The 124,158-nt window shown below is 38.1% G+C and overlaps 5 protein-coding genes and 1 pseudogene across 15 annotated transcripts; 4 read left to right on the forward strand and 2 right to left on the reverse strand.

Annotated features, from left to right (window-relative positions):
* Window positions 1-3,362: 3,362 nt before the first annotated feature.
* On the reverse strand, window positions 3,363-16,340 carry FSAF1 (40S small subunit processome assembly factor 1). The gene is made up of 8 exons (XM_026705160.2): window positions 16,212-16,340; window positions 13,032-13,372; window positions 8,044-8,100; window positions 6,914-7,009; window positions 5,843-5,929; window positions 5,571-5,623; window positions 4,762-4,924; window positions 3,363-3,668 (listed from the first exon to the last, which is right to left on the reverse strand). The coding sequence occupies exons 1-7, from the start codon at window positions 16,321-16,323 to the stop codon at window positions 4,798-4,800; spliced, it is 873 nt and encodes a 290-aa protein (XP_026560945.1). The 5' UTR covers window positions 16,324-16,340; the 3' UTR covers window positions 3,363-3,668; window positions 4,762-4,797.
* Window positions 3,540-4,426, forward strand: LOC113439332 (histone H2A.Z pseudogene; annotated as a pseudogene). Its single transcript, XR_015744395.1, has one exon. The product of XR_015744395.1 is annotated as a histone H2A.Z pseudogene (transcript).
* A 13-nt stretch (window positions 16,341-16,353) lies between the features above and the next one.
* GNPAT (glyceronephosphate O-acyltransferase) lies at window positions 16,354-44,895 on the forward strand. Of its 6 annotated transcripts, none has more exons than XM_087937797.1 (17): window positions 16,490-16,670; window positions 18,135-18,283; window positions 21,582-21,770; window positions 23,013-23,189; window positions 26,676-26,805; window positions 27,771-27,898; window positions 28,157-28,232; window positions 29,821-29,972; window positions 30,880-31,010; window positions 31,457-31,680; window positions 33,185-33,430; window positions 34,493-34,572; window positions 38,365-38,505; window positions 39,777-39,876; window positions 39,967-40,060; window positions 41,920-41,981; window positions 44,322-44,895. In XM_087937797.1, the coding sequence occupies exons 2-17, from the start codon at window positions 18,275-18,277 to the stop codon at window positions 44,363-44,365; spliced, it is 1,983 nt and encodes a 660-aa protein (XP_087793923.1). In that variant the 5' UTR covers window positions 16,490-16,670; window positions 18,135-18,274; the 3' UTR covers window positions 44,366-44,895. The 6 variants fall into 6 exon arrangements, with proteins under 6 accessions (XP_026560943.1, XP_026560942.1, XP_087793923.1 ...); XM_087937804.1 differs by lacking the exon at window positions 16,490-16,670 and adding an exon at window positions 16,695-17,546; XM_026705158.2 differs by lacking the exon at window positions 18,135-18,283 and having other exon boundaries at window positions 16,354-16,670.
* Window positions 44,896-48,578: 3,683 nt separating this feature from the next.
* On the forward strand, window positions 48,579-56,196 carry PDCD2 (programmed cell death 2). The gene is made up of 6 exons (XM_026705153.2): window positions 48,579-49,524; window positions 52,336-52,578; window positions 53,955-54,086; window positions 54,669-54,781; window positions 55,537-55,653; window positions 55,843-56,196. Exons 1-6 carry the CDS (start codon window positions 49,230-49,232, stop codon window positions 55,999-56,001), a joined length of 1,059 nt encoding a protein of 352 aa, XP_026560938.1. The 5' UTR covers window positions 48,579-49,229; the 3' UTR covers window positions 56,002-56,196.
* Window positions 56,197-56,888: 692 nt separating this feature from the next.
* TBP (TATA-box binding protein) lies at window positions 56,889-71,638 on the reverse strand. 5 transcript variants are annotated; one of them, XM_087937883.1, is made up of 9 exons: window positions 71,381-71,638; window positions 65,038-65,269; window positions 62,773-63,101; window positions 61,321-61,408; window positions 60,248-60,339; window positions 59,900-60,067; window positions 59,141-59,235; window positions 58,158-58,281; window positions 56,889-57,407 (listed from the first exon to the last, which is right to left on the reverse strand). In XM_087937883.1, exons 2-8 carry the CDS (start codon window positions 65,089-65,091, stop codon window positions 58,202-58,204), a joined length of 906 nt encoding a protein of 301 aa, XP_087794009.1. In that variant the 5' UTR covers window positions 65,092-65,269; window positions 71,381-71,638; the 3' UTR covers window positions 56,889-57,407; window positions 58,158-58,201. The 5 variants fall into 5 exon arrangements, with proteins under 5 accessions (XP_087794009.1, XP_087794004.1, XP_087794013.1 ...); XM_087937878.1 differs by lacking the exon at window positions 56,889-57,407 and adding an exon at window positions 57,566-57,825; XM_087937887.1 differs by lacking the exons at window positions 56,889-57,407; window positions 71,381-71,638 and adding exons at window positions 57,566-57,825; window positions 68,260-68,328.
* Window positions 71,639-73,339: 1,701 nt separating this feature from the next.
* Window positions 73,340-81,507, forward strand: PSMB1 (proteasome 20S subunit beta 1). Its single transcript, XM_026705156.2, has 6 exons — window positions 73,340-73,504; window positions 74,911-75,018; window positions 75,811-75,892; window positions 78,390-78,519; window positions 79,907-80,013; window positions 81,192-81,507. The coding sequence occupies exons 1-6, from the start codon at window positions 73,398-73,400 to the stop codon at window positions 81,375-81,377; spliced, it is 720 nt and encodes a 239-aa protein (XP_026560941.1). The 5' UTR covers window positions 73,340-73,397; the 3' UTR covers window positions 81,378-81,507.
* Window positions 81,508-124,158: the final 42,651 nt, after the last annotated feature.

Here is a 124,158-nt window from a genome sequence, read left to right on the forward strand (position 1 = left end):
TGCCAGCAGGAAGGAAGCAGAAGCAATTAAAACATATATTTCTCTATTAAGCAGATTATTTACTTAACTACCAATGGCTCCAACCAGGGTCCTTCTCAATGGAGACATAAAGAATAAAACATGGGATATTTCCCATTTAAGCACATACCCTACTACTGAGACATGTCCCATATAATTTTACTGTGTGAACAGATTTCATGCCCTAGAACAGGGGTGTCCAACCTTGGCAACTTTAAGACTTGTGGACTTCAACTCCCAGCAAAGCTGGCTGAGGAATTCTGGGAGTTGAAGTCCACAAGTCTTAAAGTTGCCAAGGTTGGACACCCCTGCCCTAGAAGGAACACCCTAGAGAGAACAAGTCAACTTAAAGCAGATAGATCTCCTAAGAAACTTCTAAGGAGCAACAGAAGCACAATTCCTATGAAATCTTGAAAACCACTACATTGGATTTTTATTTTATTTCACTTTTTAGTCCCAAAAGAATGTCACAAAGAAGGGAGGGATGGACGGACATGTCTGTTAGGACTACCAGATCTGAGCTGTGACAAACAACCACTAGATGGCCACCAAGAGATACAGAAAATTCAAATTTCTTAGCAGCCATCTAGTAGCCTTGTTCTTGTAGCCCAAACCAATTGCCTGTGAAGCACCTGATATGATTCCACTCTGAAAAGCCAGTAGTTTAAGCATGAAGTGATCATAATCTTTATTTGGAGAAAAAGCAAAAATAAATAAATGGTCAAGTCATTTCCTGCCCAAATTCCTGGAATGCGAATATAAAAACTATGTTATATTTAGAATAGAATACAGCTGGAAGGGACCTTGGAGGTCTTCTAGTCCAGCCCCCTCAAGCAGGAGGCCCTATACCAGTGGTGGCTAACCTTTTTCGGCTCCCGTGCCTAAAATTGCACATGCATGCCAGCACCCAGAAGGCAATGCGCGCTGCCCCCCACACACACTGTGCATGCATGTGCGACCCCCCACGCGTCTCTGTGCATGCGACCCCCGTGCACCATGCATCTCTGTACATGCATGCACAATCCCGTGAACGTCATGCGTCTGCGCGTGTGCTCGAGACCCCCATGTGCACCTGACAATCAGTTGTCGGGTGGGTGGTGCACACACATGCGCAGTGGGGCTCTTCCGGGCGGCCTCTCGTGTGCCGGCAGGTTCGCCATCACGGCCCTATTCCAGTTCAGACAAGCGATTGTTTTAAAAACCTCCAGTGATGGAGTGCCTGCGATTTCTGAAGGCAAGCTGTTCCACTAGTTAATTGTCCTCACTATTAGGAAGTTTCTCCTTAATTCCAGGTTACTTCTCTCCTTGATGAGATTCAAACCGTTGTTTCTTGTCCTGCTCTCTGGTGCTTTGGAGAATAATTTGACCCCGTCTTCTTTGGGGCAGCCCCTCAAATATTGGAATACTGCTATTATGTCATTTAGAACAATGACACTGAATAGTTTCCCCAAATTACAAGTCTAAAATAATGAAATATTTCTGAGTGTTACTCAATTCATGGAGAAGTTCTATACCTTCAGGTCCTCTGTGGAGCACTGATCAAACTGAAGATTATGTACCTTTTCTATGGAAAACCAACATATTTTATTCTTTGGAAGACAAGTTAAACAGGCTACTTTTACTGTATGGTTTGGCATACAGAAATAGAAAACAATGTTTCTTAAAACCCTTATTCTCTACTACCTTATAAAACAGGTGCAAAAAAGTTGATATAATCTGTTTTTTGTCTAATGTTGAACTTTTATCATACCAAAAGAGCACTAAGCACTACAGCAGCATATAATATTCAAAATGAGTAACATTTCTATCTTGCACCACTAAAGAACTATTTAAGAGGATGCAGATCCGAGTCAATGGTGTCCTGTTAAAGCATTTATTCCCATAAGTATTACACTTTTTAACAGATTTGTAGAATATATATATTGTTCGGGTATTTTCCCACGTCATTGTAGTTGTGCTTTTAAAGTTGTAGCAATGTTTCGGCAGAATCTCATCTGCCATCATCAGGCTTCTGTATAGTGTTCATCTGATGAACACTATATGATCAGATGAACACTATACAGAAGCCTGATGATGGCAGATGAGATTCTGCCAAACTGCTACAACTTTAAAAGCACAACTACAATGACGTGAAAATACCCGAACAAAGCTGAATGACATATATGTAAGTACCCGCGAAAACTTAAGAATATATATATATATGGCAGTTGGAAGGAAGAAGCAGCTGCAATCTCACATCACTCCGAGAAGCAAGAGCCAAAGACAGAGGCCTGATGATGATGAATGAGACTTCCTCGAAACGTTGCCTAGATACTTTGAATCTTACGCGGGAGAAAACCCGAACAACCAAAGATCCATATATATATATTATATAAAACTTATCTTCTGTAAAATGTTGTTTCACCACCACCACCCCTTTTTTTTTTTGAGAAGGTTCAAAGCAGGAAGAAATTCTCTTTTTTTGAGTTAATTTGCAATCTGGACAACATTCTACAACTAAGATGCATAAAGACCTTGGCACTCAAAGGACTTGGAAATAATCCGCCCATTGAGAACTCCATATACCTTTATCAAATTATCAGCAAGGAAAAAATCATTAAATACTTAATTGGATAATAAGTCCATAAAAATTAAATCAAATTTAGATTTTGTTCGGGCCCATCTACTACTCTGGGGAACCCAGACATCTACACAATTCTACTTAGAGTTTATTAAAGAGAAATGTTATTATTATATTTTTATCCCACCTTTTAAAATATATAACTCAAGGTGGTGAACATACCTAATATTCCTGTTTCCTATGTTCCCAACAACAACTTTGTGAAATGGTTTTAGCTGAGAGAGGGAGAGGGAGTGATTGCCCCAAAGTCACCCAGTCAGCTTTCATACCTAAGGCAAGACTCGAACTCACAGTCTCCTGGTTTCTAGACCAGCACCTTCACCACTACACCAAACTGATTCTTCTGGCATTAAATATTTTACTTGAGAATGTATAGAAGACCTTTTCAATGGGAAGATGACCATTTGATCTTTAATCAAATACTTAATACTAGGTTTTTCCTCAAGATTAAAGCTGCAGGCTAATTTTTAAAAATGGATCGGAGCACCATAAAAGAGTCCAAATTAAGCATAAAGAGTCATCCCAAGAGTAATATTGGAACCGCCATTCCCCATAGAACACTCATAGAATGATCTGTAGAAAATATAATGAGTTCAAAGCAATTAATCAGGATACTTTCTGTAATATTCATTTCAGTGTAAAACTTTCTGATGAGCTCTTCAGCATATATGTTGATAATCAGTTCAACCAGTTCAATTATTCAAAAATAATTATGCAATTCAGGTAACATTTGCAAAATTTAGTTTTCAAATGTATTTCTCCTTATTGCACGCTAATCAACAATAAAGTATTAAATTCAGGCAGTTTTGAACTAGAGTCATCATCAAAGAGTAGCGGCGGCAATCAAAAGACTGGAAAGTAGTCATCTTCAATTGGCCTAAAAACGATTCTCCTCCCGTGGATGGACAGACCTCGTTGGAAAATGGCTGGAGGAAAAGCTGGGAAGGACTCCGGGAAGACGAAAACCAAGACGGTATCCCGGTCACAAAGAGCCGGTTTACAGTTTTCTGTTGGTTGTATTCACCGGCACCTGAAATCGAGGACAACAAGTCATGGGCGTGTGGGGGCTACAACTGCCGTGTATAGTGCTGCTATCTTAAAGTACCTCACAGCTGAGGTTCTTGAGCTAGCAGGGAACGCATCTAAAGATTTGAAGGTAAAGCGAATTATTCCTCATCATTTACAGCTTGCAATAAGAGGTGATGAAGAACTGGATTCATTAATCAAAGCAACAATTGCTGGTGGAGGTGTAATCCCACATATTCATAAATCTCTCAATGGGAAAAAAGGTCAACAAAAACAGTTTAAAGGATTACTTATTAGAACTTTCAAAAAGCTATGTTGTCCATTGTTAGTGGATTTCCAATGGACTTCATCTGTGAAATACAATTTTGCCTTTCTTTAATCTTGAAGATGGAACCCATCAAGCTTTCTAATCAAAATTCTGCATTGAAGTCTTAATCTTATTTAAGTGTTACATGGCTTCAGAGAAGCTATTGTCTGTAGTGGTTCTTGACTGCTTTAGATATGTTGGATTTTAATGGGATTCTTGACATTGTTGCTAATATGTAATTTTTAATGCATTGAGTACATTTATTGAATTATACTATGACATTTAAAACAGATTTGGACATCAGCATTGCTAATTAAATGAAATTATAAAAACTTGAATTATAAAGCTTTGATGTTAATCTCTTGTAGTTAAGAACAAAAAGTTCCAAAAGAAACAAAAACAGTGCTTTTGTCTTGTACAGAATCTGAAGGAGTTAAATGAATGGATTGCTTTAAGGCAGTATGTTTGAACCATTTTTAAGATGCTGACAATGTGTATGATTAGTTTAGGTCAAGTTCTTGAAAAATACTTTACAGTAAGCTATGTATTTATATTGTTTGTTTAATTATTTGGTCCCCATTTCATGGAAGCTGCTGATCTTACTGAGTGCTAATGTGCATGCAGTGTGCTAGCACACATATAGATTAAAACCCTTGCAAAAACTGTAAAAAGAAGAAAAAAACCAATAAAGTATTAAATTCAGATTACAAATGGAATCTTTAAATGAGTGGTTTTTTTTAAAAAAAAGGAACGATTAGAGATTTTTTTTAAAAAAGAGTTATTTTGTTACCTAGTTTCTTCGTCCTATTCTGTGTTCAATATAAGTTCATTTACTCGACTTGGAAGATTTGATCTTCTTTATGTCACAACGTTGAAGAATCAAAGTTCCATTTTTAAATTTTCCTACCCGTCCTGTTGGCAATATGTTTGGTTTTGTTGTCTTCTTGGATTTTCTGTTTTTTAAAAAGAAAACGTATTTATGTATATGTACATGTTTATATAGACTGATTTTTATTACAGTGCTGACTCTTTGTGACCATATGGGTAGATTTTTGTGTTGTTTTTATATATACATACAAAACAAATGAAACTATACCTGCTTCTAGAGCAGGAGTCCCCAAACTTGGCAACTCTTAAGACTTGTGGACTTCAACTTCCAGAATTCCTCAGCCAGCATAGCTTGCTGAGGAATTCTGGGAGTTGAAGTCCACAAGCTTTAAAGTTGCCAAGTTTGGAGACCTCTGTTCTGGAGTTTGGCAATTGTATTTTAAAAATATATATTTTAATCACAACAATTGTTTCAACATTTTATCCTGAAAGTTTCAAACTATCAAGAGATTCCTATTGCTTCTGAAACTGAACCACTGTTTTATATTTGCCCAGTCCCATTTAGTGACAAACATTAATTATTTCTCTTTGCACTTCGCACACAGGGAAAAAAAAAGAGAGAAAGGCTAAAGGCTCAGTCATTTAATGCCCAAACTACAATATTGTTTAGCACTAGATATGAAAAAAGCTTAATATTTACAACTAAAATAAATACAAAAATAAATCCAATTTATTACACTTTGTTTATATTAGATTGAAATCTTGGCTCACCTCTCTTCATGCCCTTTCTTTTTTCTCCTCTTCAGAGAATCAGATTTATTTTCCTGATAATGAAAATAGGAATAGGAGCATGAATATTCTAATTGGTCATTTACCACACTTTCCATAAATCAGAGATGGTCCCCAAATGTAATGGAAACTGACTTCAATTTGTTGTTAGAATTTCCTGTAGCTAAATGGTCAGGTCTTATTGGAAACCATTGTACTAGAGCTTTCCTACTTGATTTTACGTTTTATTTTTAGATGAAATATTTCACACAAACCGTCATATTTTCTCTCTTCTTTGCTGCTTGTTTTCCTTTGATTTGCTCTTGAAGAATTTTGTAGTTCACATATTCCTTTTTCAGAGGCTGCAATAAGATTTTAATAACTCTATTTCAGTATTTTGTAAAAAATGCACCCCAAAAAAGAGAGAGAAAAGTTCATAGTGACAATAAAATCATGCATAATGATGGTTCTTTAAGTGCTAACATGATTCAATTTGATGCTTTCAATAGAAATATGGTTAAAATAAGTCTTATCAATGAGGAAGCTATGATCTTTAGGAATATGGCTATTTACTGTTCTCATTTCTTTGAGAAGATGGGATGCTTTGAGACAACATTTATGTAGATAATGTTTGACAGAAATGTAAACACCACCTTCCCTATTTCCTAAGTCTTAATGTAAATGCATTTCTGGCAGTACAAATTCAAGAGGCAAAAAGCTGTATTACATAAGATTTCTAAATATGTTCAATAGTAAAGCAACATTTTAAAACAATTATGCAACCACTCACATTTACATATTAAGAGCTCCCATATATATTAGTGAATAAGTTGGAAATATCAAGTGCAATACACCCCCCAAATTCAGGTTTGATGTTTGTGGATGAGCTTATCCTCAAGTGTATACGGTAATACTTCTAAAAAGTATTTTAAAGTGCCGTATTTCTTTTATGTACTGTATTTGTGGATAAGTCCATCCACAGATAAGCCAACCTTTGGATTTTTAACCTAAAATACCATAAAAAATGTGTGTAGATTTACCTATGGGCGGTGCATTTTTCATACTTCAATTAAAAATTCAAGAGCTGGCTTATACCCAAATATATTCAGAAGTACTAGTTTTGAAATTTTAAAAGGAATTTAATACAGAAAATCTGGATGAAGAGTGCTACGTTGCTCATCCACAATTTATTTCTGAAATTTCAAACCTCTCCCATACCCTCACTGCCATTTTAACTCCATTTGAAAACAGCAGCAACAACAACCAGGCAAAGGCTTTGGCAATGGGAAAGCTTTAAAGTCTCCTCTTCTGTAAATCACCTCTCGACTCACAAGAAAGTGTCATACCTTGGCCCCCAACCTGACAGCACGTTCTTGCTCCAATACTCTCTGTTCTTTCTTTGTAAATCCTGTAATTCCAAGCCGGTGCACTTCCAAGCGGGCCTAAAACATTTGCAAATACATTTGATTTTTTTCCCCCTTTAGTCTTTTGTAATTCTGCTTTTCAACAAACATAAGCATACAAGCTGAAGTTTCACAAGAAACACATTTGAAGAATTGCATAACACATCATGCCATCATGTTTCATAAGCAGATGAAACGTTCTGTACCTGCTTTCACAGACAATAAAAAACTTGAGGGATTTTTTTTTTGAGTCAACAATTGCCAGATTCATATGTTAACTGCAAAATGTGATTTCAAATTTTGGTCCTGGACAATCGACAAACTGATAAGCTGCATCTTAGGGGGATGTGTGTGAAATCCAAATTCCAGCAATTGATATAACTTATATCATTTGTGTCATTGTCTAATTGTAATAATCTGTGAGAATATCTTTCAGAGAAGCGGGAAAAGGAATAAAAGGCTAAGTCAAGTAAGAGGCAGCTTTGTCTCATAAACCAGACTTTCGACAACTATTTGGAACGGTCTGCAATATTTGAGGCCTGAAACCAGAGTCATGCCCTCAGACACTCTTTGTTAAATGTTTGACATTAAAGAGTTTCCCAGTGGCAAATCTATCACATGCTTCTAGTTTCTTAAGATACCCAAAATGAACAAAGAGAAGGACAGCAATCTGTATCTGAAATGAATGAACCGTCACATCAAAAATCTGGATGGAAACCTGAAATCCTGCATAGAATAATACTCCAGAAAATGGAATTCCAATCCCTGCCTATCCTCACATTCAGTATCTTTATAACACAGAGAAAGTTCTCGAGCTTCAAATATTAGGAGGCCCAGTAATAAAAGAACTTTCCATTTAGCCAGAATGTTCAGGTGATGATTGCCATGGTCTTATAAATAATGAAAACTCAATTTGGGTTTTGGTTTCAGGCCTAAAATATTGTAGATCTTCCTAAATAGTTGTGGAAAGTCTGGTTTATTGGGGGAAAATGGTAGGTTTGTGGCCTGGTTAATGATCTATGGACAATTCTGTCTTTTAGCCATCAAACTATATGTACATCAAATTAACTTACTTTGTCCAAGCGAAATTCTTGGGTGTCCATACATGGTTCTTCAGCATCCATTTTTGCCTAGGTAAAATTTAAAACATAAAATAGTATGTTTTGCTATTAAGTAAGATTTTTCAAATTATTTCCTATCGACGGCTTAAGACTGAACTTTGTTAGAGCAAGATGTTTTGAATATGATGATGGTTACAGAACTCTGAATATAGAAAACTACATTATTTAAACAAACACATCAATGCTCTATTTTAGATTAATCTGACAGCAAATCTCAATTCAATGGGACTTTTGAATATGCACGATAGACATGTACAAAAGACATGCTCTGGATCTTTAAAAAACTAAATAGGGTATCCATAAATATTAATTTTAAATAGTTTGCTTTATTGTCTGGTAGCTTTTGTAAGCTACACTTTCCTGATAAAAAGTTGTAATTCAAGTATACAACACATAAAGAATAAGAATTTAGTTACAGAATATAAGAATTTAAACAAGAACATTATAAAGCATGTAATATATTTTATTACAATGAATTGAAAAATTACATGCTTGTAAATTTGTAGAATATGCCCTTTAACACCTGCCATCTGGAAAACAAAATGTATTAGCATGTCTGCTGAAAAATGAACTAACTAAAATATAATTATGTACACAAAAACCTTGATTTTCCCTATGAGAACTTACACATCATGTAAATATAATTTAAACGTGTGGGCCTAAAGAAAAAAAATGAAGAGATTAACAATCCTGATAGAGATTCCATTTTATTCTCATTACACAAGCCAGTTTGGTATAAGAATTAATCACTAGGCTAAAATTAGGAGATTTGAATTCCAGTTTCACCTTAAGCACAAAATCCAGTCATTCTCTCTCTCAGCCCTGAGAAGGAGAAAATGTCTAACCACTTCTGATAAATGCTGCTGAGAAAATTTCAGGGACTTGTCCAGCCATTCTCCAAGGAGTCAAGACTGACTTGAAGGCAAAATCTTATTATATCTGAGAGCTGTAGAGCATGGTGAAAAATGAACTAACTAGATCATTGAACGTTTATCTTATAAAAGTCTTTGTGCAAAGCTCAGTTCAGTTGATAAATGATTCAATTAGCTGTGCCCCAAACTAAAAGGAAATCTCAAGGACACGAATAGTTGGTATAGATTCAGCCTGTAACCAAATCTGATCAGAAAAAGGCAACTTATTTAGCAATTATGATGTAACACCAAACAGGATGAGAACCCAAATACTTGCCCTAATTACATCCAGCAATCCTGTATTAGCATTTTAAATGTTAGTATTTCACCATTTTAACAGCATTAACACATTAGCGTGTGCTCCTTTACCTTCCTCAGGAACACTGTGAGGAAACATCATTTGTTTCCAATTTCTTTTAGTCACAAGTTATTATGCAATCCAATTCCTTGACCATAACTAATCTTGTGGGATCCAATCTGGGTCCGACACTGTAACCAGAAGTTTAGTCTTCTGAGTAAATAACTAATCTTAACTTTGTCAATTCAAACATGGCAGTATCATGCTATACAAGCTGGATCTAGAACAAACCCTTCTAAAAGAAAACTGCAGGAAAACTTCCAACACAACAGGCTGTTTCTGCTGGTAGAATAGAGAAAAAAAACACCTCAAGATCAATTCCCTCTCCAGTACATGGGGGCTATGCAACTAAAGAGAAAAATCTGTGAAAAATGGCTTTTCCACGATGGGAACATTTTGACTGAACTGAGCTCTTTTTTGCTGGGTGAACTATGGAACAACAAAAATGCATTCAATTTAAAGCCATTTTTTAAAATTAAAAAAAAAACTGCAAGTAATCCTTGAGTTAGGACCACAATTGAAACAAGGGATTCAACCTGTGTTACTATTGGTTCGGTGATTACGTTTTGCGCACGCATGTAAAAAACCTTAAGTTGGGATGCCCAGACAGCTGAAAAGTGCTGTGCGTGGGTGCACAGCATTTGAAAAGCCACTTTTTCCCTGCTTTTTCAACCTCAACTGTGCCACGCAAAGCAGCTGAGGTTGAAAAAGCAGGAAATAAAGGACAGGTAAGAGCCCAGGCAGGTGGGTGGGCCAAACAGCAGCAAACACAGAACTGGTTCACTGTCTGCTGCTCTTCAGAGCTACCGGTTCTATAGAGCCAGGCAGCACCAGTAGCATCCCACCCCTGAATTGAAACCAGAATTTCGATTGCTAAGCAAGGCGGTTGTTAAGTGAGTCACTCACAATTTTTTGGCTGTGGCTGTTAAGGGAAACACTGACGTTAAATGAATCATGTGTGTCGTTAAGCGAGTCTGGTTTCCCCCATGGATTTTGCTTAGAAGCCAGCTGGGAAGATTGCAAATGATGACCACATGAGCCTGGAAGGCTGCAACCATCCTAAATACATGCTGCTAGTTGTCACTGCCCCAAATTCTGATCACACGATCATGGGGATGCTGTGACAATTGTAAGCGTGAGAAACAGTTCCAAGTCATTTTTTTGAGTGCCCTTGTAACTTCAAATGGTCATTAAGTGAAGGGTGGTAATTTGAGAACTACCTGCAACAGCACTATAGGCAACCTGTTGTTCTATATTTGGATATAACAAAGAACCTGAGTTAAACTAAAAAAGAACACAATCTTCTGAATCTCCTCCTTATGACCACACCTAAATATCAGAGGAGGAAGGAGATGCCCATAGCTCAGAACAATATGGGCCTTAAACATCAGGTTGTTTCACATGATAGGAGTGGCTTATGGTGGCTTACCTGTTTTTTAAGTTTTCTAAGCCAAAAGGACGCAGCGTGTTAAGCAATAAAACAGGCAACGCTTTCAATCTTTTTACCATTAGCCACAGTACTCAAAGTAAGAGAATGCTGGGGAGCGTTAAGTAAGTAAGAGTAAGTAAGGCTGTGAATGATTTTGGAGTTAAGAAGAAAACGGTTTCCTTTCTGCGTGACAGGTTGAAATTTTGGTTTATTTAAACTGTTTGCTTTAGGAAGGTTACATTTCTTGGGTGCTAATGAAAACACTGTGATCATGTTGCACTTTCTTTCCCAAAAATCGCCAAACACAAAAGTGTGCATTGTGCAAGTACATTACCGTGGTGCAATAATGCTGAGGAAGGAGCTTTGATTTTTTTTTTTCTTGCTGTTACTGTATTGTTGAAGTGAATGTGTTGCTGGCCTCGGTTTTGTTGCTGTTTAAGCAGACTGTTTAAGTATTCCTAGTCGGTGCTCCTTCTTAGCAACCAAAATGTATTTAATTATTTTTAAACAAGAGTAATTACCTTCATCAGTTTTGCATCACTATATGTAGCAGGTCATATTCATTATACACACCTACTTCTACGGTCTTAAGACAGGACTATTTTTTCATCTTGCGTAAGCCTCTAATGATTGTCAACACTTGACAATTATTAAACATGTGATTCTATAGTCAGTAAATTGGCATAGATTAAACAAGCTTTATGGAGAATTATATTTGTCTATAGAATTTTAATTATGATTCCCTCTGAATTCTATTCTTTTTATAATCCCCCTTGGCTTATAATGTAAACCAGTACTCCAAAGCTTTAAACACTTGAGTATAAAACACGATAATAAAATTGTAATTATCTGTCAAAAAGAAGGTCAGAATTCATTCATACAGTATATTTCTAAAATTCGGGTTTTCTTTCTTTTTCCTATCTTGCACTTTCTTTTCTTCGTCTGAATAGTTTTTTATTCAATGTAAAATTCTTAATAAAACTAATTTTAAAAACTAGTCTGAACCTTAAAAGCTGACAATAAAACTCTGGCAATTAAAGTCATTTGGCTCTTGCTTAATTTTTTTGAAATACTGGTATTTGGCAATAACAGCAAGCATGGAATTCTACTACTACCTGTTTGTGAGTCAGTTCCAAACCAGTTTTGTAATTGGTGGATCCCATGTGGTAGTTTTAGATTTAAAATAGATACTGGGAAAGAATAGTCTAGAAACACTGAGAAATGAAATAGTACCACATTATAATTCCCATCATCTCAACAAGATTTGCAAGATTGTTGAAACAAACAAAAAATTCTGTCAATAGATTAGATTGGGCATTGGACCGCAAAAGTCAGGACAAAGGTCATAAAATATAAAAGAAGAATATCACAGAATTCTAATTAAATTTTATCTCAATTTTCCACAACTGCTATTTCCTGCAGAAGTCCAATAAGTGAGTGGTCTGGTTTGATCTGATTTGAACAAATTTTGCCTTGCCTTTAGAAGTTCAAATTTGAGTATGGCTCTGTCCACTTAGGCATCTTATTTGAAAGCACAACCTTATCATAGTCTCCTACTTTGTCCAATACAGAAAATTATGACTAGTTTCAAAGAAAATAATTTAGGGTTACCAGATCTAGGCTGCAAAAATTCAATTAGTCAAGAGACGGTAGCAAAAATATAAATAAATATTTTATTAGTGTCTGGGTGGTTATGGTTATTTCTACAGACCAGGCTGGGTAGGTCAATTCAAAGTTGAATTAATATATGGACCTGTTTTGGAGCTGGTACAACATCTCAAAGAAAATAAAAAGCTATGAATTAATCAGAAGTATCCTGATATCAGGGTGGGGGGCGGGCACAATGGCTCAGTGGTTAGAAGATGCTGAACTGAATTATTACTCATCTTGTAAAGAGAAGAACAAACAGGTTGTGTGTTGCGGCAAAATGCTACCTTGCAATTAAATGTGATATAATTTTAACTGCATATACGTATTTATGAACATTGTGCTATGAAGAATTCCCATATAGTAAAAAAGACTTGCAAATATTAATTTACTTAGCCAACTAAATTATTCTTAAACGAACAGAGTATATTCACAAAATGAAAAGTCCTTTCTTTCTCTTTGGTCATATGGTGATAATGTAGGCAGGCAGATCAGTAATGTTTTCATGGTGATTTGCAATTATTTTTGAGAAATCCCTTTTATAAAATGAATGTTCTGCTTCAAAACATGAGGGAATGAAATATGAACGCCTTACCTTTAAGTCATCACTTCCAGGAATTTCAAGTTTAGCTTTCTTTTTTGTGTGTCGACCCAGGAATGTTACAACTTCAACCTGTGTTGCCTTTTCTTCCTGGGCACTTTTGAATGGGAATGGATGAGGGGAACTGGAACCCGAGACACATTTTTTCTGATTAACACTTGCTAGTTCATCTTTCAGATTGTCAAAGAAGTTGGACACATTTTTATTCTTGCCCAAAGATGTACCAAGTTCAGGATTGGCAAGTGATATAGCAGAGGTGGCCACTGTTGCTGTTATCTGTTGAGAGTGTCTTTTCTTGTTCCTTTTCTTTTTGCATTTCTCTGGTGGTGACTCACCTGTAGTTTAAAAACAAACATATTCAACTCCTTGTTCCATTCAGCCCAGAAGGAACTAAATATCCTATGTTTTGGACATTTAAATTATGTGGATATTTTACTTTTATCAAACAAAAATCAAATGAAACATCTCCCACTTAAATTGGTAGCAATGTACACATTTTATCATGCTCAGAACTCAGAATTCAATGTTCACATTCACAAATTGCAGTATTAAGTGCTACCAGTATAGCCTCAAGTGTTAGCAACCATGTAGGTAAGATTTTCTCCAGGATGATCTGTCTTCAGTCTAGCCTGTTAGACCTTACAATGGTGCATTCTGCTGTTGTAATCAAGCCCATTGTTGTCTGTCTGCCTCTTTTTGTTCTTTCTTTCCACTTTTCCAGAATTATTGACTTTTCAAGGGAGCTGAGCCTTCACACAATGTGCCCAGAGAATTATAGTTCAAGCCTCATCATTTGTACCTCAAACAAGAATTTGGGACTGATTTGTTCTATGATCTAATTGTTTGTTTTATTATTATTTTTTGTGTGTATTCTCAAAATTCTATTCCAGGGGTCACCAACCTTTTGGACCTCAGGGACCACCAACTCATAATTTTAGATCCCAGGGACCACGAACCTGGTTCTGTGGGTGTGGCCTAATTTGTGGGTGTGGCTTGGTGGTCAGGTGACTGGCTGGGCATGGCTTGTATGTAAATATTATAAATATGTATATATATATTGAATTTTTTATTTAAAAAAAAGCAACTTTTACCCAAAATCAGGCAAAGCAGGCAGACTGAGTTGCTCACAGAATCACAGATTCATTCAGAGATCTATCTATCTGCCATTGGCTAGCTCAGTCTCTCAAATTTGCTTGCCAAGTCTGAACTGAATTTACTTGCAAGCAAACCTTCAGTCCTAAGGGAGGTTTGGCTGTACTGAGCAGAAGATCTAAAGACTAGCTAGAAAACGAGAAATCTAACCATTTCCTGCTTCCTAGCTAATCTAAATCTCCTGGCATAGCAGAACAGATGATGGTCGGAAAAAGGAAAAATAGCAATTTAGCAGGCAAGTTTACCGGGTAAGGAGTGAGTGGGTGGGGAGGGTTCCCATGGGTCATTTGGGCAGCTCAGCCTTGTGTTTCTGCACAGCCTGGATTAATTGCTTTGTGGGGGTGCTCTGGGGGTGAGATTTCCTGCATCCCACCAAAATTTTCTCATGGCCCACTGGTGGGCCACGGCCTACCGGTTGGCAATCGCTGCTCTATTCCAACACATTTTTTCACAAATCTTGCTGAGCCATTTTGTTTTATTTTTAAAATGTACTTCTTATAAGCTCTTAAACATTGTGAGAACATTCTTGGTTCTGGCAAGATAACGTTAAAGTTATCTACTAGGAACAATTTGGCACATTCATGTGGATAGCACAGGAGATAGATTCTACTTTTATCCAGAATGTTTTAGTAAGTACTAACATGGGTGTCATGTATACTGATGTTTACATTTCATACATATGAACTCATAAATACATGAATTGTAGCAGATGCCAGGACCTTGTTGTCCTTGGCAGAACTTTTTTAAGCCAAGCGAACTTGGACCTGGTTATTATTTGTATGAGAGAATATCAGGAAATTTCTAGGCTAAACTAAAAAGTGTCCTGAAAGAAGGCAATGGAAAGCAAATCCGTACTGTTGCCATAAAAGCAGAAGCATTTTTGTGTACTTGCTAGGAACTGATGCATTGGGGATCTGTATTTATTTTTTGTAATTTTAATTGTTCTTGTATTTATAATTGTTTTTAAATTTCTATTTTTATTACATTATAAGCCGCCCAGAATAATTCCAAATACTGAGTTGGGAGGCATATAAATTTAATAATAAAATAAAAATTGAGCTCAATAAGACCTTTTTTATTTATACATCTTTGAATATATATATATATATATATATACTTTCATATTTGTTATTGTATATAAATTTTAGCTAAACACTTTAACAAGCTTACAGTTGAACATTTTCATTTGTGTAAAAGTATTTTAGAGCCTAGGTGTGGATACGTGGAACAATGAAAAACACAGAACCTTCTGTAACAACTTAAAGGGGATCCATACATAGCTACATTAATAGAATATACAGAATAATTTACCTAGTGTATCTCCTTATCATCCACAGATCATTGAGCACAACAACATATCAAACATGAAAACATGTTTGGTATGGTACTTATTGTATTTTTGAAGAAATTATTTTCAAAACTAATTTGCAGGTGTGAAAATGTCAAGAAACTGAAATTAGGACCTGTGGGGTGAGTATTGGAACTGGGTTTCTGCCCAGAATAAACAAAAGATAGATCCCATAAAACTGGGGTCTCCAACCTTGGCAATTTTAAGCCTGGCGGGCTTCAATTCCCAAAAGTCCGCCACACTTAAAGTTGCCAAGGTTGGAGACCCCTGCCATAAAACATATGTTACCTTGTTGCTTAAAAGCTCTCTAGGATTGACGGGTCTAATTAAGACTGGTTGGTTTCAATGGCCGGAAAGTGGGCGTTTCGAATCGCTTCGCCTTGCTTTAAAGAACTACATTACTAAAAACCATCAGTGCAACTATAACACGTGAAGGCTTCTCAGCTCTTCAAGATTTCACTTCTACCAGCTCCCCCTTCTTTCCAGCATCCATTTCATTGCGCCAGCCCCTTGCTCCGCATAAATATTTTTAATACAGTATTGGGAGCAGGAGATGGCTAAGAATCCGGCACGGGAAAGGAAAAAGGGGGAGTAGGGGTCCGACGACAAGAAAAGGGGGACGCAACACCGAAACCCATCGTCCCTGGGAAAAATCAAGATTCGAGAGCACCTACCGAAGTCATACAGGGAACCGAGGACGGTATCCAGCAACCTTTCTGCAAAAGCGAAGTCTTCCTTCTCGTCCTCTTTGGGCGACGGGCTCTGCCCGCCCGCGCTTCCCACCATGCCGCTTCTTTTCCCCTGCCCTTCCCCTTCCTTTCCCGCAAAGGCGATCACCACCCCAGAGGAGGTTTGGCCCCGCGCGGAGACCGTCGCGGTCAAGATGGCGGCGCCCACCTGGTACTTCCGCCCTTTTTCCCCGAGTGACAGATTCCCTCCTCCGGCTGGCTTCGCAAAGCAGAGCGGCGTGGGCGTCGACAAGCAGGGGTGGGTGGATGGGTGCTACCGGTAACCGGCGGAGGGAGCCAGCCAGACGAGAGTGAGTACAGCCGGGCACCCCGGCAGGAGAAAGCAGCCTGGCGATGGCCACAGCGGCCGGGGCAGCCGCTCGGCGCGGCCTCCCTGTATACTCGGTGAGTAGCTGCTTCCCGCTTTGGGACGGGAGAGACGGGGCGTGTACACACCCCTTCCTGGGCATCTTTGCGATTGTAGTAACGGGACAGCCGCTTCCTTTTTTGGGCTGGAAGAAGCGTGTACTGCAATGGTTGCCTGGCGCTCAGCAGCTGCAGCGGCGACCGTCGTTCCCGTCCAGTATTTAAAGCCTGTTCCGATAACCTTTTCTTCTAGTTGTGTCGAGCCACACTTTTTGCATTCTGGCTGGGGATGGTGGGAGTTGTGGTTCCCCACTGCGAACCAACATCGGGCTGGGCAAGGCTGCCACAGGCACCCGTGCTTTGCCTCCCATATGCATGGATTCAAGGCTTGTTTGCATTTCTTTGTACCCGTGTTGTTGTTCTGGAGTAATGCAGAACCCGTTAATTGGAATGATCACATTATTAATAAGACAAGCTTTGCCTTGAAAAATATAATAGGGGCTTTAAAACGTTACGATCTTTTGCCGTGTAAAATAAGAAAATAAGCTGTCGGTGTGAAACAGTGCATGTAGGTGTTGATTGCTGAGCAATGTGTAATCTTATATACATTTGAACAGTTTCGATACAGTTGATACAACTAATGCTTTAATCACAGATATTACTCAGATGATAAAATGGTTGTCCAGACTTATGTTCAAAATATATAGTATGCTGAATGTTCTTTTTTTTTTTTTAAAGGCATATAGGGTATAAATAAGATGCAATGTTTATTGTGGTGGTTAAGATGTTAGACAGGAAGATCAGGTTAAAATCTACCCTCATTGGGTGACTTTGAGTCAGCCACTATTCCTTAAAGTCTACTCTCAACCAAATTATAGAGCTATTGGTGTGCTGTTTTCAACTACCGAAGAAAAGGTGAGAAATAAATTTAACAAATACCGGTACGTTAGTAAACTTTTATTTTATATTTCTTTATTCTTTATATTGCCACCAAAAACAAACCATTAGGCTAGAGAGTATTGTTTTGTAATAGTCTATTTTCTATTCAGCATTTCAGCATGTGTGATCTCGATGGAATAATATGAGATTTATCAAATGCTTATCAAAAAGTAATAGATTGCCGACTCAATCATAATGTAGGAGGGGTTAGTATCTATAAATACTGATGCTTATAATTCAGAAATACTTTAAATATTTAATAACCCCATCTCAAAATAATTACAATAGGAGTAAGGAATGACATCACAAAACTGATATATCCATGTGATCTTGGAAGAATCTCTAGCAACCAAAAAGTCTTGAAGTCCTGACAATTGCTTCAATATCTTTAGAGATATTAGATTACATAAGTTTGTCATACGTATGTTTAATAATCTATATATGATATATAGAGAAAGCCAGTTTGGTGTGGTTAAGGCATCAAGGTAGAAACTGAGTTGTAGTCCTGCTTTAGGTATACAACTAGCCGAGTCACCTCGGGCTAGTCATTTTTCATAATCCTAGGAAGAAGGCAGTGGCAAACTACTTCTGAAAAACCTTGCAAACAAAACTACAGGGACTTGTCCAGGCAGCCTCTGAGATTTGGACATGACTGAACAGAAGAAAAAATATATCTTGCTGTCCCAGTGGAACAGGGAAGCTAAATGCATACTGTGAGTGTTGTACTGCTGGTAATTGGAAAATGTGTAAATACTTCCACAGAGTCCCCTTGCTCTTCTCAGTGCTAATGGGGATATGATTGTGCTTTAACTGAGTGGTTTTTCTAGTCTGACTTGTGCAATCCTTCATTCTCAGATATTATTAATAAGCATCCTTCCCTTCTCTTCCCAAGAAGTGAATGCTGTATTATAGCATACAGGTAGTCTTTGACTTACAACCACAATTGAGCCCAAAATTTCTGTTGCTAAGTGAATTTTGCCCCATTATACAACCTTTCTTGCCATGGTTGTTAAGTGAATTACTGAAGTTGTTAACACAGTTGTTAAGTGAATCTGGCTTCTCCATTGACTTTGCTTGTCAGAAGGTCACAAAAGGGATCACATGACCCTGAGACCCTGCAACCATCATATATATGAACCAGTTGCCAAGCATCTGAATTTTGATCACAGTCTGACCATGGGGATACTCCAATGGGTGTAAGTATGAAAAATGGTCATAAGTCACTTTGTTCAGTCCTGTTGTAACTTTGAATGGTCACTAAATGGACTGTTGTAAGTCAAGAACGGGAAGATTTCAATAGTGCCACTGAAGGAAACAGAACTATGCATCTCTTTGGGTATTCATTAATGCAAAATTAAAAATTCTCTGGGCAGAGCAGTACAGTGACAAATGCAGATTATGCACCTCAGTTTTGGGAAAATATATCTAAGGAAGTTATCAAGACTTTTTTTTATATGGAGTCACAGTATTACATCATCATGTTACCTATTCAGATTAAGAATGGCTCTTCAGAGTTTTGGGCAGCAGCTCCTTCTCACCCTGTGAGATTTGAAAGTGGAAATGTCAGGGTTTGGACAAAGATGTTGTTGGGTATTCTGTTTCCAAATTGTGAAAAAAAGATCTGAACAACAGATTAAAAGTGCCAATTACATAATCGCACGACTGATGGATATTTGAATGTTGCAATTATTTAATACATATCCATTCTTTCCAATGGTCAGTTAAAGCTATGTTTTATTGTGTCGGTGTGCCGTTAAACTCTGTGATGCCCAGAAACAATCTAGTATAATAGTTGGATATTCAGTTATAACAATAATAATAACAGCAATAGCACTTAGACTTATATACCGCTTTGTAGTGCTTTCCAGTCCACTCTAAGCGGTTTACAGAGTCAGCCTATTGCCTCCAACAATCTGGCTCCTCATTTTACCCACCTCGGAAGGATGGAAGGCTGAGTCAACCTTGAGCCTGGTGGGATTTGAACTGCTATTTGAATAATTTGAATAAGTATTTGAATAATCCTGGCTTTGAGATTATTTTTATTGAAAAAAGGATAAAATCTGTTAGAAGTATAAGTAGTCCTTGAATTATGAGTGTAATTCAGCCCACAATTATGGTCTTAAGTCATGATGGTTGCAAAACGGATCACCATGCAGCCAGACCTGATTTTGTGAGCTTTTTCACGAGAGTCGTTAAGCAAATGCTGCGGTTCTTAAATGCTATGGAGTGGGTTTTACCAGTAACCAGAAAAATGCTGATTGCCAGCAAAAATGTTGTAAATCATAATCATGTGACCACAGAAAGCTTCTGTAAATGTGACCTGGTTGCCTAGCACCCAAAATGTAGTCAAGTGACCGGGGGTGGGGGTGGTGTTGTAACTTCAAAACCAGGTTGTAAGTCCCATTTTTGGGGTACATTGTAAATTTGGTCATATGTCGAGAACTACTTGTAAAGGCAGTTGCAGTAAAATGATTCTTTTATTTTTTTTGTTTGGAACCTGGCTTAGGCTTTTAAAAGCAAAAATAATAGGAGAAGAACATGCAATTCTTCAAATTTATGTAAATACCAAACATCTTCTCACCACTCTTTTTAACCTTCAGAAACTAATCTCTAAATTCAGTTCTTTCATGTCTCATGTCAGATTATATTGTAAATCTGAGGGTGTCTCCCATTCTTTTGTTAATTGGTTTAGGAGGCAGAGATTGCTTGAAAGATACAGATACATTAAATAAATCCCAGTAAAGTTGGGTAATTTGTTTCTGAATCCTCTTTCTCACACTTGTATCATATTTTAATACTTTTAAGGAACTCTACTAATGTTAGGGATTTTACTTAGACTCTACTAATGCAATCTTCTATGTACTCGTCTATGTACATAAATACATGTATAAGTTCCTTTAAATTCAATACTACCTACTATCAGTAAGTAGTTATAGATAACTTTATGATCCCAGGAATATTTGGTTCAGAGTGTGCCTTCTTCCCCGCACATGGATCCCCTGAGTGTAATAGTGTTCTTCAGAGCAGAATACCAGATCTTGAAGATTATGTAAACGTTTTCCACTTCTTCTGGGTTCACATTATGAGGATTTTAGCATTCTATGAACTTTTAAAGTTGGAGTTCTTCCAATGTGCGAGTGGGATGCAAATAGGAGGAGACTGTGTTATAGAACTAGCCAGGTTTAATGTAGCTTCAGATGAAGGAAAGAAGACCTGGCGGTATCAGTAGGATACATTTTCTAGAATGTGTAGATGCCAGAAATAATCCCTTGTGGCTCATTTGTGTGAGTCAACTACATCTTACAAATTGACAGTAAATATTACAAAAGTATTGCATAACTTTTATCACCACAAATCTTAAAAGCTGAACAAAATCGTTCAAGCTGCCATATCTACCTGGAAATAAATCTGCTGTGGTTGCTAGGACTTATTTGATGTGCCTAAATGACTTAAAGCATGGTTTCTATTTGATTGTCTTTTTGAATGTAGGGTAATTCTGTAAACTCAGGTTTAAGATTGGCTTTCAGATCCTGGTTTCTGGAGAGATACAATAAACTACAACTCTACATTAGAACATAAGGACCAGTTTGGTGTAATAGTTTGAGGTAGGAGGTTAGAAACCAAGACACTGTGTTTTAGTCCCTCCTTAGGCACAAATACCTGCTGGCTAACTTGTGGCCAGTCACCCTCTCTTAATCCTAGGAAGAAGGCAGGGATCAAACCACTTCCAAAAATGATGTCAAGGAAACTACAGAACTTGTCCAGGCTGACACCAAGAGTCAACACAGACTTGAAGGCAAGGAAGGAAGGAAGGAAGAAGGGAAGAAAATAAAACAAATCATAATGCTTACTTCTCTCTCTTTATTTGGTTGCTCACTCATGCAGGTGGAAGTGCAAAAGCTAGAACAATGCGTTTTTATATATAGAAGTGTAATAAGCGAGAGTCTTTTACTTAAAACTGTGTGCTAATGTGGCCAGTGTCTAATTCTCCATCTGTATTATCCCCAGCAGAAAAATCTCACATCAAAGAAAAAATATGAATTTGAAGATATTTTGGAAGAGCGACGGCAGTCCAGTGACCTCAGATATGCAATGAAATGTTATACTCCTGTTGTTTATAAAGAACTTTCCCCCTGCAAGCCAAGTACCATTAAAAGTATTGTTCTACAGTCTGAACAGGTTCAGTATGTCATCAGGCAGGTATGGCAACCTTTTATCTGCTCCCCTTTCAGTTGTTTGTCAGCTGGTGTTTATCATGATTTGAACAGTAACTTTGTTACCTACCAATATGCTAATTATGAACTCTTATCCTGGCTCCCTAGTTTTCTTTTTTCTCTTCCAAGATTTGTGATTGAACTCTTCCGTGACATAATTATGCTTTTCCATTGTAGTTTTGAAGCTCCCTAAAGATATATTTCAGGGAGATTTGTTTGATTTGTGTTGATAGTAATTAATTTTGTTAAAAGTTGTCTGGAGATATACCACTCAAGGACATATAGTTCTACTGTCTTGGTAATATCCAATGAGGCTAGTCCCAATTCTTTTCTTGGGTGGGATGCATCCATCCGTACAGCTGCTTCTGCTTAATAAAAAGAGTATGTTTTGTACATGAGTGCTCTTCAGACCCAAATGCCAGGAATTTACTGTAATTATATATCATATTTCTTATATATGATTGAATTTTATAGTTGTTTTTGCATAAACTGTAGCTTGTATACTCTATTTAGAGTTGCCTCAGGCAGTTTATACATTCATAAATAAATGCATTAAAAAGGCATTATTATTTAATCAATTGCAGCTAGTCCTCAACTTAAGAACACAATTGAGCCCAGAACTTATGTTGCTAAGTGATAAATCTGTTAAGTGAGTTTTGTCCCATTTCTTGCCACATTTGTTAAGTGGATCACTGCACTTGTCAAATTAATAACAATTGTTAAATGGATCTGGCTTCCCTATTGACTTTGCTTGTCAGAAGGTTGCAAAAGATGGTCACATGACCACCAGACATTGCAGCCGTCATAAATATGAACCAGTTGTCAAGCATCTGAATGTAAATCACTTGATCATGGGGATGCTGCAATGGTCATAAGTATGAAAAATGGTCATACATCATTTTTTCAATGTCATCATAATTTTGAACGGCCACTAAATGAAATGTTGTAAGTTGAGGACTACCTGTAATGAAAATTAAGCTTATTAATTGCTGCCTTTTATGATGATTATGTATCTATTTGTCCAGTACTAATTGTTGGGGGGAAACGAGCAGAAAGCGCTGTTATCTCTGATGTCCTTTTTATGGGTTTTAACAGACATTTGGTGGGCCTCTGTGGGGCAGAAGTCTAGGTGTCAAAGTGTTGCTCTGGTTCAACAAGTCCAGAAATTCAGAATATCTGAGGGATGTATTTTTTTGTATCAATTAAAGCTCTTGATCTCTGTGCCTAGCTATCAAAAGAGACTGGGGAATCCCTTGATATTATACAAGAAGAGGCAACAGAAATTCTGGATGAGATGGGACACAGCATGCATATGGGAGCTGTTCGTTTTTTTGCTTTCACTCTGAGCAAAATCTTTAAATGCCTTTTCAAGAGCGTGTATGTAAATGAAGATGGTATGCAAAAAGTAAGTCTGTCTGACTACTTCGTGATAAAATAGCATTTTATATCAATGCAGTCAGGGTGAATTAATGCAAGAATCACTAATTATAGGAAGCTTTCCAAATTCCTTGGGTTGTGCATTTGTTATCCCATTAACATACTCTTCACTGAAAGTTGTTAAGTGTTGTGGATCATCATACCAAGATGGAGAACAAGGAACTGAAAGAAATGTGACTACAGATGTCCATATGCAACAATAAATAAATATTAATTTTTACAAAAACTATAAAAATTGATGTGGAATTGGAGTAAAACGGCAAAATAATTCCAAGAGTTTGTTTTGCTTTAAAATGTGTGTCTCGCTACTGACAGCTGTAAAGGCATCAAAAATAGTAACCTATCATCAGCTTGTTTGTAAGCTATCAATAAAATCCAAAATGCCGACATTCTTTTCCTGCTGTCTTAAATATGCCCCACAAAGATTGAGGTTTTGATTAGCTCTTTCCTACCATTGCCCAGCAACATGATGAGTCCTAGCTAACTTTGATTTAGAAAGTTAAGTAGACTTAGCTTTGAAGGATGAGGACTCTGATGGGATGTTTAGGGCTTTAGGTGAGACCAAAAAATAAAAATCCAGGAAGAGGTGGCAAACTACTTACTTGTTGTGCCAGAAAATGGTGTGGATGAGACTGTTTAAGTTACTATCATAGAAATCAAGTTATTTCTTTTCCTATCTTTAGAAATCATAATTGAGAGGTGAAACTGAATTCATTTTTATTCCACCACATTTCCATTTTAGTGCATTATAGTCTCTGTCCACAACAGATGCCTTAGCAGAGATGATTCTTAAAAAGGATTTCTTTATCCTAAACAGGGGAAGTCTCAAGGTATAAACAAACCAGACTCCCATAATAGCTTCTGGGAAGTAGGTCATTGTTTGTTCAGTGTTGATAAGTACTTAACTAGTTGATAAGTACTTGGAATATTTACCCAGCTGGTAGAACATTAGTTCAATGAGAGAAAATCTCAGTAACCAATTATGTGACTCAATTCTTTATTTAAAAACTGTTATTTTTCACTATGCTAGATATATAGTGTCACAATTATGTTTAACATTGAGGGACTGTAGATTACTTCGTAGGGCATATAGGAAAAGCTATAGTGGGTGAAGAACAAGGAACAATTATGCAAACAAAATTTTTCTTGCATGCTATTGCTTTAGATCACGGGTGTCAAACTCACAATGTCACGTCGTCACATGACATATCGTGACGTTTTTCCCATTCGCTAAACTGGGGGTAGGAATGGCCAGCGTGTGATGCATCCGGAACACAGGCCATGAGTTTGACGCCCTTGCTTTAGATAGATGGCATCAAAGTTCCTACAGTTTTTCTCTATATGCAGAGCAACAGCAAAACAATAGGTATTCTAAGGTGAACAAAACAAAAAAAGCAAGAATTAAGTTGGTAAATGAAGACAAGTGTAAAGGTGGGGTGGAGTTAGTGACAGCCTGTAGACAGCTCTGTCACCTTAAAAATGGACAGATCTATTCTGGAAGCATGTAATTATGCCATGTTTTCATCATAAGCTACATGACTGAAGCAATGCTAATATTATGTGGAAATGTGCTTTAGTGTAAAAAATGATACTTCAGGAGGTTTTCCTCTAACGGTCAACTTTTCCATAGAAAAGTTTTTTTGCTTAAGTCACATGTTGAAGCTGATATCATTTTCTCTGGGTTTTTTTTTTTTGCTCTTTGCTGCTTTCTAAAATAAACTAGTTTTCAGCACTATGTAGGTAAATAGGTTTGTCATAGTATCAAAAGAAAGTGATCAGGTATGCCTGTTCTATTTAACCACACTTAGCCTATCAAAAGATAAACCTAGAATTAACCAAATTCATAGTTAGAAATATGTGATGAGGATTTCGTCTTAGAAATATTACAAAAGTTGGTTGCAATTATAGCAGATCTATAAAGTGAGGGGGGATTTATGCAAGAGGGCTTAATTTTGGAGTGCTGTAGGCTTACATCTGTAATAGAATTGCCCAGTTTCTCAATTTCCTATACCTTCTCCACCTCAATCACAAAATTTGCTGGGGAGGATTTGAGTATTTGCATTTGGAAGATTAATTGATAGCTGATTTTGAGTTAGAAGATGGAAACCATTGTGTTTTTCCAATTCTTTCCCAAGTGCATTTATTTATCTGACCTTGTATTTTTTTGTCAAAATAAGTTGGGATGTGAAACGGATTGATTTCATATTGGTTCATATTTTCACAGGCATATTTAAGGAAAGGAATATGGGTAACATTTTAGAAGTTTGGCAATCACAGTAATCAAAGATTTGGGTTGAAATTGTCACTTTCATAGGTAAAACTTTGACATAAAGTCATCCTCAAATAGGGTTAACAAATAGATTGGATTTTTAACATATTACAATTGTTAATTGATAAGGTACTTGTGTCTCTCACATGTAACCTTTCATCTATATAATCATCCCGTGTTCCTTTCCCTTTCGCCCACCTCGTTCCATTGTACATCCTACATCAGCTTAACCTCTTCATGGATCTGATGAAGTGAGTCCTAGCTTATAAAGCTTATGTCTTTTAATAAATTTTGTTAGTCTGATAAGGTGTTACCAACTCATTCTGAAAAATGATCAGAGTAGACCATTTTTTAATTATATATTAAAGTATTTGACTCTTGACTGTGCAGTTTTCTTGAATTCTGAATCAGCCACACCTGGAAGACACCAGGCCGAGGAAGGCTGTTTATAAATCACAATGTTCCATATTGAATGATAAGACAAACTTTGCTTTGCTTATGCTGGGAATGTTTAAGTTTATTACCTACCTACATACCTACCTACCTATCAACTAATTTGAACTTTGGACAATGTAACCGAAGTCACCCACCATTTTTTCCAGATGGGAAATGATTGGGATTTACTTAATGCAAAATACGTTGCATGCTGGTTTGGTGGGGGGAAAGCAATTAAAAAAAAAACAAAGAAATTGTTATCAGTGAAATATGGGAAAAAAGAGTTTTGAATTATAAACACCCCATAGTTGTTGTCGTGTCAAGGTACAGGGCTAAATCCCATTTTTTGCACATTTAGTCCCTATATAGCAGTTGGTTGTAAGCTGCCCAGAGTTGCCCTGTGCTAAGATGGGTGGCCAGTAAATTTTATAAATAAATAAATAACGCAAATAAATATGCCTTCTGAATTCTGGTCTTCCAGAATAAATTTTAGGTTAAAGGGAAGGTTGCAGGTGAGCCATAGGAAATGCAATCTGTGGCCATCATTAATGGTAGAGGGTTGCAGGTAGATGTAGCCCATGGATTTCAATGCACAATGTGCATCTCTTCATAAAATTAGCATTTTAGCTTGTAGAAAACAAATGGCATAGTTGTAGTATATGTTTTGTTAACAACATTGCCTTTTTAAACAAAAAGTGATTCACAATCTCTCTTAAACTTTATAGTAATAAATAACATGTGTCCTGTTAGTTACAACAGGCAATCCGAGAACATCCTGTTGTCCTGTTGCCCAGCCATCGAAGCTACATGGATTTTCTCTTACTGTCCTATGTGTTCTTTAGTTATGACTTGGCTTTGCCCGTCATTGCAGCAGGAATAGGTAAACCTTTTAATTTTCTTAGAATTTGCTTTCAGTTTCCAAAATGTTATGTTAGTTGAAGCTGGCTTGATCTGACTGTTATAAAACTGTTATAAAAATATTTCTCCTTTCTTCATCTTTCTTTATGATTTTTGTGTGTTTATTGTAAATCATTATACTTCTGGGCAAAAAAAACTGTTGCTGAAAAAACCATTCAAAAAGGTTGAATTCACAGCCCTCCTCCTGTTCTCATCATATAAAACAGAGTAACTTGTTTTAAGGTAATTGAAATTTATGAGTGGAAGTATTCTGAAATTACTTTGAACTTCAAAAATAGCTTCTAATATACATGAACTTGTAAAATTTAATAAACACAAAGTGCAAATGACCACACAATGCCACAAATAGATATAGAAACTGAAGCTCTTCAATTACTTTTTGAGTAGTTTGTAAAGATATATAAATTGTAACATACTAAAATGTTTAGCATGTTCTGAATACCTACATTTTAACTTATTAATGCAAATCTGAATTGAAGCTAACTTTGATTTAGAAACATTTAATGGCAGTTCAGATGGCAGTCAATTGAAGAAGCAGAAGATATTAACTAAGCAGGGTTTCATTGATAGCCAGCTTTTCAAGGCACAGATGTTAGTTAGGTCAACAACCATCACCCATGTTCCAAGTCAAGACACATAGTCCAAAAGTCAATTGAACAATGAGATAAGCAAGAAAAAAAGGGGGAATAATGGACATAAAATGTGATTTTTTATTAGCCATGTGTGTGTCTAATTAATCCATGCAAAGCATCCAGGAAACTGTACCAAGATCTAGTGAGTGAGTCTCACATAGATTTTCCTTGATGGCAAGATTCTGTTAATGTAATTTTACAATAAAGTTAGAGTTAGCACTTCTGTAATTTCCAAACTACCTTGCAAAACTGACAATGATTGACTTCTTTCATCTATCCTCTATGCTTTTGCTAGATTTCCTTGGAATGAAAATAGTCGGTGAGCTGCTTCGAAAATCAGGTGCCTTTTTTATGCGACGTACATTTGGTGGAAACAAGCTATATTGGGCAGTGTTTGCTGAATATGTCAAATGTATTTTAAAGGTGAATAACTTTAAAACAGCCAGTAATGTTGTGTTGGTTTTTGCTAATGGTAGATACTTCATTGGCATGATGTAAATATATTTCTGTTTAATTTTAGATTTTGAAAATCAGAGCTACATGTTTTTCCTTTTAATTAAATTTTCAATTATTGCTGTTTTAGATCCCCCCCCCCAATTTTATGGATTGCTTGTCTGAAAAATGTATATGTCTTGTTTTGCTAATTGTTGACCCCCCCCCCCTCTTTTCCTCTCTCTCAAGAATGGACATGCCCCTGTTGAGTTTTACGTTGAAGGTACTAGGAGTCGTACTGCAAAGACATTGTCTCCAAAGTTTGGTATGTTGGTCAAAAAGTTATAGCTGCTGTAGGCACATATTATTTATTTTTGGTACAATGTGGCTGTGAACATTTTAATTTATGGTAGAAATCTGATAGATGTATCTAATGGACTTCTTAAAGCAGGGGTCCTCAAACTTGGCAATTTTAAGACTTGTGGACTTCAACTCCCAGAATTCTCTTGGCAACTGCAGAATTCTAGGAGTTGAAGTCCACGAGTCTTAAAGTTGCCAAATTTGGAGACCTCTGTCTTAAAGGCTGGAAGGCTCCATAAGTTTACAGGGCCAGAATGTGTTCATATTTCCTTCCGTATCAGGGAAGTATCTCCCTGCTTCAAGAGGCAATCAGCAGTACAAGCAATGGACCCTTATAATAATGAATATAGTGGCAAGTGAGATGCTAAAGAACATTTAATTTTCAAATTTCTGTAACTAGATTGTTTTTCCTTTTAGTAACTTTGGTTCATAAACTTTGGGAGAATCTAACCTTATTTATGAACAGCTGCTAGGGACTGACACACTGAAATGAAAGATGAGTTCAATTCTTCGCATAGAACAAACAGCTTGTGACTTGGGCATTTAGTCAGATCATTCCAGTCTAGCCAAACTGAAACTCAGAAAATATTGCACCCTGGTTTGAGTCAAAATTTATGTTGCTAAGCATATCTGGTAGGACATCTGGGTGAGTAAAGCTAGGCTTGTGTATCTCATCCTCACCTCCTTTCTTCAGCATGTGCCTCTCAAACTTTCCCATCACATATAATAATAATGATGATGGTGGTGGTGGTGTTATCCATTCAGTTATGTCCAACTCATCGTAATGCTGTGGACCAGAGCCCTCCACATCTTCCGATCTTGCACTACGTCGAGTTGTTCTTTGCTTTAACTGATGTCAGCTTTGACGGTGTCCATCCACCGTGTTCTTTGGTGGCCTGGCTTCCTTTTATCAGTAACTCTTCCAAGTATAATTGCTTTTTCCAGTGAATTCCCTTGCATTACGTGATCAAAATAAGTGAGATGCAGTTTTGTGATTTTGCCTTCCAGTGACATGCCTGATGTTATGTGCTCCAGTACTTCCTTGTTAGTCACCTTTGTTGTCCAAAGACCCACTACATATGGCAACTGCCAATTGCCTGCCTCAATCTTGCCGAGTGTTGTTGTTTTTTTGCCTTATTTCCTTTTAGTTGGGAACTATATTTATCCCTACTCCAGATACTCAGGTGGTGATAGCCCCTTCCCACTTCTTCATTTTCCCTTACCTTGTTTTAATCTGTCTCCTACATCCTGTCTAGCACTTGCTGTTCTATCTGTTCTGGAACATCTTGTCCAGTGTATCTGTTTCAGTTCTGTGCCTGGATCAAACACGTATTACATTTTGCAACTGTGTTAAAAGAAGACTTATCTGGACATGGACTGATAAGAACTTCTTGTTCTATGCATGAAATGGTTCATATGCAGAATCTTTTGCACAGCCCTAAAATCTAGGGTTGAATTCCTACATGAAGATTAGGTATCAACTTAGATTTCTTTTTAAAAGGCTTTTTTGTACTTCTGGTTTTTTTTTTAAAAGGTGTTCTTTGTATCTGCAGGTCTTCTCAATATTGTGATGGATCCTTTTCTTAAAAGGGAGATTTTTGATGTATATCTTGTCCCAATCAGTATCAGTTATGAGAGGGTGTTGGAAGAATTTCTTTATGCATATGAACTTTTGGGAGTCCCTAAACCAAAAGAGTCTACATCGGTAAGGAATCAAATTGGCGTACTTGTGGGGGAAATGTTGGATCCTGTCTTGCCACTTCCTGTGGTCTGCAGTGATTATAATACTAAACTGTAAATCAGCATTATGAAAATAAAATAAGCTGGAGTGTGTTTAGGTGTCACCACATTTTCCCTTTTCTTTGTTCAATGCAGCTGCAAGAGGAAATTGAAAATTTAGCTTAATCGCAGCCAATTTTAAACCATAGTTTATGATATTGGTTTATTTCAACTAGGCATAATTAGGAGACTGAACAGTATACAAAACTGGTTAATTAAAATGAAGACAGAAGCTTCTCAACTCCCTAGAGTTATACCTAAGAAGAAAGAAAAAGAGAATTCATTGCTTTCTGTTTTAATTCATACTATGCTAAATTGTAGTTGATGACTCTATTTAGGGTACCAATCTTCACCAGCCACTTCAGCTTTACTTCTGTAAAATAATAAAAAAATAGCATTATACCTCAGAGACTTTTAGAAATTTAAGAAGCAGTACAGGTTGTCCTCGAGATATGACCAAAATTGAGCTCAAAATTTCTGTTGCTAAGCAGGGAAGTTGTTAAACAAGTTGTGCCTCATGTTATGACCTCTTTTTTGCCACAATTATTTAAGTGAATTGCAATTCACAATTATTTAAATGAATCATGTGGTTATTAAGCAAATTTGGCTTCCCCCATTGACTTTACTTGTTAGAAACTGGCTGGAAAGGTCAATGGTGATCATATAATGCCTGTTTCTTGCTTTTTCATGACTATTTTAAGATACTTTTTTATTGTTTTGCTTTTATTGTATGTTGTCCAGAAATCACATTTGTGAAATGGGCTCCTGTGTAAAATCTTCAAAATTGTAAGTATCTATGTTACATTTATTTTCATTTCATTTCTATTCCTTAGGGACTCTTGAAAGCTAGAAAAATTCTGAATGAAGATTTTGGAAACATACATGTGCATTTTGGGCAGCCCGTATCACTCAGAACATTGGAAGCTGGAAGAATGAATAAATATCCATTTAATTTAGTTCCAAGGTATACATTTCATGGTTGAGTATTTTTAATAGCTCGTAAGGGGGGAAAATGGCTTTGGTATTTGTGTTTCATGGAGCTCTTATATTATCTGCAAAAATAACCATTAAATGGCAATGCAGAGAAACTCTTTTCTCTTCATTTGCTTCTAGTGATTGTGCAGATGTCTCTAACCAGATCAGTAGTTTTGTTTTGTTGCATTCTGAAATCATTGGATAACTGGAATGTAAGAGGGTTTGTGTGTGTGTGTGTGTGTGTGTGTGTGTGTGTGTGTGTGTAATAGAAACTTGGAAAAGGTTTTATTAAAAGATGAGTTGCTTTAGAGGGGCTGAAAGATTCTTTGTAAAACAAAACCAACCAAGGACTTTTCTATGCTTCAGTTAAAGCTGAAAAGGGATTGCAAGATAACCATTATAAGTGTTTTTGCTCATTGTACATTTTCTTTTTAGGCACATTCCCCAAAAGCCATCTGAAGAAATACAGAAATTTGTCACTGATGTAGCCTACCAAATAGAGCTCTTACAAATAGAAAACATGGTACTGAATCCATGGGTGTTGATTTGTACTATCTTGCTCCAGAATTTACCAGCTATAGATTTTGAACTTCTGGTGGAAAAGACACTTTGGTTGAAAAATTTAACTCAGCTATTTGGAGGATTCCTAGACTGGCCTGGTATGCAAGCACACTTGTACATCTTTCCTTTTTTGGAAGCAGAATTGTTTGTAATATTCTTTGCTTCTATTTTAGGATAATCAAATACTAGAATTACTGCTGAAGAATATTTCTTGGAATGTTAAAAGTCTTATCATTGTCTGATTATCATGGAGAATAAGGAATGGTTTTTTTTAATAGATTTAAATCCTATTTTTATATAGCACAATTCGAGGCAGTGTTCATCAGTGTTCATCTTATTATCCCCACAACCCCATGAGGTGAGCTGAGCTTAGCGAAAAGGACTGGCCTAAAGTCACCCACAGAGTTTCTGTGCCTAAAAGGAACTAGAACTCATGGTCTCCTAGTTTCTAATCTGGCACCTTAACCACTGCACCAAAATTAAGTTATGTCCTAGTGAAAATCCCAATAGAGATAAGATTTGATGAATTTATCCAACCCTTGTTTAGGAGCTGATTTGACTTTCAATTATGCATTAAAATGTTTTCATTTACAAGTAGAAGACACATTATAAATCATTTTTTAAAAATGTTTTATAATTCATTTTTTAAAAAAGTGTTCTGGCAAACTTAAGCAAAACCCTTCCCTGCCCATAAGCCCATTCTAGTTTGTCATTACAATAAGGTCGCAAAAGTCAGAATTAATATTATTTGGGGAAGAGGACAAGTCCTGTTTTTCCTGATGCTTAATTGCATCAGGGTTTTTTTTTTTTTGTTCTTTTTCACTAGTTTGCCATACAATATTGTAGATATTTTTGTTAGCTGCTGCTGAGGGCAGGAAATAGAATACCGTTGTATACTGCTAGTTGTTTGGGGTGGTAAGTGGAAATCATGATTACTTAATGAGCAAGTTCCCAGTTCAGATATCTTTCTCCCATGTACAAAAATGTGGTTCTTCTTTCCAGTTTTGCCTCTGTTTGTTAGAGGTTTTGTGCTATGTTTGCCTTTGATTTTCCTCCTTGCACTTTTGTACATTTCACAAGAGGTGATTTTGCTGTTTCCAAAATGTTCTAGTCTGGGAAGCTTTTCTTTAAACAAAAAACAAGCAAATTAAAAGAAAACCTTGCACATAGACCACTTCAGCTGAAAATATCATTCTCCAATGCAACAGCAAAGAATATATTTGTTTTGGATAAATCCTCACTTTTAAAGTTTTGAAACTTGAGGCAAAAACCTTTAGCCAGAAGTTTTGGCTGCTATTTTCCCTTTATTTCTTCATTCGTTGGTAAGTTTAGGAATTTTTTTTAAAGGGTAATAACAACAGAGTAACTCCTCGAAGCTAAGTCTTTTGGACATTTTTTTTTTCAAAAAGATCCCCCCCCCCCCCGAACATTTTCCAAACGCTCAGAAAGGCTCAGTCCATTTTGAATGCCAAGGCTGGCTATTGTGAAAATACATTAATTGCTAGACACTCCCCCCCCAATTTATTTTCATAGTAAAGCAGAGAGCTAAAAGCATCTCATTGTAGCTATTGATATTCCTTTGCATTTGTTTATTGTTGTTAGATAATCTTTGTGCCAGCAAAGCTGTAAAATCCGCCTTGGCGCTGCATTCCAACATTGCCAGCTTGGTCAATGGGCAAGTGATCATCAATAACAAAGAAATGGGACTTGTTACTACAGAGGATCCTGTGTTTAGGCACGCCTTCTCCAGCCTCCTGTGTGGCTCCTATAGGAATCAGTTGCTTAATGTCTTTGTGCGACCAGCTCTTGTAGCAATTGCATTGCAAATCACACACAGTTCCCGAAAAGGTAATTTTCACTTCTCTATTATAATTACAAAGCCGGTAATCTAAATCACAGATAAACCCCTTGGCTCAACTGCATAAGTCACTAAGTAGACAAACATTGAATTTTAGTCCTGTCCCTGGGCGCAAGAACTCAACGCATGGAGAGAATACAGTTGCACGCAGATAAACATGTTTTGTGAATAGCTAAAAAGAAGCTTTTTCAGCTGGAAATCTTCCTTGGGCTAGGTTTTAAGCCTATGAGCTAATCAACACTTTGTAAATAGAATTGAGCTCATGCAAGGCAAGTTACTTTCTGAGCAAATCTTGTCTTTCACCTTAGGTCATCTTTGGTGGGTCTCTTAAAACCTCGGTAATAGAAGAGAGATTTTCAGGAAGAGGGGCAAATAAATGTGCCAGTGGTATTAATTCCAATAATAGAGACATACAGTGAGACACAATTGTCTGGTTTTTTCCTGACATCTTTTTGTTCTCTTTATTCTGCAAGTGAATAAATGGTATCAATTCAATTGAGTTCAGTAAACCATTTCAGCAAGCCGTAGCATCCATTACGCACACACATTAGTTTAGCATAAGTAAAATGTGAAATTTGAGTAAGTTTGAAAATCTTCAAGGTAGCATTGATAGGGTTTTATATTCTACACACATGTACTCTTCCCATAGCCTGACTAATTGGGACTCTGGGCTGAAGTATTACTAAGCCTTGTAGATTCAATTGGAGTAATTTCTGTGCAGCTGTAGCCATGATTCCAGGCTTTATTCATCAATGCATAATTCTGCAACAACTGTTTGCTGAAGGCAGTAGATAGCTACAAATGTTATTTCTATTGTTTGCCATTGGAACAATCATCTTGTTTCTCTGGAATTCTGAATCATTTCAGTGGGTTTATGCAAGAGAAGCCTCGGAATGCCATTTCCAAATTATGTCCACAATATGCACATTTTCATTTATCAAGCAATGGTTCGACTGTATGTTTATACATTAAATAGTATCTTTTGAATTTATCTTTTAATAGCAAAATTATTTGAAGAAAGGTCTTACTCATAAAACAATTATATTTTCCAGAGGAGGTCTATAACCAGTTTTCATTCTGGCGTGATGTTTTTTCTGAAGAATTTATCTTCTTTCCTGGAATATCCCTGAAGGTAAACTGTTAAGTTTTGAGCTCTTAATATTTGAGGGAATTTGTCATGACTTATTTGAGATTAAGACTAGGGACAGTTTTCTACATTGGGAGTTTGTTTTAAAAAACTTTTCTTTTTGATATTCTTTTCTATGAAAACAAAAAAGCAAAATTTAAACAAAAAGTCCCCTATTTTGAGTATTTTGAGCTTGAAACAAAGCTGATCCAAATTTAAAAATCCTGAATTTCAAGCTCAAAGCATTTCCAGAGCACTAAGAGTTTCTAGTTTCTCAGTTGAACCAGAAGTTCTACAGATGGGACACCTTTCATGAAGTTTCAGACTCAAAACACTCTGAAGGTAACATTTTGCAATTCGCAACCACCATCCAAATATTTTCTCCTTTATTTTAATCACTCAAAAAAATCATTATCCACTGGTAAACAATATTCAAAGTTTTTCAAACTTTCTTTGCATTAAATAAACTTTTGTGTAGTCACCTCCGAATTATTTTTGCTTACATTGATATCCAATTATGAGTGAGTGTTTTTCAGGTAGCTTAAGTGTTCCACTGATAATAATAGTTTTAAATAGGAAAATATCTAAAAGATTAGACAATGGAAACAAAAAAGAGCCAAGAGGTCATTAGTTTGCAGGATCATTTTAAATGGGTGGAATAATATTCTTGTCTCCCATGAGCTCCTTCCTCCATGCCTTCAACCATCTCTGTAATCTAATTTTTTTAAATTTCTCATATAACAATCTCTGCTCTTTTTCTTCATTTTTGTCCCAAATCTGGAGAGCTTTCACTTCCCCATAACATTTCCACTACAGTTACTCTTATCCTAGGGTGTTACCTCCTCTGCCCACTGCTTGGATTTGAGGCCTTGCCACATTTAATTCATACCCATTTTGACCCAGAGGAAAACCATAATGAATAGGCTGGGAGAAAAGTATGTGCACAGCCACAAGTTTGCTTTATTTTTGTTTTGTTTTAGGAGAGGTTGCTTCAGCCCATATTTTCTCCCAAGTGCGGTTACTGGGCCATAACAGTCCTTCACTTTGCTCTTGCATAAGCCAAGTCACAACTGTTTGCCATGGACATTGTAGTGTAATTCAGTTACTCTGCCTCTTCAGGTTGAAAAGGCACTTCATCCAGCCTCAATATAATATTTCAAGAATCCTCAAAGTAGCACAAAGTGCTCAGTTTCAAAATGCTCAAGTTCATTTCAAGTTCTGTGCCCGCCTGCCCTTTTTTCTTCTTCTAATTTTGATACTGAAAACTCTTGACAAATTATTTTTCTTCTGCCCTGGAAAAACTAGTTGCACTAGTTTGAAAGAGCAGTCAGGAGCAAAACTGCCAATGGAAGACCCAGAATTCTAGGAATGGGGAGCGGGAGAACCAGTGATCCGATAATGAGCATGATTCCAGAGCATTCCTTGATCACACTGATGATTTTCAGCTATATGACTTTTCCACAACTTTTAGAAAAATAAACATACAAAATAGGATGATTTAAGTTTCCACGAGGTTTAGTATACATACTTTGTTCCTTTACCTCCCTCCTGTCCCCAAAACAAGTAGAAAAAGGCTACCAACTAAACCCTTTCTGCCTTGAGGGGACTGCAAAAATTACACATAAAAAGGTTGGCCGCCTCTGGTTTAAATCCAGATTATTTACATAATGATTGCAATGGACACAGAAAGCATATCAATGAAAACGTGGAGGAAATGAAAAGTTGATCTTCTACCATATTCAAGCCTAAATTGTGGACATTCTTAATTGCAGCTGGTTAAAGGGAACTACTTTCATTGGTTATATTCTGGGTTAAAATGGACCTGTTTTAGATTAGCAATGGTTTGCTGAATTGATAATCTGCAATCATTCAAAGCTGCTGGGAAAGCCCTCAGGAACTATCTTGAAATTGTATTGGAAAGGGTGGGGCATATGAGTCCCTGCCTTTCTGGAGCTGATTCCCGTCTCACAATCAGGTTGTTCCAATTAGGTCAGGTGCATTCCAGCTTATAATTCTTCAGTCAGTGTTAACTGGGAAAGAAGAATGTTGTAATGCAATGGTTCTGATTGAAGGTTACTGTATAAATAATTGACTATAAAACAGTCTCAGCTACAATTGCATCTAGAAAATAAACACATGGAGGATTTTAGAAATATACACTATTTATTGTTTAAGCAAGAGTTGAGAACCTATGCTGCACTACAACTCTCAGCAGCCCTATATAACTGGTGATGAGGTCTGCTGGAAGATGTAGTTTGATATCTGAACTTGCAACTGGTTATTTACCAGCAAGTTTTCAGAGCCAAACCTTCCTCATAGTTACAGTAAGTCTTCTTTCTTTGGTTAGTAGGCACATAGGCATTCTCATTCTCTCTCTCTCTCTCTCTCCTCTCTCTCTCTCTCTCTCCCTCCCCCCTCCCTCTCTTTCTCTCTCTTTCTCCCCTCTCTCCCTCCCTCCCCCTCTCTCTGTCTCTACCCTCTCCTCTCTCTTTCTCTCTCTCCTTCCCCTCTCAAAGGGATGAATGGTATAGGCACCATTGAGGCCAGGAATGCCATGCTCTTATCTGTCTGCGAACTATTCCTCTTTTTGTTGTTACCCCACTTTGGAAAGTAGTTCATATTCATTCTGATTGGAAGGTTTTGTCTTTGTATTGAATCTCTACATTGTTAGATTAGAGTCAATATATTGCTATTTTTATGATTTCATGTTCCTGCTATTTTATTAGAACATGTATTGTCCCTTTAATACAGTTTGTGAAGGTTGCTCAGAATCAGTTGGAACTGGAGTAACTTACAAGCCCGTAAAACAAACAAACAAACAAATAGAAAATTCTTCATGTCATATGAAACACACATTGCATTGTTGAGTTTGGGGGGTAATTTTTTAAATGCTGTAATTCAATTCCCTCATAAAAATATATTGAATCATGCCTACAAGGGTTTGGTTTGTCTTTAAGATGCTGTTAGAATGTACAGTAGTTGTATACATATATGGAATAACAATTATTCAAAAAGTCTGTAATCTGAGTATAGAAATGGGGCTGTGTGTCAAACTGGAAGTACTTATGTAACTTGCATTTCCATTTCCTGTTTGGAAATTATTCAAAATCCTAGTAGGGGTAAGACAGGAATTTTAAAACACACACACACACACACACACACACAAAAGTCATCTGGCAAAAAGACTGCACTAGTCTAGGTGCATATGAGGTCTAATATCTTTTATCTTGAAAAGCAGGTTTTGATTTAAAGTACTATAATTGGATTCTATTTTCACCGTATCATCTTGTCTCATATCGGTTGGCTTTGTTTATGATAGGTTAGAGCAGTGTTTTCTTAAGTTTGACATCTTTAAAACTTGTAGACTTCAACTCCCAGAATTCTCCAATCACTATGCTAGCTAAAGGATTCCGGGAGTTGAAGTCTACAAGTTTTAAAATTTGAAAACCCCTGGTTTAAAGTATTATTTCACGAATGAGATAGCTGGGTTCCCATAATAGTAAATGCTGCCAGTGGTTTTCAGGATTAGATTCCTGATTTCCCACCCTCCTTCCAGTTACTTAAGTAATATACATTGATTCATCCATCCATCCATCCATCCATCCATCCATCCATCCATCCATCTTGCTGTCATATGACTTTGGACTTTAATAAAAAATACTGAGATGTTAACATGATCTGTAGATTTGTTTTTTTTAACTCTTTGTGCATATTGGTTGACATTAGAACAAATTACAGATGATACTTTTGAGTTTACAGCCACTAAAAAAAAATAACAGAGATTTATTTATTCTCTAGGATTTTGAAGAAGGTTGTTTCTTGCTTACAAAATGTGGAGCCATTCAAGATACACCACAGCAAATTTTTGTCACAGAGAAAGGAAACACAATAATTACTTTCTTGAGTGTGATGTTTAAGCCATTTGTAGAAGGTTATCAGGTATGGGTTTTTCAACATTCTTTTCACTAATCGTCATCTTTGTTGTTGGGAGTGATAATAAATATTACATGTCAGTGCCGAGCTTCTGTCTGTAACTCTTATAAATATATTATCTCCTAATTCCAATAATTCTGTGTCTGTAATACAAATATGCTTTCTGAGCATAAAAATAAAGAAGAATCTCAAAGTCCATCTTGAAAAAAAGATTGCAGAGTTTTACAGATAAGCAAAAACAAACAAACCTACCAAAAAATTAGCGATAAAATGCAAATATTATATCTAGCGTTGGGTTAAGACATCTGGCAAGTAAAGAGGTCTTTGCCCAGTAAGTTAGGAGAGAATACCAATTTCCCTGGGGAAGAATTGAGAGCAATGCCATGAAAAAGGCCTTCTGCTTCCTTTCCTTCTATCTAATTTATGATGGCCAAGGCACCTGAAGAAGGGCCTCCAAGTGAGGACTTTGATTTACAATATATTCCAATGAGAGCAGGTAGTTTTGTTACTTTTCAGATGGCTGAGTCTTTAATTCTCACAATTTCATGCACTGCTGTCTGGGCTTGGAGCTTAACTCCCAATAATACCAGGGAGCACCATGTGACCTGTTGTGGCTATATTTGAAGCTGTTTAGGGCTTTAAAGGTTAAATTTTAAGTTGATTCATTGAATGATAACCTCTTCCCTCCACTACCACCATTTTTCTAATTTAAGCAAGGCAACTTTAGTATTACCAATGTGCTTTAATTGATTAGCTCAGATATATTCAAAGGAAAATGAAACACGCACTTCCTTAAGATTGCATCACCTCACTAAGCTGATATTTTAGATATAATTCAGCATTATTATATTATAGGATTAGAGTGTATCCATGATTCAGTGAAACGAATATTGAATGGAAAGACTGAAATAGTCTTACCAAGCCTCTTCCTATCGCTCTTTCTGGCTTATTACTTTTCCTTATATAACTCATGACGCAGACAGTTCCAGTTCTTGTTTACAAAGTACTTTGTAAAATTTCCAGAAACAGATTGAGGTATATAGTATGAGAAAATTTCCATTCAAAGAAGTAAGAAAAATATATTTTTACTGGGAATACTGTTTTGAAAATAGCTCTTAATTACCAACTTCAATTCTTTCAAATATGGGGAAGTATTTTTCGGCTCAAATGTTTTCAGTTTTGTTGTATGCCTACCTTCCCATAAAAAGAACAGTGGCTATTTTGTGATGTGCTTAGTAAGTTACCAATGTAACATCAGTTTAAATGTTTTTTCTTAGATAATCTGCAAATACCTTTTTAATGAAACAAATGAAGCCTTTACTGAGAAGCACTTTATATTTGGAGTCCGAAGCCTTGCTTCCCAGCTTCTGGAGACAGGTGTGGGATTTGGAAATTACAGTGATATACTGATTTTAGCTCTTAAATAGGAGGACGGCATTTTTCATTGTCCCCATTCCTCCTGTTTAGGGAGTACTCAGTGTTATGAGGTCCTGTCTTCTGATATGCAGAAAAATGCTTTGGCTGCTTTTGTGCGACTAGGCATGGTGGAGAGAATGAAAACGTGAGTATATATCTGGAACCCAATGAAGAATCTGAATTATTATAAATCTCCTAACAGTAGAAAATATTCAGGAGGAGTGTAATTTTATTACCATTCTACAGAGTGTTCAGTGCTAAATACAAAACATAAAAGAACTCCAGTATGTGGGTGTATAAGGGTTTACGCCCAGGGATAGTATTCAGCAGGTTCTGACCAGTTCTGGAGAACCAGTAGTGGAAAATTTGAGTAGTTCAAAGAACCGGAAAATACCACCTCTGACTGGAGATTTTACAGTATCCTTCCCCTGTCATGGCCACAAGCCACTCCCACAGAACCGGTAGTAAAAAAAATTTGAATCCCACCACTATTTACGCCCCATCTTAAACTGTTGTAAAGAGAGGCTTGCTTCTGCTCCTGGCCAATTGTCCTACAGCCTGGTTTGTATCATGGAAAAAAAAGACACAACCATTTTTGGCCCTAAAGGCAAATCCATGGCAACATCCATAAGAATATACCTTCTTGTGACTTAGATATGTAGGAGGAGAAGGCACGGGTAGAAGCAGGTGTTCCTGTACCTATAAGTATGATTGCACATCTAATAGATTGGATGGAAACTGAACTATTTAAGAGAACTGCTGGAAAGTTCTTGTGAACTCTACCACTACTGTTGCTTCCACAATCTGGAATACTTGATGTAGTAGAGAATCTGGGAATTCCGTGTCAGTAAATGTGACATGGACAGTAAACTCTCTTCAGCGGTCCTAATTTGAAAGCCAGAGCAAACACTCAAATATGTACTGCACGACTCACAGTATGAGATCAGATGTCCATTATCTGACAGATATATAATGATGTCATGAAGGACAAAATTCAGAGACTTGGTGTTACTTATTCTCCATAGATTTTGGGGCCATATTGCCTTGGCAGGCAATATCAAAATGACCTGCACAACAGATGGGGTATTCCAAACCCTTAAATCAGATAGCAAATATTGTTTAATACCTTCTGCAGGCTGAGCTGTATTTACAAAATATTGTAGCCAAATGCATATCTGAAGCAAGTATTAATAGCCCCAATATATTAAACTATGGCAAGGGCCCTCAAACTTGGCAACTTTAAGACTTGTGGACTTCAACTTCCAGAATTCTCCAGCCAGCTGTGCTGGCTGGAGAATTCTAGGAATTGAAGTCCACAAGTCTTAAAGTTGCCAAGTTTGGAGACCTCTGAACTATGGTAACATAAAACATTTCATTTTTAAGACTAACAAATGTTATTATATGGCATTAGTATATGCCTTATAATAAAATCTATTGCTCTTCAAAGTCTCTAGTGTATGATGTTTATAATTTGTAAGCTGCCCAGAACCACTTCATAGGGAAAATGGGAGGCATAAACATTTAATAAATAAATAAAATGTATTTGATAAATAAAACATATTGATCTAATCATTCTGCATTGTTAAAACTAATGACAACATGAATACTTGACCTGAACCATATCAATAAGTATGGCAGGGATTCTGATGACATTATAAAATAGTTCAGAGGATAAATGTTTTATGTGCTATTTGTTTTTTTAGGTAATAAATTAACACTATCCCCCAGATTAAAATGAACAGATATGGTTGTTACTTCTCTTTTAAAAAGACAATAAAAGTCTAAGTTTCAAACAATAAGAAGCTTTGCCAGTTCTATCAATGTGCTATATGATGTACTCCAATATTTAATGTCTGAAATTTTTTGCATTGTTGGCATGATTAATCATTTTAATGTTACACGCTCAGAATAGAGACTTCATAATCCTTTCCCCCCCCAATAAAGATTGGGTATTACAGAACCTCATTCAAATTCTTTCTCTCTCCCTTCTCACCTCCACCTCAGGGTTGATGGATTCACTTACAGAGTAAACAAAGAGTCGCTGGCTAAAACGGCAGGAATATTTGGTAAGTGGGTGTCTGAATAAATTATAAATCTTCCCGTCTTTCATTGCATCACTCTGTTTATATAGATTGTTCATTTTATGCCATGTAAATAAAACCAGTTTTAATCGAATTGTTATCATGCCATTCCCATAAATTAGGGTGGAACACCATGTTGGCAATTGCCAATGTCCAACATTCTTACCTGCGTATAGCCACAGACCTATATTATTCACATTCTTACATTAGTTTGTCCTTCCTGTTTTTTCTTTCCTGTCAATTAAATGCTGGGTGGAATTTTATCTCAAAACAAAACCTTCTTTGTTCCTGTAATTTGGGATGGTTATATTTTAAGATCTGATAAGTAAATCTGCATAATTGATATATAGGAACCTGAAAACGGGAACTATGACCTAAAATAATGTTGGTAATATATTATTATGTCTAGATTTTTAAACTGTTGTTTTGCTGTTGATGAAAAAAAAAACCCTTGCAAGTTAGAATGTCGTGTTTTAATATGATTTGAAAATGGATACAGCAGGATATACTAAATTATAGAGAAACTGGGTGGGGAAATTTCATCAAATGGCTTATTTTGCTCTATTTGTGCTAGGTTTTTAAAAATGTAATAAACCTACTACTGCCATTTGTCAAGCTTGTGGCAGAAAGCAGGGAAAAGTCTTTCTCTAATGGGTTCCTATGGTAGCCTGGCATGCCACAGATTGAATGTGGCAGGAGACACTTTGGGTATTGTAAGATGTATTATCCATATTGACAGAGCTTCTTCTTGTAGTACTTTTTTGTAAAGCAAGCTACAACTCCTAAGGAACGTAGGGACCTGTGAAATATCCTTAAATGACAAAGGAATGGTTTATCTTTTTGGAATGATTTTAGCGAGAAAAATATTTATTAAAACTAGTAAAGCCAACAATTGTTATATAAAAAAATTAATAGTCAAAGCAGTGTGTTGACTCAGAGGGCTTCACGGCCTACGTTTTTATCTGCTTGAGCTAAGACATGGATTTCATATACCGTATGTACACCTTTGGCTGCTTGATTGCTTTGATTCTAATAAATAAGACAAATCGCAAGCTAATAAGGAACTGGGGCTGTCTGTCATGGAAATTTAAGATCATTCTAAAGTTAGCTTTTTCCTTGAGAGAGACAGTTGTGTGGGCTAAACTTAATCTCTGGCTACATTGACTATTGATAGCAATTCAAAATTTGTCTAGACAGATGATTCCATTTTTACAATATTACTTGATTTCCATGACAAAACAGGTAAACAATTCATAGACTTGCTAATAGTAATGACTGATAACAATCAATACATGCTAATGACCTTAGCAGTGATCAAGAGTTTTAGAAATTCTGGAGGAAAATTTAGGTCTGTATGGCTATAGAGGATTTACATGCTATGAATGTTGTTGTTTTTTTAAATTATAAACTTTTGTCTTAGCTGGAAAAAGTCCAAATAAAATCTTGGAAATCCACTTCCTATTAGTACAGGCAGAGTACTAATTTAGATGAACTAATACTTTCTGGTTCAATAAAAGTTAGCTTTTTGTTATACTCTGTTCACTTTGAATTAATATGTGATCCTATAGAGCAAGGGTCTCCAACCTTGGCAACTTTAAGACTTGTGGACTTCAACTCCCAGAATTCTTCAGCCAGCAAAGCTGGGAGTGGAAATCCACAAGTCTTAAAAGTTGCCAAGGTTGGAGACTCCTGCTATAGAGCAGTGGTGTCAAAGTCGCGACAACATGTTGTCTCAACACTACATTTCCCCTTCGCTAAATTGGGGGTGGGCATGGCCAGCGTGTGATGCATGTGGCCCAGAGGCCACGAGTTTGACACCCCTGCTATAGAGTAAGCGAATTTATGTAAGCCTCTTATGTTTTTCAAAGCTGAAAGCAGAAGGTATTATCTTTTAGTATTTTTACATTTCTCAAAGCACAGTATTAAAATAATCTGTTTTCATTAGTTGTAATGAAATGGAATTGGAGTTCTATTGTGGTTTCAGTGGATGTTATGAATTCTACCATTATTAATTGAAACAGTTAAAGATAACAGTAAAGAAAATAGATTCTCCTAGACAAAGGTTTATTTGTTCATGACTATTTGTGACTCCCCATGATTTATCAGACTGTAGAAATCAGTGACTTTTATGGATACTTCAAATATCACCACTTCTGACAATTAATTTCAGTTTATTAAATATTTCTGTCTCTCTTAGTTGCATACTTAACAATGTGCATGATTTCTATAAAAGCTTTTGGAATGGTTCTTGAGTTCTTTTTTTCTCTCTGCTCAAAACTGTTGGCACACTATATTCCTTCTTTTTTTTTATATATATATATATAGAAACTAGGATACCTGTGAGGAACACAATGACTGCAAGGCTTTAATCGGAGAAGGCTACAATGGCTTGTCTTTATGTACACTGTTAATGGTGGAGCCCGGTTGGAAATGAGGCATGCAGTGGGGAAAATGCTATTGAAGACTACAAAATACCCTTCCCACCTCGACATGTTTTTGCCACACTGTGGTGGAGAAGAATTCCAGAAGTCAAACTGTTTACACCATCACCTGATGAACTTTATCGGCGTTAATGCTTAAGAGTCTTTGTGCATTCAAGTTCCCTGCAGTAAATATCACCTGACTCCCTCTTTCATCCAGATATTAATATTTGAAATGTTTGTCATGATAACAAGACAATTGTTTTTATATGGTTGTTTTGTGGTTGTGAAAAAAAGGTAAGCTAAGGTTATATAAAGTTGAAAGCAATATTTAAAGAAAAAAATGATTGCCATTGTATTTATGAAGAGATTAATCTGTTCAGTGGAAATTAATTCCCACAAAATGTTAATGACGTAACTGATTTTTAAAAAGGTGGTATTTGCAACTCTTGGAATATTAAAAACTAACACAGGAGAAATGTGTGCTATTTGCTGTTCTCGGTTGTCGTACACAGTCTTAAATGTGCATGGGATTTTTTTTTCTTTCTTTGCTGTTAAGTTTCGAAAGTGGAACACAACACAATGGTAGGTCAGATCACTATCAACTGTCCTCCTCTGTTGATTGATTTCTGCTCAGAGCCATCATGCCTCCTGTAAATTCTTAAATCCTCTTGTGTAGATTTGGAGGTGGAGGTGCAGGCAGAGTTAAAACACAAGCTATGTCGTGATTGTAACCGTGCAATGCTTGCCACTACAGCGCATCTCTCTGTGTATGCACTTAGATGCTTTAGTGTCACAATCTTGGGTGCTTTTGACAGAACCTGCCTCTTCAATATATTTGATATGCTTTCCAGTGTTACAGAACAGAATTTGGACAAGTCATGTATTAAAAATACTGTATGTCAGTGCCTCCATATAGGCCAGATCAGGAAATCAACTCCACAGGTATCCTAAAACACTTACCATATTTTTCAGAGTATAAGATGCTCTGAAGTATAAGACGCACATAGCTTTTGGGGAGGAAAACTGGGGGGGGGGGGAATCTGCCTCTGCCTCCCAGCAATTTGTCTCCCTGCAGCAAACAGAAAACAACCTTGTCAGCTTCAGCACAGCCTGATTAGCACAAGCAGCTGATTGTAGGATCGGCCTCCAGACGATCAGTTGTTTCAGGCTTCAGGGATTACGATTGCCTATTGCTGTTACCATGCACGTCATTTTCGACCTCTGCATCCCATTTTTGCCCTCTGCGGGCCCTGTTTTCTCTGTGGGGATCAGAACGGGCAGAAAATGGGATGTGTGGAGACCAAAACTTTTGTGTGTGTGTGTGTACACACACACACATTTTATATGTATGTATGTATGTATATTTTTTCTGAGGTTCTCGCGGGTATTTGTATGTGTATCTTTGGTTATTCGGGTTTTCTCCCGTGTAAATTTGGAAGTATCTAGGCCTAGATACTTTCAATTTTACGCGGGAGAAAACCCGAATAACCAAAGATCCATCCATATATGTAAGTATGTATGTATGTATGTATGTATGTATGTATGTATGTATGTATGTTGTGACTGGAAGGATTGATCCTGCTGGGAGTTTTGACTCTGATGTCTCTGAAGATGGAAGGTTTGAGCCTACTGTGAATGTGGAGTCTGAATTATCAGAGGACACAGATGTGAGCCAGGAGGATGAGAGAGTGTCGGAGAGACAGTCCTCTCCAGAACCTTCGACTTCGTTCATGCCAGCAGCTGATCCACAAAATGAGTCAGAGGCTTCGAGCGAGGAAGAGACTGACGGATGTTGGCTTGATGCTAGGACTAGCAGAAGATTGAAACGTCAGTTACAATCTGAAAGGAGAGGTCAAGCCAGGCATTGATTAGAGAGACTGACACGCCCATCCAGGGGATTTAAGGAGGTGTGCTGACTCTTAATCTTTGCTTGGAGCAAAGTGCTTTGTGGATTTGAAAGAATACGTTTGAAGCCGCCCGTTGTGATTTATGGACAATTCTGAATTGCCAGACAGGTTCCGGGAAGACTGCCAAGAACTGGGAAACAGTGCAGTTAACTCTTTTGGGTCTGGTTTTGTTTTGATTGAAATATTTGAACTCTGGAACTTTGTAGATACAGGTGAGACATAACATATATATATATATATATATATATATATATATATATACACACACACACACACACACACACACACACACACACACACACATATATATATATATTTGTGTGGATCTTTGGTTGTTCGGGTTTTCTCCCGCGTAAGATTCGAAGTATCTAGGCAACGTTTCGATGAAGTCTCATTCATCATCTTCAGGCTTCTGTCTCCGGCTCTGTGCTTCTCAGAGTAATGGAGATTGCAGCTGCTTCCTCCTTTTAACTGCCAGTGGGGGTGGGACTTGATTGGGTGGGGGCTTGGCTGTGTTCTGATTGGGTGGGGGTGTGTTCTCATTGGTAGGGGTTTGGCTGTGTTCTGATTGGTTGGGGGTTAGCCGTGTTCTGATTGGTTGGAGGCGTGTTCTGTTCAGGTGGGGGCTTGGTTGTGCTTAGGTTAGTCTTAGTTGCTGGGGGATTTGAGCTTGTGAGCTGTGATCTTGCTGTTTGGCTTCGAGTTCGTGGTCGTGCTGCATCTTCATAGTGGGTGTCATACATACATACTAACCCCCCAACCAATCAGAACACAGCCAAACCCCCTACCAATGAGAACACACCCCACCCAATCAGAACACAGCCAAGCCCCCACCCAATCAAGTCCCACCCCCACTGGCAATTAAAAGGAGGAAGCAGCTGCAATCTCCATTACTCCGAGAAGCACAGAGCCGGAGACAGAAGCCTGAAGATGATGAATGAGACTTCATCGAAGCGTTGCCTAGATACTTCGAATCTTACGCGGGAGAAAACCAACAACCAAAGATCCACATACAAATACCAGCGAGAACCTCAGAAAATATATATATATATATATATAATACCATACATGTAGTACCAGAAAACGTAAGAAAATATATATATATATATATATATATATATATATATATATATTTTCTCTTACGTTTTCACGGGTACTACATGTATGGTATTCAGCTTTGTTCGGGTATTTTCCCACGTCATTATAGTTGTGCTTTTAAGTGAGGAAGTATGTTCCAGCTTTTTTACTGCATTTTTGTATTCATCCAGGCGTGTACTTATTCTTCTATGTATTCTAATAGAAGAATAAGTACCCTCCTGGATGAACATAAAAGTGCAGTAAAAAAGCTGGAACACACTTCCTCACTAGTCCAACACACGAAAGCAACAGGTCATAGCATTGACTTCAATGGCACCAAAACCCTAGCCACTATAGAAGACCCCAGCTACAGAATTATCAGAGAAGACAGAGATTGAAAAAAGACCTGAAAGCATGAATAGAAGAGAGGACTCCATCAGACTGTCAATTATTTGGAAGCCTACACTCACAAACAAAAAAATCTCCACACCACAAGCCAGGCCAACACCTGGGCACAAACAGACCTCCCTGATACCTCCAGCTCAAACACACCCCAACCAGGCACCCAAATGAAACCTAGCTTCCTAATAAATGATACCCGTCCATTTACTCGGAGCCAAGCTGCACTAAAAGCCTCCAATACAGGAACACAATGTTGCCAGCCAATCAAGACAAAAAAGCCACAAAACAGACAGAAGATATTAGAAATACCAAACAAGCAGAACACAGTAAACTCCAAGACCAATAAACACAGACCAAGATTCCCAACCAATCAGGATGAAGAAAAAACCATTCTGGCACAGCAGTAGGCTAGCCCCAAATTTAAAACTGAAATGGCTGTGAAAGTCTGACTCACAGATGAACAAAATACAGAAGCCTGATGATGGCAGGTGAGATTCTGCCGAAACGTTGCTACAACTTTAAAAGCACAACTATAATGACGTGGGAAAATACTAGAACAAAGCTGAATACCATACATACATATACACACATATATACATACATACATACACACACACACACACACACACAGATAGACTGCTCCATTGGTGGGATTCATTTTTGTTTTACTACTGGTTCTGTGGGTGTGGCTTGGTGGGTGTGGCAGGGGAAGGATACTGTAAAATCTTCCAGTCAGAGGTGGCATTTGCTGGTTCTCTCATATACACATACACATACACACATACATACATACATACATACAGAGAGAGAGAGAGAGAGAGAGAGAGAGAGAGAGACGGCTGAGGCGTTCTGGGAGTTGAAGTCCACAAGTCTTAAAGTTGCCAAGTTTGGGGACCTCTGCTCAAGACACAGTAAGAATCCACTCTGCATGAACAGAAGACCGTTTGCTCTCGCAGCGAGAAGACTGTCTTCCTTTCCCCTCCAAAATCTGCTATTCTACCCGAGTTGGAAAAGAGCATCAGAAAAGCCAAAGTCTCTTAGAACTGATTGCGCGATTCCGACCTATGGGACGCGCTATCGTGCTTCAGACTTGATTTGGAAACTGCTCTTCGTCCAGAGCCTTCCTTTATATTCCAAGGCAACTTTACGACCCGTGGACTTCAAGTCCCAGAATTCCTGGGCCAAGCCCTGCTGGGTCAGGAATTCTGGGAGTTGAAGTCCGCGGGTCGTAAAATTGTCATCGCTGCCCGCCCTTGCTATGTGCTGAACGGGGGAATCACTGCGAAGCGCAGCGGGACCGGGACGGGACAAAGAAGCCACCGCCCCGCTAGAGGCGCTCGCTCCTCTCGCCGCAAACACGCCTGGCTGCTGACATCTTCCGCCGCTCTTTGGGGGCCGCCGATTGCTTAAAAAAGAAAAAGAAAATGTGCTCGCAACAGGTCGAGTTGGGCTTTGTAGAAGAAGCGGCACCTTGGCGGCTGCGCAGTGACCAGTTCCCTTGCAAGGTCGGCGGCAGGCCGGCTTGGCTGGGCGAGGCCGGCTTGCCGGGGCCCTCCGAGCTGCGGTGCGGTGTGTGCGGGCAGCCGTGCGCCTTCCTCTTGCAGCTCTACGCGCCGGTGCAAGAGCGTCCCGAGGCCTTTCACAGGAGCCTCTTCCTCTTCGGCTGCCGCCAGCCTTCTTGCTACCGCCCCGCTGGCCCAGCCCCGGGCAGCCTGAGAGGTGAGGGGGCGCTGCACGTGGGTGGGGGGATCGTCCTTTGCAAAAGTCCCGCGCGAGAAAGAACGGGAGGTGGTGGTGTGTGCAACCCCCGATTGTGACGGCACAGCTCGAGCGTTCCAGGCGCAGGCGGATGTGCGTGCGTGCGTGTAGCCGAAGCACCTTCTGCTTGTTCATTTGGGAGTAACTTAACATCCCCCTCAGCAGGCTGCCTCCTGAGAAGGAAACAGCTGCCCGTCTGCGGGAGTGACTTGTGAAGATGGTAATAACAGATAATCAGAGTTGGAAGGGACCTTGTAGGTCATCTAGTCCAACCCCCCACCCAAGCGGGAGACCCTACATCATTTCTGACAAATGGCAGTCCAATCTCTTCTTGAAAGTCTCAAGTGATGAAGCTCCCACAACTTTTGAGGGCAAGCTGTTCCATTGGTTGATTGTTCTCACTGTCAGAAAGTTTCTCCTTATTTCCAGGTTGAATCTCCCCTTGTTCAGTTTCCATCCATTATTCCTTGTCTGGCCTTTGGGTGCTTTAGAAAATAGCTTGACCCCTTCCTCTACGTGGCAGCCTCTCAAATATTGGAAGACTGCTATCATGCCTCCCCTGGTCCTTCTCTTTACTAGACTAGCCAAGCCCAGTTCCTGTAACCGTTCATATGTTTTAGTCTCCAGTCCCCTAATCATTCTGGTTGCTCTTCTCTGCACTTTTTCTAGAGTCTCGACATCTTTTTTATAATGTGGTGACTAAAACTGGATGCAGTACTCTAGGTGTGGTCTTACTAAGGCTTTATAGAGCGGTATTAGTACCTCACTTGATCTCGATTGTATCCCTCTGTTAATGCAATTTAGGATTGCATTAGCTTTTTTGGCGGCTGCTGCACACTGCTGGCTCATGTTTAGCTGGTTGTCCACCAAGACTCCAAGATCCCTCTCACAGTTACTGCCATTGAGCCTGGTTTCACCCAACCTATAATAAAATCAAGTTACTTAAGTTTTCAGGATGCAAAAAGACCTGTTTTGATAAGCCACTTCTCAGAATACTGAACAGAATAACAGAGTTGGATGGGACCTTGGAGGTCTTCTAGTCTAACTTACATCTTCTACCTTCATCCATCTTGTAGCTCAAGTAGGAGATCCTATGGCCCTATTCCATTTCAGACAGGTGGCAATTCAACCTCTTCTTAGAAACCTCCATTGATGGAGCACCCACAAGTTGGGGACTCACTCTTACTGTGCTTGGAGATTAATAGCGGACCTTTTATACGCAAAGCATTTGTACCACCCAATTATAGCCCATTTTTCTAATAAAATATGGCTTTTTTCCTGAACTCCAGTATAGACTATTGATTTAGGTCAATATGGGCAAATTAAAGGAGGTTACTGCAGCTCCTCAGGTGCACCAGTGGGTTATCATGATCTTTTTTGAGGTTAATTAATAAACATTTACTAATTCAGGTTTATAGAAATGGGCCCATCCCATTGCAGAGGTGATTCCTAAGCACTCTGAATCATTTATTTTTCTCCCAGAGCCTGCCTTTCCAGAAGTGCATTGTTTGGAACAGAACACAATTCAGCTTACTAAAAGTTAAGCACCCATAAAACTCTTGCCTTGTACTGTTGAGGTATTCCCCGTCAGGAGAATGAGTGCACTCAGGGAAACATAATGAGAGTGGTGATTAATAACACACAACCAGCACACAGATACCCTAAATAGTAAAATGTAAGTTTTACTTTCTGTAAACGGGTAAACAAAGTCCAACAAACAGTCCAAATCATATACAGTTAAAGCAGTTAGTATTCAATACAATCCGTCCAGGGATAATCCAAAAACGAAGTCCAGTATCATAAACAAAGTTCAGTAAACGGAGTTTGCTAACAGTTTGAAAGACTCACAGCAATCCAAGCAGAATGATGATCAGGCAAAAGGCAATAGGGAAATGCAAGAAGAGAGCAGACCAGGTTTCTGGCTCCATCTTATGGCCGTTGTAGGAACCTCAGCCAATCACAATTACAACATTCTCTTAAAGATACAACAGTATTAAATGATTATCCTGGTTTACATATTCCCAACCCAACTGTTAGGTGACTATCATTCCTAACATGTACTAACTACACTGTAGATACCAATATATAAATACTTTAAATAATTGTGTGAAAGTATGTCTTGGTTCAGATACTGAACATCAGAAACGGCAAAAAAAGAGCAGTTGATATGTTTATGCAAAGTTTTAAAGGAGTTCGTTGAAGTGCCACCTAGCAGCAACTTCATAAAGGAACATGATCACATGGTCTGCAAGCTGCCCAAGCTTTCTGAAGCAGTGGAGTATCCACAACCTGTTTCCTCTGGATTGTTTACTAAAAAGTTTGGCCAGCCCTTCAAAGAATGCACAACTTCCCTCATTCAGCTGGCTCTTTCCAGGTTTTCACTAGCCATGCTACATATCTCGACTTCTGTATGGCCTTGCCAAAAGGATGTACTGAAGATGATTCTGGCTTTGATCAGAGGAAGACAGGAGACAGGGAGAAGTTTCAGGGCAGCACAAAGCACTATGGAAAAGTGTAGCAAGAAAGTGAATGAAATATACTATTAGTGTGGCAAAACATTTCATTTATATGCTGCCTATTCTATTATTCTATATTCTTGACATTTTTTTCTATAGGGACTTCAAGAATTAAACTGGCTTAGAATGCACAAAGATTAATTCCATGGCATTCCCATGTATTGTTTTGGCACATTGTGGGCAGACTAAACTAGAATTACGTAAGAGTAGTATGTTGTGCTTATTTCTGTTAGATATATTTTTTTTCTTTTTTAAGTTTTTAGGAATCAGCTTCCAAGAAAGAATGATACTTACTCTTATAATCCACCACCTGAAGAGCCACCTTTGGAAGAGTTACATTCTGTGAACCTGCAACTAAAATGCGGAGCTATGCTTTGCAGAGTTTGTGGTTGCTTGGGACCCAGCACGTGTTCCAAGTGTCATAAGGCTCATTATTGTAGCAAAGACCATCAGATCAAAGATTGGAAAGCAGGACATAAGGTATCATGTTTGCAGCCTGGTAGGTAGTTAGAAATACCCTTCAACTGTAAGAGTGCACCAAAATATTATAGAATATAATAAATATAAGAATGTATGTTGGAAGATATGGTCCTTTGATTTGTGTGCATTAGCACTCTAATTATAAGAGAGTTTATTTTCTGTTAGTAGTACTAAATTATTGGAAGTGATTAATAATTTTATATGGCATTGTCCTTTTAATGTTCTCTGGTAGTATCTTTCTTAGAAAAAGCATCGTGTTCTTTTTAAAAAAAAAGACTTCGTGGAAAAATAAGGAATCCAGTAATCTACATGCATAGCTAATGGCTTAGCTGGTGGTTTTATAAATATTGCTTTGTTTAATATGTTTATTTAAAAAAAAAAGTAAAAATAGCATTTTTGTTAACTCCAGTTGACCCTGCCATGCTATAGGGTCCTATTTGCTGCTGCCCCAATTATGCCCTTTGGTTGTTCATTTGGGAGGTTTAGCCAAAATGGTAGTTTGCTTTGAAGCTTTTTGGAAGAATATTCATTTTAAAAAAACATAAATCCATTGTTGAATTAAATATGTATATGATGGGGCTTTTTAAGGGTTACTTGATTTGGCTCTCTGGACTTGGCTCACATATCATTCTAGGTCAGAAATCATGTTTAAGGTACAAGGGTCATATCTACCATGTCAAAGGCAAATAACCGCATTTGGCTTAGCACAGCTCTGAATGTAATCCACAATTGCTATCTAGTGATTTTAAGATTTTTTGTACAAAGGCATATTTGTGTCAGGAAGAATTGCCCTGATGGATATGGAATAACGCAACGATCTCAGAGTTAAAGGATTTCCTCCCACCACCCACAACCATCAAGAAACACCACGCTTAATTAAAACATCTATCTCCTAATTCTAACCAAATAAAAGAGCAGGAATGTTGAGTAGAGGAAGAGGAGATTGTTGAACATGGTGTGGACTGACAATTCAGTCATGTCAGAGAGGAGGAGACCTAAAAGCAGGACTCAGAGAATTGAGAAACAAACAGTTTGGTGGAAAGGATTGACATTTTTAGAGAACAGATTAGATGCCAGCAATGGCAACTTGACAAACATGCTAGAATCAAGTTATTCCCTGTTCTCATTAACTTCCCTGGGATACAAGTGAGCCTGTAAATGAAAGCACAAAAAATAGCTGAGAGAGGGAATGGGATAGATATGTGAAAATTTCCATTTGAATTTTTGTTTGTTTGTTTAGGCTGTATCTGTACAGTTAAAGTACAGTATACAATCAATACAATTGAAAATATAGAATGGGGGTTAGAAATTTCTGCCTTTTCTCCACCCTCTGACAAATGAATATAATAAAATCTAGGAGAAAATAAATGAAGATACTGACTTGTTGTTTTATAGAAGATGTAATTCCGGATCATAAATTTCTGTTCCCCGAGTATGAAATTGTAAGAGAACATGAGGAGTTGGATTCTGTTGCTGTCAGTGACACAGAGCAGGAAGATTTAGACAAAAATGAGGACACAACTACAGGTAATCTAGTAAGAAATATGAATGAGTCCATGTTTCAATGCTGTTTAAAAAATTTTTATTTTAAATTGAAGTATATCTTAGAGAATGTATAGATCTGCCTTTCAGCTTCCCAATGACAGCTTTTTTCCAAAAATTTTTTTACTTAGACTTTGTTTAAAAGTAAGAGTTAGCCTCAGACATATAAGTATGTTGTGTCAGAACTGTTTTGGAGTGTATATGCTAAAACATCTGATTCATTTTCCTCTCATTTTGACATTGAAAGTATATGCTACTGTAACAGAAACTGTAAGATGGATTTAGCATTGGTTTTAAAAAGTACCACCAAATTCTCCTATCCCAGTTCAGATGAAAAGAGGAAACTCTTGAACATCAATTTGCAGTCTTGCTCTGCACAATGCAGATCTCATTCTCTCCTCTTTTTTTTGCAACCTTCTAAGATGGACACAATATTTTTTCATTGTTGATAGGTTTTTAAAGATCAAATTTCATGAATACTTACTCATCCCTGAGAGACTGAGCCAAAACCATCCTTTACAATATTTAAGCATTACAACTTAAACACTTCATGCTTTTTCCCCCCAGATGAAGCTTCTGAATTATCAGAGATGTCCTTGGAGATGATGGCAAAACATGAAACTCAGGATGACAGAATTTTTCAAATATTCAAAGAAAGAATATCTTTGGAACCAGAACAGGTATTTTAAATGTATTATTCATGTCCATTAATGCTTTATACTGATTTATTAGTATGTGAATGGGATATGAATAATCCAGCCCAGAATTTTGTCACTTTGAATTCATTTTCTATTTTGTGCTGCCAAAATGTTTAGATGGAGACTAGCAACAAACTAAATCAAAGCTAAGAGTTGGATGTTGGGAATTAAGCTTTTAGTACCATTCTGCATGGAAATACTAGTAAGACAAAGGCCATATTCACCACATGCTAAATCAATGGTAAGGTTAACAAATGTTTGCATACTATGCCTCATCATTCAACAATATCTTAACCAAGAAAGGAAGTTATGTGAATCATGCACTCTTGGGACTGGTTGTCATGTCCATTTGCTGAAATTGGAATCTAAAATCTAAAAAGCCTTTGTTTCAAAGTAAGGCTTTTATAGATAATAGCAGATGCTCCATAATCACATGATTGTTTAGCCATGCACATAGAAGGGTAGAATGCAAGATGGTGATGTGCTTATTAACCCTTTACAATGGCGTAGAAACTAGAACAGGTTTGGAGGAAAACTACTGAGATGATAATCACTTTAGTGGAAGCATGCTTCACACAATCCTGCACCTTTGGTAATTACATAATACATAGAAATGGGCATTTAATAAAAGATACTTCTTTCAATTGAAAGAGAGAAGAATCATCTCTTAGTCCATGTGATACGTACTATAAAATCTACATAATTTTATTTTCTCAATTCTGGTTCTTGAATTTCAGGTTATCAGATACTGCAGATATGGAGAAGGGCCCATCTGGATTTCAGGATTAAATATTCCTCAGGACACAGATATTCCCAGCTGTCAGTGTGGTAGTAAAAGAATATTTGAATTCCAGGTATGGATGTTTGGCAGGAGTGCACATAAAAGGCCATAAAGCTGTTTTTAACATAATTTCTCTGTTTGCCTACTTTTCTCTTGCATGTTTTAAAAAATTGGTAATACAATACTATACTGAGTTTTCTGGTTATGAAGTGATTTGACCACTTAGTTTTAAAAACTCACATACAATATTTTGTCTGTTTAGGTGATGCCACAGCTTCTAGCTCACTTAAATGTCGACAGCCTTGGAGAAAGCATTGATTGGGGAACATTGGCTATCTACACATGTGCTGTGAATTGTGATCTAGGAAACCACTATGTTGAAGAGTTCATCTGGAAGCAGGACATTTCCAATTCTGTTTAATTTACGCGTAGCTTAGGCTGTGAGATAATTTCTTCTGAATCATAAAATTTTCTCACCTTTTATGTTCAAGTTGGTAACAATGATTGCCATGAGACTAGAGAATTATTTTACTAGAACTTTGAAGTGAAAACAAAATCAAATGATAAGCCACGATGTGATAGATTCACTATAATAAAGAATCATGTGATAAATGAATTGTTTCCAATGTTTATTTTCTTCCGCTCATTCCTGAGAGCATTCCCACTGCCACCCTTGGTGAAAGATCTTAAGAGCCTGTCAGAATTTGCTTTAGGAGAATTTGTTCCTGTCCCATAACCATTACCATTGGTTGCTTTGAAGGAGAGATCCTCATCACTTATTTTTCATTGTGCTCATTTTGGGTGCCACCTTAGGAATGATTTATATCCTGAAGTAGAATATAAGTAATGGTAATATAGTCTGATTCAAAGAACTAATTACTTTGAAATACAGTATAATTTAATCAACCAGGAAAGCTTTGGCAATGGAATAAAATTAGAAATATGGAATCCAGTGTTTATTCCATTATATAACTATGGAACACTATAGCGGGATCATCCCATCCAGGAACCGATTCTTTAGTTTCTTTGGTGAGAAATGGAAATAAAAGATTAACATTTTTGAAACATACAGGTGAGTAAAAAGGCAAACAAAGCATTTTTTAAAAATAATACTCTTCAGTATGTTGGCTGGAATATGCTGCTCATATCTGAGGAGACATTCACTCATTCAAGAGTCTAGAATTTTCACATTCAACTTGTTGGAAAAGGTTGTTTCCATTAAGAAATTGGTTGGCTTATAGCTGACAAGTCACAAAATGAATAATGGATATTTGTTGTTGCAGTAGAAATAAACCAATGGGGATAGACTTGAAGTACAAATAGACAGGTAGCTTTACTTTTGAGTTCAAAGTTTCCATGATAATTTACAATGTAATTCAATAAAAATTGAAATAAGCTATGTATATTTCTGAATACAGTACATCCCATCCTTTCAATGGCTGTGGTCTGAAATCACTCATTGAAATTATCAATCAATTCACACTAAAAATAAAATGGAGATAAAAGTCTTGTCATTTTGGTATTGAATGGTTCAACCTCTTCTACAGGAATTGACCATGGTAGGTAGGTAGGTAGGTAGGTAGGTAGGAAGGAAGGAAGGAATTTGAAGATAAATTATATTTGAAACTCACCTACTTGCTTTATAGGAGAGGGATGAGGAAGAAATACTTTTTTTCTTTGGTACTTAAATATGTATAAATCCCTCTCCACCCCAACCTAATAGGAATACAGTAGTATGGGTGGGATAAGTTGACATGAGGGTTCTGGATGTACAGAATTCATGTTCCCTTCTAGTACAGCACCTGGTCTGCTTCATGTTCTTTTTTTCTGATCGTGGAAAAAAGCAATTAGAAACAAAGCTATTTCTATCATTAACACATTCTTCCTCTTAATACTAGAAGGAAAATGTTATACTGTAGCTGTAAGTCCTCTTGGAGATAAGGACCTCCAAGTAAAACACTACTAAGAAACAACACAAAAATAACTGAAATGGCAAAACATTACTTTAATACTGGATTGTTAATAAAAATCTTATAAAAATCAAGTTATTTTAGCTATATGCATGCAATTAGCACATTAAAACAGCAAAAGCAAAAATTGACCACAAATTTTACTATTCAAATTAGTCAAGTAATTATACATTTAGAATTGCTTCACAAATCAGAAATATATACAGCCATCTGTCTTCACTAGCAAAGTTTCTGTCCTGCTGAACACTGGAAATGTAGGGAATGTGGAAGTAGGTCTAAAAGCATAAAATTAACGTTTCTCGTTATAAAATCCATGGTTGAAAGAATACTGTAAGTAACTCCAGAGTTTTAAATGTTGGATAATACGGTTTAGCCAGCTTGTCAGCATAAGACTCAGATTTTTAAAATTAGCCATTTTAAGAGCCAGAAATATAAATAAGCTCAGTTTTTCTTTTGTGAGAACATGGTGAAGCAATGCACAGTAACTTAGTGCAGACGAAACACACAACGATATGTTCCCTTCCCGTGAAAAACAGGGAAAGAGGCACTATCTGGGAAAATATTCCAAGTCCTGATATGTGTGTTACTGCTGTGCCATAATCAATACCTTTAAAAATGTGCTCCAGCTTCATGAATAAGCACACGGAACTGTTACGTCGTTTTTCTGAATCCTTTCAAAATAGGATAAATATTTTCAAATGCTTCATAAATTTCACCTCTGACTTTTGCACCTAAAAAGAAAGAGTATATTTAACCACTATGAACAGAGATTCTGTGGCTACCAATATCATTAGTTTTCTAATTTTCTTAAGAAAGCATTAACTAATTGTATGTGGAAATTGCTCATAATTCAAACCAGTGCACCAAATTTATAAGAGCTTTTGCTCAGCTGATAGAACAGTTGGGAGTCTTAATCTGGACTCCATAGGAGGACCTCTGGCAGTAACCCATGCCCTCATCATTACTATCTGGTGATAAAACAATCCTTAACTTTTATTTTAAACTGGAGCAATACATGAACAATTCCTAGGGCGCTAGTTAAAAAACCGCTGGAAGAGTTTTTAAGGCCACCGGATAGTGGAAGTCTATTCCACAAAACAGAAGCCCTAACAGAAAAGCATCTCCTCAATTCCATGGCAGTGGGGAGCTATCAACAATTGGATTCTGTTGAAAGAGGCAATCCTACAGGTCCTGCAGCACCAAGCCATATAGGACTTCATCAGACAAAGCTTGTGTTCTAAATTGCACCTGGAAATTTACAGGCAGCCAAGGCTGGGCCTGTAGCACAGGAGTAGGATGTTCATGCATCCAGCACCAGTTAGCATGTGACATGGCTGTATTTTGTACCAACTGAATTTTCTGAATGATCTTTAAAGGCACATTAACACATTTAATTGCTGCAACATGTTAACACTACAAAACAAATAAAAATATTTGGCTAAAAATGCAAATAGTAAATTATAATAAAGTACAATAAAGGCACAAACCAATGCATTAATATATTTGTATTTGTTAATTAGCTATTTGAAATCTTTCTCAGGTATCTTTCAGTTTGCTACAGTCAGTGCAGTAATTTCAAATACAGCTTACCAGTTAAAACTACTTTTCCAGAAACAAATATGAGCAGTACAATTCTTGGTTTGATCATTCTGTAGATTAAACCAGGAAACAATTCTGGTTCATAACTGAAAGAAAAGTTCAGTATAAATAAAATGTAAAGCTAATGTAGATTGATCAAAGCATGTGCTCAGAAATAGAAATGCATTTTTCCTTCTGCCACATGTGGATTAAGCTGAGATGCTATTAAGTCATGTCTTACGTACCCTAGGGCCTATCTGTTCTTTTTCATTATTAGTGTAATTCCTCAATAGAAACGTTTCAGGCAAACTATACTAGACTCTACATAAGAATTATTGAACTATTTTCAATTTTATACTGTAAGGCCAAGAACATTTTGAAGAGGCTGGGCTAGTGTGAAATTCAGTTTTCACTTTTATATAGTTGCTCAGTTAGCAATGTATCCTATCTACTTTCCATTACTACTCTTAAGGATTTAAATTACACTAATACATACTACACTAATACATACCAGCAGATGATTAATTTTTTGTTCAAATAAAAAAGCTTTTTTTTGTTTCAGTATTGAAGAAAGCACATAATGTTAAAGAACTGTACACATTTACAATTGTTTGAAATTATCTATACATCAAAGATATATAAGAATTGTTTATTACTGCCCCTCTTTTGCATTCACAGAAATATATAAATGACTCAGAACTATGAGACATTTAAAATAAAATTGAGAAACACAAAAGAAAACATTTAAGATAACAGAATTTTGTAGCCTACCTGCTAAATTGTTGATGAGTAAGAACCAATCCCTCAAGTCTAATAGGGAATTTTACATCACAACTACCAACCATATTTTGAATTTTAAAATCCAAGAATTTTGCAGGAAAGCCCAACTTCTGTACAACTCTAGCATACTTTCTCGCAGCCAGCCTGGATTGCTCTTCACTGAAAAAATATAAGATGCATTGTATTTCAGCAAGGAAACTCTGAATGATATACATACAGTTTGTACATTATATACCTATTAGCTGGCCTTTAACAGATTACCTGTGTCAAATGGCCATATCTGTTAGGCCAAATGCTAATAAGCTAAATGGCTGCAGACAATTGCTTTCGTTTGTATACCTTTTAGCTCCTGTGCACACCATTTTTCCAGAGCTGAATATGAGAGCTGTGGTACGTGGCTCTCTTATTCTCATAATTACAGCAGCAAAACGCTGAAACACAAAGAACAAACACTTTTGTAACTACCAAAGTGAATAAATCCCTAAACGTTCATTAGTTAGTAAGCTGAAGTTGCATTAATCTCCATTCTTCACTTCAAAAAAATATGAAAATATCTAAAGTTACAAATACAATTTAATATAATAAATATATTAGTTAATTTTGTTTGTTTATGGAAAACACATTTCTCAAAACATTGGAGTAAGTTTGGTTTGAATTCAAGTAGAATAGACAGTACTTTGTCATCAAATTAATTCTAGAAGAGACTGCTTTATGAATAGCAATAGCGTTTAGACTTATATACCGCTCCACAGTACTTTTTACAGCCCTCTCTAAATGGGTTTAGAGAATCAGCTTATTGCCCCCAACAACCTGGGTCCTCATTTTACTGACCTTGGAAGGATGGAAGGCTGAGTCAATCCTGAGCCTGGTGAAATTCAAACTGCCACATTGCAGGCAGCTAGCAGTTAGCAGAAGCTGCCTGCAGTACTGCACTCTAACCACTGCACCACTGCGGCTCAGTGAAATGCTGAAGTGAAAACAGTTACTTGTTTTCCTGTAATACTTCATTACTTTGTAAAATTTTTGTTTAATTGCAAAGCTTGTAGGTTGCTTGGCATGAGGTATGAACCCAGCCAGCTTTGTAAACCATTTTTTATGGCCAACTAGAGATGGGATCTAGTAGTTCTATCAAATTTTACCTTTCATTTTTTCAAAACCACAACAAATGCTTATATATTTTGCCAAGTTTTTAGTATAAAATGGTTTGACATAACACGAATGGTTAGTGTTATTGTTCTTTAAGGCTACTATGCAGCCCCAAAGATCTTTTTCTTGGCTACATATAAAAAGCATACTCAGAAATCTCCTTTGCAGTAAATGAAACAAGTCACATGAGCTATCAGAAGCAAAAATAGCAAACAATCATCACTGATTAATGTAACATTAGTTGTCACCTCTCCATTATATTTTACCTTGGGATTGTATTCAGCATTTCGAGCACGAAGGGCAATGGTTTTTAGGTCAAGTTTGCAACCAAGATTTACTGTAGATACAATATTCCTGGAGAGAATTTAGAGATATATTAGGTAACCTTAAAAGCTTCAAATAAAGCCACTCTACAAAAACTGATTACAAGAGTAACCTTGTGAGCATTAGTTACAAGCCACAATACCAGTAAAAATCTATACTAAAAAACTTCAGAGCAGAGGTGGGATTCTAGCAGTTCGGAGCAGTTCTATAGAACTGGTTGTTAGGATTCTGTGCAGTTCGGAGAACCGGCAAATCGTGCCCCTGGCTGGCCCCTCCCCTCCCTGCTCAATTAGTCCTAATCATGCATACGTGACATCACATGCATGCCCATGCATTCTCCTCCACCCAGTCACTCCTTAAGGTATTTCTTTTTTTTTTCTCCCAACGATCAGCTGTGCTGACGATCAGCTGTGCCAGGATCCCCCTCACTGTCTTACTGCTTCACCCAGGAGGCTTCCCTGAGGCCTTGGAGGCAAAAAAGGGCATGAGGCACTCCGTTTTTTGCCTTCCTGGGCCTTAGGAAAGCTTCCTGGCAGCAAAAATGCCCCCCAGGAGGCTTCCCTGAGGCCCAAAAATGGAGCACGGGGTGTGTGTGTGTGCAAAAAACAAAACAAAAACCCATGCACACCCAGTCACATGGCCATGCCCACCTAGCCATGCCCACCTAGCCACACCCACAGAATCAGTTGTTAAAAAATTTGAATCCCATTCCTGCCTCAGAGACACCAAAAAATTTTTAAACAACTGAAAGAAAGTATTTTTCAATCCAACTTAATGCACTGGCATTCTGAGTAAGTGCCTGCAAGGTACCTGCTCTTCAAAGGCCTTGTCACGCATTCAACACAGCAACATGTCATTGAAACATAGCCACTTGGCAGCATGAACTCAGAATGTAGGTTTGACCACCATGCTCTAAAATATATTAATATAGAATTCCCCCTTAAAATGTACCATAGTTAAAGTACAGGTAGTCCTCAGGTTACAACCACAATTGAGCCGAACATTTATGTTGCTAAGTGAAACATTTGTTAAGCAAGTTTTTCCCATTTTACCAACTTTTTGCCACAGTTGTTAAGTGGATCATTGCATTTGTTAAGTTAGTCACACGGTTGTTAAATGAATCTGGATTCCCCATTGACTTTGCTGGTCAGGTGACAAAAAGGGGATCATGTGACCTTGGAACGACACAGCAATGGTCATAAGTATAAACCGGTTGCCAAGCATCTGAATTTTGATCACGTGATGATGGGGGTGCCGTGACAGTCGTAACTGTGAAAAACATTCATCAGTCACCATTTTGGGGGTGTCGTCGTAACTTTGGTCACTAAACAAACTCCTGTTAAGTCAAGGGCTACCTGTACAGGATTTGTGAGCAGAGTGGAGTCTGCACTTACTGCAGCTGCGGTACAATCCCAGAGCTTTCGGAAGCAGGGGTGGCAGGCGTTATGGGGGTCATGGGAGTCATGGGAGAGGTGTAGAGCGGTGTAGTTCCTGGTAAAGGAGCCGTTGTAAAAGTCTGTGAGTGGAAGAGCTGTGGGGTTTGACCAGATGCTGCTTGTGTTGGTTGTGAAGTGGACTGTTGTGCTGCTGCTTGTTGCTGCTGCTGTCTCTGTTGTTCTTCCAGGATAGATAAACTGTTGGTACTCTGAGCAGGTTGAGGTGTGAGCCCAGTGCCATAGGGCATCATAGGACTAAAAATAGGGATGCCTGGAGTCGTTGCACTCTACAAAATGAATACAATTTTGAAAAGTTAAAGTCTGCAACATACATGAGCTATCATGAACAAGATTAGGAATGCACAGAATTATTTAAAGGACAACTGCTTTATTCTGGAGATCATAGCAATAAGTAATAGCAATAAGACACATACTGCTTCATGGTGCTTTACAGCCCTCTCTAAGCAGTTTTCAGTGTCACCATATTGCCCAACCTGGGTCCTCATTTTATCAACCCCAGAAAGATGGAAGGCTGAGTCAACCTTGAACCGGTGGGAATTGAACTGCCGACAGTTGGCACAATTGCCTGCAATATTGCATTCTAACTATTGCACCATCATGGCTCACAAAACGCAACTGCAATCCAATGTATATTTATATTGGCAGCAAGTTTAATTGTACAGCTATTTTCTTCTGAATAACCAACTCAGCCGTTTTTGTTCAAGTTATAATATGGCGTAGATGAATATTCACCAAGCTCCTTTGCCACCATATTTTGGATCAAACTAAATAATTAATTCATAAATATCACAATCAAAATTTGATTTTACCAGATACTCTTTAAGTAATCCTGCAATATCTTTAAAATAAATATTTCCAAAGTTGAAGCTAGCAAGAACACTGCCCAGATAAATGAAAAGGGGCCATTCACATTACACTGTTCATTTAGAATTTATGCACATATTCAATAATTCATTGGGTTAGTAAAACTGGATGGTTTTGTGACAAATTAAGTAGCACAATTTAAAAGTATTCTAGTGGGTCACAAAAATTGAACTGTGAAAGGGACTTTGGGGAAGAAATGAACTGAAGACTGGTCTAGAAAAAGTGGATCTGACAATTGCAGTGGAATGAAGAGCCAGTGAGCAAACTAGCTTTTTGATAATTCCTCTCCAGACAAGATTACAATTAGAGGAGAACACTCTCAACACACAGAATGAAACAAAATATAGATTTTAGGGGATTCAGACTATATGGAAAGGGATATTATAGCTACTCCTACTGCAATTTGGCAGATCGAATCCCACCAGGCTCCAGGTTGACTCAGCCTTCCATCCTTCCGAGGTGAATAAAATGAGGACCCAGATTGTTGGGGGGCAATATGCTGACTCTGTAAACCACTCAGAGAGGGCTGGAAAGCACTACAAAGCGGTATATAAGTCTAAGTGCTATTGCTATGTTATTAGATATTTGGGGCATTTGTTATTGGTCCTCTGTTGATTGGATAAGGAAGGCTGAAGACTTAGAGATAATAGAAAAGGGCTTGAAGTATGGAATGAAGATGTATTTGATTATATTTTAAGACAATGATAAGCTGTTAATGCTAAATAACACTTGCTGGTGATGAAGGAAGACGTTTCCTTTTTTAAAAAAAACTATTGTTTAAGTTGTTTGGGAGGGATTATCTCACTTTTTTTCTTTTTTAATGTACGTTTGTATTACATTTTTAATTAGTTTTATTTGATTAAAATAAAACTATTGGAAAAAATACAAATAATAAAGGAGAAAATGCTTTTTGTTCTGGCTCCAATAAGAAGGTTGAAAAGGCTAAATATTGAGGGACAAAATCAAGAAATATGTCCGCATATATATTTCAGGCAAATAAAGAATTAGTCTGTTAGGCAATTACTGTTCTGTTCATGCCAGGAGTTTCAATAGTGAAAATTGTATAACAATAAAACAGTTCTTACTGCCTTAATATCCATCACTGATGCCATTGAAAAGATAGAAACTTGTCTTAACCTGCAGAAGCTGGTATGGCAAGTAGCAACCAATCTAGTATTGAGGTACAGAGAGGTTATAAACACGACTGTTTTAAAATTCAAGGAAAAGAAACAGCAAAGGAAGGTAAAAAAAATATGGAGTCCACAACACTGAAGGTCTCTAAAAACTGTTTTGAAAGTTTTGTTTTTCAATAAGTTCATTAGTTTAGTATATTTTTACCTGTGGGGATGCTAAGCCCTGAGCGTAAGATGGTATACTGTTGTTTTGATCCATTGTAGCAATCAAGCGTCCAATCAAATGAGAACTTCTTCCAGAAATTAAATCCAGGAATCAAGCTTCACAACATCTACTTTAAGGCAGTAGCTTTCCGTAAAGCATCCCCAAAACTAGTTTGCTGTCTGTATTGACATATTTGATAAAACATCAAGTATATAAAATAAAGATTCCAGACCTGAAAAAGAAAAGAAATCTCACACTACTGTATTCAAGTAAAATTCATAGCGTACATTATTGTTGTGTTGTGGTAACTATTTTTCACAGATGAATTAATGTTATCTGTTGCTGTTTCCAGCGCCACAGGCATGGGATTCAGAAATTAGTTACATAAATATAGTTAAATAACAAAATATGAATTAAAAATCTGCAATGATAAATCTTACCTTTGAAGCTTTCACTTAAATAAATATATTAGTGCAGTATAACATTTAAAATTATAGCAAAAAGTACACAAGGAAAGTACCTGTTCGTGGCAGGCTTTTTTCCCCAGAAAATGGGCAAAAAAAGGAATTTATTACCCACTTGAGCCAACTTTGAAAACAAAGAGTATACACATAGAACAAACATTTAACTTTTAATTTCTTTTTCCTGCCTTAGTAATGTCCTGAATTAAGGAATAATTTATAGTTACATTTTGGAACCATAACAAGCAACAGCAAATCAGCTTGTCACAGCTTGTTTCTTTTATATTCCATTGTAACTATTAAAGAAGAACAAACAAAACAAAACAACCTATGATGAAGATGAAGTAAATTCCTAATAAAAGAAAACAAAACAAAACTTACTGAGTAAATTAAAAATACTTAAATTAGTTTTGTCCCATTTTTTATTTCACACAGAAAAGTCATCTACCTTTTCTTGAAGCAAATTTCTAGACAGAAAGAATCTTGCCTAGTCCTTTCACTTATATCACTGCATACACCCATTTTCTTTGCATACATTTATCTAGAAAATGGCTCAGAAAAATCAGGACCGTCACACTAATGTTTCCATTCAAATGGATATGTGAGTGACTGGAGGCAAAGTATCTATATAAGGCAAGAAGAAACCTTATCAAGGAGAGGTAAACATATCCAAAGCTGGGTAAAACAAAATATTGTTAGTTTTTACTTTGTGCCAGCGATTTAATAGCAGTGATTCTCGGATCGTGTTTCATGGAGGTAGCCTGTTGCAACTTCCCTCCATTCACCAAGCCTGCATATTGCCTCAAATTGTTGCCTCAGCTTATTGTCTGCCAAGACAGAGTGTGTTCCCCACCTCAGCTCCCATCTCCTCATGTTCAGGACTACTCAATGGCTTACAAAAATGGATTAGTGGCTAAAAACTGGTTTAGTGAAAAATACAAGAGGTACTATTCACACTACTTCTATTAACATTTTGAAAACTGATTATAGTAAAAAAGGTTCTTGACAATGAGTCCACAGGTACTGTGTTAAGTCGGCACTATAATTTTACGCAAGCAGCTCCAAAAGTACAAATAGCAAATAGGATGATAAATATCTAAAAATGGGGCTTCATTGGAATGGGAACCTAGTCATTCCTTGACTATGCAACTATAATTATTTCTTCCCAAATATGTATAATACTTTTAAAGACAAAAATATAGAGAGGGAGGGTTTGTTTTATTGGATGATTTTCAATTACAAAAAAATAAAGAAACACTGGCTCATAAGTTAATGCCTGTTCACTCCAAGTAATTGATAAGAGCTTAATGCAAAGGCTGAATAAAACAAGATATCAAAATATTCTTAGCAGTAACTGTTACAAGACATGTTGTTCTGGCATTCTTTGGTGTTAGATCACTCCCAGAACACATTGAACCACTGCTGATCTGAAGGATTGTATTTTTTGCTACTGATTCAATCCCAAGACTGATTCAATCTAGAAAGAAGAAATAAATATAGCAGCAAAAGGGGCAAATGAATATTGAGCATGGTGCCCACCCTTTTGGTTTGCCTAGGTTGCATTAAGTGAAGGGGAATTGTCATGGGCCACATATAAAACAATATAATTAATGTATATAAATAACATAATAAGGTGAAAAGTTTTATGATTTTGTGGAGCCACCTTGCTAATTGTCCAGAGGGCCACATGCAGCTCATGGGCAGGCCTGATATTGAGTGTGCATTTTTAGAAATGTAGTAACCAAAGGTAAGTAAGTGTTCTTCATATTTTATTCTGTACAAGGTAACCTCCACTTTGATTTCATATGACCCATATGGTGAACCTATGGCATGCATGCCAAAGTGGCATGCAGAGCCATCTTTCCAGGCACACCAACTGATGCCCGTTGCTCTTCTGGATTCCAGCGCACATGCGCACCAGCCAGCTGGTCTTTCCATGCATTGGAACGCCGGAAACCAGAAAAGTAGCTCCACAGCACACATGTGCCTGCTGGTCAGCAGGTCTTGCGCACACAGGAACACCAGAACCTGGAAGAGGAGCTCCCGGCACAAATGTATGCACTGACCAGCCAGTCTTCATGTGTACATGCACGTTAGAAACTGTAAAACCAGGCAGTTGGCGCGCCGGGAAACTGAGCTTCCAGTTTCCGGTGCTCCTGCGTGCCAGGAAACTGCTCTTCCAGTTTCCAGCACATATGCGCACTCCCATTTCAGCACTCAGTGCCGAAAAGGTTCACCATCACCGATTTAGACTGATTAAAATTGCTTTACAGAAGCATAATAAGAATGATTCAAGGCTAGTATTAAGACTAATAAAGAAAGATTGAAGGAGCTATGAGGACTACAAAACAATACTACTACTCTTCAAAAACCTGGAAGTACACCACAGATAAAAAAAATTAAGACTTAGTAGTCCAGAATACTGCACATAGAATAACAGACTGATTTTAACTTACAAAACCTTCCTAACAATAAGAACAGCTCAACTGGAAAACTGCCAGAGAAACTGCTGATTCTCTTCACTAAATGTATTTTAAGATGAACCTAAATAACCAATGATTGGAGATTATTAGATTTGAATTCCTGCACAAATCATGAATTGATCAATGGCCTATGTGGATCCATCCTACTCTTAAGATTCTAACACCATTTTAATAAACAAGAATCATTTAACCAGGCCTTTGGATTACTGTACATAGTTCGATTAAATAACTCATCTATATGTCACTCTTAGCTAGTATTCTGAAGAATTCTAGCTTACCATGACTAGTTCAGTCAGTCTCTTTGTGGTATTCCTTTTAGCTGGTGATAAAGAATCCATGAAATCTCCTTTCATTGCATATTTAGCACAAATGGAAAAGAGGATCCTTGTTAATTTCTCCCACCAAGAACAAGTTATAAAAAAATCAAGAGCATGGTTATCAAATTCTAATTTGTTATAAAAGTAGCACAAGACTTCTCTATTTGCACACACTAAATAAACCAAAAATCCTATACTTTGTTTAGTCATCCCCACTTGGGAAGCCAAGTTACACTAATGGTCATTCCGACTACTAGGAGGAGTCATTTATTTTAAGAATTATGATTTAACAATACAGTAGTGAAAATGAAAAATAAAATTTAATGCTTATTGAATTGGATACATACCTTCAATAATATAAAATTATGTAGCTAAAAACATAAATCAATACTTAAGAAATTATCTTTCTGTAAGAATTTTTACCTGCAAAAATTGTAATCAGAATAGATTAGCTCTAAATATCCTACCTGTCAAAAGTGAACAAGAAGATGTGACAAACAAATTTTCTAATAAAGGAGAATATTTGTGGCTCAGGCTTGAAATGAGGGGTCCTTGGTGTCCTCTGAGCTTGCTTGTTTTTTTGCAGACGTTTCCTTACCCAAACTAAACCTCATCAGAACCAGTCTAGAGTTTGCTCTCAATTTATATTCTAGTTGCATGCACTGTTGGTGGGAGTGGTCTTGGAGGTTCTTTATTTGAGTTTTTCACTGTTATCTTGTTTGGCAGTTCCTTGATTGTGGTATTGTTTACTTGTTGCTTGTTGGTCTGATGTTAGTGTTAATCTGTGCTCATCAGAGTGATGATTGATGTTGGGGAGGTGTTTGGGTTTTTTGTTCCCTTTTTGGCTTGTTGACTGTCTCTTTTGCACACATGTAGATGTTGTTTGTGTCTATTGAGGGCCAATTTGTTAGAATGCCAGGCTTCTAAGAATTCTCTGGCATTATCAGACTTGGCTTGGTCTAGGATGATCGGTTTCCCTGTTGAAACTATGACAATAAGTCTTAACCAATCACAAGGAAAAAAGACCAAAATACTTCCCCGCCAGCAATCAGTACCCTGAACAGCATAGATTAACACCAAGATTAACATCAAACCAACAATCAAGAAGTAATCAATACCCCAATCAAGGAAATGCCAAATAAGGTAACACTAAAGGGCTTAACCAAAGATCCCCCAAGACCACACCCACCAACACAGTTATCCACAGTTTGGATAATGAAACCTTTGCAAGAAAACATCCAAGCTCAGAAAATACCACTGACGCATCAGCAAAACATTCTAAATTTAAAAGGACATATATCCTGTTTTGTGGTTTATGTATTTTGTGTCTATAAGCAACATTAACCATAGAATTTATACATGCAGAGCACTGAACAATAAACAAGAGTTGTTACACTTTGGTTACATTTTATCAATATTTGGAAGAATGTATACACTGATATTAATATTTAAACTAATATGTGAGCAGTATAAACGGGATTAAGAAATCTCATCTATTTCTCCAGCTTTTATCAACACAAATAAAATCACAGCAAATAGTAAACTGCCACAATTAAGTTTACAGTTCCTCTACATTTAAAATATGTAAATTTATGATTATTCTCAGTTTCATGAGAAAACAAAGCAGGACTAAGCTCACTGGTGAAAACTAATTCCTTCATTTTCCAGAGTCTCTACATTTTGACCAATTCTTTGCAGTGATTTCTAAAATACTGTAAGAGGGTAACAAGAATGTCTGTAATGTATAGCAGATTGCAGAAGTGGTTTAAGATTTTTCTTTCCTCCCCAATACAAATAGGCCACCACAGACAGATGCTAGCATGACTATAATAAGCTTGAGTGGGGCATATGATGCCTATAAATACCTCCACATCTTTGAAGTGCATTTAGGAGGGAAATTGCAAATGGGTGGTTCTCAAAGGCATCAAGCAGATTTGTCTGATACACTGAACTTCAAAAATTCCTTTACTATTACTACGTTTAGAACAATGTAAAAACATTACCTGATTTTGTTGCTAGGTCGATCCCTGTACATTTAAGCACTTGAACTAGTATAGAGCTACTGAAAACAAGCTCATGGCTATTGGGGCCATTAAGGGAATAATTTTGGAACAGAGGTCCAGAGCTCCACTTCAGAGAAAATTTCTCAACCGTAGCAGGACTCTCACCAAGTTTTGAATAAGCCTTGTTACAGACATCGCCACCTAAATATGGGGTGACTTTGCATAAGGGCAAAGTCTAAAACTGCAAAAACGATCCCATTCTTAAGAGCCCACACCATCAATCCGCGTTAGCCAAAGCCTCTCAACCATCTCAAGAGAGCTTGAAAAATCCATTTAAATGAGTTGGACAATGTGAAAATTGATATAAATTGTGAGTAATGACTACAGAAGGACAGCACAAAAGATTTGTAACCAACTGACACACTGTATGTACAAAGAATGGAAGATGGTTTTATGTGTTTGTTTTGTTTGTATATGTTTGTCTTAAAAAATAAAAACTTTTTTTTTTAAAAAAATCCATTTAAATTACCCCGAATGAGTTCTTCAAAGAGACACATATTCCTACCTATTCTAGTACACCTCTTTGTTCAGCCCAGGGATATTCTTTCCCGGGCGTGCAAATCTTGCAAATCAGCCCTACGGGACAGAGGGATGCAATGTTTTCACACAACCCATGCCCAGGGATCGGTCTGTGTGAATATACCACCGCTACCCGAGGAGTTACAGGGAACACCAATTGCATTGACTCTTCAAGGTTGGCACTTTGGCAGCGGAAAAAAAAACGGGGGAGGGGGGAGGAGAGGGAAGAGAAAGCAAAGCGCCCTTTCCTGAGGTTTCCCTTTGAAGCGGCGCAGCGGCTCAACCCCCAGGCAACACTCAACGGACACGCTGACTCCACGTCCCGAGTGACCGGGAGCTTAAGCGTTTGCAACCGTTTTGGGGGGGGCAGACCTCCTCCGCTTTTGAGGAAGCCCCCTAAATAAGTCCCACTCTCGGGGCCCGAGACCGGCGGACTTGAGTCCCCCCGCCCCGCTCCCGCCAGAAGTAAAGGCGCAGCGGTGCCGGGCCCGGAGACTTACCGCTCCAGAAGTTCTCCCGACCTGAGCCGTGCCCCCCGCGCTTGCCTCATCCGGCGGCGCATCTCTTCTGCGTCATCAAGCCAGTCGCGGGTAACCTTCCCCAGCAGTTAACTGCGGCCGCCACATTTCTTAAGGGCGGCAGCGAGAGCGTGAGAGCCGCCTTCTGAAGTTGTGCCTTTGGGAAGAAGTCCTTTGCAGCGTCGCGCCCTACCCCAGCCAATATATTGGGCCTAATGAGAATCATACATTGATTCATGCAAGGGAGGGGACGGGACGGGAGGCATCCGTTTAAGAAAAACGATGGCTTAAAACAGAGCTCTCCAAACATGGCAACTTTAAGACTTGTGGACTTTTAACTCCCAGAATTCTGGGAATTGAAGTCCACAAGTCTTAAAAGTTGCCAAGTTTGGGGACCCCTGACTTAAAAGATAAACATGGAGGGGGAAAAAAAAACATCAGCCAATCCCTCCAGTTTCTAAATGCCATTTGACTGTCCAAGTGCAACGAGGCTGCTAAAACGCAGTTTAAGGGATCAATGAAGGGGAGGACAAAATATGAAAAGATCCCGCAGGACAGGCAGCTAGAACTGCTCCTCTCTCTGCAAGTAGTCCTCGACTTACAACATTTCTTTTAGTGACCATAGCATTGTTACACCAGCATTGAAAAATGAGACATAGGACCGTTTTTCAGTTACAATCTTTGCAGCATTCCCCGTGATCACATGACCAGATTTCCCATGCTTGGCAAGTATATTTATGACCGTTTCAGCATCCAGAGGTCATCTGATCCTCTTTTAGGACCTTCTGACAAGCAAAATTTATTTATTTTATTTATTTATTTGATTTGTCAATCACTTACAAAATAATAGGTATAAGTATAAACATGAGTAAGAATACAGGAAATAGGTACGAATTAATGGGGACAATAGGACAGAGACAGTAGGCATGATGGTGCACTTATGCACGCCCCTTAAATCAAATTAATGGGGAAGCCAGATTTGCTTAGCAACTGGGTTACTAATTTATGAACTGCAGTGATTCACTTAACTGTGGCAAGAAAATGGAGCAAAACTAATTTAAATGTCTCATTTACCAACAGAAATTTTGGTCTCAATTGTGGTCATAAGTTGAGGAGTACCTGTACTCCATAGGCAGGCTGCCTTTCAGTGTTCAGAAAAGCTATGGTGTGACTTAGTTCTGCCTATTGTATGAATTTTCTATCAGCAATTCCCGTGTTCTAATTTCAAAATGCAGATTTCAAGAATTTCTAACAAAAGTAATGAATCAGTTGAAGTCTGCCATATACACCATCAGTTGAATTTTCCCTGGGATAATTTCCATTTTTTGCTCATTTTATTCCAATAGTTTACCACAAGCATTAAGGAATGCCTACATGCCAGCCATCTCTTACAACATAGTAACAATAGGGTTGAAAGGGACCTTTGGAGGTCTTCTAGTCCAGCCCTCCGTGCCCTGATCCCCATCCTGGAGAGATATGGCATCGTTTTTAATTCACAGTCCAACAATTGCTGGAAAGACTGGAAACGATTCCCGGGTGCGTGTCCTCTTTTTCAAAAAATACTCTCTTCTCTAATTATGCCCAGTTCGATTTTACCCTGGCTGACGCCGTCCTCCTCAACCGTGATCTTCACAGCTTTGAGCCAGCAAGATCTCCAGAGATTAGCCATAGCACTTAGACTTATATACCGCTTCACAGTGCCTTACAGCCCTCTCTAAGCAGTTAGCTGCGTTCATACCACCAGCCAACGACGCTTCAGCCACGCGAGTTGTGCAAACCCAACTTTCACGGGACTTGCCCTGTCGTTAAAAAGGTCCCGCGTCTCGGACGCGCAACCGGAGAACCTTTCCTGCAGCCTCCCCTTCCAATTGAGCTTTTTCATTCCCCGCCTCGTCAGAGGGGGCGCTGTGACGGCGACATTAGCCGCTTCCGCTTCCGCTTCCGCCATCTTGCCGTGAGACAGCAAGCAAGCGGGGGAACCGGTGGATTTGGAGCAAGGATGTTGTCGGCCGCTGCTTTCGCTGAACCTGTGTTCGGGTTGCCTAGAGAGGTTAGGCAGAGCTCTGCGGTGCAACATCGCTTCTCTCCGTATACTTTCAATGGCGGGTAAGCGCTTCATTGGGTGCTTTTCTTTGGATACTTCCTCTCTCTTTAAGACCGATCCTGCCTTTCGACAAAGCATTCTCTCCCCAGTGGTTTTAGTTTCTTTTTCTCATCTCCCTGCGAAGTAGGAAAACAACAATTGTATTGTTTTTTTTTCTTCAAGCTCGTGTTTCTTTCATAACTTAAAAACTTGTGATTGGACCGCCATTTAGTCAGAAATGGTGTAGGGTCTCCTGCTTGGGCAGCGGGTTGGACTAGATGACCTACAGGGTTCCTTCCAACTCTGTAAATCTGAATCTATAAACCCTGATGTGGCTTCTAACTAAATGGATACAAAGGGTGGTAAAACTCAACAGGATCATCAGAGCCACAAAGGCTAATTTACCTTGACGTTAGAAGCAGCAGCAGAGCATAACAGGGGGGTTTGGTGGTGCATTAAATGTAAGGATTCTTCCAAAGGTGACCCAGAATTTTAAGCAAGGCTGAATTTCCAGTAGCAACTGGTTGAAATTATCTCGTGCCAGAGCTATAATTCAAAAGTGATTTTCTAAAGCTAGCACAAGTTTTTGCTTTTGATTTACAAGTTCCTAAATAGTTATAACTCTCCAAGGGAAGCTTCCTTGGCACAAATATTAATGCACAAAGTAAGAGTGTAAGGTAGTTTTTGTTTGCCTTTTGGAAACTGACTAATAGTTTTTATTTGCAGCAGTGTTTTATCCTGCTTCAGATTCCACCTTCAGTTTTCTTATAGGCTGCTTCTTGTTCTTTATCCAGCTTACTTGGGAACCCCAAATATTAGGAGCTTTAAATATTACACGTACATTTTAAAAGAAAGGCAACAGTTTTCCTTAAAAGCTTGCCTTCTTAGTGTATTCAGTAATTTTTAAATGTGGATAAAAATACTAGGGAAATCTTCCAAGTTAATTAAATAGCATCTAGCATCTAAACTAAAAGAGGGCATCTTGGGGCATAAGTGTGCAATGTGATCCTGAAATCTCCATCCATGCATACTTGTGGCAAATTGGAATAACAGTTTCTTACCAACTTGAGTGAGAAATGGATACTTAGAACTATCTTTGTATAGGATGAGTGGTGGAGAAGTTCCCTGCTGTTTCTAAAAAGTAAACGTTTTTGAGGCAACCCTCTTCTCCCTAGCTCATACTGTGTGCTCATATGTATCATCATTGGGAAGTGTTGCCCCAGCTTTTCCAAAGCTATTGAAGTCTGACTGAAGCCACAGATTTTTTTTTCATTTTATGGCTATGAGCCCCTGAGTATAATCCTCTTATGTTTTTGAAAAAAGTAAAAAATGCACAGCTGAAGGTAAAATGCTCAAATTTTAAGATTTCAGAGTAATTTAAACGAATGAAGGCTAAACAATTACAAAAAATAATATTTTTTTTGCTTAGGACCATATTGGCAATTGCTGGTGAAGATTTTGTTGTTGTCGCATCAGATACCCGACTGAGTGAAGACTATGCCATTCATAGCCGGGAGAGCCCTAAATGTTATAAACTGTAAGTTTAAAGTGGTAGATATTTTGATGAGTTCGATACAGACTTAGTCATATCTGGAACAAACCCATTAAAATTTTATTTTTATGTCAAAATACTAAAATTGTGTTAAAACAATCTGATATTAAATTTATCTGTTAAATCGAATAATGTTACATAAAATAAGATGCTTTACTTGACAGCCTGTTTTAATACTTCTATTAGGATAATACATTTTTCAGCTTCTCCAAGTAAAGTGTATTCTTTCATCAAAGGGCTTGAAATGACAGGTTTCAGCACCCCGCACATATAGTATTACATATCAAAAATATTATGAAAAATTCATGATGATACCACCAATTTGTTAATTTTGGTCATCACCCAGAATCATTTTGATGACTCTAATGAATAAATGAATGGTAGTTGCCAGTGAACATACAATCAATAAAGTTGGTCAACCCCTCCCTCCTAAGCCATCAAAGTAAATAAATAGAATCACACTGTGTGTAAGTATAATCCTATAATGGCGTATTGTGAACTATATATACACGTTCACACTTTGTGGTCACCACACTTTAGTGAACACAGATCCTGTTTGCGTAGAATCATAGCACTTGAGTCCAAAGCCAACTTTTAGTTCTAGAATTGTAAGTAGTAAACATTCTCCAATGGTTTATGAAAATTTAAACAGGAGGAATTCACATTTGACATCGATTATTGCAGTATGTAAATATGCAAATAAAATAACCCTAGGAAAATATATTGTTGTAGTCTGTCAAAATTACTTACAATCTTATCAATACTGTGTTTGTACAGGACAGATACAACAGTTATTGGCTGCAGTGGATTTCATGGAGACTGTCTTACCCTTACTAAAATCCTTGAGGCAAGATTGAAGGTAAGTTATTGTATTTGGCTTAGTGGTGAAATTGTACTCATTTGCTATATTAATTTAGCAATAGTACTTAGATTTATATGAGTGTTCACAGCCCTCTCTTTGATATTTAGCACTTAAATCTCTGTTTCATCCCTGTACATATAATGAATTCTGCATTTCTGCTTGCTCAGACTGTTACATAAGACAACTTTTTTGCTAGTGTTAATTTACATATAATTTGCATCACAGTAAAAAACACAATATATATATATAAAAAACCAGAAAATATCCAAAACAAATGTCTGTTCTGTGGAGATTCTCGGTCATCCATGTCATGAGTATCCCAAAGGTGCTTTTTCCAAAGGCAACTGGACTTTGTTTTTCCTAAAACAAAAAAGCACCTTTGGGACAAGATTTCTTACTGTTCTTTTCCCCAAGTTTCATCTTTTATATTCTGTAAACTACACTGCTCAAAAAAAATAAAGGGAACACAAAAATAAGACATCCTAGATCTGAATGAACGATATACTCTTATTAAATACTTTGTTCATTACATAGTTGAATATGCTGACAACAAAATCACACAAAAATTATCAATGGAAATTAAATTTAGCAATCCATGGAGGTCTGGATTTGGAGTTACACTCAAAATTAAAGTGGGAAAAAACACTACAGGCTGATCCAACTTTGATGTAATGTCCTTAAAACAAGTCAGAATGAGGCTCAGTAGTGTGTGTGGCCTCCACGTGCCTGTATGACCTCCCTACAATGCCTGGGCATGCTCCTGATGAGGTGGGTGGTCTCCTGAGGGATCTCCTCCCACACCTGGACTAAAGCATCCCCCACCTCCTGGGCAGTCTGTGGTGCAAAGTGGAGTTGGTGGATGGAGTGAGACCTGATGTCCCAGATGTGCTCAATTGGATTCAGGTCTAGGGAACGGGCGGGCCAGTCCATAGCATCAATGCCTTCATCTTGCAGGAACTGCTGACACACTCCAGCCACATGAGGCCTAGCTTTGTCTTGCATTAGGAGGAACCCAGGGCCAACCGGACCAGCATATGGTCTCACAAGGGGTCTGAGGATCTCATCTCAGTACCTAATGGCAGTCAGGCTTCCTGTGGTGAGCACATGGAGGGCTGTGCGGCCCCCTAAAGAAATGCCACCCCACACCATTACTGACCCACTGCCAAACCAGTCATGCTGGAGGATGTTGCAGAATGTTCATGGCGTCTCCAGTCCCTCTCAGGTCTGTCACATGTGCTCAGTGTGAACCTGCTTTCATCTGTGAAGAGCACAGGGCGCCAATGGCGAATTTGCCAATCTTGGTGTTCTCTGGCAAATGCCAAAGGTCCTGCATGGTGTTGGGCTGTAAGCACAACCTGCACTGTGGACGTCAGGCCCTCATACCAGCCTCAAGGAGTCTGTTTCTGACCATTTGAGCAGCCACATGCACATTTGTGGCCTGCTGGAGGTCATTTTGCAGGGCTCTGGCAGTGCTCCCCCTGTCCCTCCTTGCACAAAGGTGGAGGTAGTGGTCCTGAAGCTGGGTTGTTGCCCTTCTACGGCCTCCTCCACATCTCCTGATGAACTGGCCTGTCTCCTGGTAGCGCCTCCATGCTCTGGACACTACGCTGACAGACACAGCAAACCTTCTTGCCACAGCTTGCATTGATGTGCCATCCTGGATGAGCTATACTATCTGAGCACTTGTGTGGGTTGTAGACTCCATCTCATGTTACCATCAGAGTGAAAGCACCAGCAGCATTCAAAAGTGACCAAACCATCAGCCAGAAAGCATAGGAACTGACAAGTGATCTGTGGTCACCACCTGCAGAACCACTCCTTTATTGGGGATGTCTTGCTAACTGCCTATGCTTTCCACAACAGCGTGTGAAATTGATTGTCAATCAGTGTTGCTACCTAAGTGGACAGTTTGATTTCACAGAAGTGTGATTGACTTGGAGTTACATTGTGTTGTTTAAGTGTTCCCTTTATTTTTTTGAGCAGTGTATTTGGTTTATTATTCTATAAATTGTTAATAGATCTATTGCCATGTAGCATTCAAATGAATGTTTCCTTAAGGAAGATGCTAGAATATATTTCACTTGTATAGTGTTTGTTAAAAGGTAGTGGAAGTCACAAAAATAATTTGCTGCATTCTTTTTGTTGTTAACCTTGGTTGCATAAGTGAAATGTAGGAAACGTAATAATGAGTGGTCATGGGTGTTAGAAAAGCTCATTGCAAACTTGTATATAAGAGTTGAATTTGTAACCAAAATTAGAAATTCAGTGATAGCTGTAGCAAAAGAAGAAAATTAATCTGACTTGGAGGGTGCAGTATAATAATCAGCTTTATTAATTTTTTCATTAATGAGTTTGGTTATTTTTCCTGGTTACAGCAAATGAGTGCTTTTTTCATTGTGTTATATTTTTTTCAGTGGGTAGCTTGCTGCTTAATTTGTGTTGGGAACAACTTTAGCAATAACATTTACTTGCTTCTGTTGTAAATATGTTCCAGATGTACAAGCATTCCAATAACAAGATCATGAGTTCAGGCGCAATTGCAGCCATGCTTTCTACAATCCTGTACTCCCGACGCTTCTTCCCTTATTATGTGTACAACATAATTGGTGGATTGGATGAGGAAGGTAAAGTTCTGTTTGGATTAGTGTAAAAGTGCAAGGAAATCACCTCCCTTGAGATATTGGATAATAGCTTTAAGTGGGAAAATAAAGGAATTCTTACAATATGATTCTGAAATTACTATGTCAATAGTAAAATCTTTCTGATGTGGATTGTATTTTAATATGAATATGGCAGTATTTGGTTTAGCACGTATGCTATAATGTAAAGATTACTTAAATTTATTCCCCAAACATGTAAATCTCAGGATAGTAATTGCATATTGATAAATGTGTAAATCTTTAGTAGAGCATATGGTTTCACCATAATAGTTTTCTACTGTGGTATGAATCACAGTTGGTGGTTAAAGTGCAGTCCTCTGATATTTAAACAGGTTCATTTGAACTTATTCCATAGTGGAATAGGTTAAATTTTTTGGAATTTAAACTGGGGCAAAAAACCCTCTTTGGTTATTTATGTTCAATTCTCAAAGGAAGGATTGTTTTTTATTAGGAGTGTTTCATCTTTCTAAACATACAATTCAAACAAACAAATATAAGGTTGGATCAAAAGACAAGCATTCAACAGACAAGTGCAGCTGGCTTTTATCCTCGGCTTGTCTCTCCTGAAAAGCCTCTTCTAAGTTTGAAGAACTCCTTGCAGTGTTATGTCCTGCAAGGGGCCCAAAGAAGAAGTCTGAACAAGGAACAAAGATTTCCATTTTTAATTGTTACATATCCACAAGCACAGAATCAAAATTTTCTTTCTATCAATATGATTCCTGTTTGGAACCAATTATTTTTTTATTTTGTAAACCAAGAAAATCTAGACTGCAAAAAATCTAAAATAATAGGTAGAAATATTTAATATTCATCACTGAATAGTAAGCATTTAGTATATGCTCTTAGCTATTGTTACCAGTCTTTAATTTAAAATTTTTGTGGGGGAAATCACTCATAGTGATTATGTTTATTAAGAAAAGAAGCAAATACAAATATTGTTTCATTTCTCCATTTACAATAAACATTCTGTAGCAAAATTTTGGGAAATATGTTACAGACTTTATACTTTTTACATAGTGGAAAATTTTTATTTATTTATTTAGATTTATATGCATTTTATGTTGCAATCAGTTAGGGGTCATACCTATTCTAATACATTACACCTGCTAAATAGATATACCTGTTAAAATGCAGGTTAAATAAAGTTCTGTTTAAACTAAAGTTCTGTCTAGGAAACACAAATCTTTCCGTTTGCATTAGGTGGTTTAACCTGGTTCATTATTTTGTACTGTGTCCTCATTTTATTAGTGGTTATCATTTTGAATCAATTTTATTGCACTGCACTTAACTGTCAAATCCCCTTATTCCAGCATTTGACATTGCTTTAAATGTATTTTATTTACTTTTCTAGGGAAAGGTGCAGTATACAGTTTTGATCCAGTAGGATCCTACCAGAGAGATAGTTTCAAAGCTGGTGGATCAGCGAGTGCCATGCTGCAACCTCTGCTGGACAATCAGGTAAATCTTCTTCCATTATTGTGCATGTATTGATATAGTGACATCTGGAGCCTTAACTCTTTCTAAAATACTTGAAATTATTTGGGAGCTATCAAAATAATTTTTCAAAAGATGAAAGGATCCATCACCTTAAGCCACAATGTGAAAACAATGTAGGAATAAGAAAAGTAAATTCATAACCACTGACATTTTGTTGCAACTCTGCTTATGGCAGTTTAAAATGAGCCTTATAAGCCTAGATTGAAGTTTTGTACAACTTGGTTTCTCTCTCTTGCCTACTAGTTTTAGGTTTTGTTAAGACACTTAAAATTTAATAGCTTGTGTATTTTTCATTGGACAATGAGTAAGAACACAGAGTTATAGTTAATTGGTTCAAAAGAGCTGGCCACTGCATGAGGGAATCTGAACTGTGATTGGTTGCTGTGAGTGAAAAGAGAGAATTTCCTTGTTTCCCACCTTTTTTCCTGTGTGTGCTTTCTGTGATTTACCTCCTGATGTTCTTTCTCTGTTGATGCTCCCGTTTGCCTACCTTATTTACATATATTTATTTTATATAATATTGGTTGGTCTCAGTGTCTCTGACTCCATTTGGACACCAGCTGTGCAATTCCTGACAGGTTCTCTGTGAATAAATGAGAGGACAATCATTTCTATTTGGGTAGAATGTGTGTGAGTGTTCCTACAAAACCGCACTGCAATCTAATCAGCTGTGTTCAGCCATGGACATTGGAAGTCTGCTCATGTACAAGTGCAGCTTCATCCCTCTTGATACTTCTCACTGATCTGAACGCTACTTTTATTTAAATGATAAGAACATCTTTGCTGTTGCAGTATGTTGATTTGCTACATTCAGATGAAATTGTTATAATGTAATGCTGAATCATGACTTTTCTAATCAACACAGACTTGTTCTACCAAGCTATAAAGCAGGGGTCCCCAAACTTGGCAACTTTAAGACTTGTGGACTTCAACTCCCAGAATTCCTCAGCCAGCATAAAATTCTGGGAGTTGAAGTCCACAAGTCTTAAAGTTGCCAAGTTTGGAGACCTCTGCTATAAAGCATTTAAAATGTGGGGTCTTTGGTGCTGTCTGAGCTTGCTTGTTTTCTTGCAAATGTTTAATTACCCTAACTAGGTAACATCATCAGTATTTAAAATGTTTTTTTTTCTTTTTAAAAGGTTGGCCTCAAGAACATGGAGGGTGCTAGACAATTGCCTTTGTCCTTGGAAAAGGCTTTGCAGCTGGTAAAAGATGTCTTCATTTCTGCTGCAGAAAGAGATGTTTATACAGGAGATGCACTAAAGATCTGCATTATCACAAAAGATGGAATTAAAGAAGAAAGCTTTCCATTAAGAAGAGACTAACCACTGCATCATTCAAGTTAAAATGCTTGGTCTCTAACAGTCATTTTTTTATGCAGATTGTTTACAGGTAGCATGTTAACATTTGATAAATTAAAATAAGGAATAAAGAAATTAATGCTTCATTGTTAAAGTTTCATGGCATGTTCTATAAATAGACTTTGGGTTATGTGATCTTAGGTCGTGGAGAGAATGTATTCATTGTACAACCTGAAATTTTATTTGATGCAGGATACAAGGAATTTCTTAAATGCCGCATGATTCATTCGTTGTGTATTTCTATAGGCAAGCTGGCTGGGAATTCTTGAAATGTCAACATTTCTAGAGGACATCCTGCTTAAAAGTAGCCATGTGAATGAAGAACTTATATGCATATCTATATATAATATGCATTTTTAGAAAATAGCAGTTGAGGAACTCTCATTTCTTGGTACCAATTTATTAAAACAAAAAGAAAACCGATGAGGTGTAGTTTTCCTCTCAGCATTATACAGTAGAAGTAATTTTCCGTTGTCTTGCCTCCTGGGATTTTTTTTTTTAAAACTTCCCTGCCTTGACCTAAACCCTGGTATTCCCTACTGAGCTATTTAAGTACTAATTAGGCCTGACCTTACTTTGCTTCTAAGTGTAGATATCAACCATATGATACCACTTGCTGAAACTATTGATGGATAATTCCTCTGAAATACTGATTGCATTTTTCAAAAATTATTCAGAAGAAGTGCTTTAGGATGTAAGTGCAATATCTCTACTAAAGTAGCCACATCTTTTAGACTTTTACAGGAACCTAAATAAAATTGTAATTAGTAGCATAAAGGAAAGATGCTATGATGAGGTTCAGCACTTCTCCAGAATCATTTTTTTAAAAGCAGCATTGTTCCACAGAATACTGTAGCACCCTCAGAAGAAAAATTTGCAAGGTTAATTATTCAAACATTGCTCCCTAACGTACAATTAAAATTTTCAGCAAACAATGATAAAGTGCCAAGAGTACAGAAAAACCAAGATTTTGTCAACGCGATGAAATGTGTATAATGTCGACATAAAGCAAGCTTCATCCCTTACATACTTGAAAGCAATGTAATGAACCAGATGCAGAAGGAGTAGACTTTTGCATTTATGACACTGCAGTATGCATTTCTTCTTCTTTTGTCTTTTCTTCTTCCACTCCCCAGATTTCCATGTACAGTGTCATGTATCTTTCTCAGTCTCTGCTTGAAAATTGTTCCAAAATATTTTTGCAAGTAATCAGCAAACCTCTGTCACCTTTGGTAATTTATTAAGGAATATGGATGTAAGCAACCTAATTGCTGCTAAACCATGCATGGAAATGGCTGCAAATTGGCAATAAGGATCATGCCATGTGCGTAAGAACTCCAAATTAAACCTGCAGCATCTCCAGAACAAAACTGGACAACTGGCCCAAATGTCATCATTCATCAGTGCTGATAATATTGGGCTAGATTAGTGTGGCAACTCCCAGAATTCCTGAGCCAGCATGTGTAAAGTTACTATACTTGGTCACCACTGGGCTAGATGGTCCTTTATTTAACAGGCAGAACGTTTTGTGTATTTCTGCTTTTGTAAGTAAAATATGAATGGAATTCATGTATCCTTTTCCTGGAACTTCCAACTTACATTCTCCTATGACACTGTACATGAAAGAAGAGAGTAAGATCTGTGCCTCTCTAAAAAGGTGATTCTTTCATTAAAATTGGAAACCAGACGTTCCAGTCCAAAAAGATGGTTCATCTGAAGCTAGATAGTCTGATTTAAGATGAATGTATTTCATCCATGTCGCACGGCAATTTCACTTGTTCACCTGGAATGGTGAAAGTCCATTCCTTTTTGTGTACTAAAATCAGTAAAAGAGTTGGTCTGTGAACAGTTTTTATACATTGGTATATCTCATTATGAAAAAAACTGGATTCCCCCCACCCCACCCCCTTTGGTTCTAAGTGATGGATGAGAAAATGCTAGGTTCCCCATAGTCTTTAACTTGTTTAAACTCCTTGTGTTGCTATTCAAGGACAGTTTTTCTACCAAAGGGTTTGGCAAAGCTCTTGCATTAGTGGCCATTAGGTGGCAGCATTGTTATTTTAAAGAGAAGAGATCCTACCATTAAGAATCATGGAAAATCTGAATGGTAGTTCTCTAAACAGATGATGAAAATTTAACATATTATGTCTCTATATCTGTTAACATCTTCCTAGGCAGGTATTTTCATAATATGAGAATATTTGTCTTAGCATGAAGCTCTTGTCAGGAGAACATAGATGCTATCTTTATTTTTCATAGATAGAAATCAGGATGATATTAATACAATATTGTCTTGAATTGCTTACCAGTCAGTTTTATTTGGTGAACCCAAGTTTTAATTTTTATAGCAATGGAAGTCCAAATTTCTTTCTCCCTAAGTAGTATATATGATTTTATCCTCCTTTGCCATATATTCCCATTACCAATATGTCTAAATACCAAAACATTACAGATTCTCCAACCTTTCCTTGCTAGATGTTGCCCTTTTATACCTTGTTCTTTTCTGCACTTGATACCTTTTAGCTGATGTTCACCAGAATAGCAACAGGATTTCTGCTAAGTGTCCTCTATCATCTCTGAGATGAATCAGTTTAAGCTCTCACATTTCCTCTGCATACTAAATCCTGCTGTTAGGATCACAGCATATATGTTGTCTTTTATGCAACAGTTCAGGCAACATTCAGGAGTTACATCTCCAGCATCTTGACTAGGGGGAGGTTTTTGTCCATCAGATGTTGCTAGTCTCCACCTCCAACATCTTTTCCCATTGTTTGTGATGGTTGAATTTGTTGTACGCTATAATTCTGTAACGTAGGTAGAGTGACCACTGATGAAGGATGCAATTACTCTAGCAATCATGTCTTGTAAAAAATTTTTTTTGCCTAAATAAAAAAAATAGTGATGTTCGCTATGAACCATGCCATGAAAACTTAAGCCCTGATATAAATTAGGATGAGCAATCCTTCTAGAGGTTTCTGTATTATGCTTCCTCCCAGTCCTAGCTAAACAGTCAAGGATAAGGTCTCCTGATAGGTTTAATTCCTCATTTTTAACACAACTAAATAGTGCATGCTATGTGAAAAGTGAAAGTGCCAACTGCATAGCATTTCCTAACCTAATTCTTCTCATATTGGTTGGGAATTCCATCAATTGCAGGCATAACACAGTGCAAAGAGGAAGGTGGGGCTAAACTATTGATTAGAATAAGAGAAGCCCATTTTCAAAATGTCATAGGTGGCCTTCATTTAATGATCACTCATTCAGTGATCTAAGATGACACTAAATGAGTAGCACATGCAATGGATCCTTGAAGATGTGGCCATTTCAGCATTCTTTTGGTCATGTGATTGTGTTTTGGGTGTTCAACAACCAGTCTGCACTTCTGACTAGCAGTTTCCTGCAGTCACATCACTGTAGTTTATGATCTTTCCTGCTGGCTTCCCCATAAGCAAAGTCAACGGGGAAGCTAGCAGGAAGTTGCAAGTTACATGAAAGCCATGGTGGCACAGTGGTTAGAATGCAATATTGCAGGCTAATTCTGCAAACTGCCAGCAATTCAATCCTGACAGGCTCATGGCTGACAGTCTTCCATCCTTCCGAGGCCGGTAAAATAAGGACCCAGATTGCTGGAGCAATTTGCTGACACGAAACCGCTTAGAGAGGGCTATAAAGCACGGAAAGTCTTAAGTGCTATTGCTACTTAACAGCAACAAGGACTACATAAAATATGTATGCCAACCTTTGCCAACCTGATGTCACAAGGTTTTTTCACTTATGATAGTGTCAATAATTGTCATATAATGATGGAGTTCTCGGTGCTAATTAGTGTTGTTGAATGGGGACTACTGTACAGCCATCAAAACCTTGTCTCACAGAAATTTTGTAAAGACAAATGGAATGGATACACAATATGCATTGTGTATAAGCTATTTGGAACAGAGATGCAACAAGAACAAAGTGAACATTTTAAAACACTTGTTTGATGGGGTTTTTGATTTTGGTTGCTTTGAGTCACTGTTGACTCCTGGCAATTGCCTGGACAAATTCCTGTGGTTTTTTTGGCATGATTTCAGAAGTGGTTTGCCACTGCCAGCTTCATAGGGCTGAGAGGGAATGATTGATCCTTGATTATCCTGCTGCCTTTGTGCCTATGGCGGGACTAGAGATCACAGTTTCCAGGTGTCTAGCCTGATGCCTTAACTATTACATCACACTGGCTTGTTGAATATTGCTTACCTAATTTAATTATAGTTGGTCCCTTGTAAATGCAAATCTATGAAACTTTCAGTTCAAAGTGACAAGCTGGGAACGGCTGGTATGCATATTTCGGGGACATCCCCTTTTTGCAATTCCTACAATCATCTTGTCTGGTTTTGTTTTATTATGATAAAATTATCACACACTATTTAATAAGATTGGAAGATAACATTTGCTGCTGCTGTCATAAAGCCTTAAGCATAACAAGCTCCATCACCTATTAATGTCCCTCCTCAAACAAGCTCAGCCATTATGATCATCAAACACAGCTAATAGGCCCTGAATGACTCAAAGTCCAGCCGTCCATCTATTCTATGTAAGCACCAAGCCAAAGTCATATTCTGGATCAGAGGATTCAGAAATCCCCCATTTTAATTGGATAATGAGTTTATTTTTTGTTCATGGATCATCTTCCTAAGTAGGCCATCTGGTATAGCAATCATACAATACTCTTTCACGTTTGTGTAATGTCAGCCCACAGAGATATCCAATTTTAATCCTAAGTAGTTTTCATTCAAACACATGAATGTTCAGTTATCAGTGCACAGTTTAGAATCTCGAAAAGGGCTTACAAGTATCTTTGGCCATGTTCTCACTGTCAGTTGTGAGTTGAATGTTCTCCAAAAGCTACTGAAATCAATTTGCTTTTACTGCATAACATATCCTTGATCCTAAGTAGTTTTGAACATTATTCTGAGGAGATAAGGTATGTACAGGACAAAACAGTTCACAATATATTTTGTTTAATGAAAGTCTTGCAATAAACATGTTTTATGATGCCCAGAAGCCCACAGTGCAGTACCACCTAAGAATTTAATCAGTAGCCTATCATCTCTTTTCCACATGGGTTAACATTTATTTCCAGATAGAAATGGGAAGAAGGGAACGTGAATACTTTAATGAAAGCCATAGTCACCACAAATGGGAAGGCAATGACCACTTTAAATTTGATCTGAAAATAATCCAGACCAATGAATGGGTTCATTTGAATGCTCTTCATTGTTCAATACTTCTTAGAGTTTTGTGGTTCATTCTGTGGGTTGGAGTTTTTAAGTTTAGCCCGGTGTGCAGTTTGCCATTTAGCTGATGAGGTTTCAGTTTGCCAGAAGGTGGACCCATGCATTCTCTCGGCCCCCGCCCCTTCTCTCTCTGTGTGCATTTATTTGCTAACTGAGCAAACAGTTGTATTTTAACCATGCCGCAGTAGCAGCAATCCCTCTGCTAGCTGAATCTGAATTAATCTGGACTAATATTAAACGTGGCTTCGGCAAAAACAAAACAAAACCCTACATGTTCATGTCATTTTGACAATTAAATGAGTGAATATATGTGATCATAAAAACCAACCATAACCATGTTTGTTGATGGGGAAAATATCTAAAATTTTAATCCATAGTGGTTTGATATCTTTATCTCCATGTTCTGGAGAACCTGAAAGCTTACTGCTTCTTTTGGCTCAATTTGTAGGATATTAAGGTATCACCTTGTTATGCATATTCAGTTTCTTTTCCTGTTTCATCCCACATTAATGACATTTATACATAAAGCACACTTCTAAAAATCTCAAAAATGCCTTTACTTTTTTTTCAACTTCTTTTTTAAATAAGATCCTCAAGGCAAGTCTTTTACAAGATAGGATAAGTTAGAATTGCAATCTATTTGCTCTCAGCTACAGAATGAACATTTTAAAAAAGCCCTTTGAACAAATTTATCACACACAAAAATCATTTTCTATTTGAATGTACGTTTGGTTCAGATTATTATATGTGCCATATCGTATCAGCTGAGTTTTTTCTTAAATGGCAGTGGTTTGTCACGATCTGTTGCTTGCCATGTTTGAGGCAGAAAACTTGATTTGCCTGTTCACAGTGGCAGTAGTTCCCTGACTAATAAGTCCTGTCATCTGCTATCAGATCCTTTTGGATACCGTGAGAAATGCCCCTGAGATGGCACTGACCGAGTCTGAAATCTTCAATTTCCAGAGCATGTCCTAATGTCACTGAATCATGTTTCCTTCTCTGTGGTTGAACATACATTTGGAGCATATTCTTATAGTATACAAAGTTCTGATAACTACTGATTCAAATGAGAATGGGAAGTAGAATGTACCATCCTTTCAGACTGTCATGTTTCCACAGTAGAGGCCTCCTCCCCCTCCCCTCCTCCTCCTCCTTGACTTCCTCTACATATTTTTTCTTAGAAATAGTAAATTGAAGTGATTTCAATCTCATAATAAATCTTAATATGGGAGGAGGTGATCCAAACACGCAGAAGGATCAAATGGAAACCAGAGCTCTGAACTACCCTGTACAATGACTATGGAAGGTATTAAAGGTTACAGGAAATGATACCCTCCTCCCCACCGTGTCCTTCAGTCCTTCAGATCCTGGTCCGTTTTGATCTCTATCTCTACCATCATTGAAAATAAGCCGTTTTTCTAATCTGAAGGGACTTGAGGGGAACTTGATATTGCCTGCATGCCAGTAACAAAAGCTATTACCATCCCTTCCATGCATGGGGTATTTCTGTTCTGATTAGATTTCAGGAAAGCCACCCTTCTCACAAATCTCATGCTTAGCAATTGGTTTCCCCCTCTCAGATTTGGCTGGAAGGATCTTTTAAATGCAGGATAATGATGTGTGACATTAAGCAGATAGTTAATCCCATCCCTTAAGCAGATGTGGCAACAAACATACAGGGTGATAAGTGTTTGTTTGCTAGATGCAGAGTGGACTCACAATCTTCTTGGTGCTACATTTACTCCTTCAGCCAAATGGAGAGGGAAATGGACAGTTTTAACAGCTGCCCAGACTAAAAGTTTCCCTAACTCCTTCCTCAGTGGCAACCTCTGTGATGTTTGAGTAGGCAGAATACACTTGTAAAATTAATTTTAGAAAGACTTTACCTGTCTTCTCACAACTATCTTTTTCCATTGTTGTGCAACATTAAAATTAGATTCAGTTTCACACCTCAAAGTATATGTTGGCGGGGGCGGGGAATCCAACTTCCTTCAAGACCAGAGAAATTACTCATTTTGCACTGTCAGTCAGAAGAACCAGATAGGTATCATTCTTTTAGAGAAGATTGTAGTCAGGATATTGAGGAAAAGTTACCATCTGCTAATATTATAATAGAGATTTGGAACAACCTTGTTTATTTTACTTCATTTGCTCAGTTTCTATAGCTGCTCATATCAATATTAAGTACAACTGTCAGGGACATTCTGGGGGCCACTATAAAGCGTATGAGTTCACGGTGAGGACCCATTTCCATCTTGATCAACTCCGTCATTTGGATAGCTGGGGTCCCCCCAATTAATGTCCCATCCGCTTGCTCAAATCAGATTGAGCGCCTTAGTGGGTTAGTCTTTATGCCCAATTGATCAATGATAGGAAGCCCGATAAAGCGTATACAAACAAAAGAAAACCCAAAATAACAGCAACCAGAATATGAACAGAATAAGAGACTTGGAAGGGACTTTAGAGGTCTTCTAGTCTAACGCCCAGCTCAAGCAGGAAACTCTATACCATTTCAGACAAACGGTTGTCCAAACTCTTCTTAAAATCCTCCACTGTTGGAGCATACACAACTTCTGGAAGCAAGCAGTTCCACTGAATTAACTGACAGAAAATTCCTCCTTAGGTTGCTTCTCTTCTTGATTAGTTTCCACCCATTGCTTCTTGTCCTGCCCTCAGGTGTTTTCACAGAACAGATGGCCTCCCTCTTCTTTTGGCAGTCCCTTAGATATTGGAATACTGCCATCATGTCATCCCTAGTCCTTCTTTTCATTAGCTAGACATTGCAACAACCCCTCAATTGCAATGTAGCCAAGAAGTGGATTCTGTCACAGAACCTGGTCTTCCAAACTTTATCAAAGGCAAACTTATTTCAGATGGCAGGCAGATCAGCAGAAAAGTGTCTTCTTCAGGGCTCTGCCAGTCAACATGCTTTGGCTGATGGAACCTGCAACATGCCACTGCTGCCAGATTGGACAGGACAACTAGAAACACCTGGAAGAGTTGATCCTGTAAGGTTAATATTCATCCCTCCATCCATCCACCCAGTGGCGCATTTCAAAATAGTTTACCACCAGTTCGGTGGACGTGGCTTGGTGGATGCGCTTTTTGTGCGTGCACACTTTGCATGTGCATGCACCAAACATGAACTTTGCACATGTGCAGAGGCTTTCTGACTCACCTCCTGCAATCCTGCACTCTCCCTGTAGCTTCAGCAGCTGACGCGTGGCAATCGGCTGTGCCACGCAAAACAGCTGAGCTTCAGAAGCAGGGAATAAAGGTCAATAAGGGAGTCCGGGCGGGCAGGTGGGCCCAACAGCAGTTCCTCAAAGAGAACTGGTTCAGTCTCTGCTGATCTGTGGCACTACTGGTACACCAGAACCAGGCTGAACCGGTAGAATAGCACCACTGCATCCATCTAATCTTGCTACCATGAGAATATCTTGCAGGATGCTATGCTATATGGCTACCGAGATTTATTTATATATTCAATTAATCAATCAAATTGCAGAGCCATCCACCTATAACGCTGGGTGGCTCACAACATTAAAACAAAAATATACACAAATACAAAATAAACCAGAAATAAAACACACAGCAGCAGAGAAGCATTAAAAAAAAAAAAGTCCTCATCACAGCCAGGAAACAGCTCATGAATTGCTTCATCATATGTGCAGATTTATGTCAATGAGCCAACTTTCAAATATCAGGAGCAGAAAGTTAGCAATTGATATTCTATTCAATGCCATTGGGTTTTAAAATGAATTAGTAAAAAATGTTTTTTTAAAAAAGAACAAAACATGTTTGTTGTCCCGTGAAAAATATTTTCTACAATTATTAATTTTCTGAGATTTTGTATCAATGTTAAGCAGGCTGCTTCTTTTTGAATGATGGTAGTAGCCATGGGAGTATTAGTCACTCACCTTTTCTCTTTATGTTTCTTTTTCCATTCTTACGCGATGGGTGCTCATTTCACATGTTGATATGCAACCTTCAACTATATTGGGATTGTTCGACAACCTGGCAAACTAAATGTTTCACTTGATCAGATTCTGAAATCTGATTCATATTGTTATTATCACCCTAATAATAACAATATGAATCGGATTTCAGAATCTGATCAAGTGAAACATTTAGCAAGATCAGGCAAAGATCGTACACATGGATGAAATTGACTGAACTAGTATTGATATATAGTTATTGTCAATAGAACCAACCTAATTATTCCACAGGAACTGAGTAATATTGAGTGATCCAATATATAGCCAAATCTGAATGGGCTAGTTTGGGGTATTTTTGAAACATAGCAACATTAAGATGTGTGGACCTCCACTTCCAGAATTCCCCAGCATGCTTACAGTTGCCAAGTTTCAAATACACTGGGTTAGATGAAATAATTGGGACTCCATGAGATAATCTTTGCCAAACTCCAGATAGTCATGATGACCATTATATATTTCTACAATATCAGACCTATAAAAACGTACAATGAGCTGCTTACAAGCAGCATCACAAGAACAATGGAAATACTGTGCAAAGGAGATAAGATGCAGATATTGTATGAATGCAAAGTTAAATGAACTCTACTGAATGAAATGACTGAACTAGAATTGCAACATGCCCCATCATTTGTATAAAGATAACACATCCTGTTGTAACTTGCCTGACTTTACTGATACCTGCTTAGTAACTTAATAGATTTTTCTGAACTTTATATATCTTGTGGATGGTTTCAGTTCTTGTACACAACATATGTGTTTATCTAAGACTAATTTAACTCATGGCTTAATCCGTGGTTCTCTTACAATGAACAGTAAAACAAGCACAGAAGTTGGATTCAGATAACATGCTAAATGCTAGTTCATTGCTCAGCAAGTCATTTGCCTGTTAATGCACTCCAAACTCAGCACATTATTTGCTTGTCAATATACTTAGAGCTTCCTACAGGGATCTTTTGGCCTCTGCTGGAACACAATGTTGGATTAGTCAGGTTTTAATCCAGCAGAATTATTCTTGTCTTTCTGAAAAGATTAAAAACCATATAAGGCAGCAAGTAACACAAAGCACTCCAGGTTAAAGAAGCCAACAACTAAATAAATGGGATACAGATTCATCCAGCCTAACATCTGTGTAGTGTGCATAGTCACATTCAGATGTATACCTTTGTTCTACCCCTAGATCTATTATTCAGATCAAGCCAAAATCAGCTTAGAGAAGTGGCAGGGCCTCTCGTCCCCAAGGGCTTTCAAGTGACATGTCACGACACATCAAGACACATCATCACATCTGCCTCTTTGACAGAATTTTATCTGGGCTGTACCCTTGCCCCCCCCCGCCCCACCCCCAAATGCTGGTTGTCCTTTAAAGTTGTATGGTCAGCCCAAGTAAAGGAAGATATTATTTCCTCTGGGGCTTCACAGTAGGAGGTGTCCCAGTTCAGGTATCAATATGTAGATGTCACGGAGAGCAGAAAAGGAGGGTGGAGAGGAGGCCTTAGAGGCTGTGAAGCCAGGCCTGCCTTGAGAGGGTGCCAGAAGAAGCAGGGGGAGATTCAGAAATCAATAAGCTGATGGATCACAAGGCCTGGTGACTCTTTGGAGGAGCACAGAGGCTGAACATCTGTCAGGCAAACAAAAAGCAAGCCGGGCCGAACAAAAGAAAGGATTATTTTCACTCAAGTTCTTCTTCAGACTCAGCAGGCAACGTTCAAGTCATTCTAGCCTTCGAGCTCTGCAGCCTTATGGAGGCCAGGCTGTCCAGGAAATGCCAAATGGTGTTATCCTAAGACAAAAGCAGGGATGAAAAGGGGAGCAGAGGCTGGAAGTTCAGAAAAGCTGCAGTACTCAATGGTAGGGTGCAGAATCAGCCGAGCACAGGCCTAAGGCTGATATAACTTCTTAGTAGGACAGCAATACATATTTCTTCTTAAATATAAGCTTCATAGTCTACAGTGAACTTGGCTGCATATATTTTAATGTTGGTAATGCCTATAGTCTTTCCTTTTGCTGTTTTGAATAATGGTCCTCAAAGCACGTACATTTATCTCCAATAAATTGCATTACTGAAACAGCAATTGTGTATGTATCCGGCATTTCCCTTTTAAAACAACCAATGGTTCTAAATCGTTTGCATTTATAGTAGGTATTTCCCCCCACTATATCTGGGGATCTATTTCCATATATTCTTACCAAGAATGTACATTTCCCTTCATCATTTCAGATGCATAAAGATTTACTTTCACCTGAAAGGAAGGCTCTTTTAACTAAGTCTGAAGTTAACAGAATATGGGTTTTGCACCACAATCCTTTTTTTGGTCATGTTTCCCCAATCTGAAAATTTGTACAATCAAAACTTTGCTTATTCAGAACAATCCTTTCCTCCTATAGAAAAATTAAAGATTCAGCAGGATGGAATCATTAATCAAACTTTCCTTAATTTCACATATTTAAATAGCTGATAGACTGTCAGGTAGCTTATACAAATCTATAGAAATTCTGGAAAAGAGATCTATGGAAAAGAGGAAAAAAAGCAGCCCTCCCATTCATGCAACAGTATATAGTATATTGCTATTAAGGAAAAGTACAGCAGTTTTTATGGAAGAGAAAAACAAATCTGCATTGGCTTCCACTCCATTAAAAAATCATTAAGGCAGAAAGAAGCTGAATCCCAGTAAATTTTTTGCCTCTTTTTTGTGAACAATATATAATAATGTATGTATTTATTTATGTGAACAACTATTTTCTTTCTTTTGAGTGTTGTGATATGCTTTTGGTCATATCTATTAGACTCCAAGAGCAGGGGTCTCCAACTCCCAGTCGGTGGACCAGCAACGGGCCAAGGCATGCCAGAAACTGGGCCACGCAAACAAGTGAAGCTCCGACCACAGGATGTAGGCAGCACACAAAACCCCGCCCCATCTGGTGTGCAGAAAAACCTTTCTCTACGAAACCGGTCCCTGGTGCCCAAAGGCTGGGAGCCACTGGTGCCCAAAAGGCTAAGAGAGTTAATGTGTCACTTTAATGACAGTAATATCCATCAAATTGTGGAAATTTAATAATAATTACTAGCTAAGAGTTTCACATTATTGATATGAAACGATCACATGGGTAGTGTATATATAGGTGAATTGCCTTCCTTCTTTTTTGTTCTGCATACTCTTCCACTGCTTGCTCATAATTCTTTTTTGTCATTGACATACAGTCAACATTTAATTACCCAGATGAACAAAAAAATGGGGACGTAGGGACGGGAAGCAAGGAGTCTAAATCTTTTAAGGAGCTTCTGAAGTTTACTTAATAACATTTCTCTACTAACCAAGTCCCAGCTTACCACTACTTGATATTTTTGTTCCAGTTTTGTTCCAACACAAGGTGCTCCTATTTACATATCCTGAACTGATGGGAGGAAATGTGGAATTCAAATGAAAAAGGTGCATCATGATTGGTTGACTGTTGTTTTTATAGTTTTGGTTAAATAGCAGATCCCTTTGGCAATCACCAACTGGTGTTGGGAGTCATCTCACTGCAGTTTAAGGAGTGGCTTGTCATGTGGAATGGGCAAAATGAGGGCACCATTTTGTACTGTCTGAAGGGAAGTCCCCTTAACCCCACTTCTGCATTCCACACAGAAAAATTGAGCAGTCAAAAATTGATCAGTTGAAATGTGGTTTGGTTTTGGCAGAAGATAGCATCCTCTGCTACAGTTGAAGGCTTTATTTTTTTTATTTATTTATTTATTTATTTATTTGATTTGATTTGTCAATCGCTTACAAGATAATAGGAATAAGTATATACATAGTTATGAATACATGAAATGAGAAAAATAGAAAAATAAACAATAGGACAGGGAAGACCTGAGGAAAACACAGTTCTGTTCTCCGTGGCTTCATGAAACCCATTCTCTCTGCTATCTATCAACCTTTATCCAGTCTGGGGTGGTCATTACATTCTGTTCAATGATGGAACATGCATGGAACATATTTGTTTGGATCCTTACCATGTGAGGCTAGCTCAACTAGTTCTCAATTTATGATCATGATTGAGCCCAAATTTTCTGCTGCTAAGTGAAACATTTGTTAAGTGAACTTTGCCCCATTTTATGACATTTTTACCACAGTTGTTAAGCGAGTCACTGCAGTTCAGGTTCTGACCAGTTCTGGAGAACCGGTAGCAGAAATCTTGAGTAGTTCAGAGAACCGGCAAATACCACCTCTGACTGGCCCTGCCCCCATCTATTCTCTGCCTCCCAAGTCCCAGCTGATCGGCTGGGTCTTCTTATGTTGCCCTGCACAGGAGAACAAAGCTGGAAAGCAGGTTAGTGAGGTGGGGAGGGAATGGGATTTTGCAGTATCCTTCCTCTGCCATGCCCACCCCCACCAAGCCACCACCACAGAACTGGTAGTAAAAAAAATTGAATCCCACCACTGCTGCAGTTGTTAAATTAGTAACACGGTTCTTAAGCGAATCTGGTTCATTGACGTTGTTTGTCAGAGGGTTCCAGAAGCTGATTACATGACCCTAAGGCACTGCAAATGCCATAAATATGAACTAGTTACCAAGCATCCAAATCTAAATCACATGACCATGGAGATGCTGCAGCGGTCATAAGTGGGAAAAAAATGATCATGTTGCTTTTTTCAGTGCTGTTGTAGCTTCAAACAGTCACTAAATGAACTGTTGTAAGCCGAGGACTACCTGTATCACAGGGGTAAATAGCAATGAGAGATGTTACTTTAGCCTGCCTGCACATTCATAGCTATCGTGCTTGCAGGAAACACAGTTTTGTTTACATCTAATTTGGTGGGCAAAACCTTTTCCAGAAAATGCCAATGATCATTTTGTGGGTAAAATCAACTCGCAATGAAATGCAGATGGTGAAAAACACTTCAGAAGTGAGTCTAAATCAATTAAAAGACAGCTGACTGGCAAATCTGAATTGTGGTGGAGTAGGATATATGATAACTTCCTTTGCATTTTAGGAAGCGACGTTTGGGAAAGCTAGAAAGATTGGTTTGCTTTTTTTAAAAAAAAATATTATTAAATCAGCAACCAAGGCAGAGAAAAGAGGGGCTTTCTGAGCTGGAAAAAATTCCTCTTAAATGTATTTCATGGTAGTTGAAAGGCAAAAGAATAAAGGAACTGTGAACAGCTGGTAGATGGCAACCCTGTGCCAACAAGGGGGGAGGGAGGAAATGTGTGGGGGAGGTGACGAAGAGGATGGTATAAAGGAGAAGTGGCAAAAATGGATGACTCCTAACTGAATTATTTCTTAAAGTTCAGCTTTGTGCTGGAATTGTCAGTCACCAGGGATTCACCCAGTAAGAGGGCCATTGTCCTCTTTTAAGGGTGAGGGCACATAGCAAAAAAATTATCATGCTGGGCTGGGAAATGAAAACGTTCTCACTCCCATTCTCCAATGAAAAGGCCATGGAAAAAGCTCCCGTTGTGAATGGAATATTTTGCAGAGGAAACCTCTCCTCCCAGTAATCTTACAGCAATTCCCAGCAATCTGAAAATCTCTCTGCACATTTAATAATTGGTTGTACTTACCTTGTAAAATATAAATATAAACCCACATTTTTTAATCACTTAAATTTTCTTTAGTTAATTCTTTACTTGGCCTATAACTTTCTCTTCCCTTCGGTCATTTATTTCTTTGAGTTGGTAGACTGACACTTGCGTGGCAACTTTGCAAAAGATGATGGAGACCAGTGGTGGGATTCAAATTTTTTTACTATCGGTTCTGTGGGCATGGCTTAGTGGGTGTGGCATGAGGATACTGTAAAATCTCCAGTCAGAGGTGGTATTTGCTGGTTCTCCGAACTACTCAAAATTTCCGCTGCCAGTTCTCCAGAACCGGTCAGAACCTCTGAATACCACCTCTGATGGAGACCCCTTGTTTCAGATTTCTCAGCTCCATAACAATATAATTCCCCCCTCCCTATAGATAGATAGATAGATAGATATTAGATAGAGATAGAGATAGAGATAGAGATAGAGATAGAGATAGAGATAGAGATAGATAGATGGATAGATAGATAGATAGATAGATAGATAGATAGATAGATAGATGATAGATAGATAGATAGATAGATAGATAGATAGATAGATAGATAGATAGATAGATAGATAGATAGATAGATAGATAGATAGATAGATAGATAGATAGATAGATCGATCGATCTCAGACAGGGACAGTAATTCCAATTTAGTTTCACATATTGGAGCTTATCAATGGGAAAGGGATATTACTGCATTTTTCAGGACTCCAAAACATCTGTTTCTGTACAAAATAGGAAGATTAAATTACTTTGAATAAATGTGTCAGTAGTTTCTTCATTTTATTATGCAATGAACATTGCTCTGTGAAAATCAAGTAATAACTTAAGAGTGAATTGAATATGTTGTGCCAATATTTCAAATTTTCTCAGCCTTCTGTCCTTTGTAGCTCTGACAGGTAATAGTTAAAACATTCCATATCTCTTAATGTTGATGACTGGGGATAATGAGAGCTATAATATAATATATCTGAAGGATGTTAAGTTGGGGAAATTGCTTCAAGTGATGTGCATTTTTTCTTAATTTCCAAAATAAATATTAATGATGTTCTCTTAAAAGTGCCCTTGCAGAATATTATAAAGCTCAAATCAGTTAAACTAAGTAAAATATATATTATAGTAAAATCATTGGAAAATAATTCCTTACAACATTCTGGCAAGGAAATTCTACTAGGTTACCCAATCTGGGGTGCAAAAACTATTATGTATCTTTTTTCCAACTATGATCTACTAAGGTTATAAAGTTCTGATATAATATGTTTAGATTAAGCATTCTCTCCTAAAAGATCTTCTAAAAATGCATTTTCTCAAGGGAGAAAGAAACTTTCTAGCAAAGAAATGTTACACATTTCATGTATATCAGAGTACATCGAGTATATTCAAATAGATTAATCTACTTGAACTGAGAAACGTTGATTTATTAATTAGCAAGACCACCTCACAAATGGACTAATATTCCTTTGAGCATGAACAAAAAGTACCTGAGGTCATTGCAGCTTTCTCTTTTGGCTTTTAACTATATTGTGAGGAAATCATAAGAAATCCAACACCTTTTCCTTTGCCATCTCTCTCTCAGATCATTCAGCTCCTGGGCCATATCCATATCTCACATGGGTGCTAAATCCCATCAGTATCTCAGCCAAATTAGTATGAAAGGTGGGGGAAGGGTAGAAGCTGATCCTTTGATCTCCAAAGGCTCTTTCATGGTTCATTTGAGAGGCAATGGCTACAGAAGGTGAGCATTCCCAGTTTATCCTCAGTTAGGTGTTGATGGCCTTTAGATAGGCTGGGAACATAATAGAGGGAAAATATTTACAAAACAAAGACGGGCCCAGCATTAACATTGTTAATGGCTTCTGGAAAGGATGGATGTGTAAATAATATGTAAACTTTAGCCTCTTGGGTCTGTACTCCTTAAAAAGACAGATTGATAACACTACCTTCTTTATTCTGGGCCACCACTGACAACTCATTATAATTTATATGTGAAAGAGTAAGTGTATACTTATGTCCTCTGTCATGGGAAAATGGATGGAGAAATGTTAAGGATGTATAGGTGTTGGTGGAGAAGTAGTCGGTCTTTTGTGAGCAATGAGTGTTTGCTGAAAGAGGCAAAATGGTTCAGCTCCCTTTGATATAAGAAAGTAAAAGCTGGGTGTTTCAGGACAAAGTTAGAATTAAATAGAATGCAGTGGGAAGGAGATACTGTAGTGAAAACATAGAAGGAAAACTAAGAAGAGGTAAGATCAAGGAGAATTGGTGCTGAAGGGACCAAATATAAAAGTTGACGGAGGGGGGGCGGGAATAAGATGCCGAATTGGTTTGGTTATACGGAAACAATGAATGAGGGTCATTTCCCTAAATAAATGCATGAAGCCCAAGGAGAGGGAGAAGACGGAGAAGGCTGTGGGTGGATCATGTTGATGAAATCCTCAAAGAGGTGAAAATTCAAGATAAAATAAGAAACCACCTATGATAGAAACCACCGAAAATAGAAAGATATTTACGTATTCATGTCAATTGAATACTAATTTTATAAAATTCAATAGGACTAAAGGGAAGAGGAGATCACAGCTGAAGTAGCAGTTAAAAAGTTTCTATTATGAAAGATGTTCAGTGTCATAAGTCCATGTTTTTCATATACAATTCAAATCATATTAGATTCAAATTGTATTATGTACAGATTTCAAAAATATCTTTAAAATATTAAACCACAATGGGAAAACTATGGGACAAGTTTGAATGAAGCTGTGTCAAGAAGGCATGTCACAGCTTCATTCACCAATAAAACTTTGCAATATAGATGAATTTTATATATCCTTGCATCTTAAATATGTGTTGGATACTGCATATACTTCCTAGCTGGTTGGGTGTAGGCAACAGTATATCAGTGCATAGAGAGGTCTATGTAGATTAGAAGTCCCATGTTCTAGATTCATGGAATAGTAAGAGCGTGGTGTGAAAAAAAAAAGGATTTTGGTTGAACTTGAGGCACTCCGGCCAAAATATGTCAAAGTTGACTGGTTCTTTTGAAGTTTGGAATGTATGAGGAATAAAGAGCAGGATTTAGCACATGAAAGAAATGAAATAAGAAGAGAGATGCTGGGTGTCTTTCAGCATCTCTAAGAGAAATGTATTATTTCTGAATGAAGGGAGTCAGATCTTATGGAGTTGACAACTACATACAAGAAAGTGATAGTGATGCTTTAAATATGAACAAAAGCTTTCAGCCATGTGTCAGAAAGTTTCCATATAGCTACATAAAATTATGTCTAATAATTTATCTTTTTACTGTCCAAACCCAAATTTAAAGGAAACTAACCTGCTGCAGGTATTGTACCAGTCCAAGTCCCCTCACCTCCGCTCCACACAAAACAGGCAAGTACCTTTGCTGAAGCCAAGGGAGAAACTCACAACACACTTGTTACTTTCAGTCTTGCTTGCTGCAGCTAAGCTACTGAGAGGAGTTTGGAAAGCCATCAAGCTACCATTTCTCTTATACGTGCTGGAAGGAAGGATAAGGTCAGAGTTCCTCTAATGGTGAAAAAAAACCCATATAGTACCTTTAAAAACAAAACAAATTTCACGCCAAGTACAATGCAACTGAAATAAATCAACTTATCTTTCTAACACAAAGGTTCAGAGCTGCTAGCAAAGAGGCTCGAAATCTTGTAGAATTTACAGAGCCCTATTTACAATATTGGCACATTCAGGTTGAAACAAGAGGATTTGGGGTCCTGATTAGGGTGTTGAGTGATCTGATTAACATTTTTGTTTTCCCCTTCTGATGCTACATGGTGTTTTTTCCATAGCCTGCTAGCAAAGGGCAGAACTATTCCAATCATAGCATGTTTGTTGTCATATATCTAGTAGGTTATGGATGCATTTTTGTTGTCTTTAGCCATAAACATTTGGTTAGCTGTTTCTAATCTTTTAATTCTGAGGCATCTCGGGATGAGGTGACGTGTTAAACATCTTTCTCTGAGAAGGTTCCACTGAACGGACATGGTGCTTATTTTTGGATAAACATCCTTAGGATTGCAGTATTAATCTTCACAATAGTGGATTTCTATGATATGTATAATATGTAGACCCAAGGGACTGACAGCTAGCCTTTACTCTCCCAATGCCTCTAATTAAGACCAGTCATGCAACTGACTACATTAAACATAACTTTAATATGCAAGAACAATTTTACTAGGCTGTACCTATTTCATTTATCCTCCCCAGTATCAGGTTAGATTATCAGTAAAGTACAATCCGAGGATCACAAAGTCCCGCTCTGCAAATTCATTAATTAATCTTAATAAAATGGCAACTGGACTTTATGTCTAGGGTGAAATAATTTAATGAAAATACTGCGTTTTTAGGTTCAGTTTTCTCCATAAACTTTTCTTTTTAGATTTGAAGGATCCTTGGCTCTCTTTGAGCTCAGCGAGTATCAAAGATCCCTCTTTTCAACTCTGAGCTACAAATATTCTCCTTTATCATCTTTTTAGCTTTGCTTAGTTATCTTCTGTTGTCATAAGCAGTCTTTCTTGGGGGAAGGTAGGAGAACTTTTCACATCCTTGTTAAATGCTTCAGACCACAAAGCTTTCTATGAATTCCCTTGATCGTGTCATTGCTATGGTGTAAAATTGAATTACTTTTTACAATGCAAGCAGCACCCTGACAAACCATGGGTTCTTTTTCCCACACAAAGAAGAAGAGGAAGGCATGATAAATAAATGCCTGCAGATGAAGAGAGAAGAAACAGAATTTTCATTTGGGGTGGGTGGGGGAGATGGAATCCTTACATTTACCTTGAAATGAAGATAACTAGAATTAAAAAAAAAATCTCAAATTCTATAGCAATGCAAAAGTTTTTTAAAATAAAAATTTAAAGTAAAAAAACTCCTAAATCATAAATTTTAACATTTATACTGTAAAGCATAGTGTGCCTGAAATGAACTTAGGAAAAATAGTGCCTACACCCAGCTGGCAGCAAGTTGAAGAGACGTAGTTCAGGCAACCCTGTAAAATGACTATGGTTGGCCCTGTACGAACTGGAACATTGCGTGGACCCCAGTTGCAGCCGCAAAATGTCTTGAGCGAGTCCCACATGGTGTCCTTGAAATTTGAGATAAGCAAATGAGACTTTGCTTCAAGCTCTTTTCTGTTTGGATGGTTAAAGGGATGTTCGAAAGAAGCAGAATGTTTTTATCGGTATTCTGTGCTCTGGGCAATTGACTCTAATTTGGTTTTGTGTTTTTTAATATTTGTTTTATTCTTTAATTAGAATGTTAAACAGAGCTAAGATTTTTTCCCTTTTGTATTTTTATTTAGTTTTTTTAAAAAATCCAGATGCAATTTCTCACAACAATTTTCTAAATATACAAGAATTATAATATTCTCCTCTTCCAAGTCCATTCAAGGTTGATCATGGTTTTCTCCTGATTAAGATAGTTCGAACCTCAGCATTGCCATCTCAGATACCCCAGGATGCCTCAGGTTTCATTTCCAGAAGTGAATTGCTCAAAGGAATTTTGGGAGATAGGACATGTGAAACTATTCCTGTGCCCCTTCAGGAGTTTCTGCCACCTTCCCCTTAGTAAGAAAAGGAGAACAGGGGAAAAAAATTAAGTTGCACCTTTCTTTTCTTTCTGTGTTTCTTCCTCCCCTCATCACTGTCCCCTTTGGTTCTCCCAAGGAAAGTTGTGAATAATGAAGGGTCACCAGAATATCACCTTTAAGCTCTGTAGGTGATGAGAGGTTGCTTGTTCACACTGATGTGAGAACAGCCCCTCAGTAGGAAACTGTGTTGTTAGAAAGCCAAGATAAAGTTATAATGCCCTCACAACTCTTTCAGTTTTCATCCCTCCCTTGAAATTCACACAGTGAAGATTTGATGAACCTGTGCTTTAGCCTTAATACATATTGAGAGGGATGAAACAGTTCTTCTAAGCTGGCATGATACTCTTTTTACTAAAATTAAATATAGTGTTCTGTTTCCATTTCCCATGTCAAAATGGGATTTTTAAGGCCAGATGATCTATCATAAACCTGCTCAATAGAAACTTTTCTGTACCTGGTGTAGAATAAGAAAATAAGTACCAGAAGCCATGAAAAAACATTATTTCTTGTTTTGAAATGTTGTGCGGACATAGTGCAGGTCTCATCATGGAAAGTTATGGAGAATAGAATAGGATAGGATAACAGAGTTGGAAGGGACCTTGGAGGTCTTCTAGTCCAACCCCCTGCTTAGGCAGGAAACCCTACACCACTTCAGACAAATGGTTATCCAACATCTTCTTAAAAACTTCCAGTGTTGGAGAATTCACAACTTCTGGAGGCAAGTTGTTCCACTGATTTATTGTTCTGTCAGGAACAATTAGTCAGTGGAACAACTTGCCTCCAGAAGTTGCTTTCAACGGATGATCTCTGTTGAATACAATTTCAACATTCCACAAAAGGAAAAGGAAATTAGTTTTTTTTCTGCTCTGAAATAGATTCAGCTTGTTCAGAAAGTAAAAAATGCTACTGTTACTTTTAGGGTGGAATTTTGCACAATGTGGTTTGTGTGTGTGTGTGTGTGTGTGTGTGTGTGTGTGTGTGTGTGTGTGTGTGTACGAGTGAGGTCAAATAATGTTCTCCAGGATGAGTTCATGTTCTGGTGTGTGTATGGATTGAATTCTCTCTTCTGTCTCAAATTCTCCATTCTCTCACAACGCAGGCTACCTCAGTGGGTCTTTGTTTAGTGGGGAGATCAGGAAGACTTCAATATATGTCTGGGGTTTTCTCTAAGATGCACGACCATAAATTTTATAAACAAACAAACAAATTGCCTCTAATTTTCAGAAAAGAGGAAAAGGCCTACATTGCTAGGTCAGATAGTCTATTGTAGAAGTTTATTAATCTGTTAGATTAACCAGCACCATCCAATGTAGTCTGACAATAAACAGCTTGTGTCAATTATTTTCTCAATTTTTCCCAGAGCATTTCTGTTTCTTTCATGCTCCTCCTTTCAACAAATCAAGCTGGTATCTTTTTTTCCTGTTTAGCTCTTTGGGGGGGTGGGGGGAATGAAAGAAAGAGTTGGTTTTAAGTACATCCTTGGCTATTCTTATGTGGTTTGAGTTCTGATATATCTTGTCTAGGCCAGAAAGACATTATATTTCTGAAAGTGTGATACTCAGTTCTGTGCTACCGGATTTTTTTACTTCCACTTCCAATAGCCAGTTGGCCCTTGGGATAATGGGAGGTGCAACTGGGAGCATTTCAAAGCTCCGGAAGTCCTCTATTCCATTGCTGTGAGTCCAAAGGACAAAAAGAAGTCATCAGCACAAGAATGTTATCTAACACCTTCCAATAATGGTGATCTGTACCACCACAGACGTGGACACAAGGACAAGTCTGTTGTCTTCTGCCTTTGTTTTAAATTCCTCCAGATGTGAACAGGGCCTAAAAATAGTTACAACTTAACAAATACATCAGAATGTAATGGCAGAAAACAGAATTTTTGATATGAGCAACTGATAGGAGCATATAGTGTAGGATCATATGATCTACCTGCAGGTACCAAGTTGAATTGCATTTCTGTTGCACCATTCCTAAAATAAACTAAAAATGATATTTTAATCTTACAGTTACACACAATTAATTCATTTGTTTTAGTATACACATTAGGCAGTGGTGGGATTCAAATATTTTTACTACCGGTTCTGTGGCATGGCTTGGTGAGCTTGGTGTGGCTTGGTGGGCGTGGCTTGGTGGGCGTGGCAGGGGAAAGATACTGTAAAATCCCCATTCTCTCCCCACCCCACTAACATGTTTTCCAGCTTTGTTCTCCTGTTCAGGACAACAAAAGAAGACCCAGCCAATCAGCTGGGACTCGGGAGGCAGAAAATAGATGGGGGTGGGGCCAGTCAGAGGTGGTATTCCAAACTACTCAAAATGTCCAGTATCTTTTCCCCAGAACTGGTCAGAACCTCTGCAGAATACCACCTCTGAAATCAAATACGGTCACACAAACTAAGATCACCACTAGGTAGCAACAAAGATATTCAAATAAATGATTTCCCCTCCTGCTACCCCAGTGGCCATCTGGATTTTTTCACCTCAGGCATAGTTGCCATTTTATACCACTTTTTAGCTAAGCCATGCCATGATTTGAATCTGGAATCCCCATGTTTAAAAATGGCACTCTAGCTATTGAGTCACAGGGCCTATGTAAATTCAGGCGTATCTCAGCTCTTGATTTATTTCAGTCTTGTTTGCCTGACTCTCAATATGGCTTTCGAAGTAACGCTTTTGCAGATTTATGGAAGCTGCAACCAAAGATCTGCTGCTGCTGCTGCTACTGATTTTTAAGGAATGATCAAATTCAGGTGCCAGGGGAACTATCCATCCATCCATCAATATATATGTATACTGTACCAAATAAAGTTGGTTGCCTGCTTCCAGCCAGGTTTCAGCATTCTCACTGAAACTCTTGCTTAAAGATTATTGCTAAGAAGTATAATAAAAGAAATAGTTAAATCAAATATATTGGGAGGATGATTTTCATCGATGTCCTCAGAAAGTACAGTGGTTTTAAAGAATTAGCATTTCACTTGACCAAAGGCTTGTTAAATTACAGTACGTATACTACTAAAAATCACAGCACAGAATAGAGCTGAAATAGTAGCATATATAATGTTTAAAGTAATTATTTGTATGCTGCCCAGTGTCCCTCTGTGATGGGCAGTTTTTAAATTCGATAAATCAATAATCAGTACAAAAGAACAGGATCTGTCTACTTGATTGTTGGCAGAACTCTCATCATCTGACCATCAACATGGTAAAGATAAGTGGAAGACATGTTGAGAAGATGGGGATAGACCATTCGCTCAGCTGGTTTATTTGTCCATATGAAAACCTCTGCCATTACATTTTCAATTGCCATGTAAATTAGGCCTGCCTGTTGTGATACATCAATTAAGTTGTTTGAATAAATTAATCTGAAAATTCTATTAGAACGTGTCTTTGCTTTGGGATTAGACGGGGGAAAAATCAAAACAAAGCAAAATAATCCTGACCCAGTCTCTTTGGTGGGAGAGATCTGTTTTGTGATTTGTTTTCCTCAGCAGATAATTCATGGGTTGAATATCTTTCTTGCATATATTGACGTGTTTAAATAAGGAGTCAAAAGCTTCACCATTTGGTTTAAAAGGCCTCAAACACTTCTCATAATTTAACTTAATAGACTTCAGCAATGTGCCAGCTAAACAAAATGCCATGTGCATATTGAAATAGAGCAGCAGTTTGCAGCTGACTATTGCTTCATTATTTCTGCTGATTACATATTCATCCCGCCTCATGGAGCAGCCTTGCCGATGATTTGAGTGAAAACTATTTATGCTGTGCCAAGTGAAATGGCTGCCACCCTGGCTTCAAATCCCAATTTTAACGATGAATGTAGAAGTACAGCGAGGTACAAAATCCAAGTGCACAGTCCCCTGCATGAAAAATACGGAGGGTAAATGGGTTTAAGCTATATCATGCTAACAGATTAAATCAGTGTAAGACACATAGATCTTGTTCAGCTGTTTTTAAGGCTCCATAACAACAACAACAACAATAGAAATATTAATGAGCCAAATTATGCAGTCTTTAATTATAAGGCTTTGACTGCCGAAAAATGTTTCGCTTTGGGTCTTCTCTGATTGTGATTTCAGAAGGGAAGCTTCAAGGTCTTCAGTGAAGATGGAATCTACTCAACATCCATGGAATATTTATAAACATGACACTGTAGGCCTACATTATACAACTATTACCTCTCTTAAGAAAGAGAATAGCTTTTCAGGTGTTCATTGATTGTCAATGGCTACTAGTCATGAGAGTAACATGAGTCCTCCAAAATCAAAGATTTCTAATTTGCAGAGTACTGAAAATTCCACAGAGTCCCATTTTATTGCTTCTAGAGTTATGGTTCATCATCAACTACAGGCAAGACCCAGATTTCAACAGAGTTAGGGAAACCAGGAATTTTGAGCAACTCTTAGTGGAGAAAAACCCTACCACCAAGCACTGCAATGAGGGTTGAGTATGTTCAGTGGGCATTTAGTTGGCAGAGCACTGTGGTGTGGAGGACAGGAAAAAAAAGTGAGGCAACAGATTTATTTCTTTAGTATCTTTTCAACCTATCTTCCCTCTAAAGAGCTCAAAGGAGGGTTTTTGAAATAACATAACAAGCCTGTGAGATGAGTTAGCCTAAAAGATAGCAACTGATCTAAAGTCACTGAAGGAGCCCCATATTATGATGCTGGGAGTTTAACGTTTGGGTAGCTAACCAGAATGCCTAACATGATGTTAAGTGTAATCTTATGTTCCATAGAATAGATATAGCTATATAAACAAAACTTGAGGATAAGGACAAAGATATTTTTGATGTGGCATCGTAAGAGCCATGGTGGCGCAGTGGTTAAAATGCAATACTGCAGGCTACTGACCTCTGGCTGCAAGCAGTTTGGCAGTTCGAACCCCATTGGCTCAAGTTTGACTCAGCCTTTCATCCTTGTGAGGTCGGTAAAATGAGGAACCAGATTGTTGGGGGAACAATATGCTGACTCTGTAAACCGCTTACAGAGGACTGTAAAGCATTATGAAGCAGTATATAAGTCTAAGTGCTATTGCTATCACCAAAATTAGCCGTTTTATTAAAATCATGATAAAAGTGGTTTTTACATACCCTTTAGCAAAAGAGGATAGTTTTAAAATCCCTCCTTTTGAAAATAACTTGCTACAGACCCACTAGAAACAAAACAGCATGTCTAATAAAGCAAGTATATCTCTGATTCTTTGTTCTCGTGGATTAGATTCGCTATAGGTTTGCTTATGGTCCAGGATCAGGACTGTGTAACTTTTTGCCCAGGTAAAGATGTATCATATGTGCCCCATCTGATCTGAGAAGATCCAAAAGTAGTTGTAATGTACATTTGTACGAACAAGGTGCACAGATGATCTCTGGAGCCAGAGCATAGCTGTTTATATTTTCTATATCTCTGATTATTCTGGACACAGTGGAACATATTGGGGTTGGGTGGGAAATTACTACAAAGATTAATTGCCAAAGCACTCTTTTTAACACATGAAAGATTCCCTCCAGAATCGTGTCTCTACATCACATTCTGGCAAAATAATAAGCATGAAGGTTGAGAAACAATGCCTGCTTTGGAGAAAAGGGTGGTGTCAGTAAAAGGGTGGTTGGTAAATATTGCAGACCAATTATTCAAATACCCCATTCACAGTTCTTTATTAAAGCCAGACTAAATTAGCAGGTCACCTCCCCACTCAAGCCATGTCTGTTTACTCTCAATAATGACAAAATGTAGACGACTGTCTGCTAGGACCAGGGTAGAGTTGGCACAGGCAGCCCAGACTAGCAGAATGTTGTGGGAAACAGAAATGGAAGCATCTTGATATATGAGAAAAAATTGTCATGGGAATTGTTGTTTCTCCGTGCAACAGCTATAATAAATAGTTGCCATATGCTAAGCACAGATGCCTCTTTGAAAAGCATCTCAATGGCAGCCCAGCCAATGTTCTCTAGAGTCTCGGATCTTTTATCAAACAATTGCCTCATTGCAATATGAGCTAGTGCCCCCAAGGAAAGGTATCTCTCGATCTTTTTTTCCCCCTCCCCTTCCTCTTTTTTTCTGCTACAGAGCACATTACCAGTTTAGCACCAGTGGCAATGCTCTGTGGGCTTTCTGTAGGAATCTGAAACTGAATCGCTTCAGCAAGGTGGAAGATGCTGCATAACTTATCCTTAGATTTCCAACTATTTCTTAGCATATCTAAGAGAAGGAAAACAAGGAGAAGAGACGGTGCTAGTTTTCACTTTCAGAATAGGGAAAAAACCCTCTGCAACCAAATAAAATGAGGGGGAAGGAGAAATGCCAAGTTTATTTGGATGTACATATGGGATGAAGTAAGCCTAAATAAGTGACTTCCATAACATTACATTTTAGAAAACAAGATATGGAGCTTAATGGGAAATATTATGATTTGCCCTCAAGAATCCATCCATAGCTCAGGGTTTAAATATATACACTTCTTCAGAAAGCAAGAACTGCTACTGGGTCACTAATGCAGAGGTTCTCAAACTGTGAATCAGAATTCCCGGGGTAGTTCTGCGCAGTTTGCAAAAGAGTCACAAATTTGAGTGGGTGAGCGGTTGTGGAATGATATTCAAAATGATTTTGACATTTCCTGGGCCAGCTGGTTAACTCAAGAGACCTGGGGAATGAAATGTGACATTAGTTTTGACATGTCTTCCAGGACCCAAGAGAAAGGTCAGCTCTCCCAACAAACTCTTATCAGGGACTAAAATGACACTAGTTTGAAGGACATAGCTCAGTCTTCCATCTGATTGACAGTAGCCAGCGGCTACTATCACCGAGGGACAGACCAGGAGCAGACTGTTGCTGGAGGACTTAGACATACTGATCTTATGCTGCAGCAACTTTCCTCATCCTAAGACTTCTCAACCATTTTCATGACCATCCACACCACTATCATTTTCATTTGTAGGGGAAAGCTGGTTGCATTTGAGATGCTAAGAAGGAACATCTTTGTTCAACAATCAACTCAGAAAATGGACGAAAGCCATTCCCTCTCCTCAGTCTCACAAAGGGGTCCTTCAGGTAGTGCTGAATTACTCAGGCTGAGAGGACCAGCAATCCAAGCCAGTTCCTGCCCCTATGTGCACTGGAGGACAGAAACAGCAGGTGTCATGCATAGAGATTCTTTGGCAGCCCATCTCTTCTTTGTAAGGGTTGTTGGATGAGATCCGCTGTACATATATCATAGCCCCAACAACCACAGCCACAGAGGTGGGACATGGGATTTAAGCAGTCGTGGGCAGCAGGCTAGACCTGGAAAGAGGACAAAGCCTTCTCTACTCAGAGCTTTCCCACCTGGAAGACAAAGCTGCCATTTGCCTGTTTTAACATGCTCTCCTAGCCAGTTCTGCAACTGCCATCTTATAGTGACCCTTCAGGATTGCTAGTATATATACGCTGCTCAAAAAAAAATAAAGGGAACACTTAAACAAGACACAATGTAACTCCAAGTCAATCACACTATCCACTTAGGTAGCAACACTGATTGACAATCAATTTCACATGCTGTTGTGGAAAGCATAGGCAGTTAGCAAGACATCCCCAATAAAGGAGTGGTTCTGCAGGTGGTGACCAAAGACCACTTCTCAGTTCCTATGCTTTCTGGCTGATGGTTTGGTCACTTTTGAATGCTGGCAGTGCTTTCACTCTAGTGGTAGCATGAAACGGAGTCTACAACCCGTACAAGTGGATCAGATAGTACAGCTCATCCAGGATGGCACATCAATGCGAGCTGTGGCAAGGTTTGCTGTGTCTGTCAGTGTAGTGTCCAGAGCATGCAGGCGCTACCAGGAGACAGGCCAGTACATCAGGAGATGTGGAAGAGACCATAGGAGGGCAACAACCCAGCATCAGGAGCACTACCTCCGCCTTTGTGCAAGGAGGGACAGGAGGAACACTGCCAGAGCCCTGCAAAATGACCTCCAGTGGGCCACAAATGTGTATGTGGCTGCTCAAATGGTCAGAAACAGACTCCATGAGGCTGGTATGAAGGCCCAACGTCCACAGGTGTGGGTTGTGCTTACAGCCCAACACCATGCAGGACATTTGGCATTTGCCAGAGAACACCAAGATTGGCAAATTCGCCACTGGTGCCCTGTGCTCTTCACAGATGAAAGCAGGTTCACACTGAGCACATGTGACAGATGTGACAGGGTCTGGAGATGCTGTGGAGAACATTCTGCTGCCTGCAGCATCCTCCAGCATGACCGGTTTGGCAGTGGGTCAGTAATGGTGTGGGGTGGCATTTCTTTAGGGGGCCGCACAGCCCTCCATGTACTCGCCAGAGGTAACCTGACTGCCATTAGGTCCCGAGATGAGATCCTCAGACCTCTTCTGAGACCATATGCTGGTGCGGTTGGCCCTGGGTTCCTCCTAATGCAAGACAATGCTAGACCTCATGTGGCTGGAGTATGTCAGCAGTTCCTGCAAGACGAAGGCATTGATGCTATGGACTGGCCCGCCCATTCCCCAGACCTGAATCTAATTGAGCACATCTGGGACATCATGTCTCGCTCCATCCACCAACGCCACGTTGCACCACAGACTGTCCAGGAGGTGGGGGATGCTTTAGTCCAGGTGTGGGAGGAGATTCCTCAGGAGACCATCTGCCACCTCATCAGGAGCATGCCCAGGCATCGTAGGGAGGTCATACAGGCACATGGAGGCCACACACACTACTGAGCCTCATTTTGACTGGTTTTAAGGACATTACATGAGAGTTGGATCAGCCTGTAGTGTTTTTTTCCCACTTTAATTTTGAGTGTAACTCCAAATCCAGACCTCCATGGGTTGCTAAATTTGATTTCGATTGATAATTTTTGTGTGATTTTGTTAGCACATTCAACTATGTAATGAACAACGTATTTAATAAGAATATTTCATTCATTCAGATCTAGGATGTCTTATTTTTGTGTTCCCGTTATTTTTTTGAGCAGTGTATATACATGTGATGTCTTCTGGTAGTCATTGTGACTAAAAACACCACACAGTGTATGCACTATGTTAAAAATACAGAAAGCATCAAAGTCATGACAAAGAGCTGCCTGCCCTCACAGATACAAGGAGGATCGGTTGCTGACAGGCAGTGATGCTGATAAATCCAGGGTTGGAATTCTACCGGTCCTGTCCACTTCTGTAGAACCGGTAGTTCTGAAGAGCAGCAGACAGAGAGCATACATACAACCGGTTCTATGTCTGCTGCTGTTTTGGCCCGCCCGCCCACCTGGGCTCTTACCTGACCTTTATTTCCTGCTTTTTCAACCACAGCTGCTTTGCACGACACAGCTGCAGTTGAAAAAGCAGGGAAAAAAGGGCTTTTCCAGCCGCTGCGCACTTTCACGCAGCGCTGCTCAGCTATCCAGGTAGCTCAGCAGGTCGTAAATTGCACTCGTGAGACTTGCGCGTGACGCAGAGCAACAGAACCGGTAGTTATACCGGTCAGATCCCATCCCTGGATAGATCCCCTCTGATGAGGAACAGCTGCCTCCTCCATTCAATCCAAGGGTATGAAGAACAGAGTGTAGGCAAGCTCAGAGAAAGGCTGCAAGACTACTCGGAAGAAGGTCACCTCACCCTTCTTCACAATAAACACCTTAAGTGGAGTGACTTAAGAAGAAGAAATGAGGCCAGCCTCTGAAAACTTGGCACCAAAAACTTAAGGAAGATCTTAAGATTATTAATATCCCTTGGGTTGATGCCAAAGATGCTGCAAATGACCGAAACTGCTGGAAAAACACTTGCTGCCCAATGTGCTCTGCACAGGAGATGATGATGATGATAGAAGCACTGCGCTAGAAGCTCTCACCATGATTTTAGCTGTTGGAAAAGTGCTTGACTGGAACACTACAGCAGCACTGCTCAAACCTGACAGTTTTAACTCCCGGAATCCCCCAGCCAGTTACACGACTATATAATTTATGCACTTGTTTTCTATTACCTAATTTTAAAAAGTTATATTTTTAAAAAGTAAGCCACATCTAGAGTGGTTCCCCCTTCCCCTTGAATGCAACTGAAGGAAGTGATTTTGGCCAATATCTCTTTGTGTGTCTTGTCCTACCTCATCTTCCAACGCTAAACACATTATCATGAAAAAAGGAATTGGTAAAAATTATTATCTCTTATCAATAGTCTGGACATTCTGTGAGCAGCATTGATCTGAACATTCCCTAAATGTAAACTTAATAACAAACCTCCCAAGATTCATAACTTTTGTGCACCCAGTTCCATGGGCCATGACTGTTTTCTGTGCGTGAGTTTCTTAACCAATAAGCTTCCCAAGCTGCAGAAAAAAGCAGTTTCAAATTCAAAAGCAGTTTAAGACAGGGTGGGATGCTTCCCTCTCCCCTCATGTGTGAAAGCTGTACCACAACTCCGATCATCATCTGCCAAGATGGGAGCTGAAGATTAAGACATCTGCAACCCATTCAGAGGATGCCTTGGTTATACAATACACAAAGTCTCTCTCTGAAGATGGGTGGTTCAAAAATGTGAAAAATAAATACATGAAAATAAAATAAATAAGGCTGGCAATGACGACCTACCAAACCATCAAGGCATCTGCATTCAATAGTGTAGATTACACTGTCTAGGTATCCATTTGGAAATTGGGGGGGAGAGAAAACCGTTCTGCTGTACCTAAAATACCAAAATGAAAGCAGACTCATTTGTTGGTGGATATGTCAGGAGAAGTGAAGGAATTTAAGTAGCGTGGGAATCTAAATACCTAATAGCCCAAAGGTGGAACTAGGTTAAAAAAAGGAAAACGGCTAACACTGCTACTGGCGTGAAAAGAGCCATAAAAGTCTTTAAAAAGCAAATGGCATCAAGAAAACAGAAAAAAAAATTCACACTTTGTTTCACACTTCACTTTCCAAGGATGACTTGAAAGCATACCCTGACTGAGGGATAAGAAAGACCATGAAGCTTAACTGGAATCAGGGCCGACCCTGGAAAAATTAACACATTCTCTACCAAAAGTCTTCCTTTCTCCCTTCAGTAAATGTGCGTGTTGGCATATATAAATGCCTTATACCGAACACCCATATATTTGCAGCTGAGAGTTCTTTGTCCTGCAACTAAACAATCGGTGTGCATTATTTCAGGTAAGTCTGGAATAATTTTAGTGCTGATGGGGTTCACATCAGGATAACAGCAAAGCATCTGTGCTGGTGAGGAAGTATGAATAGAACCCCTCCCCCACTTCTCTTTGGAATGACCAGATGGCCCTGAATGGCAGATAGTTAAAAAAAAAAAAAAGACAGGCTCCATCTATTCCTTCTTTTTACTCTAATCAAGGATGACTGTCGTTATTTAAAAACAAAAACAAAACAGCTCAAACTCCAAAACTAAATCTCCTGGATGTTTTATCAGAAACTATTTTGCCTCATTTATTCATTCTCCAGGAGACTGTTGTCATTAAAATAGCTGTAACCTCACCAGTATGTTCATTAATGTGTTTGGCCAGAGAGTGAAAAAGGAGCTGTGCAAGGAGGCTGCAATTTGTTATCAAATAGGGGATAATATATCCATAAGAATTATATGGAGCCATTGAATCATTTCCCTTCTCATGTAATAGCCAGTGGCACAACTGAGCTTCGATCTTAGAAATAGATTTTTGCTTTCACATTATATAACTGGCACCTGCTTTGTCTCAGCCTAGAGAAATGCTGAGAGGACAGTTTGGCATGGTGTTGATGGGACTCCTGTTTCATCCCATGTCTTGGCTACTAGCAACCAACTTCAAGAATAGACACTCTGGGCCCTTCTCTCTCTACCACCACCACCACCATCACTTGTTAGGAAAGAAGAAACTTCAAGGAAGTTCCATAGTGAGGATGCCAATCTCCCCACTCCCCTCATGGCCAACTGGATAGACCTTCCTTCCTCTCCTCATCTCCTCAAGTCTAAGAGAATAGCCACGAGGACATCTGTGCAGAAATGCTCAACAGTAGTGGAAAGCTGGAGTGTGGGACCAAGGGCTGGATGAAAATTCTGAAGATGCCTCAGCTTTTCTATTAGCTGAATACTGCATGCATCAATAGATCTGAGGCCATGCCCCTAAATGGTAAGGAGTACAGTCAGCCATCTTAGGACAATGGTCACAAAACAGCTAATTCTTGTTGTAGCAAACAAAAAATTAACAAGACTAAAATTGTGCTCACCCTTTCCATTGGCAAAGAAATATCCATGGGCTTCTTCTTGTCCAATTTGTGGGAAATATAATGTGCCATAGCTATAAGTTGGGAGACTGGTTCATGATCAATTGGGTAACATCATCAATGTTAACGTGTTCCTTGTTTACATACTCTTGCCCTACTAGTGTTGGTAGTGTATGGTTTCTCCTTGATAATTCCTTGATTAGGGTAACTAAACCAAGCAGAAATAACCTTCTTGGTTATTTCCTTATGGTGGGAGTCACAAAGGAAGGTGAAGATGGAACTTATGTATAACTATTGCATATTATTGCACAAAAGGAAAGAGAATTGATGAGCATCTCATGATGACAGGAAATATCATAAGAGCAAACAAGGTCATGCAGAGGGTGGGAGTGCAGAAGAGAAAGATAGCTATGAGTACAGGGAGAAGCACCAGCCCAGAATACATGAAAATATTTTCCAGTCAGCTAGATTTATGACCAAAGCTATTTCATGAAGAATGCCATCCTCTTTCTCTTCTCCCACCCCTATTGTTAGACAACTAAACACAAATTTAGGGATGTATTGACCTCCTAAAATTGACTCCGCAATTCAACCTGTGTGCTACATATATTCTGTTCTATACTGGTACTCCTAGAATTCTCAATCAGCACAACTGAAAGTTAGGGAACATTGGAAGACATATAAATCACCCCAGATAAAAGGTACCATAGCATTTGCTGGGATTTACTGTATAAGTGGGACATAATATCCTCCCCTCAATGTGACTATGGAGACCTTCATCAAACTGTTGATTACATCATGACCGGCTGTAAGCTGAGGGCATATACTGGTCCAGTATCTGATTTTTTTTTCATAGAAATATAGCTGCATTTCAAAGGTTAGGTGGCCTAGATATTGGTATTTAGACAGAATATTTTAATATTTGTATTGTATATGGGTATTTATTATTTACTAATAGAAGTGAAATGTTAATATATATTGCTAGTCTGTGTATGATATGCCATATGCTAAATAAATGGAGAATTTTAAGAGTTTGATTAGCAGCATCCCTGGGGTGGCATATGTGAGTGCCAAACCAATCAACCTGACAAGAGTAGCATCACACTAGGATGCACCTGAAAGGCCTAGTTTGCGGCATGACAGTGTGCCCCTATTTTTTTCATTAAGAGGGAAGCAGAAGGAAATGCAGGCACCTAAGTTTCCCACACATCTGGAGGGTTATGGTTTGAGGAAGATTAATTTGTCCTGTTACCCTTGATCACAGGAAGGTGGCTTTATTGTCATAGATTTTTTCTAAAAGTAAGGAACACAATGCTGAGAAGAACCATGTTTATTGTAATGATTATTAGATGCCTCCTTCAGAAGAAAGAGGGACACTGAACAATGTAAAAGCAAAGGCTTTTTTAATATATGGAAATTGATGGGTCTAAGGTGGGAAATCCTACGGATCTGATTTGCTGGCCGGTTTATGGAAGCTAGGCAGGTTATTGCCCATGTACATGGGATTATTTCTATTGTTAGGCAAAATGGACCTTTCAGGAAGGCAGCAGAGCCAGGGAAAGAAGTCCAACTGTTAAGGAGATGGAATGTTGAGGTCATCAGCTGATAAGAAGATGGAAGACTGGGAGTTCTCCAGGTGGCAATTTCCTTGTAAGGGTTGTCCTTGGGTTAGACTGCGAGCTGGTAAGGAGCTTCTATTTTGAGGTCTAGATGGAATTACAAGATGGCTTTGTCTATGGTGGGGGTTCATTTTGGGTCTGACTGGAATTACGCTAAGAGAGGAGTTCAAGAATGGACTTGAACTTCATCACGTCCAAAAGACGCAGTGTGGGAGGACTGCAGTCTCCAATTACTGAATTAAGGTACTGTACCATAGGTGAACCTTGGACATTAGAAGAACTAGAAGGAACTACAAATTACAATTAAAGGAGAAGAATAAACTCAACCTACAAATACAGAACCAGGCAAAATACAGTAATACTGAAGGATAGTTTTGAACAATGGACCCAGAAATTAATTTTAAGAATGTCCGTCTCTATAGATTGTGCTTAAAAGATGTTTTGGAAGAGGAATAAGTTTTACCTGATAAGATTGATTTGAAAGTGGATTTAAAAATGACAATTGACAAGAATGACATAGGGAAAATGTTACATTATACATATAAAAGAAAATAGCTGATGTTTTAATGATAGAAGCATATCACGAATGTGATGGATTTCTAGAAATGAATGTTCAAAATGATCTCATTTTGAAAACCCCAGTTTCCATCATCTTCATCCTGATATCAACTATTGAAAAATTCTTATTAAAAGCTGAAAATTTAGAGTATAAATATGTAAAAAGGTTGAAACATGTAAAAAAGATATTCTCAAAAATCTGTCATCATTCTCTGGGGAATTTGGTTAAATGTCCTTAACCAAATACAAGGGGGAAAAAGAGTAAAAGATAAATGTCTATGGAGATTTTCACTCATCCAGATTATAGCTGTTTCAAAGGTGCTTTTTCAAAGGTCATAGCTGCCTCAGTCCAGTTGCCTTTTGAAAAAGCACCTTTGAGTAAAAGATAAAATCTTTGTTTCCACAATTATGGGAAATTGTCAGTCAGCTATTGCCATTGCAATTTGTAGCAATGCCTAAAAATTAGACCAAATGATTTTGTCAAAAGTCCAGTGAATAGAATGGATCCCAAACTTTTATATTTAACATTTATTTATTTATTTATTTATTTATTTATTTATTTATTTATTTATTTATTTAATTTTGTCAAGTGATTATCAGACAACAGGCATAAGTATAAACATGGTTATGAATACATGAAATGGATACGAATAAGAAAAAAAATGATTTTCTTTCCCTTCAAAGTAATTCTGCATTACGTATAAACTCTTTGGTTCCTGACGTTTTTAAATTCATAAAGGAAAGGCAACTTCCCTGCTCTTAAATAAATGGATAAATTTCTAATACAATCACAACAGCCAAATGAGGGCTATTTAGGAAACAGGACTTTCAGAAAAACTTGGGGGCTCTGAATGAGGTTCCTGCTAAAGGTAAAAGAACTACCGAATGTGTTTATTTCCCACTAAATGTAAAATAACTAACATATATTTCCTGTGCAATCACAGTGACATATCTGAGGGTCATTGCAGCAATCAGGAACTCCTCCCCACTTTTAAAAACCAAGACGCTACAACAGTGCAGTTAAATTGGGTACACAACTTGCCTAGGATGACCTTCTGTTGAATTCAGTGGGACACATTCCCTCAAAAACCTTTTAGGGGACTGGAACCTTAAACTCTTTGGTTGCTTCAACCTGGCCTTCTCTGGAAGAGAGGTGGTAGAGGAGAGCCCGAGCAACCCATCCCCTTCCTGCCATTCCTTAGCAGGGATAAAAGTGAAACCAGAGCAGAGAATGTTTGTGGTGCCCTTAGCAATCAAGGGTTCCGTTGCCCCAGTAACTGGAACACTTCATCAGCTCAGCTAACAGATGGCCAGTGAGCAACAGGCAGCATATGTTCCAATAAGCCCTGACATCAGCACAGATGGAGGGTGGGCAGGAGGCTGGCCCTGCAACATAACCTGACATTTCCTTCTCACTTGGTGCTGCATTGTTATAGCTCACACAGGAAGATTAGCAGGGAAAAGTGAATAGCATTAGAGAATCTGCTCAAGAACCAATTACTCACACTTCAGTGCAGTTTTAGATTTTTTTACTTCACCAGAATGCAACATTGTTAACAACATTCAGCTGCACAAAAGGAAATGCAGTGGGTTTAACGGAAGGGCCTTTATCTTCATCCAAGGCAGGTTTTCCCAGGAACACTAATTAACAGGGAATGCCAAAACCTAGGTGTCCTATCTTATCTATTTATTCTCTCTCTTTCTCTCTGTCTCTCTGTTTCCCTCTCTGTCTGTCTCTCTCTCTGTCTCTCTCGCTCTCTCTCTCTTCCGTCTCATAAAAGATGACAGATAGATAATTGATAGATAATTTTAAACCCAAACCATGTACAGAACCTGCATTTTTCTATTCAAGTTTTCAGAAGCTGATCTGATAGCAGTATCATTTTATAAGTACAGCTTGGCTTGTAATTTTGGTTCTGGGTTTCTTCTTTGTAATAGAAGCCATCTGCTTCAATGTTCCATTTAAAAACTTTTAAGGGCAACAAGACTTTTCCTCAAGCCCTGCTAATGGTCTGGGAAGAGGCGAACTGTAATGAAGGGGAAAAGAGATTGAAAACATAAAATACAAAATCTTAGAGTCAGAAAGGCAGAAAACACCCAACGCACCTCCCAGCGGCAGCATATTTTTAGCCAGTGAAGATCAAGGAAACTCAGAGAGAGAGATGCTTGAACCTTTTCTCATTTCAAAATATGAAAGTGAATGGCCATGCCTTTCTTAACAAAGCTGAAACATGCTGAGAAAATAATGGTGAAAAGAGGTAAAATATTCGCATGTAGTTTCCCCTCCGATATGTTATAATAGATACAGGTAGGTGATGCTTTTCACGGTGTGAGAGATTTTCACAGGCACTTTTCTCTAATGCTAATGACACTTGGATCTCCATCCATCTTTTTTCTGTCAGTAAGGCACTTTCACACAACCTAGCAACCTTGGTACCTCTATGGAATGAATTCATTGATCGCTGAGAGAGTGAGACAATCAAATAGATATGTATGGGTGAGCATTCTGCCAAAGTCAGGGACCATTATCCATATCTGGTTTTACACCATGGTCCACAGCTTATCTGTAGTCAATGAGTCAATCCTGGAAAGGTTATTTGGTGTTAGGCTGACACTGAGAACCTGATGAGCTGCAGATCAAGTTGCGACTGTTTATATAGAAATGAAAACTTTCAAAGAATTCTTGGTGAGTCTTCTCCAGCCTAGCACCTTCCATGTGCATTAAGAGTGGCTGTTTGCCTTTTAAGTGATTGGTGACTCTTGGTGACTACCTGAACAATTCCCTGCAGTTGGCAAGATTTTGGGAGTGGCAATTTGCCCTTGCCTTCTTCCTAGGCCTGAGAGGATATGACTTACTCAAGGTCACACAGCTAATTTTGTGCCTAAGGCAGGACTAGAACTCATGGTGTCTTGGTTTCTAGTTCAGTGCCTTAGTCACTATTCAAAACTGGTTCTCTTCAATATGTTAAGAATGCAGTGATCAAAATGCCCAACGTTTGGACTAGAAACACGAGTCTATTCAGATAAATATGTTTCAGTCTGTGGATGAATATCTGAAACCTTCAATCAAAATAGAGGTAGCTCTTGACTTATGACCACAATTGGGCCCAGAATTTATGTCTCTAAGTGAGAAATTACTTAAGTGAGTTTTGCTCCATTTTACAACTTTTCTTGCTACATTTATTAAGTGAATCACTACATTTGTTAAATTAGTAACACAGTTGTTGAGTGAAATTGGCCTCCTCGTTGACTTTGCTTGTCAGGAGGTCCCAAAAGATGATCACATGACCCTGGGATACAGCAACCATCATACATACTGTCAAGTATCCGAATGTGAATCACGTGACCATGGGGATGCTGCAATGGTCATAAGTTGAAAAATGGTCTATCAATTTTCTAAAGTTCTCAGTTATTCCAGCCCAGGGTCTATACCAAAAACATCAATCAATCCCACAGTCAGTCTTTCCTTGCTTTTTCCTTTATTCTGGTTCCGCTTTCACTTTCTAAGATTCTTACTTTGTTTCAATATTTCTTTAGTGTTATATCCACACAAGTTCATTCAGAAGCAGGATGCTTTCCCTTTTGTTTGAGCTCAAATTTTTGTCAAAAGGTGGCAGTCTCCATTATACAAAGTCTTCACCTTTTTCCCCTATTTTTTGTTTAGGGCTTTTCGAACCTCAATATTCCAGCACAGTCCAGTCTCCAATTTGTAAACTTTATTATTATTATTTTTTGACAATCTTAAGTCCAGCTGTATTTTATGACTGTTTATTGCCAAAATATTTTAGTCCAATTTAGTTAAATCTTTAGTTCCGGCTTCTTCTTTTCCCAGTTCGAAGCCCCGCCTAGCTGTCAAAAATATTTTCTTTTTTTTTTCCTGTCCCTTTGTAATTTCGCCACTCACTTTTCTTTTCTTAAAAATTCCATGTTACCTTAATCCTGGAGTACTTTTGTTTAGTTGTATTGCCCAGTTGTCCCGGTTCAGATCTTATCCATCTCTTTCTTCCCTCCTGCACAAATCTTAATCCAGCTGAGTCCTCCTCTTCGGGGTGGCCATTTTAATCCACCGCTACATTCATCTTTGGGGGGGGAGAAAGACCAAGCCCAGGAAGGGAGACGTGGCTCCCCTCAACCTGGCTTGTGGCTTCCCCTTACTCTGCCGCCCCTCCAAGGCAGCTTCAGCCCCCAATCGTAATGATCAGGGCTCTCCAACGAAAGAGCACAGACCATAGCCAAAGAGAGTCGCGATCTATGGTCCGTCAGCGAGGAGGCTCTGCCTTCTTCCCAAAAGAAAATTGAAAGAAGAAAGAAGGAAAGTAAAAGTGGTTTTTTTGTGGACTTTAATGATCATAAAATACAAGAGTGTGTAATGATGATATATCTTTGGGAATTAAAAATGGAACTTAAAAATATGAGAGAATTACTACAGGAATGAGGTGAATCACTTTGCTCTGTGTTAGAAAAAATGGAAATGACGATTGAAGAACATGAAGAAAGAGCTTCAGAGGAGGAGTCGATTCAAGGAGAATCTATCTATTGTCTATTTTAAATAGACAATTAACACAAAGAACACTACAAAGAAGTGGGAAAAGAAGGAAGGTTAAAAAGTTGAGACTTAAGAAGGCAATCAAAAGGGGGAATACCTGTGAAGTCAGGAAAGGCAGAAAGACCCAGCAGAAAAGGGGAAAGGAAGATATTAAGAAAGAGAGGGATATAAACTGGAATGAGAAAAGATATGGGGAAAAGAGTGGGAGGAGAAGCAGTAAGAAACAGGTGCATGAAATAAAGAAATACGGAAATAGTACAACGTTGAAAAGAAATTGTTTTTTCAGAGATAATGGTTGATGAATTAAAAAGGGAATTCTGCAGGGTAACAAGGGGTAATAAGAATATTTCTGCAATTAAAAATATTTAGAAAATAGGGTAATATACTGATAACTTTTATTAAAAATTAAGGGGAGAAAATATGCTGCGGAATCCAACTGAAAAGATGTAATGATTATTATTGTAACTTCTTAAAAATAATGGTTTATTGGGAATCAAGATGAGGGAATAAAGGTATATTTTAATCATTGAGGTGTCACACTCAAAGCAGTAAAAGGGGGGAACCTATATTTGTTTTTTTTTTTTCTTTAGTGTTAAAATTTGTATTAATCTAGAATTTATAAAAAGAATGTGTAATGGAAAGGAAATATGACAGACTAAAGAACCAACTAAATTAATAAGTTAATATAGACTATTAAAAGCAAGGAGAGACATTGGTAACATTATTATTATTATTATTATTATTATTATTATTAGGCAAACATATTGTTTATCTTTATTTTTAAAATACATATTAAAGGAAATATTTGAAATAATTGAAATTGAAACAAAAAGATGTTTCGATTGAGATTAATGAAAGAGGCTAGAATTAATGTGTTTGTTTCTCTCCTTACTGAAAATTTGGAATGGAAAAGGTAATAATAGAATTAAGTATGCATATATGAATGTATAATTGCTGTCATATTTGTATGTAATGATGATGACCTGGAAATATGTTGTCCACTAAAAAGAGATTTTTGTTTTTAATGTGAAAAACTGAATAAAATTTGTTTAAAAAAAAAGTTGAAAAAATGGTCATATTGAATAATGGTCATAAGTTAAAAAATGGTCATAAGTTGCTTTTTTCAGTGCTGTTGTAATTTTGAATGGTTGCTAAGTGAACTATTCTAAGTCAAGGATTCCTTGTATAATAATTGTGACAGGAAGCCTATTATTGTTTTCACTCTCCACAATTTCTTGCGTAAGTTTATTTTTCAGACAAGATACATCATACACTAACTATGAGCAAGGAGATTAAAGAATCTGCTAAACTCGAACTAATTTAATTGTGTTGTTACAATGGATATTATTATGATTTTTATTAAACAGATTAACTGATATAATTAATCAGTGATGATATCAGTTGTTTAACGGTGGGAATATCATACATGATACGAGTGTACCATTCCATTACCATTGAAAACCCATATTCAATAACCTGATCCACCTTTTCCTGTTTCATAGAAAACAGTTTGTATTGCAAAGGAGTATTTTCTTTTTCTGAGTCCTCCAGGAAATTTTACGATAATATGATTCATGGTTATGTCCAAAAGATGCCTTATGTTGTTGTTTTCTTTCATTCTTTTACCTGTGAGAAGCCATTCACTTGTGATGGGGCAAAGTCTTGGTGTAGTCTCAGACCCTGTAGATACTTGGTTTGTGATGAATCTGACTCATTTTCTACATGCCTCTTTCTTTTGTTGGAGATTCACAATTTTTGGCAAAATGAATGTTATGTGATGTATGAAACAAAAAACACTGCTGTTACAGAATACTCAAAGGGACTAGGATCTTAGCTAAACCATGCCAATGTTATGCCTAGTAAATAGTCCTCCCGCCAGCAGTTCTTGTGAAAGGCTTGTCCAAGTAATGTTCAATCTTTCTATTATTCTTACTCAGGGCTGATATTTACAGAGAAATCTAAAATACAAATAATAACAAGGAGGAAGTCTGCTGACTTTCTCAATACAATCTATCCATGTTGCAACTAGAACCTGTGCATTCTTAAGCCCTGAACACCTTAGTTCAGGGGTGTCAAACTGGCGGCCTGTGGGCCAAATACGCAGGCCATGCCCATCCCAGCTCTGTGAGGGACAAAATGTCACGATACATCATGTGACGGCAACATGACACAGCGAGTTTGATACCAGTGCATTAGTTGGTCTTAGGTTAAATTATCTCTGTCAGCCTCAGGCTCCTTGTCAGCAACATGGGAGGAAATACTATTGTGTTTTGCTTAAAAGGTAATTATGGGGCTTATAACTAGATAATGAAGGTATTAGGGCCACTTTGGTATGAGTTATACCTCTGTGGTTTAAACTCAAAGGAGTAGATTTATAAGCACGCCTACCCTATGCCATTTGATATGGTATTCAAGGATGTAATTTTCCCCTTCGTAATTGAATCTCATTTTTAAAAATATCAGCATTATTAGCTAATGTATCAATACAGCAAAATATATCTGCAAAACCTAACATATATTTGCTGATAATGCTGCAATTGGCTTTTTTATTGATATTCCAGCACTGATAAAGAGGTGAGAAGTGTTTATTTAATTCCTGGAGGGATGAAGGCAATTGTTTTCTTGATAGGGAGGTGCTTAGTAAGCTGCATCAACAAGACCACTGCTGGTTGGGGAAAAATATATCGGAGGCCTGTGAATAACTGTTCCTAGATTTTGCATACATAACAGAGCTATCTTTGCCCTGATCCTATAAAAGGCACGTTGCCTTGAAGTTCTTTTAAAAGTCTTGCAGGTGCCTGAAAACTGCAATGGGGGTGGGGGGGGAGGGGGGCAGAGATTCTCCCTCCCACTAACCAGCTCTTTACTGCTGTTATAGGGCTAAGAGACTGAATGCTTTGTAATGAAGGTATATTGTAACATTTCTCACCAGGTGGTAGTTTGTTAGCAACAATTAGATCCTGATTGATCTTTGAAGAGCTAATTCTGACACAGTTTTTTGCAAGGGTCCTAAGAAGGAGCAAGTGTTGAGTGGAAGCACTTTAAGAGTATTAGTGGGGTGAGAGAAAGGAAGAATAGAGCCTCAAGACATTTGCAATACAATGGCAGGGTCTCCTTTGCACCCCCTTAGCAAGCATTAGTTAGCACAGTAATTTGCTCTTACTCCTGTTATTATCCCCTTGGGCACTAATGGTCACTTTATTAATTAGTTGAAAATTGTATTCTAGGTCAAATGGCAGCTTTGTTCCTCCATTGTTGCAAATTGCTACTGGTAGAGCCCAGATAAATAGGAGGGTTATTGTGAATTGGGAGTGAGCATTTGCTGTTCAAGAGAAAGGCCATGGGCCAGCTGCGCTTTCCAGGACTCCAGAAATGATTTTAAACATCTTTCC

Source organism: Pseudonaja textilis, chromosome 1, assembly GCF_049901715.1.
Source record: "Pseudonaja textilis isolate UNSWEBS1 chromosome 1, rPseTex1.2, whole genome shotgun sequence".
Lineage (NCBI taxonomy): Eukaryota > Metazoa > Chordata > Lepidosauria > Squamata > Elapidae > Pseudonaja > Pseudonaja textilis.

Coding starts and splice junctions, on each gene's coding strand:
- FSAF1 (XM_026705160.2), bottom strand. CDS start 16,323: ATGGTGGGAAGCGCGGGCGGGCAGAGCCCGTCGCCCAAAGAGGACGAG. Junction 7,010..8,043: donor AAGAATTTCGCTTGGACAAA/GTAAGTTAATTT, acceptor CAAATGTTTTAG/GCCCGCTTGGAAGTGCACCG. Junction 4,925..5,570: donor AAGAAAGGGCATGAAGAGAG/GTGAGCCAAGAT, acceptor TTTAAAAAACAG/AAAATCCAAGAAGACAACAA.
- GNPAT (XM_026705157.2), top strand. CDS start 16,620: ATGGCCACAGCGGCCGGGGCAGCCGCTCGGCGCGGCCTCCCTGTATAC. Junction 31,011..31,456: donor CCATTTAATTTAGTTCCAAG/GTATACATTTCA, acceptor TTTTCTTTTTAG/GCACATTCCCCAAAAGCCAT. Junction 31,681..33,184: donor AGGATTCCTAGACTGGCCTG/GTATGCAAGCAC, acceptor TATTGTTGTTAG/ATAATCTTTGTGCCAGCAAA.
- PDCD2 (XM_026705153.2), top strand. CDS start 49,230: ATGTGCTCGCAACAGGTCGAGTTGGGCTTTGTAGAAGAAGCGGCACCT. Junction 52,579..53,954: donor GGTATCATGTTTGCAGCCTG/GTAGGTAGTTAG, acceptor GTTGTTTTATAG/AAGATGTAATTCCGGATCAT. Junction 54,782..55,536: donor TATCTTTGGAACCAGAACAG/GTATTTTAAATG, acceptor CTTGAATTTCAG/GTTATCAGATACTGCAGATA.
- TBP (XM_087937883.1), bottom strand. CDS start 65,091: ATGGATCAAAACAACAGTATACCATCTTACGCTCAGGGCTTAGCATCC. Junction 63,102..65,037: donor AGGGCTTAGCATCCCCACAG/GTAAAAATATAC, acceptor TTCATTTTGTAG/AGTGCAACGACTCCAGGCAT. Junction 60,340..61,320: donor ATGCTGAATACAATCCCAAG/GTAAAATATAAT, acceptor TTTGTGTTTCAG/CGTTTTGCTGCTGTAATTAT.
- PSMB1 (XM_026705156.2), top strand. CDS start 73,398: ATGTTGTCGGCCGCTGCTTTCGCTGAACCTGTGTTCGGGTTGCCTAGA. Junction 73,505..74,910: donor CCGTATACTTTCAATGGCGG/GTAAGCGCTTCA, acceptor TTTTTTGCTTAG/GACCATATTGGCAATTGCTG. Junction 80,014..81,191: donor AACCTCTGCTGGACAATCAG/GTAAATCTTCTT, acceptor TCTTTTTAAAAG/GTTGGCCTCAAGAACATGGA.